The sequence below is a fragment of the Sarcophilus harrisii genome, chromosome 2 (genome assembly GCF_902635505.1).
Source record: "Sarcophilus harrisii chromosome 2, mSarHar1.11, whole genome shotgun sequence".
NCBI lineage: Eukaryota > Metazoa > Chordata > Mammalia > Dasyuromorphia > Dasyuridae > Sarcophilus > Sarcophilus harrisii.
Window position 1 is genome coordinate 371,953,950 of NC_045427.1, and position 142,722 is coordinate 372,096,671.

Here is a 142,722-nt window from a genome sequence, read left to right on the forward strand (position 1 = left end):
AGAAGGGGGCAGGGAGCAAAGAGGGAATATGTGATTCTGTAAAGCGTTAGCTTAAGTGCATCTGTGCTACCTGTGAAAAATTCAGAGCAGGGCCGGGTAAAATGCACCTCAGTGATTCAAGGGGGCAGGTCGGGGCTGGGTTATCCAGGGAGCCCGCAGCAGCACCCCTGGGAGCAGGATATGGAAGAGGGTCGAGTCACAAAGGACCTAGGCCGGCATTCGCCCTTTAGCCAAGATTAGGCGGCAGCAGTAGGCCTTTCCTAAGCCTTCTCCAAATTCCTGAGGTAAAAAATAAACTGAGGCTAGTCCGTTTGCTAGATTCTTCCTCAGGCCGGGAAAACAAAGGGTACGGCCTCGAGGCCTTTAACTTTAAAAGCCTGTCAGTTTAGCAAGTACGTACAAGGTGAATGACAAGATTTTGTGAGATTGCTAGGCCTCTAGGCCGCAATTAGGCCTCTATTCCCCTCCCCCATCTTCACTGCCGCTTTCGTGGGGGATGAGAAGGGGGAAGGGCGGTGGAAAACTGAGCGGAAGGGAGAACCGCGCACGCGCGTTCCTTGGCTAGGCGGAGGCGCGGCTCTGGTGAAAGCGATCCCATGTACGAGCTCAGGCTTTAGAGGATAGGCTTGAAGAGATAGGGAGGGAGCAGGCGCGCGCCGGGCGGTAGAGGCGGAGGTGGGGCCAGACCGGGTGCGCGCTTGGAGGCCGGTTCTCGCGAGAGTGGAATCGCTCTTTTGCTACTCCTGCTGTCTGCCCGTCGCCACACCGCCGTTGCTGCGGGGGATTGTGGGAGGTTTCGCGTCCCGCTCGAAGAGAGGTGTCGTCGTTCCTCCTCCCCTTCCCTGAGGTAGCAGTGAAACAGATGAGGATCGGGTGAGTGGGTGCCCCGCGCCTTCCGTGGCGGGGACCTGGATTGAGTTAAGAATCGGGGATAGCGGCGGGCGGGGGCGGAATTGAGGGGGGCGCAGGCAGCCGCGCGCCTTCCCTCCCCTCCTCCGCGCTGCGTATGTGAGCCGCCCGCTTGCCCGCCGCCATGTTGGGAACGCAGTGGCAGCAGGGCTAGTCTCTTCAGGCGGCTGAGGTGAGAGCTAGTTGGGCTCGGGCCCGGGTACGGAGGATGTCTATTCAGCCCTTTCCTATGAGGAACCATAGGAACGGGCTGGGGAATGGCGACTAGCCGAATCGTCTCATTCCTTCCTTTCTTGGTTGTGGGCGGGTACGAGAAGCCAAACCCGTTACTTACACGCGGGGCGCCACGGAGGGGAGGGGCAGGTGGATTCTCCGGGCTCCTGGGCCGTATTTTGGCGGGTAGGAAGGGAGAGATGAAAACTGCGCATGATGTATGTATGTATACTTGTGTGTGTATATATGTATGTGTGCGCGCGAGAGTAAGCGAGCATGAGAAAAGGTGTTGGCGGCTTCGATCGCTGCTGGTTCGTTCTTGGCTACTTTTCCATAGCCCAATTAGCCCCCTTTTTGGCAAAGGGTGTATTTCTCTATCCTTTTGCAAAAGAAAATGGCAGCCAAAAAAGAAAAGGTTTTCTAGTATCGGAGTGATTTAAAGGCAGGCTTCTTCTCTACTCCCCCTCCCTACCCGCTTTTCGCTCCCCCTTCCTCCCCTCTTCTCACTCCTCCCCTCCCGGCTCCCACTCTCACTCCCCCCTCCCTCGCGGCTCCCACTCCCACTCTCCCTCCCTACCCGGCTCCCACTCCCCCTCCCCTCCATGGTTCCCACTCCCCCTCCCTCCCTCTCTCCCCCGACTCCCGCTCCCCCTCCCTCCTCGGCTCCCACTCCCCCTCCCCTCCAGGTGGCTCTCACTCCTCTTTCCTGCGGTCCACAGCGCCCCCTTAGATTTCTGGCCGTCTGTCTTCTCTGCATTTTACTAAATGGTTTTTGTGACCCTAATCTCTTGCGATTGAAATGGCCGCGAAGGGTATGGCTGGTTGGATTTTTTTTATTGTCGCGTCGTGAAGGAAAATCTTAACTCATAGAGCGGGTTTGTTGTGTAAAGGGTAAATATATATGTGTTTGTGTATATAATTCTCTTTGCCTATTGCTTTTAATCTGGATTAAGTCTTTAAAAAGGTGATAAGGCTTTCTGGTTTCTAGACAAAGGCTGGGCCTAGGACCTCCTTGATAGTATTTGCTGCCAGTGTTGATGATGTGGAACGTTTTCCTAGAGGCGATTTTTAATCTAAGTGGTATGAAAACAAGCTTAAAAATTAAATTCCTGTTGTGTTTGAGGCACTGCTAAGGATGGTTTTGTTGTGTGGGTCTGAGGCAGATTGTTCCTTGGACAAGTTATTTTCAGTTCTACTTGGAATATTTAAAAATTAGAATGAGATTAAGAAATATTTCTTGGTTTGGGGTCCGTGTGAAGCATCTCACAGGTCAGGAAGTTACTGTATCAGGTTTTATTTCGGTATTTAAAAATATTCGGTATATGACTAGGTTTATGCTAAATAATTTGCACAATTCAGGTGCTAGATGTCATGATGAGCATAATCTTAAATTTAGGTAGTTACTACTATTAAAACCATTTTTTTGTGATGTGCTGCCTCTCTTGCTAATGACTATTAGTAATTAATCCTGGGTATATAAATTCAAGGGGGGAGTAGAACTTGCAATGGAAAGAAATATGGAAATAAAAATATCAGAAGAAAAAGACTATTAGAGTACTTTTATTCCCATTTTACAGATGAAGAAATTAAGAAAGACAGCCAAGGTATAATCAATCAACAAAGAGCTCAGCCTTGAACCAAGGTTTCCTGGATCTAGGTACACGTGCTCTTTCCACTGTACTAGCTTCCCTCTTATAATTACTATGATGTTGCATAATCATGGGTTTGAATTTTTGTAATGCTTTTTGTATATAGATGCCCATGGCCATAAAAATGAGATTAACAAAAGGATTGGTTACACATTTTAGATGGTTAGTGATCAGTGAAAAATTTCTTTACGATTCTTCTAAATTTACATTACAAAACACTGGTTTTTCATCTTAATTCACACCAGTTTGTATGTAGAGTGCTGTTACTGCCATTTTAAAAGGTAGTTACATTTGATTTTATTATTTGAATACTAAACCTTACCACTCAAAAAGTAACCAGTACAAGACCATCAGGTCTCCTGATTGTGGTCCAGTTCTTTTTTCATAGTAATCTCACAACAATAAAATGAAAAAAGAAAGAACTTAAATCGGATTATCTATATATTTAAGAATGGGGGATATATGCAAAGTATTCATCCATATTGCTTATGTAAGTTTTGTAGGCAGACATCTTGGGAAATATGATGAAAAGGGTATTTTCTATTTTGAAGGGAAAATATTAAATTGACTACTGAATTATGTAAATTTCTTTCAAGTGGCCCCAAATTGTTTTTACATTTCCAAACATAAAGTATGTCAATTATGTTTCCAAACAGTTTTAAGCTTAAATTGGATTGTAATAAAATCTGTTAAGTGAGATTGTTTTATATTATATAATTACATGTTATAAGAGCCTGAATTTGTGCCATTAAATTTTAAGAGTGATCAAAAAGTTTTGACAATGATCTCATTGTTATATTTTCATCTTTTAATTATTGTAAATTGATTTTTCTCATTGTTAGCATTTTGGGATTCCATGTTAAAATGGACTTTCCATGTTAAAATGACTTGATTATAAGACCATAGCAATGGATAAAATCCATACTTGAATAAGCAAGAAATTGATGAAGTGGTTAGGAAAGTAAAGTTATTTTGGTTATATATGATATACTAGAGTGTTTAACACTGACTATGGTAAAGATTTGCTATGAATATATGCTGAAGACTTTAAATTCACATTTATTTAGTGGGGTCACTTCAGATGCTCCCCAAAGGATACTCTAGTTCTTTGAAATTTTTGGCTGAAACTTTCCTTAAACTTTAGTAAGAGAATTTTAGTTAAAATGGTTTTAAGTATTTTATTCATTATAATTTTATACTTATTGCTAAGCACCATTTCATATTTGTTTTACTTGCCAAATTTGGGCATTTCACTCAATTAGATTGAACATATAAACAAGCTTAAATTGAGAGGGACCATACAGATTGCCATGCCTAGACATTTAATTGGAATCAATGTAATTTAGTGACCCAGGTAAAAGATTATCTACATATTTACATTTACAAATCCTTGTTTTACAGATGACTTATTTGCCAGAAGATCAAATAATTTTGGCTGGAGCTTGAGCCAAGGTCTTTTGATTTAACATTTTATAGTAGCTGATACCCGAGATTTGTAGACCTACATGTAGGTTGTAGTACAACTCCTAGCAGTCCATCTGGTTCTTTCAGAAGACTTAGACATCAGGAAAATTGATCAAATAAAGTAATGTTAAAGTCTATAATTTTACTCAAGAACTGTCAAGATAATTGGAGGTTACAGGTCCTTACTATATTCTGACCCCCTAACATAAAACCCTAATCAATAGAAATTCTTTTGTGAGGTACATCTTTGTGAGAGATGATAATGGGATTAGAATTGAGCAAAATGGGGGGCTGGATTGAAGATGAAAGAATAGGGGGCCCTCTTATTATAAAGGGACAAGTGTGCTAAGTCCTTGAGCCATCCGATAGCTGTGGAAAACAAAATAATTGAAGTGATAAAGTGGGAGCATGGTCTCTTGTATACTTTGCCTTCTTTCCACTGAAATAGCAAAAATTATTATTTTTTGCAACCCTTTTTGTTTTTGTATGCAAGATTTTTAATAACAACAAGATGTAATAGACTTGGTATTAAAAGAGTAGCTTTTCCATGTTTTACTATCAAACAGTATTAGATTTTACAAGATTCCTATGTGAGGAAATGAGCTCAGGAGTTACCTGGGTTTTGTGTGAATAGATAATGGAGTGACTTTGATCATTTAAGGACAAAGGATAATCCATTTTTATTGTAATATATAAATTTAGAATACTACATTACTTACACTATTGTCCTCCCTATTCTTCACATTGACATTCCATCTCTTTGATTCTTATTCCAGGAATTCACTCCCTGCTGACACCCCCCTCTCCCCACCCCCTTAACCAGTATTCAAAGTTTAATGCTACTTTGTACTTCGTCAGGGGACATTTTTCATTCTGTTCTCCCTTTCCCTTAACTTGTATCGTCTTTGTATTTTTATTTACTTTTGCTTCTTCATTAAATGTAATCTTGAGGTGCTTTAATTTTATTAAATCATATCTGCTTAAATCAGACAATTAATAATCTAGTGCAGTGCTTGGAACATGGTAGCTGCTTGTTCTGAATACTTTAGTTTTTTTTTTTTTAGAAAATACTACTAACCTTTTAAAATAGTCTAAAACTGCCATTAAACCAAAGTTGAGGAATACTATGAATGTGACCTAAGGCAAAGAGAAGGAAAATGGAGTGAGGAAATAGAAAAGAAACAAGTTACTATTACAGAGCCTATATAAGGTCACTGATTTTGGCTATTTTGTTTTTTACTTTTCAGAAGGGAAAAAAAAAGGTCCACAGAAAGGGCAGTGTTAATGTTAGAAAGGAAATAATCAGCTTAATATTAAGGACCATCTTCTAAAGTATGAGCTACAATTTCCTGGGTTGCTTGTTTTGTCAAGATATGCTTAATTACTAACTTAGCAATATAGTTTTCTTGCATAGATATTTATTTTTCCTCCTTTTTGAGTAAATGCTGTGAGGAGTTTGTATTTTAAACTTGGCGATGATCATTTTAAAAATTCACATATATAATTGCAAAAGAATTGTACATAGATTTCATTATTTGTGGTTTGTTTTTTAAAGGTGCATATTTATTTAACAAAATTGTCAGGTTTTTTGCTTCCATGTTGCCCTCTGAATTTATTTTCATGTTTTAAAATGTGATTTTAGGCATCATGTTATCTTTATTTTCTTATTAGAATATATATCTTTATCTTATAAATTTGTTTCCTTATAGCTTTTGGATTTTTGACCTTTTAAAAATCAACTTTTTCCCCTCATTCTGTTCAATCTTTCTGGTTACATTTTTTTGTTGATGTAAGAAACCATTTCAATAGCATTATCAGTCTTTTCTGAGAAAATAATATTTCTTTTCTACTTTTTAAAAATGATTTTAAAAATATACTTAATCCATTTAGGATTTATTTCACATATGGTAAAAAGATCTAATCTCATTTTTCCCCCTCTATTGCTTTCCATGTTCTTTGAAAATTCTTTAATGGCATCACTGTGCCAGCTGATAAAATGCAAAATCATTTGCCTGATATTTGAGTCTCTTCATAGTCTAGCTACCACCTGCCTTTTTAGACTCATTTCTTAGTATTCCTTGTCATGATCTGTATTCTAGCCAAACTGAATTAATTATTCCATCCCAGGCTTCCATTCATTCGCATAGACTAGTAATTGTTTCCCATGCCTTTGGGGTGCTTTTCCTTTCCACTTCCCTTCCAGTTAGTACTCTCCCTCCCCAATTTTCTGAACTCGACTTTGTGTACATATTTTGTCTTTTATACTAATAGAATTTAAGTTCCCTTGGGGTAGAGTCCTTCATTTAAAAATCTTTCAATACTATAGTAACTTGTTTTAATCCGTGGAAGGATTATACATACATGCATATGTGTACATGTGTTATTTAAAGAGTTAGTTTATTAGAAGACAGCCTTTAGCCTTTGTACATGCTACATTTTTGGAATGCTTGTCGTGCTGTGTGCTGTGGAAATACATAAAGGATTATGAGAGATATAGACCTTTAGAATTTTAGTCTCAACAAGAATAGTTTTGTAAAACTAAGACAAATATTTTATAAAGGGAGACAAGATTGTTGATTATGCTAAGTTTGCAAGATAACATGTTGGGATGGTTAGCTTAGAATTTTTAAAGATAGGAAATGAATGCAGTCATTTATGAATGCAGAAAAGGTTGGGGAAGAGAGCTGGGAGATGGTTTACAAATGTCAAGGAGCCCGATTAGAAGTTAAAAAAAACCTTAACCAGCAAAACAAATTTGATGTACTAAGATGAAATAGAAAGGAAACATTTTTATGTACTTGATTGAGATGTCTGAATTGAATTTTAAATTCAGGTTAGGTGGTGCAGTAGATTATGATAGGCTTGGAATTAAAGAACTCATTCGTACTTGAGTGTAAATCTGGCCTTAAAACTAGATGTGTAACGCAATGCAAATCATAGAATTCCTATTTTCCTTGATTTACTCATCTGTAAAATGAGCTGGAGAAGAAAATGATTAGCAACTATCTTTGCCAAGAAAACCCTCGGTTCATCATGAATTGGACACATCAAGAGAGCTGTGTTTTAGGATGAGAGCCTCGAGTCACAAAGACTTAACTTGCAAGCAATGATGTTTATCAAAATACATATTTTTGTTTTAATTTAATTTACATTTTATTGATTCTTTTCCCTTCTTTTGAGAAAGAAAAAATAATTACAAATTACATGGTCTTGTAAAACAAATTTCTCTGTTAGACAAGTTGAAAGAAAAGGAATTGTGCTTCATTGTACCCTGAAACTGTTAGCTCTGTATCTGGAGGTAAATAGCATGTTTCATTTGTGAATCCTTGTTAATCAGTTCCTAAGTCTCTCAAAGTTTTACAATATTGTTATTGAACAAATGGCTTAGTTTATTTTACATTGGTTCATACAAGTCTTCCTTAATCTTGGCAGCATCCTGTCTTCTCCCTTAGCCTTACTCTGTTCCCCTCTCCCTCAAGAAGTTTTTGAAAAGATAAATAGAACTTATTTCATCAGGGTCCAGAAGAGACTTCATAGTCCATTTAGTCTAACATCTATTCCCTTTCAAATGAGGAAACTTGAGGTACAGAGAGGTTATAACTTGAGGTGACATTTTTGTTATGTCTGACTCGGTGACCCTATTTAAGGTTTTCTGGGCACAAATAGTGAATGGAATTTTGCAGTTTCCTTCTCTAATTCATTTAACAGATGAAAAACTGAGGCAAACTGATTTGCTCAGGATTACATAGTATTTTTCTGAGGCCAGATTTGAACTCCTGAAGATGACTTCTTGACTCCATACACTGTGCCACCTAGCGGTAAAGGTGCTTGGGTAGTAATTGTCAAAGGCAACATTTAAAAGAAGATCCTCAGACTATTTTGATAATGCTTCCTGTGTCCTTAAAGATATCTCACATACACATATTAATGTGGATGAAAAGGGAATCTCCCCAAATTTTTCAGCCAGGAAAAATGAATAGAAAAGAACAGTGACATTTGACAAGGGAAGCTCAGTATTTTGGGGAAGGGAGAACATAGTATGAAGGAAAGACATTTGAATTTTAGGGGTCCTCTAGCTATTTCACATGAAGTTCTGGTATGGTCTAGAGTTCTGAATGGTCTAGAGTTCTGAATTGTGAATTTGGAAATCTTTGCATTCAAATGACTCAAGCTGTCTGGGAAGAGGTTTGAAAGGCAGATTTTTGGAAAGGGTGCTCTGTGGCCTTGGAAGATTAAGGTAGATTGAGACAACCAGTTAGGAGTTGGGACAGAAATTGGTAAAGAAATATAACCAGGAAATTGGAGTGTCATGGTAGGATGGATAGTTTATTATTTTGTTATAGGTCAAATGGGAAAATCTTTTCTGCTGTGGTTTCTTTGTCTTCGTTCCTTTCCATTAATTTGAAATTCTTTCAATGCTTTATATAAAACTGACCTTATTTTCTGAGGTCTGGAAAGTTTTTATAAAAGAATAAAAGTTATTCCAAGTTTGAACAAAAAATACCTTCAACTGATTAATTAACATGAAGCTTTTTATCTTCTCAGCAGCTGAATGCACTCTGCAACAGTCTTTATATATCACTGGCCTAAGGATCAAGAAGTGGGCTAGAAGTTGAATCCAGGTCTGTCAGATGGATGTGCAGAGCTATAGTCTTGAATATTTTTAAATTTTAGGTAGCTTTTCAATCTGCCTGATGTTAAACTACTTATTTTGTCATTGTAAAATACCATAATATGTGTGTGTGTATATATGTATATATTGCTTACTATACACAGCTGTAAAATGTTCTAAACAAAACTCTAGGATTTTATCCTTAAGGATTTTCCAATTTGAATTAATTTGGTTTTCATACTTTAAAAAAATGAATACCACATTAAAATTCACTCAAAGGTATGTGCGCCATATTGAGATATTAACACTAGTTATATTTGAGAATCTTATTGTGCAAGTTTCTAATGTGATTCAAACTGATAAGTTTCATTAAAAAAATTGAAAAAATTGGAGGGGGAATCAAAATTTTAAACCTACTAGAAATACTAGTAGAAAGCTTGCTTTTAAAACATTACTAAAGTTAAAATTTACTTTAAGGTATTTTTATTTACCCGTAAATAAATTTTACAAAAATACAAAAATAAGAATTTTAAAAACTTAGTGGAAATAATCAGTTTAATAAATGAGTCAGAACAATTTAGCTCTTTGAATGAACTGAAAAGGAGCTAGGTTGTAGATTTGAATTGGTAACCTGAGCAGGGAAAGCAGTTGAATTTTCAAAGGAAGTTATTTAGCATCTCTGGGAAAGGGGTTTAACACTGAGAAAATTTGAAATGCTTGTGAATAATTTGATTCAAACATTGGAAATACTATTAGAAATCATAGTTCAATATTAGGAAATAAAACCACTTTGTTTAGTAACTATATGGTAAGAATTAGATTTAAGTAAACCAGGAAGCCCTCCAAAAATGTTCTAGGCAAGCTTCTTTTGAGATAACCTCTTAACATTAACCTCTTAACATTAACATTAATAAAATTAATAAAATTAGCATTATAAATTATACATTTAAAAGCCAAAGGGCTCCTTTTATTCCGCCTAAGGAATCAAAATTAGCTAAAATTTGTTTTTAGTAATCTTTATTTTGAATTAAGTATATCCTTATGCTATATATGAAGAATTGAAGAGGTACTTCCCTTCATTTTCTTGGCAGATTCAACTACTGGAGAAAACTTGTAATATTCTGATATTAGATAACTTGCAGAGTTTTAATGTGGAAAAGTAACTATACTTCCTGAAAATGTATGAGATTTCAGAAATGTCTCCTTTTTAAAAGGATGTAATACAAAAATGTATTTTTGATAACCAAATTTAAAAATTTTTTGTGTAAATATTTTTATCAATTTGAAATGTATCATTTATTCTAATGGAGAAAAAAAAGTTTGAGAAAATTTGTATCTCTGAAATGTTTTCAATAATTTCTCCTAAATGTCTTTTTCTCAGTATTGTTACTCCATATATGAGAATGTTTTTCGTTTTTGCTTTTGTTTTTTTAAATACTGTTGGCAGGACATTAGATATTCCAATTTTAGTAGATATTTGAAAAGCACAATTAATAGTTGCCTTAAAATTTTACAAATTTTCAAGGCAACCAAAATTAATTTTAGTGATTTATGTGTGTATATTATATATATATGTAAATACATATATATATATATATGATGGCAATTAATAGAATTGGAAACTTTGATAATGTAGTATTTAGTAAATTTGAAAATAGGAATATTTTACTTGAACAAAATACTAGTTGGTTAGATTTCATCTTCCTTTTAACCCTAATTTAATTTTTAAAATATCTTAATGTCCAGTCAAAAAACAAAACTATTAAAAAGGAATGCTTTCATTAATGTTCTTTCAACAATATGTATTATGTGACTGGATTATTATGGTTATTTAAAGTAACTTAGAAATTTGGTTCAACTTCTGATTCTATCAAAGATAGAAGTTCAAGTCCTATGTATGATAGGACACATATTGGTATTGTACTTTGAATTATTGTCTTTTGAGTAGATTATAACTATGTGAGGCTAATCTTTATGAGAGTATAAGTTCTCATGGAACTTCAATATTGTTTCTGTGTCTTGTTCTTTTTCTCAATTATTTCAGCATCCATTTTCTGTTTGTCATCTTTTGCCTCCTCCCAACACTTAACTTTCTTTTTGCAGATCCATAGCTTCTATGCAGTTATGTGCAAAAATGTTTTTAAAATAAATATTAGATAGCATTGGTTTTTTATTTCTTAGAAAATGTGGCAGGCTTCTGTAAGTGGTCAAGCCACATGATTTCCTTGAGGGGAAATTTAGCAATTATTTAACAAAATTGTTAAACTTTCACTACCAAAAAATTCGATGCTAGAATTAAAGCACATGGCTATAATTAATATTGCTCTTAATATTTTGAAATTTTGATTATGAAAATCCCTTTTAATTGTGCTCTGTTACACATGTATAAATGAATGATGTGAAGGTTCTGCCTGTGATTGATTACACATACAAATTAGTTTAGCTACTATTCTGGCATTTAAAAAAAAATCAAACACAACTATCTGCATACTTTAAACAGACTAAGGGAAATTATCTTATCCCCTTCATCTCAACGTGTACTGACACCTCCTTTTAAACAATTGTCTCTTGTTTTAAAACTTAATCCATATATCTAGTGGATCTCATCTAGCATTGGTTTCTTCAATGTCTTTTTCTCAAATTCATCTCTTTTAATGTGAGAACATTCTCTGTTAACTCAAGCCACCTCTGATAGCCTTTCTGTGTCTCTTCTTTACCTTTGCTACATCTTTTTTTTTTTTTTATCTAGTCTTAAAATCTCTTCTTTCTATACCATTTTTCTTCCTCTGCTACTGTATTCATACATACAGTATATATATAGCTAGCTTTGATCTAACTTAAAATAGGTTGTTCTATAATAGATTAGTAAACTAGTTAACACTACTGCTAGATTTTTAACTGTATTGAAGTTTCTAATTTATAAAAATTTTGAGATATATATATATATAGTGGTATGTGGTTGATAAAAAGTTCATGTATCTTGAGCAGTATCTCATGTAAGGAAGAAATTTCTTGACTCTGACATGGAACTTCAGGCTTTATTTTATGTGTGTATGTATTTATATATATATAATTACTGTGATGTATAAAGCCATCGGTATTTTAGTTAATATTTGTGATGTGTTTTCTTTGAACTGTGAAATTGTTTTAAGTGAATCGCACCAAAGTGCTTTACAAATTCTTATGTTACTGAAATCATTTCTGAGATGGAAGATGGCCATCTGTTATAGGGAAAGAAATAACATCATCATCCATGTTTGAAGAACTCCTCTTGGGAAGAGATAGTATTCATAATTTAGTTTTTCCAGGAAAAAAAATTCTTTTGGAAAAAAAATTATGGGATTTCTAAGTATTCAAGATCTCCTTTTTCATTTCCTCTATTTTTGAAGCTCCTAGAGGTGCTGTAATCCCCAAGCATCATATGAGCTTTGTTTAATACTAACTTGGGAAAAGTGTCCTTTCCTGGATCTCCTATATACTTTCTGCACTGGGTTTTTTCTTGGGAATCTCCCTTTTCTCCTTACTAAACACAGCCTAAGGTAGAATTGGCAGCAAGAAGGCACAAAAATAGCAAATATGACTTAAATTGGGGGGAAATCTTTAAAGTAGGAAATAACTTATTTTTCTTGTTCACATCTGTCTTCACCTCAGTAAATTAATTTTGCTGCATTAAAGCTCTCCTATTGTATTTGGTCTTAGCTCTTATAATAGATACTTGTTACTCAAGCTTCAGTTACTTTTGGTTACTTGGTCTGGTCCTTTTCTGTAGTGTTAGAGGTTTCGTTATCAGAGCAGTATACAACAAATTTCATCTTTAGACTTTCTGACTTTGTTTTTTGGTAGTCTTTCTCCTAGAACTTAAGCATCATATAGGGTGCCTATTCTTCTAAAAGAAGAGACCCATCTTAGATTATTTTGTCAAAATTTAGATACATGCAGAGATCCAGCACTTCATTTAAATTCAGTATGAAATTCACTTTTAATAGGTTAAAAGCTTAGTTTGACAGATGACCTTTTTTTTTTCCATAAAAAATAGGTTCTGGGTACATCTTGAATCTGTTTTAAGATATGTAATGAAAGCCTTTGTAAGTTTGAGATCTTAAATGTTTTTCTTTTTTTTTTTAAATCAACATGATGCATGTTTTTTTTAAAAAAAAACTGCATCTGCTTAAAGGGATTTATTACTAAAATTGCTTATTTTTCTACAGAGTTGTCTGCTGGTTCTCAGCTTGAAGAAGAATCTACAGTCCTTATTGATCCTTTTTTCTTGGCGTTACCATTTTTGAAGCAAAGTTAACTAGCTTTCTAGTCTGAGCTTTCTTTTTGGCCGTCTTTAAAAAATTTTTTTGATCCATAAGGTAGACAAGAGATAGTTCTACAATGTCCAAGTCATTCCAGCAGTCATCTCTCAGTAGGGACTCACAAGGTCATGGGCGTGACCTATCTGCAGGAATAGGCCTTCTTGCTGCTGCTACCCAGTCTTTAAGTATGCCAGCATCTCTTGGAAGGATGAACCAGGGTACTGCACGCCTTGCTAGTTTAATGAATCTTGGAATGAGTTCTTCATTGAATCAACAAGGATCTCATAGTGCACTGTCTTCTGCTAGTACTTCTTCCCATAATTTGCAATCTATATTTAACATTGGAAGTAGAGGTCCACTCCCTTTGTCTTCTCAACACCGTGGAGATGCGGACCAGGCCAGTAACATTTTGGCCAGTTTTGGTCTGTCTGCTAGAGACTTAGATGAACTGAGTCGTTATCCAGAGGACAAGATTACTCCTGAGAATTTGCCCCAGATCCTTCTACAACTTAAAAGGAGGAGAACTGAAGAAGGCCCTTCATTGAGTTATGGTAGAGATGGCAGATCTGCTACACGGGAGCCACCATACAGAGTACCTAGGGATGATTGGGAAGAAAAAAGGCACTTTAGAAGAGATAGTTTTGATGATCGTGGTCCTAGTCTCAACCCAGTGCTTGATTATGACCATGGAAGTCGTTCTCAAGAATCTGGTTATTATGACAGAATGGATTATGAAGATGACAGATTAAGAGATGGAGAAAGGTGTAGGGATGAATCTTTTTATGGTGAGCCCTCACATAACTATCATAAATTTGACAGTGAGTATGAGAGAATGGGTCGTGGTCCTGGTCCTTTACAAGAGAGATCTCTCTTTGAGAAAAAGAGAGGCGCTCCTCCAAGTAGCAATATTGAAGACTTCCATGGATTCTTACCGAAGGGTTATCCCCATCTGTGCTCTATATGTGATATGCCAGTTCATTCTAATAAGGTGAGTTAATGCAACAGATACTTCTAATTTCCTTTACATTGTAGTACCTATCTGTTTTTACCTATATCTTACTCTTTCGATAGTCTGATTACATTGAGTTGATCTAAAAGTTTTATATACTTTTGAGAGCACTTGCTTTATTTGGAAGATAATTGTTATTGAGCATTTTAAACCAGGGCTTTACATTAATATATTCTGTTTGCCTAGATTACTTCTGGCCACTGAGCTGTCATCTACTGGGATATCTTGTTGGCATTTTGCATCTATATGTTCCTCTTAACCATACATTTAAGCAGGTTTTTTTTATCTGCTTTGTTGAGTTGTTTTGAATATTTTTTTGCAGTCTGTGTCCTGTGCTATTCAGGAAGCTTGATTTCAGCTCTCCACATCTGTCTTGATTGCTGAATTTACATAGTAAAGATGTGTTCTTGCACAGTTCTCTTTTTTTCCTTATCCGTGGCTAAGGGAAAGCGTTAATGTAGAGCCCTGGAGTTTGCTTCAGTATGTTTCATATTTTAGATTAGTTCATTCTTAACTTTTTAATTTCCTTTAACACAAACTTTCATACTATGGCTGAAATTTGTCATCATTTTTTTTCTCCTTTTCCACACTTTTCTTAAGCACTTCAAAATTCACTTTTTATTATCCCATGTTGCATCTATCCCTTTAGAAACTTGGAAATTTCAATCAGCTACTGCAGTATCCTACTCTATGTTCCTAGTAAGCACATTCTTTACCTGATTTAGGTGTAGATTTCTATTTATATTCATTTTTAACCAAAAAAAAAAAAAAATCTAATTCTCCTCTGCTTAATTATCATTCACATCTGGCAAAATGGCAACTTATTCAAAATGCCTTTTTTGAACACATTGTCCTTTCTCTTTCAACTTTTTCAATTTTATCCATTCTCGCTATTTTCAAAATATAATACAATTGGATTTTAAGGGCACTCTGACCTTGATGTGTAATTTCTGACCATCAATTTTTCCTGGTCTGATATAAGATCATTCCACTTTCAGGGAACATCCTGTTAAGAAGTGAATTTAGAATAACATCTAAAAGTGTCATTTCCTACCTACTTCTATTCCATTAAAACATTTAAATAGAGTAATTTTTAAATAAAAATTTCCCAGCCAAATTAAGTTACTTCTGTTAAACCTAAAAAGCTACTTTATCATCGCCCATATTTTCCCTTTCTGTTTGAATCTTTGAATTTTGGTTTACCCACATAAGGGGTGGTACTTTATAATACTTAAAACTGCAATTTTGATATGATATTCAATTTACAGAGCACTTTGGAAATTTAAACTTTTTAAAAATAATTAGTTGGAATGCGTTTTAGTGATATGAAGGTTTTTTTTTTAAATTACTAACTAGCTAAAATACCCGAAAAGTCTTAACTAATCTATCTCAAAATACCAAATTACTTTGTAGCAGTAATAAAATTTTTGTTGATGTGTGGTTTCCCTTCCAGAATGCTTAATTCTGAATATTTAAATCAGTATTTTTCTATTCTACACTAGGTGCCACCCCCAACCTCCCCACCCCTTCCCCTGCTTTTAAATATTCCTTATGAAACTTTTAAATTTAGGGTCATTGATCCAAACTAGACTTGAGTTTTATTGTGAGTTGATTTGATAAAGGAAAAGTTTCTTAGGTTTATTCCTAAGGGTGACTGCTAACAGTGAAAATTAGTAAAACATCTCTAAACCCTGAGGATAATTGCCAGTTACACTGTATTCTCAGGGCCTGCTTCATCGTTTGTTTTTGCTTTTTGTTTTTTTTTTTTTTGTTTGTTTGTTTGTTTTTTTTTCTGTTTTGTTTTGTTTTTTGCTAATCTATTATTGAGGGCAATTGGTAGAGAATTACAAATACATAAAGTTGCATATATTTGGAAGCTTCCTTTTTACCCTTGTATTACACATAGAGCAGTAAATGAAAATTTGCTGCTGGTACATAGAACAGGACAATGCAGTAAAGGAATGTGTAAAGAAATTTAGATTAAAGAAATGTGTTTTATATGTTGCATTTTATCCAAATAATTAGCACCTTTTAGTTCTTTAAGTACTTACCTTCTTAAGTGAATTTAATTGAAGGATTACAAAGTACAAGAGGAAGATTTCTTTTTTAAAATTAGTACACAAAGGGATATACAGCTTTATCAATCATTGCTAAAAATCACAAGCCATGTGTCCAGTCTGCTTTTGTAATCTGTCAAAATGTGTGAATTTGAAAAAGCAAAATTAAAGTTATATTTAAATTGTTCTAATTTTCCCCCTGTGTTTGTTATCAATTTTTGTTTTATTAAAAAGCATTTATTCCCTTATACTTCTAGTTTTTGTATTAATATGACTTGATTTAAGGCATGTTTTAACTTGGCCTTTATATCAACATTAGTTTTCAGTATCATAGATGAGATAGAGGAATCATTCTTTAAAAGTTTAATCCTGCCCTTTAATATGCACTGCATATTCTGGAAAAATTTGTCATAGCTTGGTGGTGGCACTAAAAAGAGTATAAAAGTTTTAAAGAATTAGAAAACAAATTTTGAGTAGGAAAGATAACTTTGGGGGGGGGTCACTGTAAGATTTCCTTTGTCTTTGTTTACTTCAAGAGGAAAATATTCCATAATTTCAATTTTGAATGTTGCATTTCTTTTCTTGCCAGCATGCTATTTCTTTTTTGTTAGCTTAGGCAGTATAATTTTCGTATCTTTCTTGTTCATATTTTCTGGGTAACTTTTCCCACTTCAGTCTTAGACCATTCATATTCTTTCTTTTTGTTTTCTCAGAATTCTTAAAAAGGCTTCCCGTTTGTCTTTGGTATAGTTGAACGTTCAAACTATTAGTATAATCTTTTTTTAGTTGAGGTCAACATCTAAGCCTTAAAATAACATCCTTTTATAAACTCCATTAATCTGACAAATACCACGGTACCTATACTTTTCCTCTGAATTTTGATTTTTGATGAAATCGGGAAAAAAAATTAATTTAAATCCAAAATTCAGTTATAGGTTCTTCCCAATCCTCAGAATTTGGATAGAGTCTATATTACCATGTAGGGATAGTTTGATAATTTATCCTTAAACTTAGTACTAGATTTTACAGATTGTGGGTAAAGAAGATTGTGTTTTTGGATTTAAATTTTGTCTAGGTCAGGGTCAGTCATTCTCACCTGCATTGAAGTTGCTACTTCTATTGAATAAAAAATCTTGGCATTCTGTATGTATGGTCCATCTGCTATAGGTTTGTGTAAAATAAAATGCCTGGTTGGTGAATCCTCCCCCTACTCTCTCCTCCAGTTCTACTTACTGCTGCTTTAATTTATGGATAGTCATGTTCTATGAGTAAATAAGACATGTAAACAAATTGCTATTAAGATTTATGCCTGTTATGCCAGTGGCAATATTTTTCATCAGTTGGGGTTTGGTTTCAGACCAGTTTATAAAAACCTGTGTGGTGTCCAGAATTTCTTCTCATATTGTTGGTCTTGTATTTAAAGAAAATGCAGCTTTGAGGTAAACATATGATTATTTATAGTGACTATAATCCCTAAAAGAATTAATAAAATTCATTGTGCCCTGAATTCTATAGGCCCCATTTTCAGCCCCTTAAACACACTTTGGTCAGTTGAAATTTTTAAGTAAATGATAAAATTTGTTACATATCACAGATATATAGTTGGAAAGGATCTTGGAGGTCATTCAGTTCAGCTCTTAAAGAAAAGTAAACTGCTCAAGTTTTCAATTTCTGAATTGAGAATATTTGTGAAAAACAAGATTAGTTACAAAAATTAGTTTTAAATTTAGTTTTAGAATTTTTTGAGGAAAAACTTGTTTTGTAATAGATAGATAGCCTTAACCAATTTTTAATTTCAAATGACAGTACATTTATTATTTCACTGTAAGATTTAGCATGTGATTTTGACCCTTGGGATGAGAAAACTGGGTAGTAGAAATGTTAAAAAGTTGCATGTTGAACAAGGAAATTATGTAGAATGTAAAAAGTGGTATATATCCTCCTTTAGCTTACCATAAAAAGGCAATCTTAACAAGTTTCTACAAATTCCCTCCACTATATTTCTTTGTATTATAAGATTCTCAAAATGTCTTACAAATCAAGGGAATTGTTTTTTTCCCAGCCGCTAGACTCTGAAATCATAAATGAAATAGAGAATCTGTCATCATTTATGATTAACTGCTAGGAAGAGCTATTTTCCAGAGGCCACCTGGTTTGTTGACCAAGCTACAATTTTTCCTCCATGATATGCATGAAGTATTTGAGGGCAGGATCAAGCTCTAGGAAGAATTCAGGAAAGTTGTTATGTTCCTGTAATAGGTCATACCAAAAGACAGTGGGTTTTATTGTGTGACCATTAATGTTAGATATTTAATGCTCCGAAGTTTGGCTCACTTGAAAGTATTTAACTTTGTTTTTGTTAATTCTACAAATTTACTTTGCTGCAGGAGTGGAATCAACACATCAATGGAGCAACACACAGTCGACGCTGCCAACTTCTTCTTGAAATGTAGGAGTTTGAAATATCTCTTAAGCATCCATATTTATGACAAAAGAATGGCAGTTAATCAGAATTTTAGCATTTCTGTTACAGCTATACAAAATTTTCTGTGTTGCTTACTGACAGATAACTACAGATCAGACTAGACTAACAATTTAGATGCTTGCTTGAGTTGTATTAAATAATATATTAAATTTTTCATAATAGAAAAGCTGTTTTATTCATAGAAAATTTTATGAAAAAGTCTAAATCTTTCTTACAATGATTACCAACAAAATCTTTTTAACAGTGAAGAGCATAGAAGGACTATTCTAAGTCTTACTATTTTTAACTTTCCCATTGATAACATGGCTGGGTCATACAATTTAGGGGAAATGTTTATTACCTTAAGTTTTCCCTAAATCAGAATTCTCAGCATAGACCAAGTTTGTTCCCTTACTCATTTTGGTAAGTTTGAAATTCTTTTAGTGTCTCTTAACCAATGGGATAAATTTTATAGATATTCTGTAATCAAAATATGTAATTTTCACTAATCTAAAGTAAAAGCAGAAAAAGTTTTTACTTTGAAGGTAATTTTTTGTTCTTTTTTAAGCTATCCAGAATGGAATCCTGACAATGATTCTGGACATGGAATGTAAGTGCAAATCAATACTTTAATGTTTTCAACATTGTTTATAATTAGGAAGTTTAGGTCTGTAGAGTTTTAAATATTTCATAAAACCCTGACAGTTCTACTGGATATTCAAGAATGGGTGTTTCATTGCTATGTACAGATCCTTTTTATTTTTTTTGGTCCAGATCATATGATGATTTATTATTAGTGGTTAGTATGGTTTAGATTTTTCTCTATTTGGTTGTCCATATAAATAAAGCATTCCTGATAACTTTGAATCACTCCTGTTTAATTTTTTACATATTCACATTTCTAGGGGTGATCCATTCATGTTGCAGCAATCTACAAACCCAGCACCTGGAATTTTGGGGCCACCTCCTCCCTCTTTCCATCTTGGAGGACCACCTGTTGGACCAAGAGGAAATATGGGTATGTTATCAAATCATTGCTGAAAGAAACAGTAAGTGAAGTCAGAATATGACTAGATGAAAGGTTAATTAAAATGTCATTTATATGGCTGATATAGTAATAAAATAAAAATTGACTAATTTAAAAAATTCTGAATCATCTTTCTCTTTCAGTCAGGATGCATACTCTAGTTATGCTTTATTTGCATGTATAGTTAAAACTATTAAAATTTACTTTCCCCTCTTTACAGGTGCTGGAAATGGAAATATGCAAGGACCAAGACACATGCAAAAAGGCAGAATGGTCAGTATTAAATCTCAGGTGTGTTAAAATATGAAAACATAGACCTGGGATTATTTAAAACATTCATACCAACCACTCAAGTAATGAGTGAGCAACTGTCTCTTAAATAATGAATCTTGTACATTTAAATCTTAATTAAATGGAAAAATACATAGAAGCTAAAAAAGGTAGAAAAGCAAAATTTATTAATTAAAGATGATAAAAAATAATCTTCTGGAAAAGATATATATTAAATTGATAAAGAGAAATATATGTGTGTATGTTATATATAGCTTTTTAGGACTAATTGGGGCTTATCTAGGGGGGAAAGTTGGGGAGAGGGATTGGAACACAAGATTGGCAAGGGTCAGATTATCCACACATGTGTTTGAAAAATAAGCTTTAATTAAAAACAAAACAGAAATATTAGACTTTTGTTTATCCCCCAATCCTCTAGCTGTAAGCTGGCTTATATAAAACAATGCTACCATAAAAGAGCCAGTATTTTCATCTGTGTGCTTTTTCTTTTCTTAGTAAATGCATTTTAAAGAGAACATGATATATGTGGATCTGTATGGCATCAAACAGAAATAAAGAAATATCTGCACTGTTTCATAGAATATAGAAATTCATATTTTTATGAGATGTCCAGAATCAAATCATTGTGGTTTTCCTCATCAGTGAAACATTTTTACATCCAAATAATAGCCCCCATTTTTGGCCCTAATTTTTTAAAAGTTAGAAAACTAAAATAAAGGGTAGTAACTATGGTCTAGAATTTGTAGTGTTATATAACATCAATTATCTAGTTTTTAGATGTCTATTGTCCTCAGTTCCTAAGAATAATTTGCTAAAATATTTGAGAATTAAAGATAAAATGATGGCCCAGTTCTTTGATTAAATTTGTATTGGCTATCAAAACCAAGACATGAAACAAAGGGTAAAAGGAGACAATACAAAGAAATTTTTTCCTAAGGGAAGGGAAAGAAAAAAGAGAAGCAGAAATGAAATAGGTGTTGTTGTGAAGAGTCTTAATAGTTCTATGGGGGAAAGAGGGTGCGATTTAGAGACAAGTTGCTCTCTACATATTTCCATATTAATTGTGGTGTCACTGGATTAAACATTACAATTATTAATATTCCATAGAGATTATTCAGGATAAAATTTTTAATGCATTGTCTGAAATTTTTTAAGTTGATGTCAAGATATTTGACAGTCATAAAAGTTAGGGCATATAAAAGATTGTTGACATCATTGGAATGAAAGGACTGTTGAATTTAATATGGTCAAAAATATCAGACCAGGTAAGAGTATGTAAGTTGACATTACTGATATTTCCTTTTGTAAACAGTAAAGGTAGCTTTGTTATAACACCTGGCACAAGATAACACCAAAAAATCTTTCTCTCTCTGAATCAATAGGGAGTTTTTATAAAAACATAATGACATAGTGGCCAAGTAAAAATTGGCTTGTTTTAATATACATAGGCTCATACATGTGCTCATTAAGCACATGGGCTTAATATACATAGATCCTAGAGAGCTGGATTGGTAATGCCATGTATGCTCACCATTACATTTGTATATAAATTTATTGAACTTGACTATTTTTTGTAGTACTGAATAGAGAAAAAAATCTGTAATCCCGGAAGGACTTACATGATGCTAATGCTTTAGACATATAATGCTGCTATGTGAGCCTAGGCAAGTCAGTTAAATTCTCAGTGACACAGGTAGTTCTTAATTAACTTTGTTAAGAGACTCCATTAACCTGCAGTGATGGTCCTTTTTTCATGTTATGACTTAGTTTAGCTTTTTTTAGGTATAAATTTGTAAAATAGCAGAAATACTAAGCTCTAGGGCATTATCATTAATTAAAACCTAAGAAAATCCTAAGAATATTTTAGAATTGTGTTATAATGTAAGTATAATGCAAGTTCACTAAAATGTTGCATACTGATTTTTATTTAAATTACTTTGTTCTGGTATTGTGCTATGTTCTTTTAAGTTGACACCTGTGCACTTTTTTATTGTTAGGAAACTAGCAGAGTTGTTCACATCATGGATTTTCAGCGGGGGAAAAACTTGAGATATCAACTTTTGCAGCTGGTTGAACCATTTGGAGTAATTTCAAATCATCTGATCTTAAATAAAATCAATGAGGTGAGGTTTAAATCATTTTTAAACTTTAGAGTCAAGGCAGGAAATAAATGCAAACAGTAACTTTTCTCAGTTATTCTGTATTAAAGGGTGCTTTTTATCTCTTTATTAAATTTGTAAGCCCCATTAGATTAAAAACTATTATAGGCTTTGAATACAGAGTAGCAAATAGATGTTAATGAAGCCAAAAAAGAATCAGAAGGAATTGAGTCAAGACCATGACTCCTTGGGCACATAATAGTTTTGTGAGCCATGGACAAGTCATTCAATTCATGTTTCAGATTTCTCCAGCATAAAATGGGAAGAAAAATATTGGCTTTTTTGAGGAGTGATTGTCAGGAAATCACTTCTATATACTACTAATGCTACCACATAATCTGGTTTCAGAACCTATTAGATCTTAATTTTATTTTAAAGTCATTGATTGAAAAGAAAAAAATTGATTGATTGAAAGAAAAAAAGTTCATTATAATATTGCATAAACAAGAATTGTCAATGTGCAATCAACAAGGTTAGAAACAACTTTAATTTTGCATAACAAAAGGATACATTTCCAGGGAAGCCTGGTTTTACCTTTCAGTAGGAATAGTTGTTTTCTCTTTTCATTGGGATTTTGTATGAGAGTAAGCAATTAAGTCATTACAAAAAACCTTTGCCTGAGTCCTGGCTCAATACTTAAAACTATGGTTGTATTAGGCAAATAATTTAATCTCTGAACCTCAGATTCCTGCTGAAATCAAAACTAAGTATGTAGTTTATATGGAAGAATTGCAAGTGAGGTGCTTTACACATATTAAGAATATTCTATAAATATTTAATGTCTTAAATTATTGCAATCGTGTACAGAATGTTGCTATACTATTCGGGCATATGATGTATTTAAAACAACTTTGAACAATACTGTATTATTTCTGGGAGGCTTTTTACAAAGTAAAATGAATATTTGGAAATGATTTGTTGCTTTAATTTCAGGCATTCATTGAAATGTCTACCACAGAAGATGCTCAGGCTGCAGTGGACTATTATACAACCACACCGGCACTAGTATTTGGCAAACCAGTAAGAGTTCATTTATCTCAGAAGTATAAAAGAATCAAGGTATGTTTTTCCTTTTCAAAGTCATCTGTAACCATAAATTGGAATTAACTCAAAGATTTGAGTAAAATATAGTGAAATATCTCGTGAATAGTTAGAAAAGTACTTTCCATTTGCCAAGAGATCATTTCTTCCCTCTACATCTTCAAAAATCCTATACATTAATTCCTGATTCTCTCTTCTTTTCATTTTCACCAATATCATTCAAACATTGCTACCTCTCTCTAATATATAGTATACAGTATCTTTTTATCTATTAGCTGATACTGATGCCTAAGGATGAAGCTCATATCTTCTCTGTTTAAAAAACCCTCACTTGACTTCAGAACACTCATCATCATCCTATCTCTCTCCTTTTAACAGCTAAAGCTTTTTAAATTGGTTACCTTCACTTTCTCTTCTCATTTCTCAATCCTGTGCAGTCTATTTCCTGGTTTCAACAATGTTTCCATATTCTCTGGTCTTTTTTTGTAAAGCTTATCTTTTTTGACTAATGTAACATGATACTGCCTTCTCCCAAATATTCTCCTTTCTGTGTTTTCTTCTGTTTCTCTTATTCTTGACTTCTCCATTCTTGGGTCATAATCCAGGACATTCCCTAATTGGATTTTTTTAGGACTTTATGTGAGCTTTTAATGAATTCAGCTTCCATAAATTCAATTATTGTATAGCAGTTATCACTGCTTTATATAACTATCTTGTGTATATGCGTGAATACACACGTACATGTACACGTTTTTAAATATAATTTTATTTTTCAATGCCAACTTCAGTAACTTGTTTATTGGGTATTTTGAACAGTGTGTCCCAAAGATGCATTTCAAACTATGTCCAAAATATAGTTCCTTACCTTTACACCTATTTTGCATACCTTGATAATCCTCCCTCATACCCCCAATCTTTCTGAACTTCTTTATCTCCCTAGTCTATTCAGGTATATATAATCCCAATTCCTCTGTTTCATATTCAGTCATTTGCCAAGTTTAGTCAGTTCTAATTATTGTCATAATCTCCACTATTCTTCCCCAACTCTCACTTAGTTACTATCCTAGTTAAAATTACCTCATCATTTCTCATTCCTAAAATTTGTTTGCTATATTATTCTAATTGATCTTACTGCTTAGAATTTCTCCATTATCTCCAGTACATTCTTAGTATAGTTGTCAGGGTGTTATTCTCTCATGCTCTTTTTTTTTTTTTCCCCCTGAGGCAATTGGGGTTAAGTGACTTGCCCAGAGTCAAGCAGCTAAAAAGTGTTAGGCATCTGAGGTCAAGTTTGAACTTGGGTCCTCCTGACTTCAGGGCTAGTGTTTTATCCACTGGCCACCTAGCTGCCCCCAGGGTATTATTTTTTAAAGCAGAAATCTGTGTGATGTCACTTTTCTTCCCCAGTAGCTGTATATTTGAATAAGCTGTCTTTATTCAGATGCCTGTGTTTGATGTTTAAAGACTGTAGAAGACTTTATTTTGAAGTGTTAAATATTAATCCCTTTGAGGCAACTAGCTAGCACTGATTAAAACAGTGATCTTATGGTTAAGATGATCTGGATTCAAATCTGGCCTCAAAACATTGTCTTCTAGTTGTATTACCCTGAACAAGTGCACAACTGTAAAATGAGCATAAAATGGTAAAGTACCTGACACACAATAGGAACTTATTCTTAATTTACTATATTCTAGCTATATTGGCGTAATTGCTGTTCTTTGTTTAGTATCTTTTTCTTCACAAACTGTCTGCCCGTCTTGGAATGCACTCTTCCCTTACTTAAGACACTTAGAATCCCTAGTTTTTAAAAAAATCTCTAAGGGGAAGGTCATTTGTTCCTTTAAAGGTATATTTCCATCAGAAATACTTTGATTTTCCTATATACATAAATACTATATACACATACACACATTTATATTTTAAAAGTTATATATCTATGTTGTTCTTGGCAGAACTGTATTTTTATGACCTCTAGCCTAGTTCTTGGCATAAAAATTGTTTACTAAATGGTGGTTGTGATAGATTGACTTAATTTATAAAAAGTTAACTTTCTGATCAGTATAGTTGACTTTTTTCTTATTTCTTTAATTAAAGAAACCAGAAGGCGGAAAACCTGATCAGAAATTTGAACAAAAGCCTGAACTTGGACGGGTGATCCATCTCAGCAACTTGCCCCATTCTGGCTATTCTGACAGTGCTGTCATCAAACTTGCTGAACCCTATGGAAAGATAAAGAATTATATATTGATGCGGATGAAGAGCCAGGTACTTACTAATGATCTAATAAATTATTGAACTACATTTTAGAGTAATCTTTAATTAAAAGACTGTGTAGTATAATGAAGAAAAACACAGTGAACTGGTTGTGAGGAGAAATTCCTCATCATACTTTCTTTGTCATTTTCTGAAGGCCAATCTCCTGAACATTAATTTCTTTATTGGGATATAAATAGTATTTGCGTAACATTCCATAATATATTGAAAGAAATTCCCCGGATGCCTTGAAGAATTATAGAAATGTTAATTTTTTAAAATGCCTTGCATATTTAAAATACTTTTTAAAAAATCTTAACCTCAGAGAATTTTCATTTCCATTTTATAGAAGGTAAACCTATTGCACACACTGGGTTTAAGGAATTTAATCTGAGTAATGGCAAAGTTGAAACTGGGATTAGGCACTTTTAACTCCCTAGACCATCATTTAAAATAAAACATGTTAAACATTTTGCTTTTTAAAAGAATTGTTTAATGGATGCTGAAGGGTATTCTTAATTTCTTTTCAAAATTTCCTTAGGCTTTCATAGAAATGGAAACCCGAGAAGATGCCATGGCCATGGTGGAGCACTGTGCAAAAAAGGCACTTTGGTTCCAGGGCCGATATGTGAAGGTTGACTTATCTGAGAAATACAAAAAACTGGTATTGCGGGTATGTTTTTTCATTTTTCTTTTCCAACTTAGAAACCTAAAACAACGTGGTCCCTGCATTTTTGTTTATCTATCTCTCTATTTCTTCTGTCCCCTTTCTTCTTATCCTTGAAATGAAAATCAACTACTAAAATACTTGAAAATAGATGTTGGATTGACAGGAAAGAGATTTGGGAAGGTATCACTTTACTAAAGAAGACTCGGCAAAAATAATACTCCTTTACATTCTGAAATAATAGCAAAAAGGGTTTAAATGACCCTTTTTGGTATCAATATTGCTAGGAACACTAAATCTAAATGAAATAGTATGAACTTTGTAAGGATTAATCAAACTCAAGTACTTTAAGTTCACCTATTGAAGAGCTAACTAACTGTAAGATCTTAATCGTATTAACTTTTTTCATATAGATTCCCAACAGAGGAATTGATCTGTTAAAGAAAGATAAATCTCGGTAAGTTCCTTTAAAGTAGTTCATAGAATGTATTTTTGTGTATTGAAAGCATTTAATCAGAATATAATTGAGTACTTTTTATTGCAGAAAGAGATCTTACTCTCCAGATGGCAAAGACTCTCCAAGTGACAAAAAGTCTAAGACTGATGGCAGCCAGAAGAGTGATAGTGGAGCTGAAGGAAAAGAACAAGAAGAAAAACAAAGTGAAGATGCTGATAAAGATACAAAAGATGAACAGGCAGAGCAAGAACCTGGTTTACTTCTTGAATCTGAAGATGAGCTACTTGTAGATGAAGAAGAAGCAGCTGCACTGCTAGAAAGTGGCAGCTCAGTAGGAGATGAAACTGACCTCGCTAATTTAGGTGATGTGGCTGCTGACATTAAAAAAGAACCTTCAGAAAAAGCTTTGAAAAAAATGGAAATGAATCTTGGTTCTTCAGCGGCAGCAAAGAAGAAACTTAAAAAGGTAAAAACATTCGAGAAAATTTCTCTTGCCTTCTTTTTAATAGGTAAATTTTAATTTCGATTTTAGTTTCGATAGGTAAATTTTAAAACTTGAGGGTGAAAATTTGCTGTGCCCACTGTTTTAAGATTCCGGCAATTACATTAAGTTTTGAAAAGATAACATTCTTTGCATTATCAAGAGTGGCATTCTTCAAATTCAAGGTAGCAATTTATAACTTAAATTCAGTTTTAGCTTACATTTGAGGCTGGTACCTACATGGAGTATTTTAGGGATTCTATAATTAAAATTTATAATTCTTTTTTTCCTCCTATGGTGTGTAAAATAATTGCACACGGGTGTATACTATATAAGTTTTGATTACTTAAATTTAGTTCTAGTTTAGGTTGGATGTGTTTAAATAGGTTTGGTCAAAAATACAAGGAAGTTTAAGGAACTGAGTGAAACACAGAATTTTAGCTTGTGTCCTTAGAAAATCCTTGCCCTTCAGAAATAGTATCTGTATGTTACAACTTAACTAATTGTTTGTAACATACCATTTAAATAAGCTTTTAGCTTAGTGTTTTCAGTGGAAAAGGAAAGTTATCCAACCTTTTTCCAGAGGACAAGGAAGGAAAGAAAAAGACGCTTTTCCCTTCCTTTTTTAAGTAAATGCAAATGGAAGGGATGCTGCAGGATAACTAACTGTTGCAGAGTAAACTTTGTCTCTCTTAACAGCGTCGCTTTCCAGGGAGTATGGAAGGTTTTGTCACTCTAGATGAGGTTGGTGATGAGGAAGATTCGGAACTTCAGAAACTTCGTAAATCGGGAATGGCAATTAAATCTGGTGACAAAAATGACGATAGTTTGGTTGAAATTAAGGTGGACAAGATGGAGGAACTTGATCAGGAGAATGATGGCTCGTTGGAAAATGGAATAAAAAATGAAGACAGTACAGAGCCTGGAGGTGCCGAATCTGCCGAGAACCTTGAGGGAATGGATCCGAACCAAGAGACAAGTGAAAATACAGATGGTGAAAACGAAATGAAAAGGGAGGATATCCCAGATGAGTATAGAATTGGACCATATCAACCTAATGTTCCTGTTGGTGAGAATTGAATTTTTCTTAATTAAACATTAGCACAATAAAAGTAATTTTAAATAATAAAATTATTTCATTTTTGTTGTTGCTGTCTTGTCTGTTCTTGTTCTGGTCTGTCTTAGACTTTGTTGTTATAATCTTGCCTTCTTTGCTCAGTGTCTCAAAATTTAATATGCATTTTATTCCTTAGTATTTTAGTTGAGATGTTAAGTTGTATAGAACCTTAATATGCTATATGTCTTTTTTTGGACAAATTTTCTTTTATTTTACAGCTTATGAAAGGTAACATATTCACAAAATTATTCTCGGTGTACTTTTGAATATTACATAGATAATGCTAAATAATACAAATAAATGTTTTGCTTCACACTTAAATTACCTGTTGATTAGATTCTTTGTGTATTTTTCCCTAGGCGTGGACTATGTGATACCCAAGACAGGATTTTACTGTAAACTCTGTTCTCTCTTCTACACAAATGAGGAAGTTGCAAAAAATACTCACTGCAGCAGCTTGCCTCATTATCAGAAATTAAAGGTAAAACAAATGCCTAAAAGTAAAGGAAAATTGGGATGAGGATCCTGGCATACTGAAATACTCATTATTGCCTTAAGTGGACTTTGGAATAGAGTGCTATTTAGCATATGAAAACTACTTAAGTCTCTAAGTAAACCTTAGTTCTAAACTGAAAGGAATATTTTTTGGTAGCTTGTTCAGCCCCAAATGAAATTATATAAGCTACAGCAACAGGAACTAACATTGACTCATTCAGCATTTAATGTTGTTCTGATTTAAAATAGTAGCAGTGTCGAACATGTTATATCTGTCATTTATTTAGAGACTTAAAAAGAAAAAAAGTCAAGCTATTATACTAGGAAACTAAATTAAGGTGAGCCAAAATGTAAAGGAATATTTTTTGGTAGCTTGTTCAGCCCCAAATGAAATTATATAAGCTACAGCATCAGGAACTAACATTGACTCATTCAGCATTTAATGTTGTTCTGATTTAAAATAGTAGCAGTTAACGTTATTTTATGTGCATGGGTCCAAACTAAATGACATGATAGATGCAATTCCAAAAAGTAAGAAGAACAAGAGATGTCAATTGCACTCCTTAGATACACACAAACCAAAACCTTTGGGAGGTTGTTGGATGGATGTGTGGGAACTAATGTCCCAGGAATGCAGGGATGAAGTAGTTTTAATTGATTCTAGTTGTCTTTTAGAAACATTAGAAACCTATCTGCGAAAACACAGGTTTTGTACTGACTGCAAAAATAAAGTACTTCGAGCATACAATATTCTTATTATTATTATACAATATTCTTATTATGACATATTATATCTGTCATTTATTTAGAGACTTAAAAAGAAAAAAAGTCAAGCTATTATACTAGGAAACTAAATTAAGGTGAGCCAAAATGTAAGAATGTTCTTTTAAAACAAAATTGAAGAAGCAATTCTGTGAAATCAAAGTAGGCAAATAAAAGGTTTGTCATTTTAAAATAGCATTTTATTTTTTCCAGTTACTTTATAAAAGAAATTTTTAAGGTTTCATTTAAAAAAATTAGTTACCAAACTTCTCCTTCCATCCCTAAAATAGTAAGCAATTTGATATGTGCAGCAATCATGTAAAACATTCCATATTTGTGATGACCATGTTAGCACCCTGGATACCTTAGAATCAGCCCGAGTCAGGATAAGCAAAAGTCCTTGGTCTTTAGAGGTAGGAGTGAATTGGATGGAAGCAGAATCTCAATGACCTTTTGACTCCTGCCCAGAAGTGACTCTGGCTAGTCTTACTCCACCCCCCAGTCCCTCCTACAATTCTCTGTATACACCAATTGTCCAGCCAGCACAGAATAGTGGGAAGGACTGTTTTCCAAGCATATGCTAATAGAGTATTTATTGTCCAATCTGTAGTTAGCCTTAAGTACTCCAGCCTCAGTGCATGAACTCAAAAGTTTCAGCCCTTTACACATATTAGTAATATTGTGATAGAAAAAACAGATTGAAAGGGAAAAAAAACCACGGGGGGAAACAGTTTGTAGTGAATAGAATCTCATTATATAAACTTCCAGTTTTGCTGAAAAATTAGGCTAACAAATACTACAAATGTGTTGAATAATGCTTTTTGGGAACTTTTCCTCAGAGTTCAGCCGTTTAAAGTTAGAGTTGATTTTTTTGAGTGAAATAAAGATAGAAATGGGCCCAGATGTTCATCCATGGCCCAAATTAATGGGATTTCATTAACTGGCTTATAAATTGTTCTGAACTGCTTTATAATAGAATGCCATCTTAAATGAGAGTGGAAGTTGCTTTTTAGTATTGAGCTAAAGAAAGTTTCGTTGATTTGTAAGTATACACTAAAACAAATCGGATTCAAGTTCCCCTTAGATTTTATTGCATAAGCTAGTCTTCAAGATAAGGTTTGCCATATATTTGAAATAATACTCTATGGTGAACAATTATGTTTTATATGATACATTTTTAAAAATATGTTGTCATGGTAGTTACTATAGGATTCAATTGATCTAGTATGTATAGACAAGATATCCTGTGAAGTAATCAAATATTTACTTTATACCTTAGTCTAGTGGGTAAAATATTGGTCTACAAATTTTAAAAATAATTTTTATACTTGAAGGAATTGCTAATTTGTTTTTATTTGTTGTGTCCTTAAGTCTTTGATCATTGCAATATTTTAATAAAACTGTCTTTCCTTCATTTGCTCAGTGTTTACATTAGTCTGCAAAAACTTGTTACAGAGATATCTTAAATTATAAGGTCCAAACATTATTTAAAATTTTTTTTTTTTAATCTTGCTAATTTAGATAGAATTTATATGTCCCTGAATTGGTTTTATTTTTTTTCCCCCCAGAAATTTCTGAATAAATTGGCAGAAGATCGCAGGCAAAAGAAAGAAGCTTAAGATGTTCAAGACGCTTAAGGGTTTCCAAGGAAAAGTGGTTCTTTGTTTTTAACGTTAATCTTTTTTAAACGCAGTACAGATAGTTAGTAGAAGAAAATATTGTACTCTTTTGTTTTAGTGAAAAAATAGTCTGTTCATGTGTTAAGTGTTACAATAAAAATGCATATACAGTTAAGTTAATGCAGAATAACTTTTGTTTTATGAGAATGGCAACAGACAGAAGTGCTTTGTAGAGATTGGCTCTTCAAGCCACTTAAGATAACTTTTTGCACCGTTATGAAAAAAGTGGATGTGTGAAGAAAAGTAACCTTCAAAGAAATGAAATTTTATTAGTTTCCAGCTTCAACGAATTGTCAACACATTTTGATTCCATTCAATAAAGAACAAAAACCTTACATTGTATTTTTGTTAATTTTATCTGAAACATTCCACATTCTAATCTGAGCCTAGCAGATTTTTCATTTGGAGTGTGAAGCTATTTAGTTGTATTTCATTTCTGGAAACGTCCTTAAGTGTAAAGTTGCAATTTAAAAATGCAGGTGCAGCTTCTTTTAATGTCATTGCTGTTACTTAGATGTTAGAAAACTATTAAGTAATTGGCTTTAAAATTTTGTAATTTTTTTCTAAGTTCCTACTAGATTTTTTTTCTTTTCATGTAGTCGATGTATTTTCAGTGAAATGTAAAAACAAAAAAAATCCCGTTCTCTTTGACCAGTATTAATTTCTTGAGCTCTTATTGCTTGTTACTTGAATCCTGTAGCTGTCATACATTTCTGGTATAAGCAAAATTTGATTTTTGAAGTGTGTAGATCATCTCTTCATATTCTTTAAATGTAATTTTACATATCTGCATTTTAAAACAGTTTGGTCATAATCCCAGAAGCACGCTTCTAATTAATGTACCTGCACTTGTGACCTTTGTGAACAGAAATTTGCATGTATAATCTGTGTTTACTTGTAATTTTCTGATTATATACTGCTTATATCTGTGGATTCAAGTTACTGAAGTGATTACCAATAAACAAACCTAGGCAACAATAATTGGTTATATGTTTGGAATATTAACAATGTATGTCAGTTGTGGCTTATTCATAGACTTTCTCTTTCTTTGCATGCAATTTAGTTGAATTACTACTCTTTTAAAACTGGGTGTGTCCGCTACTAAAATGTCCATTTCTTTGGTGCTATTGAATTTATAATCCCAATTTCATAGCTGGGTCTGTGGTCATTTTTTCTTCTGTCACATTAAGTGAGAACATGATGGAAAGCTAGTGTCATGCTACAGGAAAATTTGATTATGTTAATAGCTAGAACATAATGAGCCCTAAATGTTTAATATAATGGGATTAAGCGTGTAGAGGGGCCTTTAGATTTCATAATTAAACGATTGGGGAGATTTTCCCGATAAATAATGTCCACAGTAGAGATAGCAGATAAGGATTATTGAAAAAAATCTTCCAAATATTAAACAATTCTACTTTTGTTTTGGCCCTTTGGATTTGCAAAAAATCATGATACTTTAGGGCTAGAAGGAACTTTGAAAGGTTTCAATTCTTGTAGCAATTTTGAATTTGTACTGGTAGTGATGTTAGAGTACAAAGAATAGTAAATGGCATTTTATTTTTTAATATACCATAGAGTGGGAATTTTGGCATAAGAAATTAAACAACTGATTTCTTCAAGTGGTTCCTGTTCTAGTAAATAAGAAACTATGATCAGATACATCATCTGATTGTCATTTATTGAATTTATTGAATTTTAAAGTTATCCTTGTGGGAAGAGAACAAATAGTTAAATGTTCTACCATTTACACTCTTTTGGAGGAGCAAGTAAACATTTTCCCTTACCAGACAGTTGGATAGCCACATTAAATGGGAAGACATAAGGATGGCTAAAATGTGGTAAACTCCAAATGAAAGCAGTCCCTTGTATATATTAAAGAGGGAGGATGGAATAGATTAAGATATAGATCCTTTTCTAATTTGAAGGTAAATCATGTAGTGTTGATCAAGTTAAAAGTGTTGACCAGTTTTAAGCTATAGCATAAGTTTATGCATTTGGCTTCATTCACACTTAGTGGAAAGGCTATCAAATTTAAATCTAGGTTAAAAGGCATTTGCTATTGCTTTGGATTTCTTATTTTTGACTACAATCAGAGTTCCCCTTTGTGTGGACAAGATACCTGTCTAGTAATGCTTTTTCCATTTTATTAATAAATTACTATTTCTACATAAATCATTATGCTTCATAAATTACTAGCTCTTGTTAGGTTAGTGTTCAAGAGAACTATGTCATTTGAGGTTTCTCATTTAAATACAAAGGACACTTTTCTAATTGTCAGTCCCTTAAATTAACCTTTGCAAATAAATGATAGTTTGGTAACTTACTTTCTGACCCAGGTTTAATTTGCTATTTTCCTTTTCATTCCTAGTTTAAAGTTGCTTAGGCAGAATTTCTCAGCTTGTAGGCTTGTTCAGAAGTCAACCACCTTTGGAACACTTAAATGATCAAATTTTAAAGTGTATGTAACACACCAGAACTATTAGAATACTTTTACAGAGACTGACGACTTTTAGGTTCTATTTACAAATGGTTACCATAATTATCATTTCAATATCAGAACTGATGAAATATGCATGACAGTATTTTGACACAACTCCTCTTTGAAAAGAGAAACTTGGCTGCCTGTTAAGGAAGGCAATTTTTTGGTTTTGTAAAGTATTTCCTTGTGGCTTTAACTTTACACTGATAAGAATATGTGGTTATTACAAAAAGGTAATTCTAGCCCATTAATTTTCTACAAGTCACCTAACTTAAATTTTGTATCTGAAAAGGCCCATTTACCTTAATTATAGGCTGCTCACTTGTATCTATCTGTTCCTACTTGCCTTGGACTTGCTTATCTGGATTATCCTCTTTTTCTAGCTAGAGCAGAATTGGGCAAGCCTGAGATACTTTCGAGACTGGCTGAGGCTAAAAAAACTGCTGCCATTTGAAGGGCTACACAGGCTTGCTTATAATAATAACACCACTCAGATGGTTTGGAAGGAGAGAAACATAATTGTTCATAATTGGCCCACAGGGTGGGTGGCATGAACCAGAAATGGGTTTAGTTTTATAAGGTCGATTATTTGACTAATGCAAATGGAGCAGAACTCCTACAGCCTTTTCTTTGCTCTCCCTCCAAAAAAAAAAAAACAAACCAAACATCCCAACATCCCTTTCGAAATTCCTTTCAGTCATTCCTGACTAAAACTGGTGTAACTGACAACTGTTGTCCATGTGAAGTGTGGAACTGGACCCTATTGTGACTACTGTGTGGTGGTTTTTATTTTCCCTGGTTCTTGATTGTGGCATTTCCAAATGGTTTTATGCAATAGCATGCATATGAAAACAAATCTTCAGCCTAGTGCCCCTCTTATCCTCCAGCCATTATACGTGTGCCTTAAATACCCTTAATCCCTTAAAATTACACAGGTTCTTTCCCTGCTTGGCATTTGTGTAGATAGAAATGAATACCTGGATTGTTTCTAAATATTGGCATTATATTTTAACATTTCCTGCTCTGAAATGGGCATTCCCCAAATACATGATCAAACGAGAAGAAAATAAGATGATAGACCAAACATAGGCAAGTTTAAAGTGTTAACTGGGAAAGAATTAAATTTTAAAAAATTAAACCTATCCTAATGTTAATAGTACACTTTTGAACCAACAGTCCCAAACAATTGTACGATTGGGACAAGGTGAAGGCTTTAAGCCTTCGAAGGAAAGAGGGATAACATTTAAGTACTTGAATCTCAGGACTGCTTATTTCTTTTAAGACTTAGGTATCTGGACTTTGAGTCACCAAGTTAATTCAGATTCTCAAGGTTTTTTTTTTTTTTTAGCTTGGTCTACTCCCCCCTTTCCCCTCCCCCCCCCCCAGATTTGTTAGTCCCATCTATCTTCTCAGCATTTTTATACCACATTCTTTGCTTAGGCTGTCATCGCATCTTAACTAATTTTGATCCGATTCTACAGATTGATAGCATAAACCCCCTTGTTTCTCCATTGAAATATGGTAGCTATCAACTGTTCTTTAAATTAGAGGCCAAATCTTTCCCCAGATTCTGGAGTGTAATGCCTTTCCCAAGATGTTGGGTTTTCAGAAAACTTAAATTCCGTAGCTGTAGAAAAACGACCACTCGGAAGGGACAGGATGAAAAGAACCCTATTTGAGCACATAAGCCGCTGCTGAGGCAAACGATTAACAGTAAAGGGGCATTACGCACCGAACTTAACTTTGGATTTGCGAGAAAGATCCAGCTGTGCACAGGTCTGAGAAAGGAATTCAGCTCTTTTTGAGGCAGGTTTTATCAGGTTTGCATACCATCTACTCTTCAGATCTCAGATCAGACTTCCCTTAAAGATCCTTCACGGTCTCCCTTTGTGTCCCACAAGTCTCAGAACTAAGTCCAGGACGGCTACCAATGATGCAAGCGTCATGATGTTATCTGAATCTGTACGGACACACGGGCCATTGGCGTACCCGTCAGTCATCCGGTCAACTCTCCTTTGAGGTTACCTCTGATAAGAGGTTAGAATTTCGCCTCCCCAGCCCAGTGAATGACCTTCGCCCAGCGCTCTCTTTCGGGGTCCTCAAGTCTTCGCTTCTGTGGAATGGGTGTGGGGGCTTTTCTGACACAAGGATATGTGCTGCCTTACCCGAGGCGGAACTCGGAAGTCCTGACTCCCCTGATAACCACCCGACCCAGAAGCTGAGCCTCGGGGTCCGGTGCAGGCCGATCTGTAGCCACCTTGCGGCCCGAGACTGGTGTGGAGAGGGAGGAGCTAGGTAAAAGAGTCGGCGCGCGCTATCGCTCTAGTGGAAGTCGAGGGAGGGAGGGAGGAGGAGAATGGGGGCGGGGCCTACAACGGAAGTGAGGTCACTTCCGAGCTGGGTGTTTGTTTGGGACTGGGGAAGGGAGGCGGCGGGTGAAGCGCACGTAGAGCGGGGGGAGCGGCGCTGCCTGTGGAGATCCGCTGAGGCCGACAGGACTCGCTGGCTGCCGTCCCCGCTGCCGTGCACTGGGTGAGGGGGGCCCCCTCCGGGCGGTACGGCGGGAGGAGGGGGCGGCGCAGCAGTGGAGGGGGACTCCATGACGGCTGAGGGGACCTCAGAGGCCTTGCGGGCTGGGGGAGCCCCGGTCCCTCTTGGCCTTCGCGGGTGTAAGGGGCGGAGGACTCTTGTCTTCTCCCCCATGAAATGGCGGTGACTTTTTTTATTGTCATGATTTATTATTTGGGCTCTCGCGGCTTTCCATCCGGGTCTTTGGTCGCGCGCGGGGGCTGCCGGGATACCAACCTTTCCCTCCGTCCGCTCCCCCCTCCCCGCACACACCTCTCTCCCCACTCCCTCCGCCTCCCACCGCCACCCGGGCAACAAAGCTCATTGTTTGTCCCTGTCTGCGCCTGCGCGTCACCACGCGCAACATTTCCCCCTTCCCCTCCACCCTTACCGCGCCTGCGCAGTTTATTGCCAAATCTAAGAGGGGTGGGCGACCTGGTGGGACACCCTTAAAGCACTCCAGGAGAGAAGGGTAGAGAAGCTGCCCTTTGAGCCCATTCTTTCCCGGCTCATCGCTCCTCCAGCTTTAAGTGATTGTAGCACATGTTTGGGACACGTATGCAGGTGTACCCAAATCAGTGGTACCCCATCGCTCCCTAAGCTGCTACATTGTTTTTATCCCTCACCTGGGACTAGGTTTGCGGGACAAGGTGGACTGCGCAGCAGCCCAACCAGGGCATTTACCGAAGCACTTTAAAGCATTGTACTGGCTTCTAGTTTTCAGTTGACTTTGCAAATCACTAAAGACTGCTCACCAGACGCCTTGAACTCTTTCTGTGAGAGATGCAGATACAATACTTGGGGAAGGTTGGCTTTGTCAACTTTTCCGAATATATTATTTTTAAGTTCTTCATACAAAAATCTTGTGTTTTTGTTTTTGTTGTAATTGCTGTTCTGTCCTTGCCAGCTTTGTGAAATTAAGAATTGTATTTATGAACAAAAAGCAATTTCGTGAGGACTATTTGGAATTCTTTTCCCTATCATTTTTTTGGAAATTTGTAATTTAAATTCGACTACATCTTACAGTTGGAAGACGACATGAAAGGTATAGAGCAAGATGTTTTTCAGGTTATTAAGATAGTGAATTTTGGTTAAGCTTCATTAGCATACTAGGTGGTCCTTTGATAATCTTACCCTATGCACCTGCATAAAACATGATTTTTCTGTTTTGGGGGAGAGGGCAGTTGGAATGTCTGTGCAGAGCTGAACTGTGAGAAGCTTATAAAACCTAAGTTGGGCTAGGTGAAGAGTGTAAGTTTTTTTTTTTTTTTTTTTTTTTTTTTTTAAGTATACTGATAGACACAATCTATTCTAATTTTCTAGAACCAGATACCAGATAAGATAGAAAGTGTGATAGAAAGTGTCCTCTCGAGTATTTCTTAGAGCTAGCTCTTATCCTCAAGGAACTGACGCTCTTAAATGAACTATTCACGTAAATATGTACATCCCAAAATTAGAAATTTGAGTGCACTTGATTCTGGTGTTTGGAGTTTCTTCATTCGTTATAGTTGGGTTGGTGATTTATTAGTAGGTGTTCTTTTGAGTCTTACCTATAGTCCCAAGTCATCCATAAACTTTAATGGTCCCCCTCTTGTTGAATTGCTGGCTGAGGTTGTGGTACAAATTTGTTGCTACAGAATGGGAGTTGTTTTTGTAGACCCATAACTTCATGTTCATTAAAATAGCATGTTCTAAAGGTCCTATAAAATGGACTCAAAACATATTCAAACAAACATGGAAACTTATTAAAATTTTATAATTTACAAAATGTTAGTCATCCACTACTACTGCAGCTGCTACTACTACTTAAGTCTTCAGGTAGAAATATGTACAATTTGCATGTTTTTCACATTAATACTAATAAATTTTATCCCAGGTGATTGCACTGTGATATTTTATTTTATTGTGATAAAATCTAACATGATATTAGTCTGATGAGCTGTTTGATAAATATTATCATTCAGACTTTCTTGCAGTAGTCATTTGGAAAGCTTTTATTTCTTGCAGGAACTAGCAAAGGGATTGTTTACTTACTTGAAGTCACTGTCATCCTGTCATAATTATAATTTTCCCTGAAATCATCAAAAAGAAAAAAGAGTTTAATCATTTTATTCTCTTAACATTTGAGGATTTTAAGAATCATACCATTTAGAATTTTCAGATTTCTTTTAAAAGTCTTCCTGCAAATTTTGAACTGGGTCTTATAGCTATCATTTTTACTAAGCATGGTTTCATCTGCAAATGAATAGATTCCAGTGTGGTTTAATGTTTTTGTTTTTTCCTCTGATCTTTATCCTTCTCTCCAAAAGAATGTTTATTTAAGAAGATATGCTAATCTGGTAATATAGCTGAATTAAGTTCTGGAAGAAATTTTCTGTATACAATAACAGCTTCTGGATAAAATTATAATGCAGACACACTATGCAATGTTTGATAATAGCTTTATATCCTGCCTTGTATTTCCTTAATTCTATTTAATTGTTCAGTATATGCCCATATTTGAATTAAACTAAAATCCCCAAATTAGAAATCCAAAGACCAAATAAAAGTTGTCCCTAATTGAAATTGAAGAAATTGTGTTAAAAGATAGGGTGCTGAATTTGGGAGTCAGGAAGACTTGCATTCATATCCTGTTCTCAGATACCCACTTAATTTAGATGTGTGATTTAGACAAATATCAATTTCCTCAACTATAAAAGGAAGAGATTGGAGTAATTGTCCCTTCCCAAACTCAATCCATGAACCTAATGACTTTGTCAAAGTCCAGGTTTGGAATTTTGTTTTATTTTTGGTTAGGATTTGTCACTTTTGTCACATTTGTCACATTTTTCCTTCAGTTATAAAAGCTTTTGTTAGTTTGTACTGGCCATTCAAATCTGAGTCTAACATAGGAAATTGCACTCATAAATTGTCATCAGTCCTACAACAGTAGTATTACCAATTTAATTATCTAGCTTGATTTAAGTCATGATTACTTTTGAAATAGAAAATAAAGGAAAATTATGGAGCCTCGGTTACTTCATTTGTGTCTGCTACTTCCCCTTCCACAACAGGACAGATGTGAAGATTAAATATTTTTAGAATGCATTGGAAATGTCAACTAATAGTAATGATCAATTTCTAATAAAGCTGAGACCATGAAGCTAAAGATTTATGAAGTTCTAAGAAAGTAGCCTTGAAGGATATGTCTGGTACCAGAAGGGTAGAGAATTTAATTGTAGGAGGAAGGAATAAAATATAGTCAATCTCACCAACTGTCAAGTCCCTTAATGATAATAGTATATTCTGGGAGTAGGGGACACTCACCCCTCTGGCTCACACTTGTGTCGAGGGACCAAAATCTAGTCAGCAATTGTTTCTTTCATCTTGTGCGTAAGATGTTGTAGTAGTACTACTAGTAGTAGTCATGGTCATCATCATCATCATCAGTGTCACTTATTGCTTGTTAATTCTTGTTTGCTGCAGTTATCAATTACTTGGAACAGCCCTACTTGACTAAAAGTGATCCTGGTCAGCTGCTTGTCTTTTATGGCCTTCAAAGCCAGATGTGATTTGATGAGGTGATAATGGGCAAAAAGCTGACCTAGCTTCTGTCTAACTGCATTGTTTGAGGCTTAAGACCTATTTCCTAATCCTTTCCTTGCTCAGCCATCCTTTAGTAGTTGCCATCAAGAAAGGAGAGGAGTCCCCTGATGTTTTCTAGGCTCCCGAACTTGCCTAGGCAGGTTTCTCATTGTATTGGCACAAACTTTTGCCCATAACACTTGAAAAAGGCTTTAATTCGGGGCTTTTGCTAGATTTGATTCTGTATGATACTCAACTGAGTTAACTAAAGCATATTTGAAACCAAATTAAGTATTTCAGTACATATGGTTATATGTCTGGTGTCCTTTGTATATAGTTGCTGGCAATTTAAAATTTGATTGGGAAATCCGGTTTTGGATGGTCTTGTTTTTTAATACCCTAAGCTTAAGAATTTTATGTTGCATTATGCAAGGAGATAAGGTATCTTTGTACTTTAACATTGAAGTTTTTGATAAAGTGGGGTTCATTTTCTATAAAATTTTAAGTAGAAGAACAAAAAAAATTAGGTGCTGTTAAAAGCTGTTAAAGGATACCTTTGAATGTAGCTTAATTACAGAGGATATTGAATAGTCCATTTATATTTAGTTCTGTCTAATTGTAAGGCAGGCTAGATCCTCGTTATTAATAATATTTTTAAGTCAGGTCAACATTTCATGAGTTTATTGGTTATTTGACAAAAACAGGCAGTTCTCCTTGAATTTTTTTTTGTAGTTGGAGGGTTTTATTAAACATGTGAACTCAACCTGCAAATACAGCAGATGAAATTATTTGTTTCTTTTGACTTAAATTACAAATATAATAACAGTAAAATATTTCCATCATAAAAATGAATTTTCTAAATCCTTGTCTTATCTGCTTTCAGAGTGCCATGCTTCCCACCCCAGCTGATACTGAAATTTCTTTTTCTGTAGTTGTCATCTATTGTGGACTAAAGAATCCTGAACTTGGAAGGAAAAATTGAATAGATTTCTTCTACATGGTTTGGGTTTTATCATAGTGAAAGAGGCAAATGAACTTACTGCATCATAGTGCATCAACAGTTCTTTACAGGTGTTCTATCATTATTCAACACCCTCTCTCACCCCAGTTGAAAGTAATTAGGATTAAGGGCCAGTAAAGTGGTGGGGAAGGACCTTTATGGCTGCTTTGTGAGTAGTAACCCACAAAAGCCTAAGGGATAGAGTTTGGGGAAAAAGTCATCATTTAAACCCCTTGCTGTGCCTCGCTCCCCAAATAAAACTACATAAAACAAAAGATTGACGTTATAAGGTAAACATTTGTTTATTGAGAATAAGTTTCAGGTTTATTTGCGTACATTAATATTTGGGAATACAGACAAATCTCCTGACTACATTATGAGGTCCTGGCATCACATATGGCAGATCAACTTCTCTTTTCAATGTTTATCCAAAGAACCATATTTCTGGTAGTAAATCTTAAGTTTCAGAAAAGGCAGGGGTAGATGGGTATTTTAAACTGTATACTGTCTTTTTCCCTTTTGTTCATGATTCATTCAAATTACTCTTCAAATTATTAATAAAATTCCCTTTTAACATTATCTTATAAAGTTTTTTAGGACTATAAAGCATAAAAATTTAAACTTAGACGATTTATTGCCTATATTCAATCCAGTCTTTAACACTGCCTGTGTGACACTTAATATGCTCAGTTCCCTTTTCTGTAAAATGAAGGAGGTGGAATGCATATCCTCTCAGGATCCTCCCATTTGTAAATCTATGATCCTATGTTTATATCAAATATTTTCTATTAGCAGAGTGTGATATATCCTAGTTTTAATAGAAATTGTAAACATTTAAAGGAAGGTAGTTATATGCCAGAATTCTTGAAGGTTCTGGGAAAGAGGGTATCAAGAGGAGTGACAATACAGGAGAGATTCTAGCATGGTGTTTCATAGCATTCTCCAGAAAGTATATAACACTACAAATACGCTACTTCTCCAACAATATGATTTTATCAGACTAGACACAAACTCAGTTTTGTTTGGGATTTTGAATTTTTTTTCCTATTTAAAAATATATTTGGTTTATACAATGGGAATCAACCTAAAAATAAAATTGACTTGGAGAAATTAATTTGATCACTAGTCTTTACAGGGTGAGCCTAGTTCTGTTATAAAACAAAGGAATAAATGGGTTAAATGAATAAAAAAAATTGTAAAATTCTGAGGGACTTTAGAGATCATGTAATCTAGCTCCTTTATTTTATATTTAATTGCAGCTGAAGCAGAATAAATGGACTTGCCTGGTCATAAGAGCTTGGTTAGTGCCAGAGCATGGACTAGAACCCGGGTCTCTATATTCCAATTCCAGTGCAGATGTTGAGATCCCCTTTATGTTAAAAAAAAAAAGGCAGATTTTTGACATTGTGGGTCATTGTTCATTCAAATTATTTTAGGCAAATTTCAGCAATTCCTAGATAATTTCTTGTAACTTAAAGCATTTTGAAGTGCTTTGTTGGCTTACGTAACCTCACTAGAGTGTTTGGTAAAGTGTTTCCTTCACAGTCTCAACTAACTTTAGCTTTCTTCTTGTAAGGTTACAAAAACAACTAACATACAACCATGAAAGATCCAAGTCGCAGCAGTACTAGCCCAAGCATCATCAATGAAGATGTGATTATTAATGGTCATTCTCATGAAGATGATAATCCATTTGCTGAGTACATGTGGATGGAAAATGAAGAGGAATTCAACAGACAGGTTAGTGGTCATGTTGTGTGTAAAGATTTTTTTTTCTCAGTCCTGTGCTTTTTCCAGCCTTCGAGTAAAGAGACTTCTCTGTGCTTGGGGAGTTCCTTACATTTTGCAACTAAGACAAAATGAAATTGGAGTTATTCATATAGGGAATGCCAAGATAAGGTAACTCTTTGTGCCAATGTAGTTGTGCTTCGTTTTGGGGCCATGTTTGTTACCTGAAAGATTAAGAGGTTTAGTGACTTGGTCATCATCACATAGCCAGGCTCCTAATCAGAGGAAGGACTTGAACACAGGTCTTTCTGCCTTCCAGACCAACCCTCTATCTATTCAGCAATGCAGGCTCTGATGACTTTGTATTTTCTGAAATTTGGATTCTTGCTAAGACATAATCCAATTATGCCAATGTTACTTTATCATGTCAAACATGTGGGCAAGAACCTGGACAACTTCTCAAAAGGCTTATTTTCTTCAATTTCAAATTTTAGACCATAGCTACTTTGAAAATGAGTTTCTTGGTTACTCATACACGTTTTATCAGTTTCATCCTATATCACTGGAGTTTTGTTCAAGATAATCGTATATCACCTTACTCTTTAAAATTGTGTTTGATACTATCAGTTTCTCCAGCATTGTCCTAAAAAACAATGCAAGCTTGGTAATATTCCTCTTGGAGCTTGATCTTCAAATGAATACTCCTAAGTAATGATACTGTATCCAGTAACCAGTATGGCTTCCTCACATCAGATGAGTAGGTCAAAAGCAATGCTCTCTGCTTTGTCTTGTTACTTCTCTGACAAATACAAACAGTGGAGGAAAGAAAAACATTCTGTTAATATTAGTATCTTTATGGCATTGATTCTTAACCTTATCTGATAATTCAACAATTTTAAAAGAAATCTCATTAGAATAGAAGCAGAGGGGAGTGTTGTTTGTTTTTAAAATATGTCTTAAAATTTTTAATTGAAAGATTCATTTTATCTTGCTAGATTGAAGAGGAGTTGTGGGAAGAAGAATTTATTGAGCGCTGTTTCCAGGAAATGCTGGAAGAAGAAGAAGAACATGAGTGGTTCATTCCAGCTCGAGACCTCCCACAAACTATGGACCAAATCCAGGACCAGTTTAATGACCTTGTCATCAGTGACAGTTCTTCTCTGGAGGATCTTGTGGTAAAAAAAAAAATTTTATTTTCATCTTTTTAAAATTTAGTTTATCTTCGCTAATTTGTGGGAAAACCTATTGAGAAGAGGTGCTAAGGAGTGGAACTCAGTCATTCAGAAGACTGAGGTTCAAACCCTGCTTATTACACTTTAATAGATGTATGACCTTACATAAACGATTTAATCTTTCTGAGCCTCTTTATTCATCCGTAACATGAGAGGGTTGGACTAGATGATCTCTAAAGTTTCACCAGTTCTAAAATCCTCTGATCCTGCTAATTCATTTTTTTCAGAAGTAGTTCTTTTGGCCAAAATTGTTGTGATGCTTTCTCCAAAGCTTGAGATTCAGTGATGGATTATATTGGTTTGAACTGCTTCAGCCCCAACATGGAATAAAAATTGAGGTCTCCTTGATGCTAGTCTCATATTAAACATTTATTTATTCCTGGTCTGAGTCACTTAATCTCCCTGCCTCATTTCCCTTTCTAGGATGTCTAAATGACTTTAAGGAATTGCTTTATTTATATTATCTTTAAAGGGAGGGCCAAGTTTATGTAAATTTAAGAAATTAAATTCTGGTTCTAAGTATTTGTACAACCATTCAGTCATTTTAGTATCAATGATATTTTTATAACCTAAAGTTTTTTATTCAAATACTCCAACTCATTATTTTTAGTTTTAGATTTGATTTTAATAATCTCTCAGCAAAAATAAATTGCACAAATGTTTTTAAATTGTCTTTCATTTTTCATTGCTGACAGCTATTAATATACAGGATTTGTATTTGCAATAATAGAAACACCCAGAATTTTAATAAAAACTAAATAACATCATTTAGTATGGGGCCCATCAAGTCTTTATTTGATTAAATTCAGTTTCAGATTAAGATAACTAATAAGGCTAAAATCAAACTAGGAAACCTAGTGAGGACTGAATGCCAGCTTTTCTATCCTATTTACAACCCCTAGCCACTCTGGAATTCACTCCCAGTCTCTGAAACATCATATGCAGCTGTTGCTTGGTCACTGAGCTTGAGTACTATTCCGAAGGGCTACTAGAGAACATTGAAATTTACGGTGTAAGTGTGTCCTTTGTTATAATAAACACAGAGCTATTGCTGGAACAAGTACTTTTATTCTGAGTAGTTTGTTGAAATGTCTGCCTGTTTAAAGCTACGTTATTAATTCAGTCAATAAGTAAATGATCTTATTTCTCTTTAGTTGCCAAAAGATATGTATGCATTTTGGATTATTATGATATGGGTTTGTTTTTTGTTTTTGTTTTTTTTAATTTTTATTTGGGTTGAGGGAAATACATTCTGACCAAGGAAATGCTTATTATGTGCCAAATATGAAAATGGAATTAAGCTCTTGCCACAGGATATTGTGTATGTAATAATGTACGGCTTCTAGCTGGTAACCTAAAAACCAGATTCCATCTCTCAGGCCCACATATCCCAGGCCCTGGAGTGCATCCTGATGCCTTTCTCTTCATTAGTTGCCAAATCAAGAGGTGGTAGAAGAATTTGTGAATTCAAAGGCATCCCTTTGTTCCCTTATGGTTTGTCCTCTGGTTTGTGTATTTGCACGTCTGGGGAAAGCCTAAAAAACAATAGAATTTTAGAGCTATAAAAGACCTTCGAGATCATCTAGCCCAACTACTATAATTTAGAGATGAAGAAACTAAGACATATATAAAGGAAGTCCCTTGGCCAAGGTCACACAACCAGTCTGGTGATCCAGAACTAGAGTAGGAGTAGAACCTAGGTCTCTTGTCTCCCACTTTAGTTTAGGCTTTGTTGCAATGAACATTGCCTACAGGATTTAAAAAAAACATTAGCTTTCTACATAATAAAGGAGAAGACAAAATTAATCTTTTTACTTAATAGTTTTTTCATCTCTAATACTTAAAAATAGTAGAATGACTAATTTTGAATTTTACATCTTTCAGCTTCCAAAAAGGCAATCAGGGAAAGGGAGTAGTAAAGTAGTAAACCAGGGTTTAGATAATTTGCAAAACTTCATCAACATGATTACTTGGCTGTTTGCAATAAAAAGCATCACATCAGAAACTTTTGTTAATAATACATAAATACCCTATTACAGTATCTATAACTTTCAGAAGTTTTTTGGTGTTCAAAGAGAAGACATCATGATTCTATTTGAGCAAAGTCATACTGTCAGTTAATACAGAGTGTGTATTCCTGATTAAAATATAACTTCCCTGAATTCCAACCTGTTTAGAATAGCTTACATTGCTTTAATGTCAGGAAGATATCACATTTGGTCCTTACCTCTTTTGTCACTAGAGATGTGGAGTTAATGACCGATCTTCAGAGTTGAACCTTGAATTGTTGCTTTGCCTTGAACTTAAAACTACTTTTGCATGTGGGGAAATAATGAATACTAATGAGCTTTTAGGAGCAGTCTTTTAGTAAACTTGCTTTCTTACTTTCCAGGTCAAGAGTAATCTGAATCCAAATGCAAAGGAGTTTGTTCCTGGGGTGAAGTACTAAATATTTGAGTAGATGGGGCCCTCTTTTGGTGGATGTAGCACAATTTCCACACTGTGAAGGCAGTATTAGAAGACTTAATTGTAAAAGCTCTCCCTTCTTGTCACTGTGTTACACTTATGCATTGCCAAAGTTTTGTTAGTCTTGCATGCTTAATAAAAGTGCTGAGACTGTTATTAAGTAAAAAGCTGTCAAACGTTTACTGAAAGTAATTGGACCTTGGCTTGATGTGAAGGACAGTGAGGAAAGAAGCACCAGTCAAGTTGTGACAAATCAGACAACCTCTGAAAAAGATTTAGAAATTTGACTAAATGATTTGTTTTAATTGAGACTAAACTAGTCACTTGGTGTTAACCAACACCTGTTAATGCCTTAACTTTAAAAAAAAAAGTCAATTTTGAAAGTAAAGTTCTAATTGTTATACAAATTACTTCGTTCAGACTTCAGTATTGTTACTTATTGTATTTGTCCCCGTGGAGAGAAACTTATACTTCAAGAATAGAATTGGTAATGAAAGAGCTCCACGCAAGCCAGCTGGTCTCGAGTGGCTTCTAAAGTTACAGAGTAACAAATGGATGGAAAACTACCCCCTGATTTTTACATTATGTTATCATGTTAGAAATGTTGAAACCCACTCCTAGTTATACATCCAAGGAGGAGTGTAATTTGAAAATTACATCATCTTCCAAGTTCCCCAGTACTTCATAGCTGTGTCTATGTAAATTCTAGCATATAACACTTAGTCAAATTGAACCAAGGAAGTCTTAGCATTCTGATTTGAGTGGTGCTTTTCCCTTGCTTTGTTAATCATCACTACACAATAGTCTACAGCACAACAACTTTTCTTTTAACAAAGCTAGAACAGTTTTGGCTTCTTAAACTTCATATTTGGGTAGGTTAAGCTGCCATACGTGTTCAGTGTGAATAGTGTTTAAGTTGAAAATATTGTAAAAAAATTATATTTTTTCAAAAATATTTAAAAAAATAAATAATAGTAGAACTGAGCTGATGGTTGTGTTTATTGGATGCAAGAATTCTCCCTTATGGAGAAAACTACTTTTTATCTGTGGGCTCAGTAACTTGACATAAGAACTGTCACAAACAAATAGGCTTTATTGGATTTCAAATTGTTGGGCACATACATAAAAGATTTATCACACTGGATGTGCCTCTCTTTTGAAATAAACATGTAAAGTAAAACTACGAGGCCTATCCCTACTCTTTCTCAGAGTACTCATGCTGTAATTCAGAACAATAGTCTGTATTTCTGACCTCAAAATAAAATGATTTCTCCCTACTTCTTCCTAATTTTAAGGCTCTTTTAACTATATTCCTTTGCTCACATGTGTCTGTGACTGCCTTGGAATCTTTTCCCCCATTCCATTTTCTTACTTAACATGTGTTAGTAGATATAGTTGGGATTACAGCTTTTTCACCTAGACCTTTTTCCCATAGGGTATTCAGCAAGATCTTTAGTTGTGCTAGCTTGTCAGTATCCTACTCAATTCCTTCTTTTACAACACAATCATGTCTCTCTGTTTTATACTCTTTATGAAGTAATATCCCATGCATTTGCTTTATCCAATTTAGATTCTCTTGAGCCTGACATTGCTAATCATACTTACCTACTGTCCTTGAGGAAAAATCAGATTTTTCTGCATTCACAAGAAGAAATGATTTTAGGAGTTTTATTTGGCATTTCTCCAGCAACAGGAAAACCCATGTGAAGGTTTGATCAAGAATCTGCAGCAGGATCTTCCTCTGCCCCAAATTTTTCATGGTAATGGGACTCTAATGGGACTCCCTAAACCCTTGAACCATGGTGTCAAATGATCTCTGATAGTACTAAAATGCTTTGTTCTTGGAAACCAGTTTGATGAGGTGTATTGTGTAGATATTTGGAAAGAATTTTCAGCTTATTGATGCTTGATTCATTCTTCAGTAGCTGTACAACTGTGCCTCTGTTACATTTTAACAGTTTAATACTTTAACTGGCCCCAGCCATCTGCTCTGGGTTTGGTACTTAAAGAAGCTCCTCAGATAACACATTATCCATCATGAGCTACATACTGATACAATAGATAGAACACTAAGAGACTGTACCGGAATAAAATAAGACATTTATGCCAGAATTCTTGGCTATATGATATCTTAATACTTTATCAGGGGTATAAAACTAAACATTAAAAGTACTTAAATGCTCAGCTGAAACCAGACTCCAACTTGAAAAGGCAGTGTGTTATCATGGAAAGATTGCTAGGCTTAAAGTCAGGCAAGATCTAGTTGTGAATCCTGCTTCTGACTTAATACTAATAGTATGACCTCAAATGAATCTGTTTTTCTCATTCATAGTATAAAGGTAATTGTATCAACTTCATAGGGCTGTTATAATGAGTGGCTGAAAATAATTATATATAAAGCACCTTGCAAATCTTAAAAGTATTATATAAAAGCAAGCTACTAAAATGCTATTGATGTAAGTTGGAATTGTAGAAATGACACAAATTCCTGAGAGGATGCCCATTTTTCATAAAAGCAAAATTGATGTATCAACTGAATGTTAATTGTCACAGCATAAAAAAGATTAGGTCATATATTGTTCATAACTATAGCTAGGAAAAGAATTAAAGGACAGAGAAATAAAGATTAGGAAGCAGAGTCAAGATGGTGAAGAAAAGACAGCAATGTGCCAGAGCTCTCCCCAAATCCTGCGCCCCTAAATATAATGTCAAAACAATTCCAGAAACAGAATTCACATAAAGATGAGGTGAAATAATTTTCTAGCCAAAGACTACTTAGAAGGTCAGCAGGAAAGATCGATCCCACCTGGCTGAGAGTGGAGCAAAATCCAGTGCTAGCTGTGCCGGCACAATCCCAACCCCTTCCCTAGCAAGCTAGGAGTAGGTCTTGGTAGCTGCTTAATCAGCAGTAGCAATGGTTCCAGAGCTCTCAGCCTACAGATAGTAAAGTCAAACAATTGGTCAGAAGGAGATAATGGGTCTTTTTTCTGGCCCTGACACAGGACTCTTGTTTTGCCCATAATTCTATGAGAATCACGTGCACTAGCACACCAGAGCTTGTGACCATAGTAGAGCAAGGACCCTCATCACAGTTTCATGATGGAAAAGAATGCTTGTGGTCACAGATCAGAGCACAGGCCAGAAAATTAGCAAACATTTCTCCTATCACACCACCTTGGAAGAAAAGTCTAATAATAGACTGGGAAAATGAGCAAACAGAAGAAAATAATGATCATAGAAAATTACCATGATGACAAGGAAGATCAAAACACTCAGAAGAAAATAACAGTCAAAGCTACATCTAAAGCCTCCTAAAGCCTCCCAAGAAAATTAGGGATTGGTCTCAGATCATAGAAAAGCTCACAAAGGATTTTGAGTCATGTAAGAGGTAGAGGAAAAAAAGAGAGGTAGAGGAAGAGAAATGAAAGTGATGTGTGAAAAAGTCATGAAAAAAAAAAAAAGACTTGCTTTGTAAAGGAGATGCAAAAAATACAGAAGAAAATAACGCCTTTAAAAACAGACTAGGCCAAATATTAAAGGAAGTACCAAAAAAGCCAATTTGGAGAATTCCTTAAAAAACAACTAGCAAGGGGCAGCTAGGTGGCGCAGTGGATAGAACACCAGCCCTGAGGTCTGGCCTGAGTTCAAATTTGCCCTCAAGACACTTAACAAGTCCTAGCTGTGTGATCTTGGGCAAGTCACTTAACCCCAATTGCCCCAGCAAAAAAAAAAAAATAAAATAAAACTGGCAAAATGGAAAGAGGCACAACAATTCACTGAAGGAAAAAACTCACAAAGTAGAATTGGCTAAATGGAAAAGGAGATACAAAGACTCGCTGAAGAAAAGAATTCCTTAAAAATTACAATTGAGCAAATGGGAAGTTAATGACATTATGAGAAATAAATACTAAAAATCAAAAGATTTTTAAAAACCCTAAAATGTCTCAATGATTTTTTTTTAAATTGACTTGAAAAATAATCTGGGAGATAATTTTAAAATTATTGGACTATCTAAAAGCCATTATTTAAAAAAACAAACAAACCAAAAAACCCAAACCAAGACATCTTCCAAGAAATTATCAGGGAAAACTGTCCTGATAGTCTAAAACCATTTGGTAAAATGGAAATTGAAAGAATTCACCAATTACTTGCTGAAAGAGATCCCATAAAGAAGGGAATATTGCAAGTAGCCAAAAAGAAACAATTCAATTATCATGGAGCCCCAGTCAGGATAACGCATGGTTTACATTAAAGGATCAGAGGGCTAGAAATATACCCAGCAAAACTGAGTATAATCCTTCAAGGGATAAAATGGATATTCAATGCAGTTAGAGGACTGCAACATTCTTGAGGAATAGAAAATTTTACTCTCAAATATAAAACTCGAGAAGATAAAAAGGAAAGGGAAGTCATAAGATACTTAATTAGATTAAATTTTAGAACATAAGCATAAGAACATTCCCGTTAGAGCAGTTAGAAATATAGAGAGCATGTGAGTTAAATATGAAAGGCTGATATCCAAAAAATAAAATTAAGGGGTGAGAAGAATGTATTGGTGAAAAAGGGAAAGGGAGAGGCATAATGGAGTTAATTATCTTATATAAAAGTGGCAAGAAAAATCTTATATAATGGGGGAGGAAAGAGGAAATTATGGAGTGAGCAAACCTTATTCTCATCAGAATAGGCTAAAAGAGGGAATAACACACTCAATTGGATATGGACATTTACTTTTTACCCTACAGGAAAGTAGGAAGGGAAGTGGATAAAAAAGAGGGGAACAATGATAGAAGGGAGGAGGTAGTCAAAAAGCAAAACACTTGAGGAGAGACAGGATAAAAGAAGAATAGAATAAATAGAAGAAACAAGATGAAAGAAAGTACAATTAGTAATAATAACTAAAAAAAAAATTGAAACAAGTTCTGATTTAAAGGACCCATTTCTCAACTATAAAGAACTAAATCAAATTTATAAAAAGAAAAATGAGCCATTCCTCAATTGAAAAATGATCCCGAGATATGAAAATTTTTCAGATGAAGTCATGAAAGCTATCTATTAACATGAAAAAATGCTCTAACACTCTAAAATGGCAAATGATGAAGGAGATGAGGGAAAAATGAGAATGTTATTTTGGTGGAGTTGTGAACTGATTCATCTGTTCTGTAGAACAATCTTATATAACAATTTTATAGCCCATAGGGCTATAAAACCATACTATACATACCCTTTTGGTCTGCATTCAAAAAGAGATTTAAAAAAAAAAAAAGGAAAAGGACACATATGTACAAAAATATCTGTAGCAGCTCTTTTTGTTGTGGCAAGGATTTGGAAAATGAGGGGATTTCTATCAATTGGGGAATAAGTGAACAAATTGTGCGGATTATAAGAAATGAGCAGGATGTTCTTAAAAAAAATCCTGGAAAGGTTTACATGAACTGATACAAAATGAAATGTATGCTGTACAAAATAACAGCAATATTTTAAGACACTCAGCTGTGAATGACTTGGCTATTTTCAGTAATATAATAACTTAATAACTCTGAAGGACTTGTAATGAAAAATACTATCTAAACTTGGAGAAAGAACTTATGATGTCTGAATACAGACTTTGTACTTTATGTTTCTGAAGAACTTTTTTGGGGATGTCTGTTTTCTTTCATACCATGACTGTTATGGAAATGTTTTGCATCACTACCCATGTATAACTTATAGTGAATTGCTTGCTTTTTCAGTGAAAGGTGGAGAGAGGGAAGAAGGGAGGGAATTCAGAATTATTTTTTAATAATATGTATTCCCCCAATTATATTTAAAAACAATTTTTTAACTTTCGGGTTTTTTTTTCAGTTTTGAGTCCCAAATTCTCCGTCCCATCTCTATTCCCTCCCTGAGATGCTAAGCAATTTTATATAGGTTAAACATGTGCAGTCATATAAAATGTATTTATATGATTCATTTTTCAAAGAAAACTTGGACAGAAAAAGGATAATAATATCCTTTACTCTGTATTATGGAATTCAGAGTTTTAGAGATGAATGTTAAAAAAATTGTTTTTATATGTAACTGGGGGAAAATAAAAGAAAGTGTTGAAAGTATAGAGAATTGGCAATACATATATACACATTATAACATGATAGAGTATAAATAACACTAGGAGATATCCCCAATTGGTAAGTAGAACGAACAATTTTCTTTTCTTTTTTTTTAATAAATTAACTTAATACACATTTCTTTCTGAATCATGTTGGGGGAAAAAGTCAGAACAAAAAGCAAAAACTATGGGAGAGAAAAAAATGAATTTTTATGTTGTAATGGTAAAAGAAGTACAAAAATTCGTTGAAGAGAGAACTCTTTATAAAGCAGAATTGGCTAAATGAAAAAAATAGATATAAAATCTCCCTGAACAAAACATTCCTCAAAAATTAGAATTGGGCAAGTGGAAACTAATGACTCTGTGAGACTTCAAGAAATAAGCAAGGTCAAAAGTTAAAAATCAAAATAGAAGAAAATGAGATTTCTCATTGGAAAAATATCTGACTTGGGAAAGAGAGGAGAGATAATTTGAAAATGGATTATCTGAAAATTATGAAAATTATGATCAAAAAAGGCCCAGACGTTTATTTCAAGAAATTGTCAAGAAAAACCTAATATCTTAGGTCCAAAGGATTAAATAGAAATTGAAAAAACTTCACTAATTACCTCTTAAAAGAGATCCCCAAATAAAAACTCATAGGAATATTATAGCCACATTTCAGAGTTTCTAGGACAAAAAGAAATTACTTCAAGCAGCAAGAAAGAAGCATTTCAAAACAGTGGAACCATAGTTAAATCACACAAGATTTAATGGCTTCCTAGTTTAAATAGAGGGTTTGGAATATATTCCAGAAAGCAAAGGAGCTAGGATTACAGTCAAAGTCACTATCCAGCAAAACTGAGTATAATCCTGCTGGGAGAAGGAGAATGGATATTTAGTGAAATAAAAAAACTTTCAAGCATTACTGATGAAGTTGAAGACTTACACGAGATTTAAGGTAAATGTGAAAGAGTAATCATAAAGAATTTAAATTATTTACATTCTTGTATGGGAAGGAATTTTATTATCATTAAAGCAAATAAAAGGAGTTTAAATAGATAGAATGAGGGCATGAGTCAATAATGTTGAAATAATAATATTTTTTTTTTGGCTGAGGCAATTGGGGTTAAGTGACTTGCCCAGAATCACACAGCCAGAAAGTGTTAAGTGTCTGAGGTCAAATTTGAACTTAGGTCCTCCTGACTTTAGGGCTGGTACACTCTATCCACTGTGCTGCCCCTGAAATTATTTTTAAAAAATGAAGATGCAAAGGGATGTACAGGGAGAAGGGGGAAGGTTGAAGTAAAATAAGGAAAAATTTCTCACATAAAAGAGGCGTGCAAAAAAGAGCTTTTAAAATGGTGGGGAAAGTGGCAGAGAGTGCTGAGGTGAGAAGTTGGCAGGCAATGCTTGAATCTCTTACTGGGATTGTTTAAAAAGAGGAAGAATATATACACACATAGAAATGTAACTTATCCAATAGGGAAATTGGAGGAAAAAGGATGATAGAAAGGGGACCAGGGATGATAAAAAGGGAGGGCAGATTAAGGGAGGCAATGATTAGAAGCAAAATACAATTTTGAGGAGAAACAGGATAAACAGAAAGAAGCAAGAAAACGGGATAGAGGAAAATACACAGTAATCATAATTCTGAATGTGAAAAGAATGAGTTCATAAAACCAAAGCAAATAGCAGGATGGATTAGAAATCAGAATCCAACGACATGTTATTTACAAGACACGCTTGAAACAAAAACACAAGTTAAAATAAAGGCTGGAGCATTATCACAGAATCTGTTGTTTCAAACAAATAAAAAAGCCAGGTGACAATCATGATCTCAGACAACAGGAAAGCCAAAACAGCCCGAATTAAAGGAAATAAGGAAACCACATTATGCTAAAATAAACCACAGACCAGGGCTTCTTGAACTTTCCATTCACAACTCCTTTTTGCCTAAGAAATTTTTATGTAATCCTAGGTGTATATAAAATAGACATCCGCGTCAAACATTTATTGATAGTCATAGTTTTGCAAGCCCCCCACATTCTCTTATGAGATCCCATATGGGGTCATGATCCACAATTTAAGAAGCTGGGCCCTAGACAATAAAGTAATATCAAAAATTTTTACAGCAAGTTTCTCTGATAAAGCCCTCATTTAAAAATATTTTTTAAAATGTTTATTTTCCTCAATTACATGTAAAAATAATTTTTGTTTATACGTGTACTTTTTTTTTACATACTGCCTTATGGATCATGTTGGGAAAGAAAAATTAGAAAAGGGAAAAGTCACAAGAGAAAAAAACAAGAAAGAAGTCAATATACATGTGTTGATTTACATTTAATCTCCATAGTTTTCTCTGTATTTAGATGTTTTACATCCAAAGTTTATAGAATTGCCTTGGATCACTGAACCACTAAGAAGAAGCAAATCTATCATTGTTGATCATCACACAATCTTGCTGTTACTGTGTACAATATACAAATAAAAAATGCTTGTTTTGCTCAACATTAGTTCAGGTGAATCTTTCCAGGCCTTTCTAAAACCAGCCTGTTCATTATTTTTTATAGAACAATAATATTCTATTTCTTTCATATACCATAACTTATTCAGCCATTCCCCAATTGATGGGCATCTACTAATTTTCCAGTTCTTTGAAAGGTCTCATTTTTCAAATATATACTAATGAAAGAGCCAAGTCACATTTCTAAAAATAGTAACCATTTCCCAGTTGATAAATGGTCAAGAAAAAGAAATCAAAGCTATTTATAATATGAAAATGTTTTAAATCCTTTCTGATTAGAGAAAAGTAGATTAAAAATTCTGAGGTATCTCACATCTGTCAGAAATAACAAATACTGGAGGAGATGAGGGAAAAATAGGTGCAAAGATCATTTGGAGAATGACTGAAGAGGTTGTGGCATTTGATTGTGATGAAATATCATTGTGCTATAAGAATTAAAAAAGGGAATGGTTTCAGAAAAACAGCAAGCCCTATATGAACTTATGCAAAAATAAAGGGAAAAAACTGGAGCATTTGTATACAGTAATAGCAATCTTGTAATAGTGACCTTTTGAATCTGTGAAAGATTTGGCTACTCTGATTAATTCAATGATCCAAGACAATTTCAAAGGACTCATGATGAAAAAATGCTATCTATCTTGAGAGAGAATTGATGAACTCAATGCAAATTGAATAATTTTTTCTTTATTTTTCTTTCTTTTTTTGAAAATATGGCTAATATGGAAATATTGTTATGCATGATTTCATTTGTATGAATGATATATTGCTTGCCTTTTCTGTGGGTAGGGGAGAGAGTGAGAGTGAGGGAAAAAATTTGGAACTTAAAATTTAAAAAAGAAAAGGTTATTAAAAATAATATATTAAAATATTAAAAATAGAGTAAGAAATGTACCACTTAAAAAAGGGCACTGTAGTTTTATCTTACATTATGGAAACTGGCAAGCATGACAAAAAACAGCCAGTGTTGAAGGGATCGCTAATGCATTGTTGATGGAGTTGTCGAGTTCAGTCCTCACTTGAAAAGTGTTTTGTAGTTATACAAGAAAAATAATTGTATTATACATGCTTTGATCCAGAAATTTCACTACTGGGCATATTACCTATATAATCAAAATAATCATAGCAGCAGCCTTTGTGATAGCAAAGTGGTCCCTTCAGTTGGAAAATGATTGAAAAAATGATGGCGTAAGGATGTTAAGGGCAGGATGTATTTGACAGTAAGAAGTTACACATAGGAAGAATTCAGGGAAGTATAGGAAGATTTCTATGAAGTGCTACAGAGCAAGTTAAGCAGAACCAAGACAACACCATACACAACCACAACTATGTAAATGGTCACTAAAAGCAAGTTGAACTCTGAGTAAAGAGGTAATGAAACTTCCCTCCCTGTCAAAGATCCAACTAGAATCTTGTTGAAAAGACCTATATAAAAATAAAAGGCATATAAGTTGATATACATTTTTTTTTAAGGTAAATGCCTATTGATGGAGTTGTGAATTGAGAGCAATTGTTGGGGAGCTGGAGAGCAATTTGGAATTATGCCCCAAAGGACTAGAAAACTAGAATCCAGCAGTGTCACTATTGAGCCTGTATCCCTAAGAGATCATAAAAAAAAGGAAAGGACCAACATGTAAAAGATGTTTGTAGTAGCCCTTTTTGTGGTGGCAAGGAATTGAAAACTGAATGGATGGCCATCAATTGGGGAATGGCTGAATAAATTATGGTATATGAATGTTATAGAATATTATTGTTCTGTAAGATATAATGAGCAGGATGATTTCAGAAAAGCCTGGAGAGACTTATATGAACTGATGCTGAGTGAAGTGAGCAGAACTAAGAGAACATTGTACACAGCAACAACAAGATTATGTGATGACCAACTACGAAAGACAGCTCTTAGTAAAACTGCGATCTAAGACAATTCCAATAGACTTGGGATTGAAAATGCCATATTTTCAGAATATGAACTATAAAGACTGAATGTAGATTGAAGCATGCTATTTTAATCTTTTTGGTTTTTCCTTTCTCATGGGTTTTCCCTTTTGCTTTGATTTTTCTTTCACAGAATTAAAAATTCTGAATTAGAATATTTAATATAGAAATCTACTTTAAAATGCTGTTGTGGGGAGAGGGATGGAAAGAAGGGGAGAAGAAAAAAATTTTGGGACTCAAAATCTTACAAAAGTGAATATTGAAACCTATCTCTACATGTAATTGGAAAAAATAAAATCCTATTGAGTGAAAAAAAGTAAGTGCCCCAGAAGTTTTAACCCTTTTGTTTCCAGAACTTATTCCCTGGGATTCTTGACAACTTTCTCAGCCATGCTTCACTTTTTATTGTAGATCCATCTACTCAACCTCAGTGCTCTTCATATTCCTATCCTTTCCTCTCTTCCAATTCTGGAACTATACTCTAATGAATTCTACCATTGTTGTGGAAGAGGTCTGTCTAGAAAAGAGTTTACTCTCATATAGTCTCACTCAGCATCCCAGTACCTTTGAGATAAAAATATCAGACCCTGCATCACCACTACTCTACGTTTCTCTCCCCTTGTTAGAATGTAAACTCCTTTAAGGAGTGAACTGTCCTTGCTTTTGTGTTTATGTCACAAACACAGTGTTTGGCACATAGTAAACACTTCAGTGTTTTTTTCATCCATTGGGGTAACTGAAATCATTTCATTTTGAATGATGAGCTCCTATTGCTGTTTACTATGACCACATGATCTCAAGGCAATGGGGACTTTTATACATTTGGCTCTATGAAAAGATGGCAATGTTAAGACTATTTTTCTTCTTCTCATGTTGTATCTGACCTGAAAATATACAAATAAAAATATTCCTGCTCTTTTCTGTGAAAAGTGTTCTTCCTAATACATCACCTACATTCTCCCTTGGATTGTTACAGTTAAGTCAGTCATTTGGATGAATTTTGGATCTTGAGGTCAGTATCTAGTGGAGTTTCAGAATAAATACATGCATCCCTACCTTTCTCAGAAGTTACTTTTTCAGACCTTGGTGCTCAGAGATAGGATGTCTGTGTTTTCCGGATTGTCTAATGGAGCAGAGGGCTGTTCTTGTGGTTTTGAAGAAAAGCCCTTGAAGACAGGACATATAGGGATGTACTTCAAGAAGGCCATCTTTTGGATTGTGTTCATACCAATAGGAAAGTCATAGCTCTTCAAACTTGCAGATGTCTCACTGTTAGAATGGGCTCCAGCTTTCCACTGTACCAGTCCCCTTTCTTCTGGGCTTCCTGTAAAAGAACAATATCCCATCTTCTATTTGGGTAACAAACTATATATTAGATTAGCCAGAACTGCCTACATTTTAGTTAAGAGTAACCCTGCCAGTAATGAATTGAACCAGCTACACCCAGTGAAAGAACTCTGGGAGATGACTATGAACCATTACATAGAATTCCCAATCCCTCTATTTTTGTCCACCTGCATTTTTTATTTCCTTCACAGACTAATTGTACACTATTTCAGAGTCCGATTCTTTTTGTACAGCAAAATAACTGTTAGGACATGTATACTTATATTGTATTTAATTTATACTTTAACATATTTAACCTGTATTGGTCAACCTGCCATCGGGGGGAGGGGATGGGGGAAAGGAGGAGAAAAGTTGGAACAAAAGGGTCTTGCAATTGTCAATGCTTTAAAATTACCCATGCATATAACTTGTAAATAAAAAGCTATTAAAGAAAAAAAAATGTAAAAAAAAATAAAATAATAATTAAAAAAAAAGTTACCCTGCCAGCTGAAGCAGGGATGTCCAGTATCACTTCTATTATTTATTATTATACTAGAAATTTTAGCTATAGCAATAGGAGAAGAAAAAGAAATTGAAGGAATTACCATAGGCAATGAAGAAGAAAATCTATCACTCTTTGCAGATGATATGATAGGATACTTAGAGAATCAACTAAAATCCTAACAGGAACAATTAACAATGTTGGCAAAGTTGCAGAATATAAAGTAAACCCACACGAAGCATTAGCATTTCTATGTGTTACCAACAAAGTCTAGGAGCAAGAGATAGAAACTGTATGAGCATAATTATAAAATACTTTTCATCCAAATAAAATCAGATTTAAACAAATGGAACAATATTAATTGCATATGGGTAGACTGAGCCAGTATTAAAAATGACAATTCTATCTAAATTAATTTATTCAGTGCCATACCAATTAAGCTACCATAACTTATTTTACAGAGTTCAGGAAAAAAATAGCAATTCATCTGGAAGAACAAAAGATCAAGGATATCAAGAGGTTCAAGGGGAAAAAAGGTAAAGGAAGGTGGTCTAGCCATACCAAATCTCCAATTATAATGTAAAGCAGTAATTGTCAGAGGAGTCTGGTCTGGCCAAGAAATAGAGGGGTGGATCAGTGGAATAGATTAGGTACACAATACATTATAGTAAATGACCACTGTAATGTAATATATAATAAACTTAAAAACCCAAGCTTTTGGAACAAAAACTTCATTAATTGCAAAAACTGCTAGGAAAACACAAAAATAGTATGGCAGAAACTCTATATGACCAACATTTCACACTGTATACCAAGATACAGTCAAAATGAATACATGATTTACACAAAAGGGTGATACCATAAGCAAATTAATAGAGCATGTAAGCTATGTGGGTAAATGGGGAAACTTAAGCACTGTTGGTGGAATTATGAACTGATCCATCAATACCACTCCTAAACCTGTATCCCAAAGAGGTTTTTTTTTAAGTGGGGGGAGGAGTTATGCATACAAAAATATTTTTAGCAGATCTTTTTGTGGTGACTAAGAATTGGAATCAAGGAGATGCCCATCAATTGGGGATTGGTGTTGAACAAGCTGTGATGTAATGTTATTATGCTATAAGATATGATAAGCAGGATGATTTCATAAAAACCATGAAAGACTTACATGAACTGATGAAGAGTGAAGTGAGAGAACAAGGAGAACATTGTAATAAATATAATGTAACAATAATATTATTATTTTTTCTGAGGCAATTGGGGTTAAGTGACTTGCCCAGGGTTACACAACTATGAAGTATTAAATGTCTGAGGTCAGATTTGAACTCAGATCCTCCTGACTTCAAGGCTGGTATTCTATTCACTGTACTACCTCGCTGCCCCAATAACAGTATTATCTGATTAAGAATTGTAAATGACTTAGGTATTCTCAGGGATACAGTGAAGCAAAATAATCTCAAAGGACAAATGATGAAGCATGCTATTTGTTTCCAGAGAAAGAACTGATATTGTCTGAATACAGACTGAGGATGCTAATTGTTTTTTACTTAGATTCTTTCTATCTTTCTCTTTTTTGTCTTCTTGTATAAAATGATTAATATGGAAATGTTTTACATAATTGTACATGTTATAACCTATATCAGATTGCCTACCATCTCAGAAAGAGGGGAGGGGAGAGAGTGATAGAATTTGGAACTCAAAACTTTAAAAAATATTTTAAAATTGTTTTAGCATGTAATTGAGGAAAAAATAAAAATATATTTAAAAAAAAAAAAAAAGAATAGCCTTACCAGAAGCAATTTCCTCAAAAGGCAGCAGATTTAAAATGCAGCCTCTTTCTAATTTTTAAGCTGATTCATCTGAGTAGCAAGAAATAGGAATGTGTTAATGATTCTTTTTCTAAAGAATGTTTTTATTTTATTTTCTCAATTCCATGCAAAAACAATTTTTAGCATTAATTTTTCAAAATAATTTTTGAATTTCAAGTTCTCTCTCTTTTTCCCTCAAGAAGTATAATAGATTATACATGTGTAGTCATGCAAAACATCAATGTTAATGATTCTGAAATATTTTTTATCATCATCACCCACAAATGTTCATTTAGCACCTACTTCATGATAATGTTCCAAGTGAATAGTTGGAAAGATAAATTATACAGAAACTCTACTTTTCAAGAAGTTTGAAGTCTAGATGGAAAGAATTATACATCCCAAAAGTACTGTGGATAAAAATCCACAGTAGAATTTACCAAGTAAATTTCACTGATGATCAGAGGAAGGTCAAAGACAGCTTCATGAAGGAGATGAACTATTTTGGGGAGGAAAAAAGGAAGCAATCTAGGCTGTGACTTGCCCAAGTTTATGCAAGTGTGTGAGGCCTGATTTGAACTCAGGTCCTCATGCTCTAACACCTATACAATCTTGCTGTACCAAGGAGATGAACAGTGAAAAAAGAGAGGAATGGATTCCAAAAGAGGAGAAATGGCAGAATAGCTAGGTGGGTAGGGAGCTGCCTTTACTGTGATGCGTTTGTGAAGATTCAGATTCCTCTGTAATTAATGCCCTCCCTACCCAAGCATCCTTGGACCTGCTGCTACTGTTCTATCACCCACATTCCTGCATTCAGTCTCTTACCTCTGCCATTTCTGCCTGTAATACCCTAACCCTATTCCTGTCCACCTCTAAACCTCACATCTCCTTTCAATTCTTTAGGAAGTCTCCCATCACTACTTCAGCTCATCCTCGCTGATGTCTTCCCCTCCACTGTGTTCCTCTGGCATGTACTATCCAATAATAATAAGTTTATATTGTACCTTAAAAAGTGCAAAGTATTAGTGATGTCTTCCCAAGGTTACCTTGTAACTGTTTTATATAAAGGCATAAATATTCTTGTTATCTCCTGTGGTAGAATGTAAGCTGTTGCCTAGCACGCAGCATACTGTCTGGCCTGCAATAAGCATTTAGAAATAGTACTTGCTGATTGATTGCTTTCCTTGCAACAAAATAGATAGAAAGCTTAGCTATTATTGCCCCCCATTTTACCAATAAGAAATCTGAGGCAAAGAAAAGTGAAATTTGAGACTTGCCCAATGTCATGTAGTTCATAACTGTCAGAACTAGGACTCATGTTAGAGTGAACAGGTATTCTTTCACTATATATACCATGGGGCCTGCCATTCTCTGTCTTCTACTGTTTCAGGTATACTTTGACTCTCCCATGAGACTGGAAAATCTTTTCTCTTCCTATCACATATAGTACTTAGCACAAGGTTAAAAACACAATATGTGCTGAAGACTTATTGCATTGGACCAATTATTGCACGAATGTGAAAAAATTGGCCTATATATCTATAGGCAGATATGAATTTAAAAAGGAATTAAGAGAATTCAGGGTGAGAGGATTTCAATGCAAGGTAAAGTGTTGACTTCTATGAAGGAGCAGAGGCATCTATAGGCACATCCTATGAGAATATCTGACTAAAGATTCTGGTCCACATTTAGTATCTCAAGCAGCTTCCATTTTCTTACTTTTCTTGTTCTCTCATAAATCCTGCTGCAGTCAGGATTCAGCTACTGCTTCCTGCCAGCCCTTCTCTCTGTGTGTCTCTTTCAGTGTCTGGCTCTGTTTCTGGCTCCCTCTCTTTTTGTTGTCTATATCTCTCTCCCCTTCTCCCCCTTCCTGTCTCGTCTGTCTTCTCTCTTACTTTCTCTGTTTCTGTATTTGTCTCTCTCCGTCTGTCCTTCTTTCTCTGTCTCTGTGTATCTCTCTCTTTGTTGTCTGTATGTGTCTTTCTCTCTCTCTCTCTCTCTCTCTCTCTCTCTCTCTCTCTCTCTCTCTCTTCCCTCCCCTTTCCCCTTTCTCTCTCTGGCTGATTGGGTACCATGGCAACAAGCCTGATGGAGCAACAGATAATTATATGGAACAGGTTTGTCCCACCAGATCCTTCCATATCTGGCAGTATTGAAAGGAGTCTGCAGTGAATCCTGCTATTCATCAATGATAATCACACAATCTTAGGGGTAAGCCCAGCAGTACTGGCATTCTGAGCAAAGACTCAAGCAGCATTAGAGGAAAATCCAACAAAATCATTTTATCTGTTTCTCTCTGAACCGTAGTATCCAGACTATTCCCTAGACAGAAACAAATCTTCCAAAGGGGCTATTCAGATTTTGGACCTGGGAATATCTGCAAGGCTAAGACACTAATTGGAGTCTTTATCTATAGGGTAGACTTCAGGTTTGTACTCCTTCCTTCCCTTCCCCCCACCCTGATTGATCCTGACATAGTTTTTTAGCTCTCTACAGTATGGATGAGGTTCTTTCATTCAAGTTCCATCTCAAATACCATCTCTTCCATGAAATCTTTCTTGACCACTCCAGTCTCCCTTAAGTGATACAGTAGAAAGGTTGGGGCACTTAACAATTACAGGATCCGATTTTGAATCCTCCTCTATTACTTCCTGTATGACCTTGGGCACAGTCTGTATTTCTGTTCTTGCTTCAGTTTCTTTAACTATAAACTATGTTGGGAAATGGGAGAAGATTGGATTAGATTCTCTTTAAAGTCCTTTCTAGATCCATACCCTCCTAGAAAGGAAGCTAGATGGCAAAAAGTCAAAGTTCTGGCTTGGAGTAATGAAGTTTTAATTCCTGCCTCAGACACATACTAGCTGGACAAGTCATTTAACCTCTACTTTTAACTTCAGTTTTCTTATCTGCAAAGTAGAAATAATATGAGAGCATCTACATCAAAGGAATGTGGTTAAAGCACTGTGCAGATATTAAGGTGTCACATATAGTTATTATTAATTATTATTATAATACATTTATAACCTTTGAAAAACATCTATGTATTTTATTCTATCTTGTCTGCTATCTCCTATTATTTCATATGTGAATTCTATCTCTTTAACTATTCTTTAAGCTCTCTAAAAACTGGGTCTCTCCAATTACCCTCAGAGGAATTGGGCATACAATATGCTTTTAGTAACTGTTTCTAGAATCTTATACTGTTGATAATGGAAGGTTTTAGATAATTATCTAATTTTTAAAAAATTTATAATTCATCTAATTTAGTCTCTTCTTTTATCGAGGAAGATGTAAGGTATTGTATGAATAATTTTGGAAATATGTTCTAAAACTAAGGGAACCCAATTCCAAGATTTCATGATTTCTATTCTCCCCTCCCCCATCCCTCTCCACTGTTATTCCTTGGGAGCCATGGGCAAATCATACCTGGGACAGTATTGTCTAAGATAAAGGCCAGACATCCACCCACGAACATCTCTGTTGTTAGCAGCACAGTCAAGATCTGGTCTATTTCAGGAATACCTACAGGAAGAAATGCAGATTTTAAGTTCTGGGCACTTTGATAGGCTGGGATTCTTAAGGTCATCCTAGCCAGCCCACCCTCCAAGGCTGTGACTGCCTCTAACCCACCCAGCCAGGCAAAGACTCTCCTCTTTCCCCTCTTAAAAAGTCCCAGCCTCCCAATAATTGCCAATTCCATTTTATCATTTCCTGGTTGTTCAGTTATTTGAGTCAAACTCTTTATGACCCCATTGGTCATACTTGGTTATTCTTGGCAAAGATAGTAGAATGGTTTGCCATTTCCTTCTCCAGTTCATGTAACAGATGAAGAAACTGAGGTGTACAGGACTATGTGACTTGTCCAGGGTAACATAATGATTAAGTATCTGAGGTCAGATTTGAACTCAGGAAGATGAGTCTCCCTGACTTCAGAGTCTGCATTATCTATCCACTTCAACACTTAACTGCCCACCCTACCCATTAGTAAGGAGTAAAAAGGCAGATAGTAGACTTAAACAGTACTTGGGCTTCAAAGAACCATGGATTAGATAATGGTGATTATCTACACCTTTGATTTATAAATGAGGAAATTAAAGCCCAGAGAAGATGAAAAATTTGCCTAAAGTCACATAAAGAAGCACATTGCAGAGTCAATAGTTGAATCCAGGTCCTCTAATCCTAAATTCACCACTTTTTCAACTAAAGCATCCAGCATTCTACTTCCTTCACCCTTTTATCTTGGAAGGGTCAGAGAGTAAAGGAAAGGAGAGGAATCACTATCTACTCCAAGATTTTTATAGCAGCCTGAGAGTTATATACTTTATTGGGGTATATTTCCCTGACTTAAATTCATTCCTGATAGATTAATGGACAAAGACAGAGATGGTAGAGGAGAATAGGAAGCACCTGTGTTGATGGCGGTGGGATTGGAATCCAGGTAGTTAGGCAACGTCAGGCCAAAGAACATGGAGAATCCCAGGACAAAGAGATTTCGTGAAGAATTCATATCAATAAACTGCAGGTTGGACAGGCCCACTGCTGTGATCATTCCTGAGAAGAAACAGCTATTTAGATGAACAGGCAGACTTCAAAAAAGCCTGGAAAGACTTGTATGAACTGATGCAAAGTGAAATGAGCAGAAGCAAGAAAACATTGCATATAGCATTAGCAACATTGTGTGATGGTTAATTATGATAAACTCAGCTTTTCTCAGCAACACGGTAATCTAAGACAAGTACAAAGAACCTGGGAAGGAAAAAGCTATCCATAACCAGATAAGGAATGACAGACTCTGAATGTAGATTGAAGCATATTTGTTCACTTAGTTTATTCTTTCTCATTTTCCCCCTTCTTATCTGTTTCTTCTTTCACAACTGTGACTATTATGGAAATGTTTTGCATCCATGATAGTATGTGTATAAGCTTTATCAAACTTCCTACCATCTCTGGAAGAAGGGAAGGAAAGGAAGAAGGGAGAAAAATTTGCAACTCAAAATCTTGTAAAAATGAATGCTAAAAATTTTCTTGATATGTAACTGGGGAGAAACAAAATATTATTTTAAAAAATAAAGAACCCATGTTAACACTTTTAAAAGGAGGGGAAGAGAATTCTGAATACAAAATTACCAAAAAAATTAATATTAAAATTGTTTTTACAAGCAATTGTGAAAAATAAAATATTTTTAAAAACCCAACTATAAAGCCAAAGAAACACAAATGGCAGTGGAAAAGGAGTGACCCAACTCCTGCCCCTGGATTTTCAAAGCTCAAAAGGTTCTTTGCAGAGAAAAAAGTGCTTATCCTTCTACTTGCTACCCTATATTCTTCCCTCCCCATCCCAATCACCCTCTGTTACTTTAAATCACAACTCAAAAAAGAGGCTTCATTTAGGAAGTATCTGGTTGATTGTGACCATTCTCCAACCAATAATTGGTCTTTCCTCTACCTTCCCACAGACCTGGAGCATTAATGTATTTATCATGTCCTGGATAGGACGGGATAGGATAGACTAGGAGTAAAAGCCTGGGTCCCATCTTCCCCTGTTCTTGACAGACTTTAACCTTGCCACTTCCTTCCCTGTGTTCCAACCATTCATGCTATATACATGGGCGGAATTAGGAGGCACTGTTTTGGGGGAGAGTGGGGCGGAATTGGGGGTAAGTGACTTGCCCAGAGTCACGCAGCCAGGGAGTGTCTCAGGTCCTGCACCACTGAGTGGCCCCAGAAGTTATCACTTTCTCTCTTCAAGAAGAAGCACTACAAGATGGGGGTGGGGTATTGGTGAGAAAGGACAGAGCCGACCCAAGATATTCCCCACTCTTGGTCTCACCAAAGAGAGTGCAGAACATGCCGCCCAGAATAGGGTCAGGGAGGGAAGCAAAGAGAGCCGTGAACTTGCCGATGGTCCCCAGGATCAGCATGATAATGGCCCCGTACTGGACCACCCTGCGGCTCCCCACCTAGAGAAGAGAGGATCGGGGAGTCAGCCTCAAGCCCACACCAGGACTGGCCAGGCTCAGGGCGGGGAAGGGAAAGAGCCCGTCTTGGCGCTCGGTACCTTGGTGATGCCCAGGACACCGATGTTGGGGCTAGAGGAAGTGGAGCCGTTCCCGGTCCCCAGCAGTCCGGCAATGATGCAGCAGATGCCCTCGGTAAAGATTCCCCTAGAAGAAGCGCCAGGGGAGAAGTGAGCGATAATACATAATTTTTTACTTTGCATGATGTTTGGTTTATCCTTTTCCTTCCACTATAATCTTCTTGCACTGTTTCCTAGGGGCAGGGAGGTGACCTTGGGCTATGCTAGTGAGGCACAAGACCTGGCTGGAAGGGTCCTGGGTAGGGTTCTGTCTGCCTGTCCTGCTCTCTGAAGGACAACCTAACCAAGTCTAGAGCTCCCCTCCCCCCCCTTTTTTTTTTTGCAAAACTACCTGAAGACTATCTGCTAAGGCCATTGAGGAAAGGTCCTTCTGATCTCTAGCAGTGGATCCCCCATAATCACAAGGAAGGATCCTTCCAGCATTTGTACTTTTTATGCCAATCCTATGGGACTCATCCTACAACACTGTGAGGAAGTTCAGATATTTTCCCCTTGACAGATAAGGAAACAGGCTCTTAAAATTAAAGCCAATTGCCAAACTGGGTCAAACTGGGACCAGAACTGAAGCCACATCCTTTTCTGCCATCAGACCCACACCAACACCACACCAATCAACCATAACTCTTTGAGGTGGGGGAGGGAATTTAGAGTCTTACAAAGGACACATTGGTCTCCTACTCAGACACACAAGAGGGGACTATACCTGTTGATGGCATGAACAGGGGGAGGAGGGGCCCCAGCCAGTCGGGCGCAGGCGTAGTAATCTCCAATGGACTCGATGATGCCCGCCAATGTGGCACTGAACATGCCCAAAACAGCAGCAGCAGTCACGCTGGGGAGGCCCCACTGACCTGAGGAGACCGGTTGTAGGAGATGGGACACAGGAACAAAACTTAGCAACCACCCCTGTTCCAAAGGGCATCCGCTTGGTAATTCCAGTATTAGAAAAAATGGATTTGACTAAAAAATTGTATATTTTCTAAACATTTCCCCAGACCTCCCCTCCACTTCACTCAGCTTTCTTTTCCTCAGGACTTGGAATCTTTTCAGCTCTGTTCCTAGTAAACATTCAGGGGCTCCCTCACCAACCAGATATAAGAAAAGAGTGCATTACTTTCATAGCTTCTAACTGGTTTCTTAGGCCTCAAGCCCGATTTCTTTCTCAGCACCCCTTCTTTTGAGATGGAACCAGGACAAAAAGCCAGATCTCATGGTTTTAGTCACAGGGTTTACTCACAGGGGTAGGGGAAGCGGACCCAGGGAGAAATGGACATGATCTCCCCACGGGCATCTGTCCGGGCCCTGAAGCCGTAGGTATTGGGGTCCGCAGGCAACACGTCCGTCAGGGTCAGGATGTAGCAGAGCAGCCAAACGGTCATGATGGCCAGTACAATCTTTTGGAGGAGAGGGAAAGAGGGAAGAAAAATGATCAAACAGCAAAGGGACAAGGGCTCCTGCCCCTCGGCTCAAGACTTGAATGTGTCTCCTCCTTTCACCTTCCTGAGGCAGAGTCCCCGAGCACTCCAAGCCCTTGAAGTAATTCCCTCTGAGCCTCCAAACTTTCTGGAAAGGATTCTCTCTCAACTGTAGGAAACTCCCAACCCCAGGAAAGGATTCTCCTCGGCTTTATGCCTACTACCCCAGAACCCCTTCCAGTCCCCGGGCCCCATTCCAACCCTTGCCCAACTCTGGCCTCCTCACAGGAAACATTTTGAAGATCTGGATCCGGAAGAGGGTGAAGCCTTTGCCCCATTTGTAGCCAGGCAGGCGGAAGGTGACATTTCGGAGGTATTGGGAGAAGAGGATGATCAGGAAAATGGAGCTGGAGGCAGAGGGGCCACACAGGTCACAGGATTATAGACTGTTCTCTAAGGACCTTAGAGATCAACCAGTCCAGGTTCCTCATTTTTCAGGTGAGGAAATGGAGATGCCGAGAAGAGGTGACTTGTTTAAGATAGCACAAGGGGTAAGTGACAGAGCTGGGTTTGAACCCAAGGCCTCTCCCTCTGAATTTAATGGCCCATGATGGAGGCTGGGAGAGGTGGAGGGCCAGTTCTGAGGTAGGGTCATGAGTGGAGAAGTACATCATGGTTCAGGGAGAAACCCCCCTCCTCTCCCTCAGACACTGTTTCTGGTTCTTGTGGTAATGAGACTTTAGTCAAAATACTTCTCAATGGGCCTGTTTCTCTACTTGTAAAGTGATAGGATGGGACTCCATAACATCTAAGGCTCTTCCTGGCTTGAACATTTTATGAGCCTCTGAATCTAAGGAGGGAGAGAACGATAGTCTTTGGGGGAGAAATGGGAGGAAGAGACTGGGGAACAGGGGATCAAGGGAGGAGATAGACTTGGGAGGGGACCCTAGAAAGAAAAGAGGGCATGGGGGGCCAGACACTTACAAGGTTGAGATGCCCCAGTGGGATCCAGCCCGATCTCCGGCGGCTTGGAAGACGGAGAGGCCGATGAGGGAGACAGTAGGAGTGACTGTGAGGGGCCCGATGTAGCTGAGCAGGGCTCCTGGCAGCCCCATAAGCCCGATCATCACCTCTACTGTGCTGGATACCATGATTGCCCCCTGGATCTGTGGGTAGGGTTGGGTATGGCAGAGAACCGTTGGACCAACTTGAGGGCTAGAGTTCCCCTGACCCTCCTTGCTTTCTCTGGACAGATTTTGCTGAGATATCAGGTATTCCTCCAGCTTCTGTTTTTCCCCACTTTCCCTAATTTGTAAAAAATTTTCCTGAATCTTAGCTTCATTTTCTCTTGGTCTAATCAATTCCCCTTTGTGCTTGAATGGAACATACATACTTTCACTCCTTGCCCAGCAACACTCACCTCTCTTATTCGTGGGTGCCAAATATGTGATGTGTTCAGAGGTAAACTCCAGTTGCCATAAATCTCCTCTGAGATGCAGAAACATAAAGGCAGAGGGAGAGGAAATTCTGACATAAGCTTGACTTGAGTCCCCTCTGAAATAACTGAGCAGTTTGAAGGCAGCTGCCCTTGTCCCTCTCCTTCCCCTCTCCCTCCTGGCCCCTCCCTCTCAAATGGTCCCCACCTTCTGGGGGACATCTCCATTTGTCCAGGGACAGGATAGCTTTGGCTGGAACCAAGAAGGCAAAGGCACTTGCTTGAAACAGGGGCAGCCTGTGAGGGAGAAACACAGAAAGGGACCAGAGCAAAGGTGGAGAGAGATACAGACACAGAGAGACGCAGGTACAGAAAGAGAGGAAGAGAAAGTGAACAAGAGGCAGAAGCAGAGAGGCAGAGACAAAGAGTGAGACAGACAGACACAGAGAGAATAGAGAGACAGACAGAGTCAGAGACAAAGAAACACTCATGTAAAAGGCAGAGATAGAGCATGAGGAGAGGAGAGGTAAATGGAACAGAACGGAGAAATCAAGTATACGTCAGTGCAGGACCTTCTTGGTCTTTAGGCCCTCAGAATGAGGAGGGTCTGGGGACAAACAGATATACATAACGGGATGAATTTGCCGACTAGAAGGGAAGGGTGACTTGACGGGTGTCCAAAGGGAGGCTATGGCAGCTTCTTCCTGGAATCTCTCAGGACCCGGAGGACCTTAGTTAGAACGCGCAGTTGGAAATGAGCTGGGATTGTTTCATTTTTTGCACTTGTATGCCCAGTGCTTATCCAAGTGCCTGGCATACAGTGGACAATAGTATCTGTTGTCCCGCTTGGGCCTAGCCTCGGAGTGAGCGTTTGGACTCTGGCCTGGGCAAGGGCTGAGGACTGGAAGATGGGGGCGGGGGGAGGCTCTCACCGGATGCCCAGAGTGGTCTGGATCAGGGTGGTGATTCCCACACAGGTGAAGATGGTGCCGATGAGCTGGCTGACCATGTACTGGTCCTTGCCCACACACAGGGCATCCGCAAGGAGGAAGGGGACAGCAATGGTCCCGCTGAAACAGGTCAGGTAGTGCTGGGGGAGAAGAGGGGTCATGGAGCCAGCCTGGCCCCTGCACTGCCTGTCCCCACAGTGCAGCTCTGCCATGGGCTTCAGCCCACCCCCCCAACTGGGCTCCCTGAGGGGCAAGCCACGTAATTGGGGGGCTGTTCCTCATCTGTGAGAGGAGGGAGCTGGCTTAGATGATCTCTAAGGGTCCAAACCTGATGACCCACCCCTTTATTCCCTTGTTTCTGTTCGCCTGGGAGAGTCCAGAAATCATTCGCCCATAGTACAGATGAAGAAACCCAGTGGAGGATTTGTAGGAGTCATCTTCACCCAGAGTGGCAGAGAGAGAATGTAATAGCTACTGGACCAGCTTGCTCATCATTCTGAGAGGGACTATTCAGCAGATAGGGGCTCAGTACTCCCCATGGGGGATTCATGCACTTGCTTACTCAGTGTTAATTTTGTGAGTAGTAATGGTTCCTGCAGGGTATTAATACTCCCTCTTCCCTGGTAACCTACTCTTGGGAGTGAAAGGCCAGAGGCGTTACCTGGAATCCCAGGAGAATGCAGAGGTACCACGGAGGCACGTCCTCGATCTTGTAGAGCATGTCTGACTTGGGGTCCTCTGGGGGTGCCCGCGAGAGGCTGGGGCCCTCATCCTCCTGTTGGGAAGTGAAGGTGGGAACGAAGATTTCCATCAGGCCTGAGTGGGCTCGAGTCCAGGAGGGAGGAGCAGCCAGGCAGTCTGTCACTTAAGAAGCTGTTCAGTCCTCATCCTCCCAAGCTGCCCTTCCCCACCTGCTCAGTCCTTCTCTGGGACGGCCCCTTTCTTTGTTCCTGGAGTGTAGTCAGTAATCTCTGCCCCACCTAGGCTCAGCCCCTTGCTTATCTCTCTGTGGAGACCTGAAGCCCCCACTTCCCAAGACTATGTGGACGGCGACCCCCTCTCCCAGCTCTCCCCTGGGAATTCACATTTGTAAGCAAGTTCCCAGGTCTGGCCTTGCTCCCCATCCAGGTTCTCTGGGAATGTGGGGATAACTGATAGGCTCTTTGGGGGAGGAGGTTAACATAATTCACTCCACTGAAGAGAAAGTGTCAGTATCTAAACTAGATGCCCTTTTGTTAGTGGGGAGGGGCAGAGGAGGGGGCGGAAGAGGCGAGTCCATTAAGGCCTAAGCTCATTAGAGAGGATTGTGGAAAGAGCTGAAGGGCAGAAAACAAGAGACTGTATAGACTCCTTTGAGTTCAGAGATTTAGAGTTGAAAGGCTCCTCTTAGGTCCTCAGATTCGGTCCCCTCACGTTGCCAGTGAGGAAATTGAAGCCCAGGGAAATCAAGTGTTTTATCCCCACCATCATCCAGTTAGTAATTGTCTAAGGCAGAATTTGAATCCAGGTCTCCCTGACTTTCAGCACAATACTACATCGTTCTGGTTCCTTCTCCAGCTAACTTATGTGATCCTAGGACTTGACCTAACTGGGACTCAGTTAGTCCATCTGTAAAATGAAAGAATAATCCATGTTCTCTATCTCAAAAGGATCTTGTACTTATAAAAGGGATGCAGAAATGCTTTAGGAAGTTAAAAATACTATTATAATGATTACGAGGGAGAAGTAAGGTCTTTGGATTCTCTCCTTTTTGCCTCTGAAATCCAGGAAATAGAAATGAGGATGACGGGTTGCTTTTCCCCTGAGCTATAGTCCCTCTTCACCAACTGGCTGGACATTTCTAACTGGAAGTTCCATAGACATGTCAAATTTAGAATGTCCAACACTGGATTCATCTTTCCTCCAAAACCTACCCCTTTAAAATTTTTCCCTTTTTCTGTTGAAGACTCCACTGTCCTCCCAATCACATAACTGCCCATCCTCGGCCTCATTCTCATGTGACCGCGGAGCCAATCAGGTGCCATGTTGTGACATCTCCCATCTGCTCTCTTTTCCCCACTCACACAGTGACCGGCCCAGGTCAGCCTTTAATCACATCCTTTCTGTACTATTCAGAGAGACTCCCAACTGATCTTCCCAGACCTCATCTCGTCCCGCTCCATTCACAGTTGCCAAAGTGATTTTTTCTAAAGCATGAGCTTGATCGTGTTACACAATAAGCTTCACAATCTCATTAATATCTCCACAAAAGCTTCTGTCTAGAATTTAATACCATGCGCTGGTTCTGCCTTTCTGCTTTTATTACATGTTTCTACATTGACAGGATCATCTGGCAGACTGGTCTTTTTACTGTTTCTCCTCCATCTCCCACCTTCAAGGACTTGCACTGACAATCTCTTATGTCTGCAATGTCCTTTCCCCTCCCCTCCATCTTTCTCCCTAGTTTCCTTTAAGATTCAGCTTGTGTCACCTTCCCAGTTGCTAGTGCTCTCTAAAATCAACTTGTTTATATTTCATCCATCTCTGTCTCTGTTCTGTCTCTCACTCTGTGTGTGTATATACCTTGTCTCCTCTGGCTAGATTTCAAGCTCTTTAAGCGCACAGACTATGCTAGCCCAGTACCTGCAATAGTGCCCAGAACAGCAGGAACAGGAGAACACAAATACTTATTGATTGTTTGATTGGGTACCCTATGGGTTTATTCTCCACAACAGAAAGAATAAGTCATGGGCACAGTCTCCAGACATCTCATTTCTTACTCCAAAGTCCCTTTCTCTGGATTTAGGACTACCTTCTCCCAGTGTCCCCTCACATTCCCTGCTGGATCTCAGAAACGCACGAGATTTATTTTAAGGAATTGTCATGTAGCATTTAAGATGACAGGAAGAAGATAGCTAGGATTTGCTGTAGCTCTCCCCCTATCCTCCCTTCTTTGATCTCCTTTCAGTGTTTACATTCCCAGGAGGCCCTTCTACTCCTCCAATAGTACTGGGGCTTCTTCATACATGAGAAAGTGGGGATTCTGCTCACTCCACCAAATTCTAATACTTCTTCCAGCAGGGCTCAAAGCCCCTGTACACCCCTCCCCCATCCCCCATCACCACACTCCCCTGAAAGTTGATGTCTTGCTCAGCCTCCACTGTGCAGTCAAGGCTCTGTCCTCCCTCCCTTGGGAGGAGAAAGTAGATGAAGAGATAATAACAATTGCTTCTGTTCTCCTGCCCCACCCACCTCACCCCTGCCCCACCATCACATCTCTCTCTGGCCCCTTGGTACCTGGGCTGGAGCTGTGTGGTCCTTCTGGGTCCCCATCCTTTGGATGCAGGGCTGTGAGGTACCTGGGGACGGGTAAAAGAGAGGACAGAAACACCTGTATGGCTAGGAGGACTTTAGTCCAAACATCACAGACATTGTTCACAAGTAAATCTGTAACTAGAGCCCCAAGTCCAGAGATTGCGAAAGTGGAGCCCTAGGGGAAGTAATGTATTAACTCCCCTGCTGGGTGTACCCTGGCAAAGGTCAAGTCCCTTGGTCCCACCTTCTCAGGGTCAAAGCTCCATGTCCCGTTAGGCAGGAAAAGGGGGCAGGGTGGGAACTTCTGGGCTTGTTCATTTATCCATCAAACATTTCTAGGTGAAAAACTCTAAGGAAGACACAAAGGTAAATAAATCTGTTTCTTGTCCCTGAAGGAACTTAGAATAGTCACTTACCATATAAGATTCTGTTCTGTGCTACACAGAAAAGGGAATCAGGGGAGAGACTACTTGGAAGGGGGGATGGAGTTTCTAGCCCCCCAAGAATTGTTTCTCTTCATTTTTAACCCTTAGTGGTTAGTCAGTGGTATGGAGGACAGACAACTTGATCACAGGTCAGTAGACCTGGGTTCTAGTAAAATCACTGTTAAGAGCACTTGTCAGGAAAGCTTTGGGCTCAAGCTTTGGCTCTGTGTGTCTCAGTCATTTCCCTTTTCCAGGCCTCAGTTTTCTCACCTGTAAAGTGAGGGGGAAAATAATAAGGATAAACCAGCTAAATCTTCCAATGTCTACAAGAACTGGACAATATTTGAGGTCTTTTCCAGGGACAATATTCTAGGACCTTTAGGTTCAGTAATAGCTAGAGTTTATATGTCACTTTTAAATTTTTGCAAAAGGTTTCCCACAGATAGGATTTCTTTTGATCTTCACAACAAATTTGGAAGATGTACACTATTATTATCCCCATTTTGCAGGTAAATTGGTTAAGTGACTTAACAACTAAGTGATTGAGGCTGGATGTTCTTCCTAGTTTCTATCCTGAACATAGGACAGGATCTGGAGGGAGATTCAGAGATCTAGCCCTGTCAAGCAGGATGACCTCATGCTACTCACTGTATTTGAGATTTTTTCATGCTTTAGCAAGGGGAGATTCTAAAGGTTGCCCTGCCTCCTTCACAGAGTTCTTTGGAAAGTCAGATCGATTAGGTCGTCTAATTTTTTGGGTTCCCTTTCAGGGAACCAAAAATTTAATGAGGTTTAGATTTTGGGATTCCCTTTGTAGGGAACCAGATGATTAAGTCTAGATTTAGGGAACCAAAATGAGAGTAGGGTTTCTGGTGGTCAGAGAGTTAAATGATAAGGTCTAGTGGCAGGTTCAGGGAACCAAATGGAGAGGTTTGGCTCCCCTGTACCCCTTTGGGATTTGGCGCAGGGTAGGGAGTTTTGGGGAACCCCTTTCTGTTGTCGCAGAGATTCTCTGTAAAGGAATTTACAAACCTGAAAACCTAGATTGATAAGAGGTTTATTATGGGAAGTAAGGTTAGAAATTCTGATAGAAAGGCATGAAGTCTGGTTAGGGAAACAAGTGAGGGTAAAGAGTATGACACTGGAAAAGAATATTATCCAGTGGGCAGAGGCCTCCTTGGCATGGCATGGCATAGCCTAGCATGGCATCAGGTCCTCTGCAAAGAAATGAGTTTTTAATTGCCACCTATAAGGAAGTCTTTGGCTGCAAGGGAGGTCTGCTTCCCCCTCTCACAGAAGCTGGTGGGTGGAGTTGAATTGAATAGAAAATCTTTAATTGAATAGGGTTGGAATTCTTTTAGCTCAGGATTGAATCAACACCCCATCTAGATATCAGAATGAAGCTGTTTATTTCCCTCACCTCACTGAGGCAGAGTTGAAGGAGATTTTCTCCTTCAAGCAGTTTTAGAGTTTCGGGGTCTCTTCTTCAAGATAAAATAAATAGCCAATAGTGATGATCATTGGTCTAATCTATAGAGATCAGAGTGAAATGGGAAGCCTGAAGAAACTTTCTCTCTCAAGGAGAAAGCTACCTTGAACTTGACCACTGTACCCCACCTAAGGCAAATAGGATAAACAGCCTGATTGTTATCCTGAGAGACTCCCCCTCCCCCCCCACCCATTGATAATACTACTGATTAAGTTCTCTATAGAGGTAAACTGATACCTATTCTATTCCAAAAATTCCCCATTATTTCAATAATCCCAAACTCTAGGATCTGCCCATAAAACTAAATATCCTCAACAAACCTCTTTACAAATCTCCTGATTTTATTAGGGGCTTTTGTCCACTAAGAGAGTCTCTTAGTGATGATCAGAAATAAACTTTCCTATTCTTTGCCACAGATTGTGAATTCACCTAGTTCTGCCTTTCTTGTTTCCAAGTCAAGGCTCGAATCCCATTATTTGGTGGTCCGCTATGGGGACTTCCGACAGAGCCCGGCCAACAGATAGGTAAGCCTCCCTCTGACCTCCTCTATAGCAGTAGGCAGCCAAAAAATCAGGAATAATTTGCTGCTGGAGCTCTACGCCCAAGCAGAGTTTTTTGCCTGGGGACTCTCAGGGCAGAAAACTCCTGCAAATTGACAAAGTTTTTCTCATGTTTCTCTCTCTCTTAGGGATGCCTATAAAGAATGAAAAAGCTATAGAATCGGGGAAGTTTGGGGCTTGGGGTCTGTGGCAAGAATGGGACACCTTATTTCCTCTATCCCTAAAGATTCACCTTTAGGCTGTCTCTTAAAAAACAGGGACAAATTCAGCTTAGGAGATCTCAAGACCAAAAAGCTCATTTATTTTTGCAATATTGCCTGGCCCAAATCTCTCTTAGAGAACCAGGAAAAATGGCCAATTCCTGGCTCAATAAATTACAATACTATGAAGGAACTGGACTTATTTTGCAGGAGACAAGGGAAATGGACTAAAGTTCCTTATATTCAGATGTTCATGGCTCTGGCACAGGACCCTAAATTAAGACTAAATTGCAGAATGTTGCTTGTCAAATTTAATGGAGAGGAACTGGAGGTAGAAACCGATCTTTTAAATGACCCGTCGTTTCCACTCCTTTAGGGGCAAGAAGCATTTGCCCCTCCCTGCCGGTCCTTGGCAGAATACTTGCATCTAGAACCACAGCCCCTTTATCCCAAATGCATTTGGGGGTAACTGCTTGAGGGGGGCATGAAATGGGAAGCCTGAAGAAACTTTCTCTCTCAAGGAGAAAGCTAGCTTGAACTTTATCTCTATACCCCACCTGAGGCAAACAGGATAACCAGCCTCATTTTGTTATTCTGAGAGGACCACCTCCACATATTGATAACAATCACTACTGATTAAGTTCTCTATAAAGATAAACAGATACCTATTCTATTCCAAAAATTCTCCATTATTTCATTACTCCTAAGCTCTAGGATCCACCTATAAAACTAAGCACCCTCAACAAACCTCTTTACAAATCTCTTGATTGTATTAGGGGCTTTTGTCCACTAACAGAATCTCTTTCTTAGTGATATTCAGAAATAAACTTTCCTATTCTTTGCCACCTCACTCTGCCTTTCTTGTTTCCAAGCCAAGGCTCGAATCCCATGGAGAGGAATTCGGTCCCCCTTTCTTCCCTTTCCAGCTTCCCCAACCAAGAGCCCACTTCTTCATTTCAAAATATGACTTGTCTTGGAGGGCAGTGGGAGTAGGAAGAAGAGGAAAAGAGGATCTCAGATGGTTTCTTGTCTCCCATTCAGTCGAGGGGGCAAAGCAGGAGACAAAAAGGGGGAGTAGGGAGCAGATCAGTCGGTAGGGGCTGGGCTGGGAATGGTGTGAATGGAGATAGATTTGAGAGATTAGACAGTGGTGTCATCTGGATCTACATCTCTAATTCTCTTCCTGACAATCTATTCCACTGAGGCAGAGGGGACAGGAAGGAGACGGCGATGGGAATGTTTCCTGATTGCCCAATTTTGGGAGACATGACCCTGCAACCTCCCCTCCCCTTCCCCTGCTCAGTTGAAAGCCCAGAGCCCCACAGGATCACCTACTTCTGTTTTGCGGGCCCCAGGGCCGAGGCCTCCCTTCAGGGCTTAGCCAGAAGACCGCTCCCCGATCTAGCAGCAGCTTCATTGAGTTCTCTGTCAGTTCACGGATGCCCCTGTCCGAGCTGGCTCCCTCTACCAGTCTGCTTCAGTTGCCCCAAAGTGGTCTGACCAGTTCACCGAGGATGTATGGATAGATGTTTGTATGTTTCTATTTGCACGTTGCTTCCTCCTCCACCCCCCTACCCCCCAAACCTGCCCCCAGCCTTCCCTTTCCTCCACTTCTCTGCAGGTGGTTAAGGAAATGGGAAAAGTGCCTCCTCCTAGAGCAGATTACACACACACAGCAGACAATCATAGGCACTGGCACACACCCCCCCACGTGGTCATTTTTAACGGCTTCTTGACCCCCAGAATTCTCAGGTTCTTCTAGGTTTTGATCCATGACTCTTGATTGGGACGGTGGGGGATGGAGAAAGGGGAGGGGTGATGTTGGCTTTCGAGGTGTCAGCCAGTCAGTCAGGGGGGTCTCAGGGACCATGTGTGTGTGCAGGTGCAGGGATGCACCCACCCACTCTCCCACCCAACTCAATCGTGGCCAGGAAGGCCAGCCTGAAGGAGCTTAAGCAGGCACTAGGAAAGCTCCCAGTTGCCCCATCTCTATGCCCCGAGGGATAGTAGGCTGAGCTTGATGAGTAGTTCCTGCATCTGCCCCTAGGAGGAGGCTCACCTCAGAGAGTGCACCTTGAAAGGTTCCATCCTCGCTGTCCCTGGCCTCGCACAAAATTAGGAAGCATGTGAATTCAAATGTCAGCTCTGGTTCCCACCCCTGTGACCTGAGGCAAAGCTTCTGACTTCAGGGGGCTTTCGTTTCCTTAGCTGTAAAATGATGAGGGATTGCTGCTCTGAATACTAAAATCTGGTGAGCCATGTGCTTCCCCACATGCACAGTAAATCCCTGATGGTTAGATAATTTTGATAATCCTGCCCTTCATTTCCCTAGGCTCTTGGATTAGGAGAAATTGCCCTGAAAAAAAGGTACAGACAGTACTGCAGGTTGTTTTCTCAGATACAGAAGGGTTAGATTCTCCTTCCCTCCCCACTACCTCCCTCTCCCTTCCTTAGCTGGCTGAAGGATTGAAAACAGATGAAGCTCTTAATCTGTTCCTGGAAAAGCAGGATTGGTGACTCCCTCCCCAGGGCCAGTGGGATAAATGTCTAGGAAGTGAAGGAACGGTTCCAAGCACCCTTAGATAACAGCAACGGCTGTAATCCTGGACACAGGTTGGCTGGCTCATAGTGGGAACATAATTTTGTTCTTACCTTTACCTGCCCACCTCAATCTAGAAATCCCCCTTGGGTTGTTCAGGCATGGGTGACAACTAGCTCAAGACTGCACCATCCATCAATTGTGATAGACTTGCTCTTTTGAACAATGAGGTGATTCAGACCAATTTCAATAGACTTGTGATGGAGAGAGCTATCTGCATCCAGAGAGGGGACTCTGGGGACTGAATGTGGATCACAGCATAGTTTTCACCTTTTTTGTTGTTATTTGCTTGCTTTTTTCTTTCTCTTTTTTCTTTTTGATCTGATTTTTCTTGTGCAATATGATAAATGTGAAAATATGTTTGGAAGAATTGCACATGTTTAACCTATATTGGATTATTTGCTTTCTAGGGGAGGGAGTCGGGGAAAGGGAAGGAGAAAACATTGGAACACAAGGTTTTGCAAGGGGGAATGCTGAAAATTATCTTTGCATGGATTTGAAAATAAAAAGGTATTAAAATTGTTTAATAGAAAAGAAAGAAGCAAAAATAACAAAACGCAACAACAACAACCATAGGGTATGGCACTTAAAAAAAAAAAAAAAAAGACTGCACCATCCCCAAGGGTTATCATGTCCTCCAATGTAATGGAGGCTTAGGGTGGGGAGACACTAGGGAGAAGCTCTGAGGTCACTTTTGTGATCTGATAGGATTGATCCGGACTGAATCTGTCCTGGATACCTTCCCCTCCCTAAGTCCCATAGGCAGGGTCTTGACTTTCCCAGGACACCCCCAATACTATTCCCCTTTCCCCCTGATGGAGTGCCTTTCCATCACCACTCTGTCTGTTTGGAATGCCACCTGTTTTTCAAGGTGGACCTTCTCACTTTCTCCAGGGAGGCATTCCTTTAACCATTATACAATGGCTCCATGGCAGAATTCAGTTCTTGACTACAACGTTTTACAAGATTGGCACCTCTCCTTGGAATAGGAAAGAGCCTGGGGATCGGAGCCACGGGGACTTGGTAGATTTAATGTCTATTCCCTGGGAAAGAGAACCCCAACCCTCTACCGGAGAAGCCAAAAGGTTCATTTAGAATGACAAGGAAACACTGAGAGTCTGAGGACATGGCATTTGGCACAGGACTCCCGGCACCTCCTAGCTTGTGTCTGGGCATCTGAGGTATGCTTTTTCCAAGCTAGCCCAGTGTACTCTAGGGAAAGGCATCGATATGGAAAGCTGGTTGGTTGGTTGGAGATTCTGGGAAATTTATCCTTATGTTTTACCCACTTCTAAAAAGCAAGGGGCGGGGCAGTAGGCTAAATCTTAGCATCGACAAGGAAATAGGGGGGAAAAAAAAGCTTAAGTCTTTCTGAGTGATTTTACTATTCTTGAAAGATTACGGAAGAAATGGGGAAAGGATATTTTATTTTATTGAAGTTTAGTGGGTTAGATGATAATAGGACAGGATGATTCCAAGATCCAAAAACATCCTCTCCTGTCTACCCTTCCCCCATCAGGGACTGGACCCAGGAGACCCTAGAGGGGGAGAAGAGAAGGAGGAAGAGAAAGAATCAGGGGATGAATACGGGAGAAGGATGAAGGGGAAGGGGAAGGAAAGGATTCAAGGGGGAGATGTGTGATCTCTAATTCACAGACGGGGAAAGAAGTCTGAGATCCAATTCTGGCTTTCCTGATCCCCCCAGGTGAGACTGTTGTCCCCGACTTTCCCCTTGTAGGACTGAGGAAGGTCTTTGTTCCAAGCAGAGCTGATGATGGAGTTAGCTCCCAGAAATGAGGCTTCGGTGGGTTTTGTGAAGGGAAGGCAGAAAGTCCTATTATGTCCCAGAGGTCTGCTGGACCAGTAGCCCCTCTGGCACGTCCTGGGGGCACAAGACCTCTCTCCTGAGTGATAAAAGGCTAAAGTTCCTCCCGGAGGAAGTCCCCTTGGCCGGGTGTTGCCCCTTCCGGACAGGTCCCTCTGCACAGCAGCCTCTCCAGGGCCTCCCGGCCCCCCTGCCTGTGTTCCCTGTACAGCTGATCTTCCCCAAGCTCTCCCAGGTAGTTGTGGCACATCTTGAAGAGCCTGCAAGGAAGGGAGAGCAGAGAAGGTGGGTGGAACAGCCCCGAGCCATAGCCCTGGGTTCTAACTCAGGCTTTTCTAATGACAGTGTGTGACCCTGCTCTGCCCCTTCCAGCCTCAACTTCCCCATCTGTAAGTTTCGATGAGGTTCCGTCTACTCTGACAATTTGAGGAATCTTTGCTCCTAAGAGGAAGAAATACCCCAGAGAAAATGCTCCTTTGTCTACTTGGGAACCTTCCTTATCCCCTCTTTATTGCTCCTCCCAGTCCACCCTCCTCTTCCTCAGAGGAGGCTGTGTGAACCTGGGAAAATTACTTAGCTGCTCTGTTCTAGACAATCCTCTTAAAACTGTGCAGGAAGATGCTAACCTATATTGCTGCAGTTTGCTTATCTGAGAGTTCCCTCTGTTGAGGAAATGAGGTCCAAGTCCATTTCCATCTAGAATTGGTCGTGTCACTTCTGCTCAAAATCTTCAATGGCTCCCTATTGCCTCCAGAGTAGAGCTCAAATTCCTCTGCCTCTCATTCAAGCCCCTCCACAACCAAGTGCCATCCCACCTTTTTCTTATCTCACTTCCCTCCACAAAGTCAACTTGGATAATTCTCCTCCTCCCCCCAATACAAACTGTGCTCTTGGGGCTCCCTGCTGGATATACTCCATCATTTATCATTTAAAGCACAATCCAAATGCTACCTTCTCTAGGAAGCCTTCCCTAATGTTTTCCCCAGCTGGTCATTACTTTTATTCTCAGATGTTCACTAGTACTCTGTGCTAGCAGGTAGAATTAGGGAATATTGTGCAATCTACTCGGTTTGGTTTCCTTTTACTCTCATTCCACAGAGGTCAGGGATCCAGACTTATCTAAGCTTTTTATCTCAATAGAACCTAGCACGGGGTAACTGCTTGAAAAACTTTGTGTTTAATAAATAGATCTATTCACCACTTTTCCTGCCCCAAACTGGGGTCATTACCTGCCTGGCCATGGGCCTCCGCTGATCATCACACTGATGCCCTCAACATTGGCCAGTCCTGGGCCAACAAAGCGTTTCACCTTGTTTACTTCCCGGACCCCGTAACTGGTGGTCATGGGGAGAGAGAGAAGAAAGGTTAGAAGGGGCGCACCGGGAGAAGGGGATCCATCCATCCCGGGGCTTGTTAACTCCCCGCAGCTGTTAAAGTGCACAAGTAATACCCTTGGAGAAGGGAAGTAAGTTTATAGCCTATCAGGCCAGTAGAAGTCTCTATGTGTGTGTGCATATTATAAAGGTGGGAGCTCGGACAATTCCTTTTAGGAACTCACCCCCAGCATCCAAGCACTCAACCCCATCCCCTTGTGGTGACTTCTTCCCTTTCTTCCCCCTTGCTCCTGCAGAGATCTGAGGATTCTGAGAGCCACAGGGAAAGAATGGCTTTCCAAGGGTCAAGGGCAACTCACTTCTTCCAGCTCTGAGAACAGCATTTTTCCAGGACATCGGTGTACTCAGACTCCCTCAGAGAAGCCCCCTTGGCCCTGTGGCTCAGCAGCTTGGTCTCTGTTTCAGTCAGATGCTTCCACATCTGAAACGGAGATACTGATTAACTTTGGAGCCAAGATTGAAAGCTGGGAAGTGGAGGAGGCAGGCAGTGGGACCGTAAGCAGTGGGATGGGCCGTGTTTAGGAGAGGAGGCTCCTGGTCCCCCCTACAGTTGCCCCCCTGGAACAGTTTTAGGCTAAGTATAGCTCTGGGTGGGGTGGGGCCCATCTCTGGGGCAGAAAGCACCTGTGAAGGATGGGTCCTTACCCTTCTTATGCCTCCATCTCCCTGGTTGTAGGCTTGGAGTGGTCTTAGCAGTAAACAGGGAAGGAAGAACTGGAGAGGGGGCCCTGGGCCCTGCTCAGGGGGTAGTAGGGATTCGGGGGTAAATTAACTCCTCCCCAGGAGCTGCTCAAGAGAGTCTTTCAGTTTCAGATGCAGAAACCGAGCTCTGGCAGCAGGGGTTTTCCCCAAGAGCCAAGATTCTGACCTGTGGGATGGGAGGGAGGATGAGAGGCACTAGGCCTTAACCCAGTCACCAAATCCTGGGGGTGACCCAGGCTCCAGGGAATCATTTCTTATTTTCTCTAAGACCATCTGCTCTGTGCTGTGAAACACAGCCCAATTTGCATGGGGCATTTTTAACCCTGGAGGGATCAGAACAGGAAAAGGCCCAGACACTGAGGAGGAAAATGCCAGGTGCTGGCAGGGCCCCCAAGGGAAGGGACAAGCTGTTAGTGACACGTATCACACATAGAAAGCACGTGGCCCTTCTCCCCTCCCCCAGGCCTGTACAGTGCAAAAAAATAATCTAAGAATTTAAAAAGAATCTAAGAAAAACAAAAAATAAATTTAAAAAAGCTAAAAATCTCAAATCAGGAAACCTATTGGAGCTATCTCTGCCATCCTCCTCCTCCTTTATGGTTTACCTGAGACCCCAAAGCTCTTTTGCATTAATATTATATATATCTACTCCTCTCCTGGCAGAAAAATAAACTGAAGCATATAACAGTAAGGGGAGAGAATGATCCAATCAACTCAAGCCAACAGGGTACCAGGATATGTGAGTGATACCATCCATCTTGGCCAGTGGCCTTTCTGGAGCTTTGTGTTCCAGGGCACAGCCTGAAATGTGTCCCTTCCATGGCTTTGCTCCCCAAAATTTGGGTCCTTGGTGTGGGGCTCGGGGGACTGGCTGGGAAGGTGAGGATGTGAAGGTGGGGGCAGGGGAGCTTTCTTACCTGGTAAGAAATGATCCGGCAGGCATCACAGCGCAGATGTTGGGGCATGTGGGTTGAGTATTTTTCTTCTTCATCAAAATGAGGGGATGTGGCTGACAATGGGATGGTTTCCTGGGGGATTCCCTCTCCAAGGTTTCCTGGGGGGCCCCAGCTGGTCAGTGACAGCAGCAATAGCAGAAGCCTCATTGTCTCTCAGTGGTGGGACTAAGTTCTGTATAGACTAGGGTGTGGGTACATTAGAAAGGAAGCCAGGTGGCATTAAGACCCAGCTTAAACCAATGAGGGCCTGACACCTCTGTATCTGTACCCCCAATACCCTATCAATTGACTCAGTCCCTCCCATTCCCCCAGATTGTGATGGGTCTTGAAAGTCAATTTTTCCACTTTCTTCCTGAGAGGATCTCCAACCCCACCCCCTCGATATGAGGTTCCAGATAATTTACTCCCATTTTGTGGATGAAAAAAACTGAGACCTGGAAAGTGATAGGGACTTAGACAACTCTACAAAGCAATTTAATGTTTGAACTGCAATTTGAGCTTACAGTCACTCAGTGGATAGGGGGTAAGGCGAAATGTTTCCTCCTCCTCCCTCTTCCAGAATCTGCCTTTTGTGTGAGATGGCAACCTCTCTTTAGTAGCCAGGATGATAGCCTCAATAACACAGGAGAGGACTAGTACAAAAAAAATAGACGACCAAATGCAATATTTTGGTTACTGACCACAATTCCTTTGGTGGACACTTTATTTTACATACATAGAACAAATGCAAAGATTACCCGATCTAGGAATCTCTGGAGCCTGATTTGGATTGTACTTTCCTAGAAACTTTCCCCAAGGAGCTTCTTTCCTTGGGCAGGGGACTGTGAGTCTGGGGGAGAGTATCAGGCCTCCTTCCACCCTTAACTTTGTAACAAAAGAAGGCAGCAGCCAGTTGTTTGAGGGGAGGTGATACCCCCTGTCTCTAGTGACACTTCTTACCAGGAGAAGCAGTAGTCATACAAGCAGTTAGAAACACCCCCAAAATACACACACACACACACACACACACACACACACTACACTCCCTTCTTCCCTGTCCACAGCCTGCCCCATCCAGCTGCTCAGTCCTGGAGCTTTGTTCACAAATATGCCCCATGCCCCTCTTCTACCTTCCTCTTTAATATTCCTTGAGCTCACCCAAGTTTCCTCTTCTTATTTGGATGGGCATAGATCTGGATTCCAGAGAGGGAGATACTTTTTTAACTGCCCAGCAAATCAGCCCCTTGACCCACTTTAATCACAGCTCCCAGCTTAACCTGGAGAAACAACTGGTCTCTAAAAGTCCCCAACACTGCATTGAAAACTCATTTATCCTATTCCCTTGCGACACTTAACTAGTCCAGCCTTGGGAGACCTTCCCCGAAGAGATGCTCATTCACTTCCATCTAATAACTCTCACTAATGGAAAAGCTAAGTTTCTGGAATTTTAGCCCTGGTTCTGCAAAACGCAACTTGCTTAATGATTTGGGGTAAGTCATTTATCCTTGTAGGAACTCAATTTCCTCATATAAAAAGGGGAATGCTGGACTAATGATTTCAGGTAAGTCGTTTATCCTTGTAGGAACTCTCAGTTTCCTTATATAAAAAGGGGAATGCTGGACTAAATCTTCACTGAGGTTCCCTCCTAACTGAAAACTGACTCCAGAAAGGAAGTTCAGCCACTTCTAAAGGAGAAAAGAATCTCCTAGCTAGCTAGCACAGGTCTTGTCTTGTTTTTTTCATGGGTAGAGAAGAGTAGTAATGGAAAGGAAGTAGTTTTTTCTGAGATCATTGGGGTCTGAGGCTGGCTTTGAACTCAGATCCTCCTACTTAAGGGCTGGTGCTCTACTAGACCATCTAGCTTCCACATGTTTCTTAATATGTAAGAATTATTTCATTCTGGTGCCAGTGCCATAGTAAGTGCTTAATAAATGCTTGTTGATTGACCAAGTGATTTGCTGAATCTTTACCAACAGCCTCCTGCCATGGAGGGGCTATATTAGACCCAAACTCCAGCTTTTCCTTTTAACATCCATCCCTGAAACAAAATTCGGAGCACTCTAGCACTAATCAGCACCCCACAGTGCTTCTTCTGGTCCTGCCTGATCTACCTTTTTATGAGCTGAATGTCTCCCATTTCTTTCCTAGACCTCTTCAAAAGATGTTCCGAATCTTCTACCCCCCCCCCCCCCCCAACACACACACATACACACACAACTTCCCTTTCTCTCTGACTCCAATGAGGGACTTGTATCTTCAAGTTCAGGGGTCAATATACCTCCCAAACCCATTCTTACAGTTTGAATCCTTCACAACTTTTGCTGGCTCATATCTTCCCCCATTCACTTTCTTGGCTCATCACTGGTGACAGGGCATATGTGAGACACACAATCATATAACTGCCATCATTGCTTCCACTTCCCGAGGGCCATGGGTAGAGACACAGGCAAGAGCTGAATAGATTGGGAAGAAACAGATGACAATTCTTCCCTGAGCTCTCCCTTCCATCCTCAGCAGTACCCTGGGAAGTGGGGTTGGAAGCAAAGCCACAGCACTATCCCTATGGAAGCTAGGGCAGGAGTGTAATGGGGGGTAGTAGTAGTTTATGTGGACGTGGATGTGGGGAATTGGAATTTAAAGAAGGAAAAAAAGAGCAAGTCATCGGGAGGGTGGGTGGAGGTGAAGGATTGGTATCAGAGTGGGTGTGTGCCAGGGGAAAGGAACCCAGGAGTATTTAGGGCTAGGTTGGATTCAGAGGCTCTGCTGGAATAAGAGCCCCTTTAGGTGAGACCTTTAGACAAAATGGGGTGTGAGTAGGGCTTAGGGAGGTCTTCTCACTCAAAAAGGTGAGCCTTTGGTAGTGGTAGGAGGCCCAGAATTGGGAGGCCCAGAGTAAAGAAGGAGAGGAAGACCAGGTAATGGGCTAGGGGAACTGCCTGTGGGCAGGTAATAGAGCCCATCTACAGTGGCACTCTCAGGAACCCAGGGGAGTTTGGTTCCTGGGGCTAATAAGTCAGGGGGACCCAGAGGCAAGGGTCCAGGGGAAGGGGGTAGTGAAAGCCCAGGGTAGGACCCATAGGGAGAAGGATAGAGGCTGTGCCCTACTGCCAAGGAAGGGTAGAACCGGAGGGGTGGCCCTGCTGGGGAGGGGGGAACAAGAACTTCTAGGTACTGACCACTCTCTGGGTCAAAGAGCAGCTTTAATTTAGGAGATTTGGGAGCCTCTACATAATAGTAGCGCCCACTCTCTGGATCTACCAGAACCTTCCCTGATGGGGTGGCTCCAGAGCTCCTAAGACCCCTGCCCTGACCCCGGGAAGGGCTGTCAAGGCCCTGGGCCATAGGAGGTGCTGAGGCTGCCCTGGGCTGGGACAGGGAAGCAGGTTTGGATGTAATCTGGTTCCCTGAGGGATGTGTCCCAGTGGAACCTGGTTGCGGTTTGGCTCTGGGCTCTGGACTCCGGGCCTGGAGGGCTAGGGGATTGGCCTGGTCAGAGTGTGGGGACCCCAGGCAGAGGGAGCCCCTGACATTTGGATGTGGGGGTTCTGTCAAGGAGTTAGATGTCTGTCCAGCCCCTGACCATTGAGCAGGGACCTCTGGCCTCTCTCTTGGTTCCTTGGGGATGGGGGCGGGCCCCAGGCTAATCCCTGGGGAATTGGCCTGGACTTCTCCTTCAGGGAGAAGGCGCTGAACCTGAGGACTGTACCCTGGGGAAACGCGGCGGATCTCTGTGTCCGTCTCAGGCTGGGTCTTGAGCCCCGGCTTCCGGGACAAAGACAGGGCTCCCGGGAGGCGGATCTCGCTGCGAGCAAAAGGCTTGGCTGTGTTGTTCTCTGCTTTCTTCCGTGGGGTCGGATCTCCTTCTTGGTAGCCCTTTGGCCGCGTCTGAGGCTGGGGAGGTTGGTGGCTTGGCAGGGCCCCTCTGGAGCTGTGGGCAGCAGAGTCACTTACTTCCACTCCCTCAGTGACCGGCGGCTCTGGGACTTCGTAGGGATGGGTCACTACGGGCAGGAAGTCCTTCTGGAAAGTAGAAGTATAGTGAACGGTGGTAGGAGGCTCTGGCGCTCCGGGCGGAGTCTCGCTGTCCTGGCTGGGGCCCCCGGACGCGCAAGGGGGCTCAGGCAGCCCCAGACGGGAAGTGGGCACAGCTGGGAAGCTCAGCGAGTAGGTGTTCTTCACTAGCTTCCGAACGTCCCGAGGTCGCGGAATTGTTACTCGGGATCTGCCTGGGGGCGCGGGGGCGTCTCTGGGCTCCCAAGTGTCTGGGACTGGATTCTCCAGCGGAGGTGAGATCTGAGGTTCCTGCACAGTTAGATCCTGAGACCCCTGCGTGGATGTAGCCTCTTGGAGCGCTTCATTGGGAGCCTCCTGCATGGGCGGAATCAGCGACGCCTGAACTGTGGGATCCCAAGTTTCCTGAGGAGACAGACTGGGAGTCTCCTGGGCCGCCCGGTCCTCTGGCGTGCCCCTCTGAGCCAGGGATTTCGGCGGCTGGCTCCATTCACTGCGGGGCCGAGACTCCGAAGCTTCCTGGGACTTGTCCCCCGACAGCAAGAAGATGCTGGAGCTCACGGGGCCGAGTGGTTCTGTCCCGGGGGCCGGTTTGTCCCGACGAATAGCTCGTTCTCGAAGACTGGGCCAGGGCCTCGGGGTTCTGACAGAAACCACGCCGTCTGGGGCCCTCAACCCCGCAGGCTTGGCAGGGGGCAGGGGTGCCTCCTTCGTCGGCTCTCTCGGAGGAAGCCCAGCCTGAGAGGTCCCTCTGGCCTTGAGTTCCTTTGAATCTCTTCGAGAGCTTCGTACAGTAGGTCTAGTTGGGGCTTCGCTCTCCTGGACCTCGGGCCAAGCCAGGGGCCAATCCTCCGGCTTCTGGATGTCCCCCTCGGAACGAAGCTGCGAACCTGCCCGAGTCTGAATGGGCTGAGCCCCGCCCCCTGGGCTTGGCTGCTCCGGGCACAGCGTCTGCTCGATCTGCAGCTTTCTGGCCAGTGCGGTCTGCACGAGGTTGGAGGCGGCCTGCAAGCGAGTCAGAGACTCGTCCAGCGAGCCGGTCCGCAGGAACAACTTGCGCCGGGGGACCCCGTTCGCCCCCGCTGAATCCAGCTCCGGAGGGCTCGGCTTCAGACGCAGCTCTATCTGCCTCTTGGGGACCGTTCTCTGCTTACTCAGGGATGCCCGGTCTTCAAGCGCCACCTCCACGCACTCGAACTGAGTTCTCCCGGACGTGGCAGGGAGCTCCGGCAGCCTCGAGGCAGAAGATTCAGCCTCCTGACGCAGGTCCAGGTAGGTGGCCCAGGGGTCCGCTTGGTTGCTGCTGTCAGAGAGAGCCGGGGACGGGCTGGAAGAGGCCTGCGCGCTGGGGCTGTGCACGTCTAGGTAGGGGCCTTGAGGGCGGGAAAAGTTCTGCAAGCTGAGCGCCGTGAGCTGCTGCACCTCGCTGTCGGCCTCATCTGAGTCGCTGGGGGACCGAACGGGAGTCTCGCCCAGGGGCCCGGTTGTGAAGATCACTTCCATCTCCCCCGACGGCAGGGTGCGGAGCTGGAAAGGACTCGGGCGCTGTCCCGGCCTCTTGGGGAAACCGGATCCAGGCTCCTGGCGGCTATTCTGGGCGCTGATGGACAGGCGAAGCTGCGAGCCCCCGCTCCCGGCTGGGCCCGCCCCCCGACCAGGGACCCTGGAGTTCTGGCCCGCAAACTTTGCCGGTTGCCCCCGCCCAGGAATTCCATTGCCCCCGTCATCGTCCGCCCCGTCCAGGACGGGGCGCGGCCCCTGGGGCTCCGGCGAGCCTGGCGCGGTGTGGTAAGAGCCGGAGGATCCCGAAGAGTCCTGGCGCAGAGCGAGGACCGAGGGGAAGCCGCCCGCGGCTGGGGGGACGAGGATGGAGAGCATGCTGCGGGAGGGCTGCGGCGGGGGCCCGGGCTCAGGTCGCGCAGAAGTTCACCGCCTCCTCCTCCTCCTCCGCCGCCGCCGCCTCCAGCTGCTCTGTCCCCAGCCCGCACTCCCCGCCCCGGGGTCCCGGCGCGGCCGGGTCACCGTGCCTTAAAGAGGCCGCATCTGAACCGGAGCCAGAGGCTGCCCGGGCTGGCTTTGGACAGCAGTGCCTTTCTCCACTTTCTCCCCCCTCCCCTCCCGGCCCACTCCTCCCCGCTTTGGCCGGCCTGGAGGAGCCGACACCAGACCGGGGAAAATCATGCGGTCTGGGGGGCAAACTGGGGCAGGAGCCTGCATCAGGAGGCCTTCCCGAGGAACCGAGATCCGAAAGCCAAGGGGTCCCTGCAGGTGTTTCTTTAAAGCGCTTGCGACGCATCGAGGCACTTCCAATTTTGGGTCTCTGGCATCTCAGCTCCGCAATCTAAACGTCACCAACTGTACACTCCATTCTATTAGGTTGAGAGGGCTTCCTTAATTTCTCCATAACCACGTGAGTAATGAAAGTGAGACCTCTCATTGCCGTTTGTAAAATGGGCTTTTAAGGAAGTGCAGGTGATTCAAAACATCTACAATCATACCCCGCCCAAGTCCCAAAGCTGGGCTGAATTCCTGGACCAAGCTGGCCTGGGGCTGGGGTAGAGAGGAAAGTGAAAAAAAAAATGTAGCCACTCTGTAATGAACTCCGCGCTGGGGGCATTGGGGGAAGGGGAGCTAGAGGGTATTTCGGGTTGTTTTGGTACTTGGGAGCATGAATTGCCCGTGTTTATAGCCCCCAATTTCTTTCATACTGCCTCAGAGAGGCTATGGTCCTTTCTTAGCTGAAGACCCCAAACTTCAGTGGTTTTTGGAAGGGACCTTCGAGGTCAGTTAGTGCGACCTTTCATTGATGACTCCAAGAAACCTCAAATATAACCCATGTTTAAAATCTAGCCTATTCTTGGGGAATAAAATTGTCAGGAATTTGTCGTCCTCCTCTCTCTCCCCCCAAATAAAGTCTTGCCCTTTATTTCTTCTAGTGCACTTTTTTTTTGTCCTAAAACTTTAAAAGTCTTATCTTCGCCCTTTGCTGTTCACTACTAGGATACTGAGTGTTGGGGCCCCGCTTCCTCTGACCAATTCTAGCAGCTTTAGACACTGACAAAGACTGGCATGGGAGCTGGCATAAGGATCAAGGCTGTAGAATCCACAAGTTAGAATCTGCATTTATCAGAGTAAAATGTGTTCCTCTCAGGGTTAGCTTAATTGTAAAGTAGGAGCCCCTAGGAAATAGGAGAGTAGGGTCCTTTAGGGATTTCCAACTTTTCTCATTTAACATTTCTACACATGTATCATTTCCAATGTTTCCACTTTAAACACCTAAAAAAAGGACAGATTCATATAGATGTTTAAGTTGGTAGAAAATGGAGTTCTTGATTTTTTTTTTTAGATGCCTGTAGTCACTTGGGCAATTAATAATATACTTTGGGCAAGTCAACTTTACCCTTGTTTTATGTAAAATTAGCATAATGTTTAGCCTTCTAAAGTGATGAGAATCATGCTTGTGCAAATTCTTTGAAAAAATATTAAGCCTATGTAAGATATAATTAATGGAAAATATTTTTGAAATCCAGATAATAGAACCACTGCTCTCCTATTGCCCTGGATTGTGAGGTCTTGCATTGCAAAGTTCCCAATTAGTGCCCCATCCCCCATCACTTTCCAACCTAGAAGCTTCCCCACTGCTCTGGAAGCTAAATTAAGCAAGTTAACCCAGTGGAGGGGGGTTACCAGAGTAACTAGGAGTGTTTACGTAGGGAGGGGCCAAACAAGGGTGGGGCAGTCATTGGACTAGGGAATTCCTCCTCTCCCCTTTGCCTCCTTTACCCCCTTCATCCCAAAGGGGAGCTTCACACTTTTTGCATAAACTACTGTTCAACCCCTTAAGTCCCACCAACCCTGAGGATCCATGAAGAAAGTAGGGTGGAAGAGTGTTTAATCTGAGTATCCCCTCCCAGGCCACTTGTGTTTGAGCTCCGAATGTTGGGTACAGTGTGGCAGGTGCAGGGGCCGATGCCAGAATCGGGTCATGTCCTAGCAGCTCCATTCCCTATTCCACACATGCTTCCCGGGGCTGGTCAGGCAGAAAGTCCTGGCATCCATTTGCTATTCAGATTCTAAGGGGAATCGGGGCTAGGGAAGGAAGTTAAAGTGGGGTTCCTTGATCATCCTAGCAGGGGCTGATTGAACCCAACTGAAAAGTGCAAATCAAGTAAGAGGGGAAGATTGAAGACAGTAAGAGGTCCTAGGAGAGGATCTTTATATCCAGACAGAGAAAAGTGCTAAGTGGAAGCAGATTTATTTGTCTCCAAGTCCCTTGAAGCCCCGGCTGGAGAGCAGCCCGCCTGCCTTCTTTTGCTTCCTGTCCAGCACTTGGGCCATGTAATTCTCTTGCTGCTTCTGAATCCGGAAGTCCGATATCTGATGCCTGCAAGAGAGACACTTGGGATAGGCCTGAGGCAGTGCTGGGCGAGAATCCTTCCAGAAGGTTGGAAAGTCAGTCTCCCCTCCTACCCCAATATTCTCCCCTTCAATATTCAAGTTCCCCCCTACAGGTCCAAATCCCTTATCCTGAAGGAGGATCCAAACGCTTTACCTGAAGATCTGTTTCTGGTGGCTGATGACATTCTGTAGTTCCTTAATTTCATTTTCTTTCCCATTAAGAATATCTTCTTGCTTTATAATGTGAGATTCAATTTCTGAAGTGAAGAAGAGAGATTGTCAAATACCTGAACAAAGAGCAAAAGGGGAGTTTCCTTGCCCAAAGAATGGAGAAATGAATACTTGAAATCTCAGAATTAAGAGCAATTTCTTTGGAATTAGTAACTACCTTCACCAGGGTCTACACACCTACATCTCCTATGAATGAATTTTCCTAGAGGTAACTCAGCTGCAAAGAGTGGGTCCCCTTGAGTAAAAGATACCCCCCCGCCCCGAAAACTCTTTTACAATCAAAAAGCTCTATTGCACTGCTCTCAGAAGAAATTATTGGTTTAACAAGAAATAATTATCTCAGACTTCTGGGGAAAATTACAGACCCTCTAGGTCAGGAGACCAAGGGCTTTACCAGGGGAAGATGTAAAAAGGCCAGGCACCATGGCAGGCAGCAACCAGGACCTTTATGGGCACCTGGAAAGAAGAGCAGATAGATGATCATAGAATTTAAAGTTGGGAGGAGGTCTTAAGCAAACATCTCACTTAGAAATTCAGAAATTAGATTTTATAGAGGAAACAAGGGAAATGATTTGCCCAAATAGTAATGAGACACTTGAATTCAGGCCTTCTGACTTCAAATCATACTATTATACTGACTGGAATAAAAAAAATTCTGCCTTTGTGGTGTTTATTAAAACTTTTTTTTTTCTTTTGGATCTTGAAGGCAAAATGTTGGCTAGTTGGAAGACTTGCTCAGGAGTATGGATTAAACAGAAATTATAAAATCTCAGAGCTTGGAGGAGATAGCAAATGTTCTTTTGTTCATACTAGAAAAATATAACATTTTCTTTAACATCCCTGGACTTCCAGGGGAAGGGAACCCATACTTCTCCAGGCAGCCCATTCCACTTTTGGAAAGATCAAATTATTTTAAAAGGTTCCCCCCCTCCCCCTAAAAGGAAAGGTTTCTCCTACTTTGAATTTAAATATCTCTATCCCTCTTCTATTCACTGCTTCTAGTTTTGCTTTCTAAGGCCAACCATAGGTTCTTATATCTCATGCTGTCTCTATATGGCAAAAGTATCTGAAGACAATGATTATTTTCCTTCCATGTAAGTCTTTTTTCCCTAGGTTTAACACCCCCAGTCTTCATATTGCATTATCTTCAGGATCCTCATTATCCCCAGTATCCCAGCCTCTGAAATCAATCCAATTTATCAGACTAATCAGGGCAAAATACAGGGAGATTATCATCTGTCATTCTGGACCCTATATATGTATTCACTAGGCCTAATAATATCACATCATCTCTTCTGGTTGAATTATCAAACTGCTGACTCATAATCCTGCCTAGTCTTCTAGCCCTCACCATGGGAACATTTTCAATAGACCTCTTATCTAGCTGTGATTCTTCCATCCTATTCTTGTAAAATCAACTTTTTAAAATCCAAGTAAAAGCTTTTACATTTATTCTTATTAGATTTCAAAATCTTATATTAAAGCCCATTATTATATGGTCTGACAAGCTCATTTCTGAATCATGATTACTGTCCCTCACCCTAGTTTTGTGTCATCTGCAAATCTAATCAACATGTCATCTACACCTTCACGTTAAGTCACTGATATTAAAAAAGAAAAAAAGTTAAATGCCACAGTCTCCAAGACAGAGAAGATTGCTCAGACACTTCATGAGACTTCTGACATAAACCCACTAATGATGCTCACAGAGCCGATGTTTTCAGCCCTGTAGCCCGTAGCTCTCAACCTCATTAACAAGAATTGCCTAAGATGATGATGAACAGAAATTCATTTCCCAAGTACAGGTAGAGACCCTCTTTGGCACAGCTCCTTTCACTAATGAGTTCTGGGAGGCCCTGCTTTGGAAAGCACTGACAGAATGAACCGAGCCTTGAACAAAGAAATGATAAAGAGAAGGGGGTGGAGGGGAAGGAGAGCATCTCAGGCATGGGAGTCCGCTTGTGTGAAAGCAGAGTCAAGAGGTCATGGTTGGGAGAATAAGGAATTCCGTGGAATTCCAGTGTTCAAGATGGGGAATAGTAAACGTGAAATTACAGCCAGATTATGGAGTGCCTTAAATGCCAGTTAAAGTAGTTTACATTTTATCCTCGAGTTAACAGTCACTAAAAGTTTATGAACAGAGCAGCAATAGTGATCCAAGATGATTCTAAAATTCATGATAGAAAATGCTCTACACGTCCACAGAAAGAACCATGGAGTCTGAATGCAGATCAAAACACGCTATTTTCTTTCTTTTTTTTGGTATATTTGCATATGTGTATGTGGTCCTTTGTTTCTTCTTTCACAACATGACATGGAAATATGTGTAATTTTGATTGCACATGGAAAACCTATATCAGATCATTTTGGGGAGGAGGAAGGATAGAGAAAAATTTGGAAAAAACCTTATTAAAATAAATGTTGAAAATTATATATTTAATTGAAAAAATTAAAATGCTATTTACATTAAACAGTTTATGAAAAGAAGCTTTAGGAAAATTATTTTGACAGCTGCTGTTAAAAAAATCAAAAGATTAGAAAGCAGGGAGATCAATTTGGAGGTTGTTTTAGTAGTCTTGGCAAAAGTTGGTCCAGGATATAGGTAGCTAAGTCATTTGAGAGAAGGGAATAAATGCAAAAGGTGAGTGTTCTGGAGCATTGATAGGATTCGATAACTGGGTGAATCTAGGGAACTTGTGAGCGTTAATAAAGAGGCAAGACTGACTCTGAGATCAAGAACCTGGAGGATGAACCTGGGAGGATGATGGTGACTTTGAGAGAAATAGACAAGTTTGGAGGAAGAATTTTTCAGGAAAAAAAAAAAAAAGTATTATTAAATAACAAACATTCATATGATGCTTTATTGGTGTGCCAAGTGCTTATAAACATGTTTTGGATCTTACAAAGCAATCTTGTGATATTATTGCTCTTACTTTATAGATAAGGAAACTGAGGGAGGTAAACAACTCACACAGCTAGTAATGGACTTAGGTTTTGAACCCAGGTCTATCTCACATTTTGTCTCTTACAGAGTTGAGGGAATTCTGAAGTCACCTATTCTGATCCATATTTGAGCCCTGGTACAATATCTACAGCAGGGGTTCCAGCTATGGAATGCAAGCCTCCCATCTTCATGGAATACAAGAAAGTTTGTCAAGGATGGGGGAATGGGGAATCTTTATTAAATAACTGTATTATTCAATTGGAATATGCCAGAAACTCCAAACTGAAGTTCATCATAATCAATGAATTTACAAAATTTTTTGGTGTACTCACTGGAAAAAAAAATTAACATCTATTAGACTTTGTATGTGCATATACATGGTCAACGCAAATTTCCTTTCATATCAAATATGGGGGGCATGGAAAAGCATAGGACCAAGAAAGTTTGGGAAGCAGTGAGCACAGTACATCCCCAATAAATGGATGGCCAGTATTCACTTGATATCATGTGTTTAAGAGAAACCCACCACTGCTTAAATCATTCCATTCTACTTTTGAATAGCTCTAATTGTTAGCAAGTTTTTTTTCTTACATGAAGATGAAATCTGCTTCTCTGCACATTATATCAATAGTGCTTAATTCTGCCTCTGGGCCCAAAAGAATTTCTTTTCTTCATGATTTCAAGATAGCTGCATATTATCCCTCCCTCTCTTGACTCTTTTCTTAAGGCTAACCATGCTTAGTCCTTTCAATTAATGTTCCTATGTACTAGTCACAGAAAGACAGCATGCTGGAGGAAATACAGTGCTGGATGCATAGCTAGGGAGACATAAGCAGCAAGCCTGGGGGCAGCTGGGTGGCTCAGTGGATAAAAATCCTTGATAAGGCCTGGAGTCAAAAAGACCTGAGTTCAAATCCTGCCTCAGACATTTACTGAGTGACCCTGTTTGCTTTACTCCAAAGAAAATGGCAAACCACAGTCCAGTATCCTTGCCAAGAAAACCCCATGCACAGTATTACTCCATGGGCTCATGAATCGGACTGCACAATGGTGGTTCCAATTCCATGTTAGTAGCTGTGTGCTCCAATTTTCTCACTTGTAAAATAAGAGCTAATAAGTTCTTACTTCACAGGGTTGTTCCTAGATATTAGATAATAAAAAAGTACTTCATTAAAGCATCAGATAAATATCAGCCATTGTTTTATGTTTGTCAAATCCCTGCATGATCCTGGTTTCTCTGTCACCTGGACGCTATCTAGAACAATGACCTTCCTCATGGCAGAACATCATCTGCAAACAGGGTGTCTCAAACGTTTTCCCTAACCTCAAAGGGCTCCCTCCCGTTTTGTGTGGACCTCACCTTGTATAAAGAGTCTCTCTTTGATCTGAACTTTCAGGTGAGATGTTCTTCACTGTGATGGCCAACAAGTCTCAGTTTTATGCTTCACTTGCTATTGATACTCAGGAGGTCAGTGAACAAAGTTAATACTCTTGCCCCAATATTGTTCAAGGAATCTTGCATGATTTTGACTTGAGCATGAGAGACACCTCCCTTATTAGTAGAGAATCTATAAAAGTGGCATTTTGCTTTAATGAATCAAATACTTGTTTATACTCCAACAGAATAAGCACAGTGGGGCCTTATATTCCATTCCCTGGATCTTTCCATTAATTATGTGATGCTAAAGACATGAGCTGCTATAGTATGTCACTTTTTTCTCACATCTTCTTTAAGAATGCCCTCTACACATGTGTAGATTATTTTCATCAAGACTTGGTTGAATTAACAAAGAAGGCTCCATGGTTGCATACTTATTGTTATCAGTACTCTGGGTACTATTCTTTCTTTTAGTGTAGCCTAAGATCAAGTACGCATTTTAAAATATTTTATTTTCTCCAGTTACATGTAAAAATAATTTTTGATATTCATTGGTTGTTTTTTTTTTTTTTTAAGTTTTGAGTTCCAAATTCTATCCTATTCCTCCCTGAGATGGTAAGCATTCTGATAAAGATTATACATGTGTAAACATGTAAAACATTTCCACATTGAGTTAAACTAAAAAAAAAAAAGGGAAAGAAAATGAAAAATAGTATGCTTCCATCTGCATTCAGATTTCATCAGTTCTTTCTCTGGAGGTGGAGAGCATTTTTCATCATGAGTCCTTTGGGATTATCTTGGATCATTGTATTACTGAAAATAGCTAAGTCATTCACAGTTGTTCATCATACAGTATTGCTGTTACTGTGTACAATCCCATTAGCTTTTTTCTAATACTTTAATTTTCCAATCTAAATACCAGTTAATAATGTGTATATTTCTCTAGCTACTTGTCTGTTCTGGTCTCTAGTTTTTCTTCAGTCCCTTTGTTCACTACCCATGGGCCCAACTAGGATTGGATTTATCCTCCTCTTTAGGGAAAATGGTTGGGCCTTTCCCTTTTCTTGGCTCCCTTACCATTGCACTTGGTGATAAGCTTGTCCTTCTTGGTGGACTCTGTCAGAACTTTGTTCTTGACACTGGACAGCCTAAATTGGAAAAGACCAGATGTCTGGGTGAGTGGGGGAGGCAGCTCATCTCTGGGTACTCCCCTCTATTCTGTCCTTTTCTTTCCCACAGAGCTCACTTACGCCTTTTCAAAAGCCTGCTTCTCTCTCTCCAGTTGCTTGGACAGCACCTCCACCTCTCCAAGAGCAAACTGCAGTTTCTCTGTCTCTTTAGCCAACAGGCCCTTGGTCTGGGCATGGGCTGCCTTTTCCTCCTGTAATCACAGTGTGATTAGCATGCCTTGTTCCCCCACTCTGCACCCTCCAGATGATGCTAACTCTGGGGTTGCCTGGAGCCCTGGAGAGATTGGAGCATCTCTTATTTGGGGGAAGGCTCTTGTTGCTCTGCCCCCAAGGGTCTATGGGCCAAAAGATCTCAAAGATCCTAGTCCTTTTTTCTTCCTACTTCTCCCCCCTTTCTATCATTGCCTTGCCCCCACATCCCAGGATGAGGAAAAAGCAGAGGGAAGGACCCTTTTACCTCTAACTTTTTTACCACAGCTTCGTATTCTTCTTTACTCACAAATTTCTCTTCCTGGATGGCCATCTGTAATGCAACCACAGGGTTGGGAGATAAGTAAAGCCTGGGGACACAAAAGGCTTTGGAAGCCAAGAAGTATGGGGAGAGGAGAAAAGCGAAAATGGGTGAGAACAGCTAGTGAATGATTTGGGAATATTAACAGTAATCCTCTATATGTAGAGTACATAATTTACCTCCCATCTTTTTCAGAACATAGCTTGGACTGGTTGAAAGACTTGGCATTGCAATGGTAGAACATTATAAAGGTTGGAGATCATGGTTTTTAATTTGTAAAAGTATATATGTTTATTATGTTCTTATATGTTAAGTATTTATATGTATATATGGTTGTGTTTTTAATTTGTAGAAGCATATGTATTTATTATGTTATATATTAAGTATATATTTGTATATATAATTGTGTGGGTTTTTAAGTTTGTAAAAGTATATATATTTAGTATGTTTCTAATGTATTAAGCATATATATAATATGTTGTGTGTGTTTTTAGTATATAATATATATATTTAATATCTGCTGCCAATATCTGCTGCATAGAATGAAAAAATAAATTACATGAAGAACTTGAGATTCTTCAAAGTCAGAAAATACTCTGACTTCAATGAAGTTCAAGAATAAGAAATGAAAAGAGATCAAAGGCTTATTGACTCCTTAGAAGTCCATGCCTATTTATATCAAGAATACTTTCTTTTGGGGGTGGGAGGAGGGGGGAAGGTCTCAAAATCCTACACAGGACGAGTGCCAAACAATATCACAAAAAATGAAATTAAATTTTTATTGACAGATAGGATATGACTGGTGGTCAGTATGGAATCACCACAAGTGGACTCTTAACATCATAGCACCTGATATGATGTATAAGGAAATTTAAGAAATAGAGTGAAGTCTTTAAAATTAGCTGGACCCCACCAAATCTAAGAAATCCTTAATGGAGATGAGACAATTTTAAAGGTACTCAGGGATCAATTTTCAAATTTTTTTTTTTTTTTTTTTTTTTGCTGAGGCAATGGGGATTAAATGACTTTCCTAGGGTCACACAGCCAGGAAATTTGATTTGAACTCAATCCTCCTGACTTCAGGGCTGGTGCTCTATTTACTGCATCACCTGGCTGCCTCAAAATGTCTTGAAAAAGAGGAGAAAGTCATATACTTAAAACTAAAAAAAAAAAAAAAAAAAAAAAAAGATGGAAAAGACATCATTACTAACTCATATCTATATGTGGGGCAGCTGGGTGGCACTGTAGATAAGAATGTCAGACCTGTAGTCTCCTCTTCCTGAGTTTAAATCTAGCCTCAGACACCTATTAACTGTATGACTCTGGGCAAAATCCTTAACTCTTTTTGTCTTAGTTTATTTGTTAAATGAGCTGGAGAAGGAAATGGCAAACTACTCCAGTATCTCATCCAAGAAAACCTCCAAATGGGGTCACAGAGTGTCAGTTATGACCATTGTAAGTAGCCTTGAAGTAAATATAAGGCAATTGGTAGGTTTTTTACAGACATTTTCCCATAATACACCACTTCTTCATAGTCATATAACTAAAAGTTACAGATTGAAAAAAAATAAGATACTACTATATCCATTGTTTGTCAACTACTAAAAGCATTTGACTTGGTAGTACAAATACAGCATTAAGAGTTATTTTCCAGCAAGGTGTGTCTCATACATATTTTAAAATATTTTTTCAATTTTTAAAAATTTTATTATAGCTTTTTATTTTTCAAAATACATGCAGAGATAGTTTTCAACATTTATCCTAGCAAAACCTTGTGTTCCAAATATTTCTACCTTTTTCCTCCATTCTCTAGAGAGCAAGTAATACAATATAGGTTAAACATCTCATGCATATGTTAAGATTGTAGAAGATTCCTCAATAGATTCAGGCCACTTACAATGGTCCTGTGATGGAGAGAGTGATTTGCACCCAGAGAGGGGACTGAGTGTGGATCACAACATAGTATTTTTATGTTTTGGGGTTTTTTGGGGGTAATTTGCTTCCTTTTTATTTTCCTTCTCATTTCTTCCCTTTTTGATTTTTTTTTTTGTGTGTATGTGCAGCAAGAAAACTGTGGAAATATGTATAGAAGTGGTGCACGTAATAACACATATTGGATTACTTGCCATTGGAGGAGGAAGTGGGAGTAAGAGGAGAAAAAATTTGGAACACAAGATTTTGCAAAGGTGAATGTTGAAATCTATGCATAAAAATAAGTGTTTGGACATATATACTTATAATGTATTTAACTTATACTTTAACATATTTAACATGTATTGGTCAACTTGCCATCTGGGGGAGGGAGGAAGGGAAAGGAGGGGAAAAATTGGAACAAAAGCTTTGGCATTTATCAATGCTGTAAATTTACCCATGCATATAATTTGTAAACAAAAAGCTATATAAAAAAGAAATCTATGCATATATTTTGAAAATAAAAAGCTTAAAAAAAGAAGATTCCTCAGTAGCTAGATGGCACCATAAAATTTACTTTTCATCTAATGATTCTGATTGTATCAAATGAGGCACAAAACAAGAAACCATGCATGACTATGTCAATGAGAATGAGATCCCAACCAACATCACAATGAAAGGGGGATTCCCTATGGGTGGGGAGATTCTTCAGAAAGTTCTGCTTGCAAATGGATTTATGACCTTAAGTACCATCCTAAGTGAGATCTTATGCCATTCAGTTAAAAAAAAAAAAAAAAGATTGACTTAGCAATTTACACAGAAAAGATCAAAGAGATTCCCCGGGTTAGAAAATAAGTATTGACAAAAACCAAAAGACAGTTTCAGAGAATCCTGGGTAGATTTGTATAAACCAATGCCTCATGAAGGGAACAGAACCCAGAGTACCACATTGAGCAAACAATTTGAAAAGATTTAAGAATTCTGTTTAATGCAATGAGCAACTACAGCTCCAGATAACTGATCATAAAGTATGCTTCTAATCAGATGATAGACTCAGACTGCACAAAGACAAATATGGTTTTGGACATGGCCAATGTGAAAATTTATTTTTCTTAATTGTGCATATTTGTCATAAAAGTTTTGTTTTTCTTTTTTTCCCTTGTGGATGTGTGTATGAGAGGGAGATAAAATTAATGATTAAAAATAAAATGTAACTTTCTTTTAAAAAAAGAAAATGGGTATTGGCCAGATTACAATGGATGAGCAACCTGCTAAGTTAGTTGAAAAGGAAGGGTGTAAGATGGAATACATTGATAAATTAAGCAGAACTTTCAATGATCTCCAGTAGTTCCTTTTCAATACCAGTATTTTTCCATTCATACATGCAACTCCTGAAGGCAACTTTCCAATGCTGAGCAAGAACCAATTTGCATTGGTGAAGGAAATTTTCTCATGGGGAGAGTTCCTTATACTAATGAGCTAACAGGTCCCATTCTATCCCATTTTATACTTATAGGGCTCCAAATCATGAAACACCAATGGATCTCAAAAATCAAAATCATAGGTGACCTAAAGGGTAGTGGTGAATGTAAATAGCATCATAGTACTGCAGACTTGGAAGGGACCATTAAAGCTCATTTAGTCTAACACCATTATTTTTAAAAAGCATGTATGCTATTTATGTAGGAATTTTCAAGCTTCTATTTGAAAAAAATTTCTAGAGATGAATTTACTACAATCCCAAGGCAACCCATTTTACTTTTGAGCAACTCTTAGAATCTAAAGTTTTTCTTATATTAAGAATAAAGTTTCCAAGGTGAACAAAACATTCTCCTCCTATGTGATAGCTTTTCAAATATTTAGGCTCACTGCATGTTGCTTAAGATGATTTTCAAGGGAATTAGTGGGATAAATGTCAGCATTGCATGGTAGATAAGTTGATTTTGAACCCAGGAAAACTCCTGGACTCAAGTCACACTTCTGACACATACTGGCTGTGTGACCCTGAGCAACTTAATTTTTCAGTGTTTTGGAGATTGAAGGCATCTATAGGCATATGATTCCTAAGCCTCTATATAATTTCCATCATCCCTAGAGTCTCTTGAATCACACATCACCCAACTGTTTTTTGGACATTTCAAATTAGATGGTCTAAAGACATCTCAAACTTAACATGTCCAAAATAGAGCTCATTATCAAGATTCCTCAAACCTCTCTTCTCCCTAACTCCCTTATTACTACCACTCTTCCAGTCACAGAGATAGGCCCACAGTGTCATCATCAAATCCTCACTTGCACTTGTCACACATATTTAGTTTATTGCCAAATCTCATAGCTTATACAATCACAATACCTCTCACAGAAGTCCCCTTCTCTCCACTCTTACAACTTCCATCCTAGTTCATTGTCAACTTCTCTTAGACTCTTATTAGTATTTTAATTGTTTTCTCCAATTCTCCTTACTCCAATTTATCCTTCACTCAATGCACAAGGGGATCAAAAAATAGATTTGACCATGTCATCACCCTCCCCCAAATAAATGCCAATGGCTCCCTATTGCCTTAGAATTAAACGTTTGTCATTCAAAGCTCTCCATAACCTAATTCCTTCCTTTCCCTTTGTCTCCTCATACTTAGTCACCAAGAGGGCTCTATGAGTTAGACTCTCCATGCTCTCGTTACCTTTCAGGTCTCTCAAATTTCCTCAGCTCCTGTAGGACTAATCTCAAACCCCATCTTCTGCAAGAGGCTTTCCTGATCCTGACATACTTAGTTGAGATTACCTTCCAGCTATCCTGTATATGTTTATATATATGTAGAGGGGCATATACATACACACACACACACATATATATATATATATAAATATATTGTATGTAATTATTTTTGTCTCTACTCCACTCCCATTTAAAATAAGATCTTTTTGAAGGCAGGGACCCAGCGCTTAAAGCACTGGCTGTACACAGGAGCTTCATAAAAGCTAATTGATTGACTGACTGACAAAGCACAAAGATTGCGGGTTTCCATACTGGTGAGCTAAAATGAAATTCTTCGTTCAAGACCCTATTGCTATACGGAAAAAGTGGGATAAAACATATCAGGGACAGGGATGACCGTGGGTGACAGACAGCTCCAGGCAGTGTGGGAGGCGCACAGCATGTTGGGTAGATGGCCTGAACTAGACGCTATGAGCATCTCAGGATAAAAAAGGGGCACGGAGAGGCGTGGGTGGAGCTCCGCCCTCCTGCAGAGTCCCCAAGACGGAGAGATCCAGGCTCTACGGTAAAGAGGAGGGTCAAGGAGGCGGAGAGTGACGAGCTGGAGACAGAGGCATAGGGAGCTTTGGGAAGGGGCTGTTCTGAAGGACAGCGGGCTACAGCGAGGCGCTGGGTGAGTCCCTTGCCGCAGTGCCCGAAAGGCCGGTCCATTCCAGGGAAAGATTCTCAGGCAGTTGCCTTGACAACGAGATGTTCTACTATTGGTCACGCCCCTGCCGACACTCGGCCCGCCTCCTGTTCCGCCCCCGCGCCATGCTCACGCAGTAGGCCCCGCTCCGCCCCCGACCTTCCCGTTAAACCCCGCCCCATCCCATTGTGACATTTGGGTAGGCCCCGCCCCCTGCCTATAGGGGCTCGCACCGTGCTTTTCAGCCGGTGGATCACTTGCTCTTGAGACCCAATTACGTCGCGAAGTTGTTGGAAGGCGAAAGAGAATATATTCTCCTCTTCCAGGGGATTCTTAGAAGCCTCCGCCATCTTCCGCCTCTACCTCCAGTTCGTTAGAAATGGCTGCCTTTGGGTTCCTTGTCCTTCCTGAGCCAATCAAAGCGCTGACTATCTAACGCCGAGAATCATCGCATCCGGGGCGGGTCCTCAGCCCTCCCAACGCGTCTTGGAGCACCAGCTGCTCAGAAAGAAGTCTCGCGGGAGCACTTTCAAGGCTGTGAATGTGACAAACCCAGAGAGCGCCCCTTGCTGTGAATGATGGGGCTGCGGGCTGCATGCAGGGGCACAGGAGGCAGGGCTACTGCCTTCGCCCCGCCATGACGAGCAGTGCCATTCTGACGCTCTTTTCTCTAAGCACGTCTTCCCTTCCGTCTCCAAATCCGTGTTTTCCTTTTTTTTTTTTGGTTGCCCTGAGGAAGTCCTATAAAAAGCCCCACACAATTATAGGAAGATAGGAAGTTTCCAGTTCGTGATAATGGCAAGGGTCTTCCGGAGGGAGAACGGAATCTGGTCTTTTGACTCCACTGTAGCATAGCTGGGAGTGATTGTTGATAAATCCTTCCTCCACGGCATGAATGATGGATGTGGTTTAGGTAGGAAGCCGAGAACTCTAGCCCAATTTGTATACATTGTTGCCACCGAATAGCTTTTAAGTATGCTTAGAATTCTCCAAAGGAAAAACAAAATAGCATCCTATTCTCATGCAGAGCCACAAACAGTACAGGCTTTGTCCCAGAGCACAGCTCACCTGGGAGCGGCAGCCCTTGTTCTTTATGCTGCTCAATTTCATCTTCCTCACAGCCTTTACCACGTCCACATCCCCTTCCTGTGACGGCTTCCTAGCGCTGCCTTTCCCGCCGAGCAATGGCATGAAGGGCTGAATTCTTTGGGGGACAGACTGTGGCCATTTTCCAGCTCAACTGAGAACTGTCCTCTGACTGCCACTGTCCATCTGATCTCCCATCTGAATTTGTCTTAAGCATAATATTTTCTCATTCTCCCCCCATGTAAACCTGTGGTGCGCTTGACCGGCTCTAATGTGGGATTTTTCTTTTTGACTGGTGAAATTAAAGTCATAATAGAGCCAGAGGAAGATATCTAAAAATCCCACCATTTTCATCAGAAGAAAAGTGGGTTGCAGTGAACTGACATAAATACAGACTAGAAATACCAGCATTTTTCAATCTGTAAGGGTTAAAAGAGGGAACATAATTAAAATCTAAAAAGATGGAACTTATCTTGCCTAGTTGTTAATTGACATGGCCCTATTTGTCATGGTGTGAAATACTAGGATGAAAAAACAGTAAATTTAGGATACAAAAAAATACATGAAACCAAGTCTTTCTTCAGACTGCAGATAATTTGTCTAGCAAATGTAGGAGCTGACTCTAGCATTCAAGCCCTTTTACATATTCCTGCTTCATATTACCTGTTCATCTTTATCTCATACTCTCCTTCTCTCCAAAGCTCTACATTCCAAATAACTGGTCTACTTTCTATTCCCTGTTGTCCCACTTCCCCTCCCCACCTTTCCTTGATTTTACCTATTCCTAGATTTGTTGCCATGTCTGTTGTACCTTGTCTTAATGTCCATCTCAGGTCTTGCTCGCTCCTCCATGAAGCCTTTCTGATAAAGAGGACCACCAGCTTGTCCCCCTGGGAAATAAATATACCCTGAGAACACTGTTGGCAACAGGGGTCTTTGGTCAAATAGACTTATCTGATCCATTGTGGTAATAATACCTGTATGTCTAGTAGTACTTAAAATATTTCCAATCTTTCATTGTTGGTCTGATTGTTTCATGTGTATACCTGCTTTCCCAGGGTGAAATTGATAATTTGTCTCTTTTTTCAATGGCTCTTTTCACTTTGCCTGACTATCCTTTGCTATTAGTTATTTTCTCATGTATCACACAATTATTTATATGCATTTCCTTACACCCAGACTATCCTGTAACTATTTTTAGAGAGGGACTTAAGATTCTTTTAACTTCACTTTTAGTAGTGGTTTAGTGCCTTAAAACAAGGCACTGCATGTTTTGTGAACTTCATTATTCCATGGGCAGAGGCCTCTTATTGGAAAAAATGATTCTGGGACAAACAATTTGTTGCTTAATTCAGTAGGTCAATATTTATTTGCCTATTACACTTAATTGAAGGTAGCATTAGAAATGGCCCAGCCATCTATGACTCCTAAAAGTAGTTAAAACCCCACTATTCAAAAGGTTTACATAGAAGAGTATATCAGGCCTTGAAAGGAAATACAACTTGGGATTGTCTCTACTAGCAAAACAATTCAAATAGACAATTTGTTGCCTGACCCAGAACATCAATACTTACCTTAAAAACATTTAATATCTCTTTGTCTTGTACTGGTCTCTGTAATTTGTGAATATCCTTTGTCTTGAAAACAAGATCATGATTTCTCTGGAGGACAGGGAAAATCTCTCCTATTTTAACTTGTATCTCCTTCCATCAGTGGCTAGGTACAGGACCGGACCCTTAGAAGGGGTTAAAAATGTCTATTGATCAACTGAGTTAGATAAATTCCTAGGAAGGAGCATATAACCCTGCCTTGCTTATGTAATTCACTTCTCATTCCTGATCAAGGAGTATATATATGCATATATATACATACATACATATATATGCATATATTATGTATGTATGTGTGTGTATACAGTATACCTTCTAGTGTCATAACCACCACTATGTTCTTTTTTGCATAGCCCCCATTACCATTTGGTATTTTGTGCCATACTGTCTCCACTCAGGTCTTATTCTTTCTGATATCTCATTGTGATACGGAGGTAACCCTGGGTTCCTGAGAGTTATTATCAATCAAATCAAATGGCAGGTTCTAACAAGCTGGAAAAGTCCTGAAGGTTAGTTCAATGATAAAAAAGCACCTGCTATCCAGAGAATAGTATAGCTAAGTATAGAAAAAGTCAAAAGACTACCACACTAAATGAATTTTTTGGCCATGGTGACTTTCAAAACAGATAAAAGAGAAAACTACCTTCAGACCTGTGTGGTTCCCTTTCTACAGTGACATTGAGGGAATGATCGAGGAGTCAAAGGTGTTAAAAATCACATATTTCTTAAGATCATCTAACAAATATTGATTTAATATGGTGCTAAAACAATTAAATGCGAGATCTTTATCTAAAACCAACAAGTTGATACCCTTCTAGCAGAACTAACCTGTTCCAAATTGACATTCTAAACACAAATGAAACAGAAGGAAATGAAATTTCAGTCCAGTGGAAGGATTGCTCATAGGTTCTCCTTGGAGACAATACAGATGAAGGAGTTGACATGGTTGTTTCACTGTGCACTCAAAATGATATCCAAAAGTCTCATTTCACAAAGTCCTGATACTCCTCTTTCCCCTTCAAGTGGTTATGATGAACTTTGCAAACAGACTACCAAGGAAAAATTATGGCCCATGTGTCACCATTTATTTGTTGCAGAGAATGAAATTTTAAAACAATTCTATAAATGATTTGATCCTCCAAACTAAATAGGATCATCTAGTTCTAGTTCCGAGACTCAAGGGTCCAGAGGTCCATTTCCCCAACTCATTTTTACAGCTGAGGAAACCGAGGCTGCCCAATGAAGTTTAGTGATTTATCTAAGATGACATAGCAAATAAGCAACAGAAATTGGATTTCTACCCAGGCTCTCTTATATCAGGGTCAGTTCTTTCTTTGTATCACACTGCATCTCCTACATTAATATATATATATATATATATATATCATAATTATTGTTGACTTTGATGTAAAGACAGGAACAGAAGCAAGATCAATGAAAAATCATGTCAGATAATTTGCTTTGAATCAAGAATAACAAAGCCAAAAAAAGCTTATTTACTCAAAACTTGTATTAGTGGTAGAAGTCTGTGGCATACCACAATATATAGACATTCTGAATATTTTCTTTGAGATGAATGTCAAAAATGCTGGATGATGAAGATTACTGAGTAAGATTACAAAAAACATATCTGTATAAAGGAAATAATTGCTAATTAACATAGCAGTCATTACAGAATCAGATCAGATCTATGATGATCTATGGGTCTAGGATTGGAAGAGACATCACAAGAGATCATTTAGTCCAAATCATTAATTTTATGGGTAGTTTAGGGATTTAACCATGGATTGGCTAAGTGATTTGGTCTTACATTCACACAGCTGGGATTTGAACCCAGTTCCCCTGAATCCAGAACAAACACTTTTCTGTGCCTCATATCCTAAATGTCTGCTTTCAGAGCAAAAATCAATACATTAGCAGAAAGAATAAAAATGAGAAATCCTATGGATAGCCATATCAACTTAAACTATTTAAGCAAGATAAAAGGAGGGTTAGGGTTAGACACAATTACCATTTCACAGAGAAGTTAAACTAATGCAAATAGTACTGACAAAGAAGGGGCTGAAGAAGCTCCAAAGCCAGGTAAAGCAGTTAGCTCTTAGTAAAGAGATAGATATAGTAGGCAAAGACAGGTACTAGGTTAGAGTACAAACTAAATTAGCAAACCACTTCAAGCTTTATCAAAACAGCAAAAATCAGCAGAGGGAAAAGACAAGTTTGTGTATGATTCCACAGGAGCACATTGAAATGAAGCTGAAAGGAAAATAGGTATGAAATACCTCACTATGGTTTTATACATATTTATACTAACCCAATGATGCTGATTTATACAGATCCACTCTAACCCAGTGATGCTGATGGCAACATCCTATTCAGCTCCACTACTCAAATTCTGAATGTATATGTGAAGAAATGGTCCATTCTAGTTTCCAGGACATTCAATTCTTGGTTGAGATTTTCTACAATCCAAGATATTCTCTTTGCTATTCTTTGCTTTATAGTATTTTAGATCTCATTTCAGGTCTTCCAAGTACTCGTCATCTTTGTCACTAGGACATTGTTCTCAGAGGCTTTACCTTGGTTGTGGGGTCTCTGTTCATAGGATTTTGCCCCCTGGGTATCTCTTATATATCAAAAGTTTTTCCCCCATGTTTTTCTTTGCTCATTTTATTAGCTTAGTTGGAAAGTGGGTCAAGCTCTGAAAACTGAAAGATATGTGCAAAATCTGCCCTGATACTGAGTCTTGTGGCCAAACAAAAATAGGTCCTCCTCCAAGGAAATCCAGGGCTACTATGTGATTCGTGGGGGATCTCTTGCCATAAGGCTCAAGGACCACCACCCTCCCCCTACAATAAGCTTTGCTAGCGATCCTTCTTCCTAGCTCAGCTCTCATTCCAGGTCTCATCTACTACACCTAGATCCTTTCTCTTTCCTCTAGGTTTGGACTGAGGGCTCTTGCAGTCACAGATTTGCTTAAAATAGTCCTTGGCTAGGACCTTTCTCCTGAAACTGGGTTTCCTCAGGGTAGTCCTAACACTTCACTTTCCTGGATCTACTTATACTCTGACATATCAAGTAGCTATCAGAAGATTCCAGGGGTCTTCTATGGATTCCTGGAACAGGTGGAGGAGTCTACAGATGATTCCCATTTATTTTTAAGACTAGTACATTTGTAAATACTGATTTTGGGGGGGGAAAAGGGAAAAGATTTTGGCTTATGTCATAGCACACTGCTGAGATGGCAATGGTATTTAAGATGAAATTCTGACACTGGAGATATTCTGAGCTAGAAATTAAATAAATTTAAAAGTAACTCAAAGATCAAAAATTCAAACTGTATCAAAAGATTAAACAAAATAGAAAATATTTTGGACTGTATGGGAGAGTAGCAACAGGCTAGAGTAATTTAAGCTTGGAATCAAGAACGCCTGAGCTTATCAAATCCTGCCTCAGATACTGTGTGACCTTGGATTAGTCACAACTTCTCCCCATCCCTAAAATATGAATAATGACAGTAGCATTTAGTTTATAGGATGATCAGGAAGTTCATGTGAAATAATGAATTGAAACTAAACACTGTTCAAACTTGAAAAATACTATGCAAATGATCATTACAATAAAGTGCCTGAGAAGACCCTGCGCCTGTCTTTTCTTTTATCAGTATAAATTATTTATAAGCATGGTTAAGCAAACAAATCAAAATCATTCTTTATGAAAACACAAAAATGGAACTGGTAAGATTTTTAAAAGATAATTTTCATATGACAAAACATCTTTCACAGATTAGAGATATATTCTAACAGATCTTAGTGTTGATTTGGTTAAAATAATGCTACCTTAAAAAAAAAAAAACTCTCCTCAAACAACACATATCTTCCACACATGTTAAAATCAAAGAATTCTATAGCAAATGCAACTTCAGAGTACTTTGGTTCAATGATACAGCGAGTATGTTATGTATCATCGTCATCATCTAAGGTAAAAAAGGCTATGACCATTTAGGATATTTGCCAATATCACAGAAGAGAGCTAGCCATATAATGAACAAATCAGGACCTTCTCATTAAGAAACTCATTTGAAAAAGTCAAAGCTTTTATTTGAAACCTTTAAATATATTAATAGGTTAGTCTAGCCATCCATGCTTTAAAAAAAGTGGCTAAAACATGCATATTGGTCAGATTTGACAAATAGTGTATGTATGAATAGCCCATTAAGTCCATGTATATAAATGTGTGTGCACAACAGGTGTATAGGTGGATCCCAGAATGGCCTTAGAAAAGAAGAATTTTGACCATATTAAAATGATCCATCAGCATGATGCAATGATCTCAATTTAGCTTAGCTGTCATGAAATAAACTATCTTTGAAAAATAAAAACAAAACCCATCTTTTTAAGCAGTAATACTCCGCAAGTGAGTCATTCTATATGGCTGTGAATCAGTAACACTATGATCTCAAAAAGAATCCAAGTTACAGGAATGGATGGTTTAAGAAAGCTAAAACATATTACCAATGAAGACTTGCACACAATTACAATAAAAGGCATTATACCAAGGATGTATATGACCAAAATAAGAGGTTAGATCTGTCAATATAAATTCATCATGTGAAATATGTATTTTTAAAAATTACTTGTCATTTATTTTTGAAGGCGTCACTATCTGAAATATTAAAACAATCTTTAAAAAAATCTTCAGTGAATTGGGTAGATCATTTAAAGACTATATAAAAACATAGACAAAAATTACATAAGATTTTTTAAAAAAGGGTTATGATCTGCATTTGTGAAGGGAATATCTCATACTACTAAAAATCTCAAATCCATTACAGCATCATATTATACCTTCTGGGCAATCATTTCAATTCAACTGACTTTCTGCTTTCTATTTACTTACCTGGGCCAAAAACTTAGACAGCACTGTTCCCCAGCAGCCTGTGTGACCAGGGGGGAGTGGTGAGCAAGGAAGAAACCTATTCCCGTATCCCCTGCACGCCAGTGTGGTCATACAGTATTATACCTAGTCTGATGGGAGGGAAGAGGATGTCTCACAAACACTCAATTTCATGCATCACAACACACATCTTTACCGGCCAATCACAGCTCTAGGCAACATAACATCACAAAGCAAGGATATGATGTAATAATACTACTTGGGTATTATTGAGTTGGCAGTGTATCTGTATAGGGATGCATAACTTCTAGAGGCAGCTGTGGTTTAAGAAGAAAGAATACCAGATTTGTAGTCAGATCTGAGTTTAAATCTTGGCTCTGCTGCTTACTAAAGGCATGACCTCAGACAATCATCTAACCTTATAAGATGCCCTGTTTCCTCATTTATAAAATGGGGATTAAAATATCTGTAATGCCAATTTCAAGGGTGTTATGATCATATGTCAACAAGTCAATAAAGCTTTAAGTATCTACTATGTGTCAAACACTATATTCATAAGGTATTAATGTAAAGCATTTTGCAAACATGCTGGTTATAGTAAAAACTGCATCCTCTCTAGTTACTGTTTGAATTTCTATACATGTTCTTGAGATGAAAGGAAATCAACTCATTAATGTCTAAGGCACAATTTACTGATGTTTTCATTCCACCAGCCTCCTACCAAAAAAATATGTTTTATAGTGACCTTCTCCTATCTTCTTTAAATAACGGGTACTATGAATATCCTTTACACAGCTGTAGCTTAGTAGAGTCCAGTCATACTATGTACTATATTTTTAGAGCAAGACTTTCCTCAATATTGGCCCATTGGGAATGAGTCCAAATTCTCTGAATAAGGGAGCTGGGATGACATTGATTTACTGATGTTAAATATAGTTTTGATGTGCAGATAGGTTGCAAATGACTAATGAGCTACAGCAGCTGCTAGTTGATAGAAAAACTCAATAAAGAATAGGTGATTCTACTAATACTGATAACTGCTATATTACAAAATTAAAAAAAAAACAGCCAATAAAGGATAATTGAAAGTCAGAAAATTCTTTACTTCTATACCACCAAAGGGTGCCTAAAAATGCCACAAAGAAAAAAAGGGAGTAAGGAGAATAAAAAAGATGAAGTGTAGAGCCATTAATTATTTCTATGAAAGCCTTTTTTATTTTTCTTTATTAAAATGTATTTCATACCTAAGAACTTAGTGTGATCCAGATGCAACCAATTAAGATGAAAGTGACTAGATTTTTCAAAACTTTTATCCTACAATATATAACATATGTGTATATATGACAACAGTCATCCCTAGACTTTTACCAGTTTCACATTCAAGGTTTTGATTATTCAGGGGTTATCCATGGCTAATCAAATGAAAATTTTTGGAGATTTGGATATACTGCAAAAAATCAAAGGCAGAATACATAAGTAAAGAAAACAAAATTTAGTAAGTTATAAATACATAAAATATTGTATGTTATTAATCTATTTCATAATTTACTACCATAAATATACATACATATAATGTACTGTAAACAGTTTAATTTTTAAGTTTCAGTGTACTAAAGAACCATGGGCTACCCACTTTCTTTGGGAATGCCTTCTCTTTGTCTCTACCATCCAGACTAGATCACATGATTTTCTCTCACTGTGATCCTTCTATCTTGCCCTTTTCATAGAAGGAAATCATGAAGCATCTGCTACAGCTGTATTGTGGTTGTGAAGACTCTGCATAATGCAGAAGATACTAATCTCTGTCTAGTAGAATCTGCAACGTTTTTATGGGTGCAATGTATTATTCACCTTTTTTTGTTAAATAAATATGATCAGAATGATTAAAAATAAAGGTTTGGGTGGGGCCTCAGGTATTCATAGTTTTCCACATTTGGTGGGGTCCTGCACCTTTAATCCCAGTGAATGTCGAAGGACAACTATATGTGTAAAGGAAGCAATGGAAACAATATAATGGCAACAACACTAAAAAGGTCAAGTCTGATTAAATATAATGACCAATTTTAGACATCCAAAAGATCACAATGATCATCTTCTCAATATAGAAGTCTAAAGATGTAGATGTAATCTCTGTGTCAATTTTTCTTATGTGGATTTTCTTTTTAATTCTGAGGGAGGATTCAGTAAAAGAAAAAAAATGATTATGGCATGAAAACAAAAGACAATAGTAAAAAAAAAAAATTTCTAAAGGAAGATTAAAACTTAAAAAAAATCTTTGAGTTCATTTGGTCTTTGTGAACTTCACTTCAGCCAGGTAATTATGTTGAGAGCATTCATAACTTTAATTCCAAACATTTTACAGAGGCACATCCCAATGGCACAATCAATTTTTAAAGAACGGGCAAACAGTTATTAATAGTATTTCTTTGCTAGAGTAAATACAATGCAGGCTTAAAAATCTTAAACCAATATTAATGCTACTCTCAGAAAACAAAATGCTTGGATGCTAAGTTGGCATATTAAACGAACAGTGTGTCTAAAGCAAATTCAAAACAAACTACAGTTCCCGGAAGATGTTAGAGCATGCATAGACAAAGAGTTTTGATGTTCAGCCACAGTTTTAATGAAAGAATATGTTTCCGTGTTTAGGGTATATTCCCATAATAGTCACTGAGGAAGTGAGTATTTCTTTTGTTTCATGACCATAGAGTTTATTTCAGCTGCTGAGTGCTTCTCATATATTGGTGTGTCTAGGATTCAGTGCAGTTCCTGACAGGTCAAGAAACAAAAGCCTTATTCAGTGACACTTGTCATCTGGTCCCTTCTATCAAGCAGGTGATCATGAGCAAAGTCAGTAGGTCTTAGTTTTGACCTCATGGGCACCTTTTCAGCAAAGGTGACTTTTCTTTTTCTGAGATGTGAATTCCTCTGGAGGCAAGAAAAATGTTCCTTTGCTCCCCCTGTTATTCAGCATAGAACATAAAGAGGCACATATATTCCATCATAAATTTACCACAACAGACTCAACCTTAGCCAAATACATTTCAACCTGTCTACAAGTCTCAAACCTACAATAATTTACAGGGAAATAGTGCACAGAACTGTCTGTCCTGCCATTATAACAGGAAACAGCATGGTCCTCACCTGCAATATTAAAATTGTTTAGGGACTACACCAAAGATATTAGCAGACACTTTCATGCAGATGGCTTAACTAAAATACAAACAGGAAAATTTTCATGTAACAATGTACTGCATATTACTAGTAATGGATCAAAACAAAAACCAACTACTCCCCTGGGAAAAATCAAATACAATGTGTTGCTCTATTAAGAAATGTAACTCTTACCAGTGCTATAAAAACATATATGCTCTCTGGTATGTAATGTGCACTAACAATGCCTTTATTCAACAGCTTCAAAAATAATTAATCTCTGACTCCATCAAATAAATGTTTGTTACTCATAAGTATTTAAAGCAGGGACTTTCATGTTATTGATTTCTAGGAGAAATCAGAAAAAAAAAAGAGCTTTAGTTTCAAGATAGAGAGTAAGCTCAGCTTTCTCCAGACCTCCTTGAATGGATACAAATTTTGTAGCGCAGATCTTTCTTAAAGAATCGTCAAGGGCTTTCAAAGAACACCCCAAAATACCAAGTGGGAGCCTGAGGTTATGTCCTTCAAATAAACAGTAAACTACTTAACTTTTTAGAGTACAACTCAGGAGTATCTAAAAGTTTATTCCCACCCTTTTTGTGGGCCTTCTGCAGTTATTCAGAGACCAAAGCCCTATAACCACATCAGTATTGCTGGAACATAGAAAAAGAAAACTTTAGCTTTGGAAGAGCCCACATCGAACATCTCTTTCTCTCCATTTCTAAAAACAGAAGATCACCAAATGGGAATATTGGTCCTGGTCCTGAGAAGGAGGGAATTCAGCCTTCTTATTGAGCATCTTAAGAAAGATAAGGAACCAAATGACAATATGCAATGAAGTACTCTTGTGAAGAGAAGCTCTGTTGATTAAAGTTAAGCTGAGAAATGATGCTGAAGTAAAGAGAATGCCATACAGATTTTAAGGGAACACTTTTCCATTCTTTCAATACAAGTCTGCATCACCTCAGTTTACATTCCATGTTCTTTTTACCTCTCTGTTCTCAAATAGTTTTGCTAACTAGCAACCTTTCCATTTCAGTCTTAACTCTCATACCCCTAAAGGAGGCTGAGAAATTCAGTTTGAATATTATGTCATATAAGTGAGAAACCTAAGAAGAGAGAACTTTCACCATGTGCTTATCTGTATTGACATAAGCAAGAACACATAGGATCATAGACTGAGTATTAGAAAAGACCTTTGAAGTCATTTTAGAGATGAAGTACCTGAGATCCAGAGATGTCCTATTCTTTCAGAGCAACATGAGTCAACTCTAAGTTAACTAGGAGCCAATCTGTGAAATGTCCAGGACCGAAAGCATTTCCATCTTTGGTCTCTGGTCTATTGCTGAGTTTTTGGCAACATCATAGTAGATTGAAACATAAACCAAAGGAAAGTAGAAAGTAGAATAAAATTCAAATCAGATGAAACTCAAATCAGGTAGTATTGTTAATATCAGCAGATCTTAATAAAAGAATGGGGGTGTCAAAACTACTAACTACAATAAGTTTTAAATTATCTCTGTGTAATTTTTAAACAGTTTTTAACAATGATAATAGGACATTTATCTAGTGTTTTACAATTTACAAAGTGCTTTTCATATATTATCTCATTTTATTTCCTTTAAGCATGTCCTCATAGCCATAGAATAATGAATTCACTTTAAATGTGTTCTGCTTAGTGATTTGATGATGAAATGACTGCTAACTGATGAAATGTACTATTTGCTGTAGGGGCTATAAATAACTAAAGCTACAGAGTTTGTGTGTGGCATGGGACTAAATGGTGGCTGTTTATTTCTGGATGATACACTTACCCACTGATAAGAAAATATGTTTTGGTTCTACTTGGAACAGAATCCCCAGAAGGTAGTCAGGAATGCTGTGGTACTAGTGCTAAATCAAATACTTATACTTATGAAATCATTTAGTTGAACTGTCATTGGTCTTTGGAATCAAACCACACCAAGGATTATGAGGTTGGAAATTGTCCCCATGGTTCAGCTGTTTTCAGCTCTGTCCCACTTGAGTTTTAGCAAGCCATAAAAATTTTGATTTTCTAATTTTCTTTTATAAAATGGAATTAGTAACATAAATAGGAACAACGAAGAAAAACTCATGCCCTTGTGTACTATGTCTAGGATTCCTTCATCCACCTTTATGGAGGCCAATAAGATTGGATAATTTTTCACAGTTTTCAAGTTTCAATGACTCTGCTTTTTGTTTCAAGCGTTCATCTCGGTACAGTCTGGCCAAGTTTGTCAAGTCTGATTCTGAAAAGTGAAAGAGAGAACCAGTTAAGAATTCACTTTAGTTTTTACTAAATTAATATCAATTTGCATTTTAATAAACTATCTTTCCCCTAAGGTTTTGCTTGTGGTTTTGGGTCCTGGGTCAGAAGAGCAATGAACTTAGTTCTCATCAATTTAACATTTGGCACCTGACTTATGGAACTTACATATGTGCAGCAAAAGAATATATTTAAAATTATGTCCTCCAATGTTATTCAGATAACAATCTGAAAGAGAACACTGGCCTGTTATCCCTGTCTTACTGTCTGATACAAAGAAAGTTGCTTTATTCCTTCCCCTATTTTTTTTTTTTTTTGTGTGTGTGTGGGAGAGAGATAGATTTTAACTTATACATTAATTGATACAGAACCATTATCAAGCATACAAGAAGGGTCAGGGACTGCTGGAGACATTTTTTCACTTTTCTTTATTTGTAGGGTACACAATTCATATTGTAACTTTTGGTTGCTTGGTTAAATGACTCTGATTTTCTCCAGATATTAGTGAAGGCAGCTCTGTGGAAAACTAGATTATGTTCTTAGCTGTGTCCCATGATTTGGTGTTTAGGTTATATCCAATTTTCACAATTTCTCCAAGTTTCTTAGATGTGCTTTTAGGATAGAATTCTTGAAGAGAATCTCTGAGAAAGGGTTGGTGAGATGCAATCCAGTCTGTTCATGCCAGATGGATAGCTTCTGAAATAAAATAGCTATGATTAAATATGTTTAAAGGACCACCCTGTGAAAATCCTATCTTAGTCATTTTGAAATCTATTCCATTTCAGTCTTACTACTGAAAGATTAGCTTCTCTCTATGAAAAACCAGTCTAATTAATCAACAAATTGTTGGAAACAGGAATACATACATTAAAACAAAGGGGCTAAATACAAAAAGGGAGTATTGAGCACTGACTCAAAAAAAGTTTTCATAAGCACAAGAACACGGTGTAGCACTTCTGCTCATACAATAGCTGAGGACAATCCAAAGCACTGATTAGGTATAAGACTTGAGGATGACAGGTAGACAATGTATGGCAAGCTTCCTTCCATGACAAGTTAGTTCAGATCATAGGGTCCAGAAGGCCTTACATGAATCAAACTCAGGTAGTTGCTTGACATACAAATATATCTCCCAGATTAAAAAACAATGGGTTCCAGAGGCCTATTCTGTTTGGTTAACATGAGTGGCCATCATACTAAGCTTGTCTTGGTACAATAACTCTTGTGGGTGACAAACCTTCAAGGAAAATTATTTAGCTCTATTAATTGATATACTCTTGTTAAGATTCTCTCCACAGTCAAATGTCGACTACATTCTTTTTTTTTTTTTTTTTTTAAATTTGCTGAGGCAATCAGAGTTAAGTGACTTGCCCAGGGTCGCACAGCTAAGAAGTGTTAAGTATTTGAGGCTGGATTTGAGCTCTGGTCCTCCTGACTTCAGGGCTGGTGCTCTATCCACTGTGCCATCTCGCTACCCCTGTTGACTACATTCTTTTGACATTTGCAATGTGTGCAAAGAACATTCAGGATGTCATTGATGAACTCACCTAGACCTTTGGTTCTTTTGAATTGGAGGTATGTTTGATGCAATCTTGGACAATCAGAAGGTTACCTGATTTAAAACAGGCTCTTTTGTTTCTTTTTAATCTCTATTCAATTTCCTTGAGTTTTTTATTTACTTGGTTGGTTTGACTCAATTGATTGTTCAAGAGATCAATGAGCTGCTCCTAAGAATCTAGGGTCCAAAGTTTTATATGAAGGCCAAATTCACATGCTCCTGCTCAGTTACAATAGAGAAACTTCTCTCCAAACTATTCTTAGCCCATCTTTAAGCAAAAAGCTGGCATAAAGATTGAGCTAAATTTTAAGTAACTCCTTTTAAAACAATGGAAAGAGAGCGGGTCTAAGATACTACCTTTTAAATTCTGGGATCACAATCTTCTTCTAAATTCTCTCATTATGTTCATCTCGTCCTGACACAAACAGCTGGGTAACCAACAGATAGGATATTTGATAGAATTAAAGGCAAATTGACTTCTACTCTGGTTAACAAACAAGAGAAGTAAGTCATTGCCTCAACTCCCATGAATGCTCTGGTTTCAGTTTTCAGATTTAGGGGCTGACAAATCTGGAGGACCTTGACCAGTTTTAGCTGTCATGATGACACATCTGATGAGGTTAGGTTGTCTGAGAACCCAGATTCAGACCACAGTGAGTACCAAATCTGTACGCTCCATTAGGAAATAAATAGGGAGGATTATGGCTCTACAGTCCAGGGCTCCAGGTTTTCAGTTCTACTTTGGAGGAAAAGTGAACAAGACTAAGTTTCCTGTACAATCATTCAGTTCTGTTGGTTTTACTTTTTTTTTTTTTTTTTTTAAATGATTCATTCAGGTACAGATTAAAAAAAATAAAGATGATAAAATTAAACAAGAGGCTAAACAGCCATAGCAAGTGATTACTCAGGAGTCCAAAGATAAGCCACACTTGAGTTAAATATTTTAAGGAATAGTAGAGAAAATGACTAAAAGATTACAAAAGACAATAGCTAACTCTGCCCAAAAGTTTCCACAGAATACTTTGCCAATAGCAAACTTTGTTCTGAAGTTGCTTTATTTTTGTAATCTCTATGGTGCTAAATTTAACCAACTCAGCTGTACTTGCTGCTGGAGCAGTGGAACAGTTGCTGATCGTTTGTAAATAGCTTTGCATTTCCTGAAGTGGCTCTAGGCAGCAACTATTCCTAAATACTAGAAATATATCTTTAAAGGTGTGTGGGTCAATTAGATCTCACTGTAACTCATAGGCAAATACACCAATCCCCTAGATTTTGCCTGCACTTGGTGAGGGCACAGCTATCACATGTGATCACACTAGGCTCAAAACCAAGACCTAGCAGGGGTGGCATTACAATGACTTCTTACATCTACTGACAGAACATTATATGATTTTTTTTTTTTTTTTTTGGCAACAGGAATAAAAGGAAGGATAAAGGGAAGAAAAAGGATTTTGTTCCGTCTCTGCAGAAGGAATACAATGAGTCTGAAAGGCAGGGTAGTTGAGTAGAAAGTGCAGTAGGGTCAAATGGGCCCAGTTTCAAGATTTGGCTTTATGACAGTGAATGGGATGTGAACAGAGAGGCAAATTCATTTACCCTTTCTGAGCTTTAGTTTCCTCACTTGAAAAATAAGGATGACAATAATATTTGCCCTTTCTATTTCACAGCAATGTTAAAGGAAAAATGCTTTGTAAACTTTAAAGCTGATGTCATAATTTAGAATTATCTCAAGATGCCAACAAGGTATTAAATAAACATACTTATAAGCATGTTAATTTCCACTTTGTTTAAATAAATCAATATTCTTTGCCTCTCAGGCTGAAGGGACCTCTACTTTTAAATTCCTTTCCATCTTTTTAGACTTAAAAATTCAATTCTAAGAATTGAAGATATGATTTCTGCCTGTGATTTAACACTACTACCGTAATCCCTCAATATATGATCTACCATTCTGTTGGTTTGTTTTGCTAGGCTATCTTTGACTGTGATAAGGGAGGATGTTATTGAGACCTGGCGACAATATAAAAACAAAAAGCATAAGTAAAACATCGTTTAAATCTATAAAACTTAAGTTTCTTAAGAAATGAATGCTAAGAATGAACCAAAAAATCAGATAAACTTAGGGTTAGGTAAGAAAGAGTTTATGTAGTTTAACCTCTCAAGTTTATAAAAAGGTAAATTTTAAAAGGATTAAGGCAGGGAAGAGAGAAGGGTAAGATAAGTAGCATCTGTGAGGTACATATGTTTATACCTGCTATTACTACTTTGGCGAAATTTAGCTGACCTTTAAATCAAGTGACTTATCATCTCCCTTCTTCAAATGGAGGAAAAGGGGCAAGAAGGGATGTAAAAAGACTAAGAAGAAAGCTTATCATTTCAAGATGGAGTTTACAATGCTATACTGAAGAAATGTTTGTAGAAATGGTCAATAATCCCTTCCCTCATCCCGCCCACCCCATCTTACTTTGTTGTTTTTCCTTCCAACAACTTGACTGGATATAATCTATATAATCCTTTTCTACAGTCTTCTCCAAATCACGCAGTGATGGCCCTTTATAGTTTTTTTCAAAGTGTTTATCAACAAAATAAGGCACCTGAAGATTCTCTGTTTCTCTGGAAATAGTGTGCCCCATGGATCTGAGAAAAACAGAGAAATATGATGAAACATTAGATAGTAATATTAATATTTGCTGTATATATGAGCTCTAGGAACATTTAAAGGATACACAGAGAAGTCTCCTTACTAAGGTTCCCACAACAATATACTTCAGTGACATTTGACATTTTATTTACAGAATAGTTACTGCCTACATCATTACCAACATTATGTACAAAATGCAAGCCACTATAATATTAATATTCTTCCCATTTTCTAAAAGAATTGGGTTCATATTGACCATCATGATAAAAGCAAAACTGACAGAAAATGTGTGTACTATTATTTGTCAGTATTTCTCTAAAACTAGATCCTCTTTAAGGTTTACTGTGATACTTTTTGTTATTATTGTTTGCTTGTTTTTTTCTCATTTTTCCCCCTTTTGATATGATTTTTCTTGCACAGTATGATGAAATGGAAATATGTTTAGAAGAATTATACATTTTTAACCTATATCAGATTGCCTGCTGACAGAGCGGGGAGGACAGGGAGAAAAATTTAGAACACAAAATTTTGCAAAGTTGAATGTTGAATATATTTGGAAAAATAAAATACTATTAAAGAAAAAAGGTTCACTGTGACAAGATAAAATATCATTTAGAAAAAAACATTTTAATTACAAATAATCAGAGACATAGCACTGATTCAGCATTAATATCAAAGAGATTAAAAAAATAGCACCTGAAAGCTAGGCTATCAGGGAAGATATGGGTTCATCAAGGCCATTCTGGTGCGACTTCCTAAGCATCTTAGGAAATTGGACTCCTCAGGATCAAAACAACCTTGAGGAAATAAAGAAATCTAAGTCTCCAAATATAGAAGTACCAGCCTATATTAATATGAATAGTTTGGAGGCCTCTGAAGTGAATTTTTAGGATGGTAAACTTCAAATTTCAATTTCAAATTATAGTAACAAGCTCACAAGCCCCAACATGACTTTGTTCTTCAGAGCTTTGTTTAAAGTTTATCTTTTAAATTCTAACCAAAAGGAAATGTTTTACAAAATGGCATCAAGATTTTAGACTAGTCTCCATAGTTCCTTTTCTTACGCTATTTCTCCCAGTAGACTGATGCTACAGTTATTCTTTATACTTACCTGAATAAAGTATTCATAAAGCATGTATGTCTGTGCAAATATACCACTCTCATGGAGAGAAGAAATGCAGGCCAAGTAAGAAAAAAGCACTAGATGGCAATGAAGCAGAGGACTTGAGGTCTAGTCTGAGCTCTGCCACTGAATGACCTTAGCCAATGAACTAAGTGCTTCATAGGATCATAGACTTGGGATTGGAAGGAACCTTGCAGCCCATCTAGTACAACCCCTTTATTTTACAGATGAGGAAATTAAGGCTTAAAGAAATTAAGTGACTCATTCAAGTTAAGTTATAGTGTTAAGTGTTAGGCAGGATCTGAATTACTCAATCACTGGAAGGATGGAAGACACACTAGAATGAAATTCTCAAGACAGAAAGGAAAACAATTCCAGTAAGGAAGAAACATGGAATTCTCCTAAAGAGACATATGGATACAACAGGAACTTATCATCTAACTCCAAGTTAAGAGATAAAATCATAAATTATCCCTTAAAAACTGTCAGGAAGGGCAGCTAGTTGATACAGTGGATAGAGTCCGGGCCCTGGAGTCAGAAGGCCCTAAGTTCTAATTTGGCCTCAGACATTTAACACTTCCTAGGTGTGGGACCCTGGGCAAGTCACTTTACCCCAAATGTCTCTCCAAAACTGAAAAAAGTATCTCATGTAATTTTTACAGAGAAGATAAAATGATATGGACTAGAAAATAATAATGTAATTGGATGAATCCAGAATTGGCTAGATGCCCAGGCTAAAAAAAGTAGCCATTAAATGTCAATGTTAAGGTGGCAGAAAGCATCTAGTCTTATGTCTCAAAGATCCGTGATTGGCAGTGTTCTAGTTATCACTGAGTTAGATAAAGGCATGTTCATTCCATTTACAGGGAACACAAAGCCAGGAAGGGTAGCTAGTACACTGGATGACAGATTCAGGATCTGTCATGGACCCTTTCAGCATTCTGATCAAATCTACTGATTTCTTATCATAATCTTTTTAAATGCACAAAATACAGAATTACAAATGAAACTATTATACTAAAATACAGTTATCAACTTTTTTTCCCCCTTCAAAACAAGTTCCTGGACACCAAATTAAGAATATTTGCTCTAAAAGAATTTTGACAGGCTAAAGCATTGGACTGAATCTATTATGAAGAAATTCAATATTGATATACTTAAGGCCTTCCTTAAGTATATAAAGATATATAAAGATAAAAGTATATATATATACTTATAAGTATAAGATGGGGAAAGACATCATTAGATAATTGTTCCAAAAATAAATCTGGGAATTTTACAGTATTATGGCCAAAAGAGCCAATACCATCTTGGGCTGCACAGTTCCAGAAATAAGGTGATAGAAAGTCTCACTGTGCTCTGGTCTCTTCAGATCTCATCTGCTTAGCTCTGAGCAACATAATCTGAGGACACTGAGAAGCTCAGAGGGCAAGAGTCCCTGTCAAAAGAGGCCTGTCTGAACAGATCATGGTTAGCCTACAGAAGAAGACTCAGGGGGACATAAAATAGATGTCTTTAAGTATTTGGAGGACTGTTATGTAGAGGAATGATTCAGTGTTTTCTTCCTAGCACCAAAAGACAGAAACAAGAGCAATGAATGGAACTCAGCACTGATGGAACATTTAAAAGGCAACAAAACATATATCAGGAAAAATTTCCCAACCATTAGAGCTGTCCCAAAATAGAAATGGGATACCTCCAGAGGCAGTGGATCTTACCTACCTGGAGGTCTTCAAACAGATGTTAAATGAACATTTGGTAAAGTGTGTTATAATGTGTATAGGCTAGACTAGCCAGCCCCCAGGGGCCTTCCCAACCCTTACATTCTCTGACTCTGAGAGAACCCAGTTTCTCAAACTACAAACTCAAGAGTTTTATCGCTGTGTCACATTCAGCATCCCTCTCTTTAGATCTCTAGGCCTTGATTTCCTCAACTTTAAAATGGGAACAATGGATAAGATAATCTTTCTCCTATTCTATGACTGTTCCTCAAATGCTGAGCAATTTGAGTTCCTTCAGAGACCAGTCCCTGCCATTTTTTGATTTGCCCAGAGGGTGTCACTGCAGAACAAAATAATCCCCTTAACTAGATATCTTCTATACATTATGCCTCCATTAGGGGATTTCACCACAATGCTACTATCAAGCTTCCCCTTTAAATGCCAAATTTTATTTTCTGAAATAATGAAATTAAATTAGTAATTTATTGGCAAAATCTTTCATTCTTTTACTACCTACATCCCCAAAAGCCTATCATTAATAAAAACTGAAAATATGACTTACGATTTATAGAATAGACTGTATGGAGGATTTGTGGCCATCAGCTGGGTAATAACAGATATAATCACAATCACGAGAACTGGAAGCAACTGAAGAAATGCAGAATACATATTCTAAAAGAGAAAGATATTTGGAGTAACCATTAGCTTTACAAAAAGAAAAAATACTTAATTGGAAAAAATAAAGCTAGGGATAAGATTGAATCTGTAGTGCCTTGACAGGGAATTCCTTCTCAATGAAGTTCCTTTTACTAATAAAAGTAAGCATCCTGTACTCTCAGGATTGCCTAGAGCACTAAGAAATTGAGTAACTTGATGATTTTGACCACAACTCTTCCATAATTAAAATTTAACTGCCTTAATCACTGTGCCAGGGCTGCCTTTCATTAGGGAAAAAAAAAGTTGGCATGATCTTGTTTAAAAAGTATATGTATTTGCAGAAATATTTTGGTTAAATCCATTTTCCATATTTCTTTAAATCTTAATTTCATACTCCAACCAGAAGCAGATATAATTATTTAAATTGAATACATACTGAATAAATATTAATAGAAGATAACTTCCATTCAATGTTAAAGATAAAAATGTATTTAGAGATCATGTAACACAAACTCTTATTTTTGTAGTTAGAAAATTGAAGCACAATAACTTGCCCAGTAGATTCCTCATAATTCCATTTTTTAGATGAGGAAACAAGGCAGAGGCTCAGAGTCACACAGTTAAGTAAATGGCTGAGGCCGTATTTGAGCCAGCATATTTCTGACTCCAGAACCAGCACTTTATCCACTGAGTCACCAAGATACTTTAATAACTCCAATAATAGAAATGAAAATGACACTGAAAAACATAAGAACTCTGATCAATGAAATGACTAATTATGATTCCAAAAAACCAATGGACTAAAGGTACAGCAAGTGACATATATTTTTAGATATGTTTTAATGTTCGAATTGATTTTGATAGAATGACAGAGATGCACAAAAAAGAAGAAAAGAAAAATCCATTAATAAAATATTTAAAAAATACACAAGAGATGACAGTTTGAGAAGAATCAAAGACAACAAGGTGGGCAGTGTTGGTACTACTCTGTTAAATTTAACATGTACTTTTTAAAAAAGTTAAAAGTTAATGGTTTATCATGCAAAGCTGTTTTTCTGTTCTTCGTGTTTGGAAATAATCATATTTATTAAGTTGATAATAACAAATATGTCCAAGCCCACTAGCTCTAAGTGAGAGGAATGAAGATCATTCTTGCTTCAAGAAATAACTATTTGACCTTTAGCAAGTCACAACCCCCTGGGCCTCATCCTTCTTATCTCTAAAGTGAGGGGATTGAATAAATATGGCTCTCAGGTCCTTTCTAGATCAAGACCTATCATCCCAGGTTTTGCTGAAATGCTTTTTCCCATTTTTAAAATTCTTTTTTTAGAAAGAAGTATTATAGCATAGGAAGATATGGATTCAAATTCTGCTTCTAAAATCTATTTACTGCCTGTGTGACATATGGACAGTTTATTTAATCTCTCAAATGCTCCAAACAATTCTCTAAGACTACAAGGTACAGAAAAAGTGATGTCCTGCACAAGAAAAGGGATTTCTTCTTTCCAAAATCCCTATATTAATGAAGTCACAGGTTTAGTCCCTCTACCTACACTGTTTTTTATAGTTTTTCTTTTTTAATTTTTTTTTTTTTTTTTTTTTTTGCGAAGCAATTGAGATTTAATGACTTGCCCAAAGTCACACAGCTAGTAAGTTAAGTAAGCTAGTAAAGTCTGCCGCTGGATTTGAACTCAGGTCCTCCTGACTTCAGGGCCAGTACTCTATCCACCACATCATCTAGCTGCCCCTCCTATCCTTATACTGTTACAAGGGATGATTAGTTACCATCTCCCTAGTTAGGTAGGGGGAGAAGGAGGAATATATTTGGAGATGAAGTTCATGTAAAAAATAAAAAGTAGCCATAAACTTGCCCTATAAACAACAATGACTGGAATTTAGTTTTTAAAAGAAGTACAGCTTACTCTTAATAGAATCTAATATTTACAATAAAGATCACACAGAGGTCAGAGAAAATATAAGTAAGACAGGGGACAGGGAGGATCACCTATTAATCTAATCAGGTAAATTTTATTTTCAAGCTTATCATTCAATTCAACATGCATTTCTTAAAGTTCCAGGACTATAAATGCTTTAAAGTCATAAAAACTGACTTATTTTCTTTGTGAATTTAGAGCCATGGAAAAAGGTTGAGAGGCCTAGTATCCTAGTCTTCCAAATTTCTAAACCAAAAAATCTAATACAAATAAACTCTACCATCTGGTTTAGAAAGTAAAGAATGGTACAATTACTATAAATAAAATTCTGTAGAAGCATCAGAGCAGAAATGGTGAAAAGGTAGCTAGAATATGGTCAGGAACCTTGTAGCATTCTGCTCACTGGGGGATTCATAGGAAGACTATGATGCACTCAAAAAAACACCCTAGATCTTCTTCCTTTACAACCAGCTAAGAAAGTGCTTTGAATATCCTTCTTGAGAAAACTCACAAGAGTGAATCTGAAGGTCATGGGAGATTCTTCACAAGGCAGTGAATTTGAGATCATTTTAGATATGTATTGGTCAGTCAGAGATATAATTGTTCTTATCCTAAGGAATTTTGTTTACTGAGCAACTCACGTACTGCTAAACAAATGAAAGATAATTTAAGAAGGGAAAGAGCATGACAAACTGAAGGAATCAGGAAAGGTTTATAGAGAGACAAATACCTGAGCTAAGCCTTGAAGGCAAGGATTCTAAGAGATGGGAAGGAAGAAGAACTGTTTTTGAGGGACAAGGAACAACCCTGCAAAGACAAAGAATCAGGAGAAAGAATACTGAATTCTTGTAACAGCTGGAAGATAACAGCTGGCTGTAAAATAACAAATGGCAGGGACATGAGTAAGCATGAGAGAGGAATAATAAGACATGTTTGTAGAGGTAAGTGGGAATCAGGTTGTGTAAGATTTTAAATATCAGAACAGAAATTAGAAATGCTTAAACAAATTGTGACGCAGGATATAAAGGAATATTGCTGTGCTTTAAGAAATAATTAACATGAAGAATTCTGAGAAGCAGGAAAAGATTTATGAAAACTAATGCAGAATAAAGCAGACCTAGGAGAACAAAATAAACAAATGACTATAAGAATATAAATGGAAAGAATGGCACACTGAAACTAAATGTTGTATATAATTATAATTATCAAATTTGGGTCCAGAAAAGAGGCGAAAGTTTCCCTCCACTGAGTTATGAGACCACAGGTAGCAAATATTACATATACACATACAGAGATTATATAGACAGAGATGATGTGTTGATTAGTTTTAGTGAGTTGCTTTCTTCTTTAATTTTCTTCTTTAATTACTGTTATTTATTCTTTAATTACTGTTACAAGGGATGGCTCAGTGGGGAAAGACAAAGTTGAGGGATAGCTCTGGAAGTTAATAATCTTTATTTTTAAATGTCAGTCTAAGGAATTTGTATTGTATCCACTCAAGGGGTTTGAGGAGGGTACTGACAAGGTCAGATAATTTTGGCAGCTGTATGGAAAATAGACAGAAGAAGGAAGAGAATCAGGGGAACCAATTAGAAAGATATTACAAGACTCTAGGCTAAAGCTATTAAGGGCTTCACCTAAGGACCTGAGCATGTGTGTGTATGGAAAGACAGCAATTGATTCAAGAAATTATATGGAGGTAGAATAAAGAGAATTAAGCAACTGAATGGTTGGAAGGGAGAAAAAGGAAGATAAGGACATTTTGGAAGTTGTAAAATTAAGTGATTAGAAGTGGACAGGATATCCAAAAAGCAGGGGATTTTTGGAAGAGATAAAGATTTGTGGTGGGTGGGAGAGGAGAAATTATATAATCAATTTTGTTTTTACCTGGTGAATTTGAGATATTGTTGAGACATCAGGTGAAGATATCCAGCAGAAAGCAGACACTGTAAGAAGGACTGGAATTCAAAAATGACTTTAGGACTAGACATAAAGATCTATAAAAATATAACTGAATTCATGGGAGTAAATAAGTTAACCTAGGAAGAGAAAATAGAGAAAGAAAAAAGAGGGTCAAGGCCTCTTGACCTTGGGGAATACTTATACAGTTGAGATGGGGAAGAAAGATGATGACAATAAAGGGAGACTAAGGAAGAGTCAAACAAATAGGACAACCAGAAGGAAGCAGTGTCACAGAAGGTCATGAAAGAAAGAATATACAAGAGGTGGGATAAGTCAGCACCATTAAAACCTGAAAAAATAATGAAGACTGAAAAAATTCAAGGTCCCTGGGAAGGGCCAATTTTTCCCTGAACATTGTAGTCAGAAATGAGAATGCAAGGGACTGAGAAGTAACTGGGAAATGAACAGAAGGAACAATGAAGACACATAAGTTTTTCTAGGGCTTTGGCTGTGAAAGGAAAAAGAAAACTAGAACAAGAACTTGAGGAGCAGCAAGGTCAAGGGAAGCTTTTTGTAAAAGATCAACAAGACTTTGGCCTGTCCATAGATATATGGAAGGGGCCGGCAGACAAAAGGAAGGTACCTGAGAGGCAGAAATAGGATGATCAAGAGTATGAATCCCCGAAAGAAACAGATAGGGGTAAGATAAAGGATTCAAGTAGAGGGCCTGAAAAAGATCAGCTCTTCATCAAAGATTGGAGAAAAGTCAGAAAGAAAGGGAAATGATAAAAAGGGATCTGAAATAGGGGAGAAGAGATTATGACTGATGTTCTGGTGATCTTAGGAGTTGTGAGAAAAGAAAAGGCTTTTCACTGTGTGACTTTTACCCACGACTCTCCACAGCAAAAAGAAGTAGGGAAGGCATATGGCAGGTGGTATCCCAGGGCTAGGGTTTGGCAGGACACAAGTAGCCAAAGGCAAGGGATTCAGAATAGAAAACAATAATCATATGAATTGATCAAGTACAGAATCAAGATAATAATAAAAAGACTATGAAGCCAGAAAAGGGATAATAGACTGGGAGAAGAAGGAACAGTAGAGAAACTGAAGTTCATGGTGAAGAGAAAAAAGTTTAATGATATAGAGGTACAAATAAAAATTAAAAAAAAAAAAGGAATCTGTAATCAAATGGGAATTTCAGAGTTCAGGATCATGGAGATATTTATCAAGCACTTGATATGTGCCAGGTAGTGTGTTTAGTACTGGGAATACAAATGCAAGCAGAAAGAAAGAAAGAAGCTGAAAGTGGTGAGGAGGTAGTTCCCCATATGGCTGATGCTAGAGATAGTCCAGAAGATGAAGAGAAACCTGGAGAAGACTGAGAATACAGTTTTGATAGTGTGATTAAGGCATGACCATCCCAATATCTGAGACAGGATAAAAAAATAGTTCATGGGAGCTGAGACTGATAAAGAGGAAAGAAAAGGATGTTGGGGAGCCTCAACAAGTATAGGAAGACCTTCAGTAAGAGAAAAGAGGCTTGATTAAAGAGGAAGACTGTAAACCTTTGAATTTTCTAAGAAAATTAGTTCTTGAAGCAATGGATTACAGAAAAAAGAAACTGGAATGAGTGACAAAGATGGAGAGAGTAAACTTCAAAGGAGGAGATAATGATAAATGATGGTAGCAGAGGGAAGATCTGGAAGTGGTAGTGTAAAGGAACAACTATACTGATTCTTTTTCCTGGTCCAATGGGTTGAGATGACATGAAAGAAACAGCAGAGAGGGAGGCCAGGGAAGCAGTGTCTTCCAAAGGGAGCTGGGTTTCCAAGAGTACAAAGAAAGCAAAAGTGTAAAAGGAAGAGGTCTGGGATAAAGGGGATCTTGTTAACAACAGAACAAAAATTCCAGAGGGCATGATAGAAGAAGACGACAAAAAAAAAAAAAAAAAAAAAAGGAAGGTGTAGTTAGTAAGCTGGATGGGAATAAAAGAGTACACGAAGTCTTTTACTTTGGTAAATATCAACTTTGAATAATGGAAATTAATGGAATAGCAAGGAGGCTTTTCCTAGCCCATGACAGGAAAAATTCAGATTTAACTGGGGCCTCCATCCTCCAGGGTCCTATTATATGTATTTTCCATCTTTTTAAATATATATAGTAGAACATTTTATAATTTTGTTACAGATCATAAATGCTAACTCATTATAATTTTTATAGGTAGTAAGCCTCCTTTCTCCAGCCACCTGAGGTTTTTCTTCTTCTTCTTCCTTCTGGGTCTGTACCCTCTCATTTCGGTGTCGCCGACGGTAAAAGTGTGTGTCATCTGTCATCACATTTGAAAACATGTGAATATTTCCTGGTAAAACAAAACAAAATTAAATTAAAATAGGAAGCAAATCATATTGCCCTGTCTTGTCCATGATCCCTTAACACTTTTAATGTTTTTGCAATTATCTAATGATTCTTCTCAATAATCTTCCAAGAAAGGCTCAGTAAGTATTCTTTCATATTATACACAACGGAAAAAGTAGGATCCTGAAATGAAGAGTAATCCAAGTAATGTAACTATACTTACATTACTTCTTAGTTCCCATGCCTATGAATTGGGACCAAATTTAAATATATTTTTAAAAACTTATTAAAAACTATTCCATGTGTGATTCTAGGCAAGTCACTTAACCCCAATTGCCTCAGGGAAAAAACTTCTGAAGAAAACAGTTTAATGGATATTCCTTCAGATTATGAATGAAGACTGATTAGTCTTAGTTCTGTCACTAATGACTGGCTGTGTGCAACTTGTTTTATAACTTTGGCAGCTATATATAAGCAACTCTCCACCTCAACATTTACAAGGTAGGTATTATAGTGCCAACTCCAATATTCCAGGACAGCTTTTGCAACTTTTAACCCTCCAGAGAGAGTCAACATGGCATAGCAAATAGAGAGATGGCCTCTAATCAAGGAAGATCTGGTCAGAAGTCCCATTTCTGATATAGTAACACTGACATACTGTATATCACTTAATCTTGCATTACTTTGGGTAAATAAGTCACAGAGAAGGGACTGATCTATACTGGGAGAAGGATTTTCTCATCTGGAAGTTAATTTTATTTTATTTTTTTCTTGGAAGTTCCCTTTAATCAATGAAATCTCTATCTAATCCCTATCTCTAACTTGCCATTAGTATAATTTTATAAGCATAACAGCTGATTCTCTGGTCAGGTTCTCAAACCTGCTGAAGGTGACCAAAATATGCTTGTCTGTAGTATATCAGGGAAACTAACCTGTAGGAAAATGTCCTCCAAAGAACACATTGAAGACTTCCTCTGGAGTAATGTCAGCTTCAAAATCTGGGTAATACGTATAGGGTCTGGCTTGGGGGGCAGCAAAAGTTGCTTGTTCATCTCCATATTCATCATAGCGTAATCTTTTATCGGGATTACTGAGAACAGCAAAGGCATTCCCTATTGCTATCGCAAAAGGAGAAAAAAACAAACCAATGTCAGGATTTACACTGAGCCATCTTTTCTTCCACTGAATTTAAGTATATAAATAACAACTAGGAGAATTTGTATGAGGCAATTTGTATAAGGCAACTTCACATGGATTTAAGGCTAAGCCTAAGTGAAAAATTTTAAGTAAGAATAATTTGTGATTGTAAGTGTTCAAAAAGTGCTGTCCACCTCCAGAGAAAGAACTGAAGGATTATGAATATAGATTTAAAAATACTATTTTCATTTTTTTTCATAGTTTTTCCCTTTTGCTTTGTTTCTTCTTTTACAATATGACAAATATGTAAATGTTTTACATGATTGCATATGTATTTACATTAAATTGTTTACCATCTTAGAGAGGAGAGATGAAGTGAGACAATTTGGAATACAAAATTTTATTAAAAAAAGAATGCTAATATTTTTTTCTTTCTCATGTTTTTTCACTTTTGTTCTGATTTTTCTTTCCCAACATGACTCAAACGAATGTATATGTATGAGGAGAAAAAAATTAGAATTCAAAATCTTATAAAAATGAAAGCTGAAAACCATCTTTACAGGTAATTGGATAAATAATACACTAATAAAAAAAATTTTTTTTAAAGAAAAAAAAAAGAATTTTTACAAATATTCTCAGTAAGCCAATGATCCAAGACTACTCTGAGGAAATGATGCTATCCATGACCAGAGAAAGAACTGATGGTGTCTGAATACAGATTGAAGCATACTTTCATTTAACTTTTCTTGAGAGGTTTTGAGATTTGTCTATTCTTTTGGTCTATGTTTTCTTTCACAACATGACTATTATGGAAAGGTATTGCATGACTACACATGTATAACCTACATGAAATTACTTGCATTCTCAATGGGGAAGGAGAGGATGAGAAGAAGAGAAAAAAAATCTGGAATACAAAGTTTTAAAAATAAATGTTAAAATTGTTTTTACAGAAAACTGAGGAAAAATAAAATTAAAAATTTTAAAAGAATGTTTAAAATTGTTTTCACATGTAACTGGAAAAAACAAAATACAATTTAATAGAAAAAAAAAGTTTTCTGAATATAAGTAATGGATCACAGTCTAAGTTATAGAGTAACTAAATAAAACAATTACCAAAAATGGTTTTTATGGACTCTTGTCCAAAAGCAAAGCCCTTACATATTTTCAGCTTTAGAAATCAATGATATATTTTCATTGACTTGTTTTTGTTTTTGAAACCAGGTCTCTTTACTTCACCCAGGTTTAGAAGTTCAGAAGTACTGAAAGGCCCAAATCCAAATCCTATCTGCTTTACCTTCTCTGTGGGTCAGTGTTAGTTACCCTTTTTAGATACAAAGGTGGCTTACTCCTAAAGTCCCTGACCCTGGGGGCACTTTAGCATAGGTGGCACATAGGTGCCAGCTTTAGCAGTTTTAGTTCTTAGAACATAGTCCCTTGTAGTTCAGAATTCCTGAGCTTGAGATCTTCCAGCTTCAGTCTCCCCTATAGCAAGGATTACAGGCCTTTAAGACTAAGCTTGGTCACAACTTTCAAAGGCCAAGAGCTAAATAGGAACTTGAGAGACTGACTAGAAGGTAAACCAAAAGAGCTGGGAAAAAAAAAAGTCTTTTCTGAAAACATTTCTCTGCTCTGTCTATATAAGTATAATGGGAAAATATAGATATGACTATTTAAATATTTAGTCAATAAAATCATCCCAAAAATATCTCCACAGGATTAATAGTATGAAATGCTTTAAAAGAAGAACTAATTTCCACATATAACATTTTTTCATTGTATGATAAAGTGTTTATTCATAGCAAGATAATATTTCACTTTAACATTTATTAAGCAAATGCTTGACTTATTTACGCCTGGTTACCTCAAAGAGGGTAAACTAAAAGACTGCATAAATTGCTGCAGTTCTGCCTAAAATAGCATCTTCCTGACTAGTTCTGCTAAATGTTGAGAGCAATGGCATAGCTATTTAAACATTTCAGTTATATGAACTTTTCAATAAAATGACAGTTTACTAATGTGTTGTGTTCCTTTTTTTTTTTTTTTTTTGAAAGACTATATCTCATTATCTCACCCAGGCAGGCAATGAAATGGCTCCTCATAGGCCTGATCCTACTATTGATGAGCATAGGAGCTCTGACTCACTCTGTTTCTGACCTGGGTTGTTTGCCTGTCCTTTAGCAGTCCCAACCCAACATCTTCCCCAGGGACTCACCATACTAATGCCAAACTTAGTTCTGATATACAATCTACACAGTCCATGGTGGTTCAGAATTTTCCCAATTTTCTTCTATTTTTATTATTTACTAAGATCCTCTCTGTATTATATTCTGCATAAAATATTCATCACAGAGAAATCAACATTTATTCAAAGGTATCATAGGACAAGGTATTTTTAAAAAATCCACTCCATATAAAATTATTTACTATAGTTCCCTGATGAAATAAAACAGTTATACTTCTGACTGAAGTTGTCCTCTTGCTATACCTTTAAAAGCGTCTGTGGCCCCGGGTGCACAGTTCTTATCAGGGTGAAATTTCAGGGCCAGTTTTCGGTAAGCTTTCTTTAGATCCTCATCACTGGCATCTCTGTCAACTCCCAGAATTTCATAATAACTTCTGCATTTCTTTATCCTAAAAAATAATGTCAAAAGTAGTTATGCTTTTCAGGATGCTTTCATATGGTTTATGGTTTATTTTGTCCTTTTTGTACCACTGATGGGATATCATCTCCATTTTACAGAGGTGGAATCAAGACTCATAAAGTACTAGAAATAGAAGGAAGCTTCAAAGATCTTCACTTAGACTACAGAAGCTACCATCCTACTCTACCCATCCCAGCACCATCTCATCCACAGAGCTCCAGCAATCTGATTCCCTAGAAAAATAAAGGGAGCTCTTCACCTGTTGGGAATGAGATTGTGAAAACGCATTCTCTCCATCAATGTTCTAAATGGAACCTCGTAGCTATGTAACTTTACATGCTTCTAACAGCTCACTTTCAAACTCCTGTAGGAGAAGAGGTCATAAATTTTGAATTGAAAAAATGCTAGGTGATCATCTAGTCCAACTCTCTCATTTTAAAGATGAGAATACTTAGTACCAGAGAAATTAAATAACCCAAAGTGGTAGAAACAGGATTCAAATGCAGGTCCTCTCACTCCAAATCCATATCCATACTATAAACCCTGTCTTGCTGCTATATCTCCTCTAAATTTTCATCTTTCCTATTAGCTCTATGCTTCCATTTAGGATTCTCCTGCCTAATCCTAACTTAAAAGAGTTCTTTAAACTCTTCTTCCTCTTGGACCTCTTCTTCCTACAGCTACTCCACTTACTTGTATCAACTAAAAATTTCTATTCTCCTGAAGGCTCCACATTATTCTCTCTTATGCTAGCTGCCTCTCTTCCCATTTCCCACTCTCACAAGGTCTGGAAGTAAAGACTTACTCCTTTCTCTCCCATTATCACTCAACATTTCCTCTAAGGGAGGCCAGCTGATTAGGCTACTTAGCAGCAGCCACCCACCAACCTCCCGAGTTATTTTGCCATTTTTTCCTGTCACTTTGGCACCTGGCTTACAGTCTTCCTTTCTATTCTTTCCCTTGGCATGATTCTCAGAAACTTGAATATCCACAATAATGACTCTTCAAACTCTCTGACCTCAGTTTGTTGAACTCTTCAGTTCCTATGGCTTTCATCATTTTACCTATCACCTATAGGTGTGCCTACCCCAAATACATTATCTGAACATTCATGATCATATCCTGGGCCTTATCACTCAAAATTATTCTGGTTTCAAAATTATAAATTTTTAGGAATTCCCCTATTATGATCAAATGTCCTTCATTCTCTTCTATTCATTTATTCTCCCCATATCTGTCTTTATCAACACTATGAAAACTTTGATTTTTTTCTTTCCCTTCATTTCTTTTTATCATTATTTTCTTTAGATTTTTTAATCTTTTGCTTCTTTAAATGAAACTTATTATTTTGCTTAGCAATATAAAGTATATCCTTGGTAGATTGACTAATATTGCACTAATTCATTGAGGTATCATTTTTTCTATCATATTGGCTCAGCATAGCCATAAACTGGTTATTTCAGTAATTATTTTTTTAAGGAGCATCTTGTAACAGTATCTATGCTACACTTGAGTGTGTCTTAGTAACTAATACCCAAAGTTTATACATTTTGAAATTATTTTAAGTATAGTTTCTCTTTTATATTTTTTCTTCCTCAATTTTGATACTGTAATGTAGAAATGTTATTGATGTTTGTGGGTTTATTTGTATAGTAATACTCTACTGAATCTACTGTTGTTTCAATTAACTTTTTTGTAAATTCACTAGGATCCTCTAAGTAAACTATCAATAAATAGGGGAAATAATTTCCTGTTTGTTGCTGTTTATGCTTTTAATTTCTTTCTTCTGTATCAGTGCCAAAACTAGTATTTCTGAAACCATTTTAAATAATAACAGTGGGAGAGGGGGAAAAGGCTCACCTTTTTTTACTCTTGGATTAGAAAAGTTAGTGTAAGCTTACTCAATCAAAGCTATCTTTTCATACATGCTTTTTATCACCAAAATATAGCTCTTCTGTGTTGGACTTTATAATTTTACTTTAAAGAAATGTTTTTTTTTTTTTTTTTGTCAGAGCTTTTTTCTATATTATTTGATATAATCATATGGTTCTGAATGTTTTTGTTTTTAAAATGTTTCCTACCATTAAATCATCCTTGAGTTCCTTATATAAATTCAACTTGATCACACCAAATAATTTTGTATATAGTGCTAAAGTCTTTTTTCCAGGATTTTATTGAAAAATTTAAGAATCAATATTTTCTATTGATATTGATCTATAGTTTTCTTTCTTTGTTTTATTCTTTCCTGCTTTAGGCATTTATCTATTTTCTCAATAATCAATACTGTTCTGGCCTTATTTTTCTATTAAGTTGCAACTACTGTATGGTCAGTTATTTTAATAATTATTTTCACCTCTATACTGCAATCCCTTGACAGTTGCATTATTTCTACTTTATTAAATCTCAGTCCTAGATAACACTCAAAATCTGCCACTTCTGGCCCTACTGTGATATAACTATGAAGGACAATGGATCTGGAATCAGAGGAAATGAGTTCAAATCCCAACTTTGCTATTTATTATCTGTGTGATCATAGGTAGGTCATTTACTCCTCTGGACTTCAGTATCTTTATCTGTAAAAGGTAATAAATGAACCAGATCAGGGGTCCTTTGTGTCTTTTTGTGTCATGGTCCTTTTTCTCAGTCTATTGGTGTCTGTGAACCCATCTCAGAATGAGGCTTTATGCATAAAATACACAGGAGATTAAAAAGGAAAGTAATTATGCTCAAATAGTTATATTTAAAAAAAACAAACAAACAATTTCACAGACTTGTGAAAAAGCTCTGGACCAGATGGATGATCTCTAAAGTCTTTTCTAGTTCTAAATCCTTTGGTTTTATTAAACTGTAAAACTACTAGGTCCACTACAAATATATGTTATTTACCCTCTCAACTTACTATCTAAAAGATATCTTCTTACTTATATTTTGGCTTATCATCTCCTCCTCCACAATATCTATCACAAAACTCAATGTATTCCAAAATCTGACAATTTATCTTTCCAGTTTTATTTCATATTAGTCCTTTCCCATATTGCAAATTCTAGACAAAATGGACTACTTTTCATCTTAATCATATCCATACCTATGCCTTTGATGAAACCTTCTACACCTAGAATGGATCTTTTTCCTTTGTACCTGCTGAAGACTATCTTTCCCTCAAAACCCAACCAGTCAGCTCCACCAGGGAGTTTTCCTTGATGTGTTACACTTCTCTATAAAAATGACCTGCCCCTAAATTTTTTGTAGCACTTTTCCTGGTCCTTTTGATTTTTCTGAATGGTTCTCCCTTATGTCAGTTATTTTTGTATCTCTTCTGATTTTAGATTGTGCATTCCCTGAGGGTGCTGTGTCAGATTTCCTGGTGTCCCCAGCATCTGGCAAGGTGCCTCGCATGTAAAAGAAATTTTTAAAAATGTCTAAGTTGAATGCATCTAATACAAAGGAGGTAATTTTATAACCAAAAAACTAGAGGCCCAGAGTTAGAGATTCCAAAAGATGGAAAATCCATATCCAGAGAAAGAACTGATAGATTCTAAATGCAGATAAAAGCCTACCATTTTCACTTTATTTCTATCATGGTTTTTTCCTTTTGAGTTTTCTTTCACAACATGACTAATATGGAAATGTTTTACATGATTGCACATATATAACCTATATCAAATGCTTACCTTTTAGGAAGAGGAAAGGGGAGAAAAATTCAAAATTTTGTAAAAATGAATGTATAAAATTATTTTTACATGCAATTTTAAAAACAAAATACTATTTTTAAAAAAGCGCTAAAGTGATGTGTTTAAGATTAAATAGCTAAAAAGTGGCAGAGCAAGGATTAGAATTCAAGTCTCCTGTCTCCCAGTTCAATGTTCCTTCATATGAGCTGTCCAAGATTACACAACAGAGATGAAATCAGAACCTTGATTTTTTAAATTTGTTGCTTGTCCCATTCTTCTGTGATATTTCTTCAGTACAGAATATATATGAAGCAACTCAGGAGAGGAAGGCAGTGGATATAGTAGAATGAGCATGGCTCTGGAATTAAAGAGGACCAGGGTTCAAATCCTTACTCTGATATTCACTATGTGTGAGACTTTGAGCAAGTCAGCTAACCTTCCCTGTATCTCAATTTCCTCATCTATAAAATTGAAGGGGTTAGATAGATAGCCTTTAAGGTTCCTTCCAGTTCTGTAACTATGCTTCTATCGCTACTGTACATGCTCAAGGTTCACTCCACCATAGTTCATTCACCTGTCGATCACATGCTTTATTAACATAAAGAAGAAAGTGTGAATTCCCTAGGATGATAGAATAGGATTACCTCTGCACCCCAAGTAACTGCTCTTCTGTATAGGTCATGCTAGCCTCTCCAGGCTGAGCCTGACTTCTCTCATTCTCAAACTTCTTTTCCTTCTTAGAATTCATACAGTTATGGCATCCACAGAAGTCAGTACTGTCAGTAGTTGCATCAGTTGGGTATTTATTTCTTCTAAATGCATCAATGTATGCTGCAAAGCAACAGCACCTCTGTTAGGCCAAGTATTGCCCCTGAAAATCAGCCTCTCCTATCTGACTCAGGAGTTCTTTCTGGGAGTTGGCAGGAATCATAGTCGCTTCAGTCATGAGCAGGTGAGTATGGGGGCCATGCTATGGACTTTATATTGTCTTTTCAATGTCCAGACCAAAGCTGAATAAACACCTTCCCTAGGAAAATACAGAAAACACGGGACGAAATTAATAAGGGCTTACACATGCTAGAAACACAGGGTATTGAGTATATGTATCAATAACTATTAATCAATCAGCTATAATCAATAAACTATAATCAATCAGCTATAATCAATAAACTATAATCAATCAGCTATAATCAATAAACTATAATCAATCAGCAAACAGGCTAGATGCAGAACCAAAAGGAATCTCAGGATCCGGTCCGCCCAGGCCCCCGACTTTAGGAAAAGTGAATGGCTAAATTTCCAGAGGCAGATGACTGATGGCTTCCTTTTGTTGCAGTTCAGTTATCCGTGGTCAAATCCAACATTGCTAAGTAGATAATCTACGAAAATCTGCAGGACGCACTCTCTTTCACTCCCTATCTCTCTCCTCCCTCTTCCTAAGGTTGATGCTGATATGCCGCAGTTCAGTCCTGTGTCCTTGTATCGGGGGAGCTAAAGGAAACCTCAGAAGACACCGACTGGACCAGCCCCGCCAGCTTTGTGCGCTGGGGGCATGTTCATGTCAGGGGGCAAGTTTCGGGTACGCATGCGCGCGGAGGTTACGAAGGTGAGGGGCGGGGGCAGCGGGGGAGCCCTCCCCAAAGGGAGGGGGAGGGGCAGAGGAGTCCCCTCCCCTGTCCTACCCCCAGGTAGCGCCGGGCGTAGGAAGCCGGCCCTAGGAAAGAGCCAGTGAGAAAGGGATGTTTCCTGCTCCGCGTCAGACCTGGGCCTGCTCCGGGGCGACTCGTCGACGCTGGCGCTCCCCGAGGAAACCCAAGCCCCGTGCCTCGGCTCTGCTCCCCGAGCGCTGCTCTCCCCGTCACCTCCCGGACAGGAGACGCTCCCCTAATTCCCCGCCCTGGTACCTTCAGTCCAGCGCTCCCTGCTCCCCAGAGTCGCCTTCATGCCGGCTCCTCTCAGCAGCCCCGCTAGGCCGCGGTGGCGCGCGGAGGAGGATGCGTGGGGGGGAGGGGAAGGAGGACCGCGGGGGGAGGAGGATGGTGAAGGGGGAGACGGAAGTGGGGAGGGAAAGGAGAGGAAATGGGATCCCGCGGGGGTCGCCGGGAATGGTAGTCCGGACGATCCCTGACGCACTCAGTTGACGTGAATGCTCTGGACTAAGATTTCCGATATGCCCTGCGCGCGGCGTTTTCCCAATTTTAAAGATTAAAGGACAAGGGAGGGGGATGATGGAGAAGCAGACAAGGTGGCTGAAATATGTAGCTAGGAAGGCATGGACAGAGAAGACGAAAGGAAAATTTTAAAATAGAGTGTAAATTTATTCGGGTACGCATGCGCGCGGGGGTTACGAAGGTGAGGGGCGGGGGCAGCGGGGGAGCCCTCCCCAAAGGGAGGGGGAGGGGCAGAGGAGTCCCCTCCCCTGTCCTACCTCCAGGTGACGCCTTTTGTGCACTTGCAACAGCAAACCATAGTAATATCCTAATATCTGACATTTCTTTTTGAATTTATAGTATTTTTTTTCAAATACATGCAAAGAGAGTTTTCAGCATTCACCTTGTATTCCAATTTTTCTCCCTCTCTCCCCCCTCCCCCCTTCCTCTGGACAGGAAGCAATCCGGATAGATGATATTTCATTCAAAATGTAACCTGCATGTATACTTATTGTGTATCTAATTTATATTTTAATATATTTAACATCTACTGGTCATCCTGCCATCTGGGGGAGGGGGTGGGGGGTAAGAGTTGAAAAATTGGAACAAGAGGTTTGGCAATTGTTAATGCTGTAAAGTTACCCATGCATATAACCTGTAAATAAAAGGCTATTAAATAAAAAAATGTAACCTGGGATTCACATCTGGTGGATTTGCATATGACTCTCCTCATTGGTAGAAAGAAAATTATTTGACACTTCAGAACTACCTGAAGAAGGAGAGCTGCCAACAGGTCAGGAGAAGAGAGGTTTTTCATTCTAATTTTGAGAGGGGGAACGCATGATTCCAGGCTTTCTTCATGAAAAACCCATTAGAGAAAAAAACAAAACAAACTTTAGAAAGAATTAACACGTAGAGAAATCAGGACTTTGACGTGTCCCAAAATTTCTAGGATGCTACACTAGTAACTTTAAAAATGTTTCCCTGATTGAGACCAAGGATTCTCGGTTAAGTTTACTCCTGTTGGGAGAATTCATTCATTCTATGTATTATCTGGTATAATCCAATCTGTATAACGGCTCTTATTGTGTTGTATTAGGGTTATCTGCTTGGATAAATAAATTTACACTCTATTCATTAGACCATAATATTTGTATAACTAGCATTTGGTGAGAAGGAACCAAACCATCAAATTTTTCTTGGAGCACTCCTTTTCTTGTTAAAGGATAGCAACCAGAAAAGCAGTTTGAACCTAAAAATAATTTCCTCTAGACTAGTAATGTTTAGGGTGGCAGATAGATATAATTCATGCATTTCTGTGTTTAGACAAATTCATGTGGATATACACATAACCTACATAGACTATATATGTATATATATATATATCATTCACACAAATATTTTACGTTTATTTTTCTACACACATGCTTTCTCCAATATAATGTAGACAGATTAGTTCAGTTTTGTCTTTATATTCCTAGCACAGTCAGATGTCAGATGGCATAAAAATAACTTAAAAAAAAAAGCTTTTTGAATGAACAAGTCGTATCTTTTTCTTCTGACAGGGCATTTTGCACTAAGAGATTAGTAGAAAGGAAGTGAGGCAATGCTTTCTGAATGTCCTTAGCCAGTTTTCTTTTAGATCCAGCTTCTGCCAAAGCCCAGTTCCTCAATATGATTATATCCCTTCATTTGGCATCAGTAAAATCATACATATCCCTTCCGCCTCCAAACCACTCAAAGAAACTCGTAGTATTAGTGAAATTGGCAATCAGGAAATCTGAGATTTAATATAGGATATTCAATGTGCTATAAAGCAACAGTTTATTTTTTTTTACAAATATTTTAAGATTTAATTTTTTAATTTAAAATTTTTTATGCGATTTGATGTTTCTAAATAGAACAACAAAAAATAATTGCCCTGTAGACAAGGTTTTATCTTCCACCCTTATCTTTTTAGTTCCTTCTGGACAAAAGATCCTCCCAGATCAGTGTTATGATTGGTGGTCCCTTCAGGAGATATAAAGCTTTGGAATGGATGTGCATACCCAGATGATGGGCCAGGTAGTGTGCTATAAGTTCCAGGAAACCCAGTTCAGTACAGGAAACCTTACCTTTGTGCCAGACAGGTGGTATCATACCAGTCCTGGGCATGTCCCTACATGACTCAACTTCAATTTAGGTTCACTCACCCTTCTTAGAGATCCAGCTAAAGTCACTGTGTAGAGCGTTTTGGCAGCAAAAGCCCAGGGTAGATAGAACAGTTAGAATGAAAGGAGAAAGAATTCTCACTCTTCCTACTTTTGCTTTCTTTGAGCATCTCCCAAGACTCCATGAATATCACAGTTTGGGGGCCAGGAAGAAGAATTAAATTAAAAAATGTTTTTTTCTCACAAATATTTGCCATCCCTATAGGCCAATTTTCTTATCTATAAAAATGAGACAATTAGAAAAGATAACTCAAGATCCATTGCAATGTTAAGCCTGTATTTCAGCTTTTGTCTCTTTGTAGATGCTAAGGGACAAGGAAGGAAGAGAAAAGACTGTATTTTGAAGCACTGAATTATGATTTCCTCTATCCATGGTGTCAAATACTC

At 38.2% G+C, this 142,722-nt stretch overlaps 7 protein-coding genes and 1 long non-coding RNA gene across 20 annotated transcripts; 2 read left to right on the plus strand and 6 right to left on the minus strand.

The window, feature by feature from the left end:
• Nucleotides 1-548: 548 nt before the first annotated feature.
• MATR3 (matrin 3) lies at nt 549-32,089 on the plus strand. Of its 5 annotated transcripts, XM_012550978.3 has the most exons (16): nt 707-873; nt 8,781-8,857; nt 13,056-14,136; nt 18,602-18,663; nt 19,247-19,288; nt 19,584-19,696; nt 19,926-19,978; nt 21,994-22,119; nt 23,089-23,214; nt 25,292-25,462; nt 25,992-26,123; nt 26,531-26,574; nt 26,662-27,040; nt 27,755-28,124; nt 28,532-28,653; nt 30,998-32,089. In XM_012550978.3, the coding sequence occupies exons 3-16, from the start codon at nt 13,228-13,230 to the stop codon at nt 31,046-31,048; spliced, it is 2,700 nt and encodes an 899-aa protein (XP_012406432.1). In that variant the 5' UTR covers nt 707-873; nt 8,781-8,857; nt 13,056-13,227; the 3' UTR covers nt 31,049-32,089. The 5 variants fall into 5 exon arrangements, with proteins under 5 accessions (XP_012406425.1, XP_012406442.1, XP_012406432.1 ...); XM_012550971.3 differs by lacking the exon at nt 8,781-8,857 and having other exon boundaries at nt 549-873; XM_012550988.3 differs by lacking the exon at nt 8,781-8,857 and having other exon boundaries at nt 549-873; nt 27,899-28,124.
• Nucleotides 25,172-39,680, minus strand: LOC116421633. Its single transcript, XR_004232114.1, has 4 exons — nt 39,465-39,680; nt 38,193-38,230; nt 28,498-28,666; nt 25,172-25,416 (listed from the first exon to the last, which is right to left on the minus strand). It is a non-coding gene; the product is annotated as an uncharacterized LOC116421633 (long non-coding RNA).
• On the plus strand, nt 35,964-49,642 carry PAIP2 (poly(A) binding protein interacting protein 2). 2 transcript variants are annotated; one of them, XM_003756601.4, is made up of 5 exons: nt 35,985-36,122; nt 40,655-40,793; nt 42,299-42,462; nt 43,446-43,625; nt 46,075-49,642. In XM_003756601.4, the coding sequence occupies exons 3-5, from the start codon at nt 42,325-42,327 to the stop codon at nt 46,129-46,131; spliced, it is 375 nt and encodes a 124-aa protein (XP_003756649.1). In that variant the 5' UTR covers nt 35,985-36,122; nt 40,655-40,793; nt 42,299-42,324; the 3' UTR covers nt 46,132-49,642. The 2 variants fall into 2 exon arrangements, with proteins under 2 accessions (XP_031809224.1, XP_003756649.1); XM_031953364.1 differs by lacking the exon at nt 40,655-40,793 and having other exon boundaries at nt 35,964-36,122.
• On the minus strand, nt 42,986-73,663 carry SLC23A1 (solute carrier family 23 member 1). 2 transcript variants are annotated; one of them, XM_023504947.2, is made up of 15 exons: nt 73,481-73,663; nt 70,866-70,979; nt 70,187-70,344; nt 69,463-69,551; nt 69,240-69,307; nt 68,804-68,985; nt 68,106-68,226; nt 67,642-67,798; nt 67,108-67,255; nt 66,366-66,471; nt 66,138-66,267; nt 64,715-64,858; nt 63,734-63,829; nt 57,728-57,995; nt 42,986-43,249 (listed from the first exon to the last, which is right to left on the minus strand). In XM_023504947.2, the coding sequence occupies exons 1-14, from the start codon at nt 73,514-73,516 to the stop codon at nt 57,748-57,750; spliced, it is 1,797 nt and encodes a 598-aa protein (XP_023360715.1). In that variant the 5' UTR covers nt 73,517-73,663; the 3' UTR covers nt 42,986-43,249; nt 57,728-57,747. The 2 variants fall into 2 exon arrangements, with proteins under 2 accessions (XP_023360715.1, XP_023360710.1); XM_023504942.2 differs by lacking the exon at nt 42,986-43,249 and adding an exon at nt 45,136-45,217.
• A 6,518-nt stretch (nt 73,664-80,181) lies between these two features.
• MZB1 (marginal zone B and B1 cell specific protein) lies at nt 80,182-83,855 on the minus strand. Its single transcript, XM_003756603.4, has 4 exons — nt 83,610-83,855; nt 82,290-82,411; nt 81,826-81,930; nt 80,182-80,856 (listed from the first exon to the last, which is right to left on the minus strand). The coding sequence occupies exons 1-4, from the start codon at nt 83,793-83,795 to the stop codon at nt 80,691-80,693; spliced, it is 579 nt and encodes a 192-aa protein (XP_003756651.1). The 5' UTR covers nt 83,796-83,855; the 3' UTR covers nt 80,182-80,690.
• Nucleotides 83,856-85,821: 1,966 nt separating this feature from the next.
• PROB1 (proline rich basic protein 1) lies at nt 85,822-90,711 on the minus strand. The gene has a single exon (XM_012550784.3). It carries the CDS (start codon nt 89,514-89,516, stop codon nt 86,466-86,468), a length of 3,051 nt encoding a protein of 1,016 aa, XP_012406238.2. The 5' UTR covers nt 89,517-90,711; the 3' UTR covers nt 85,822-86,465.
• A 1,166-nt stretch (nt 90,712-91,877) lies between these two features.
• SPATA24 (spermatogenesis associated 24) lies at nt 91,878-111,420 on the minus strand. 5 transcript variants are annotated; one of them, XM_031953369.1, is made up of 8 exons: nt 111,198-111,317; nt 106,266-106,426; nt 105,503-105,581; nt 98,237-98,302; nt 97,840-97,970; nt 97,667-97,737; nt 92,191-92,293; nt 91,878-92,022 (listed from the first exon to the last, which is right to left on the minus strand). In XM_031953369.1, exons 4-8 carry the CDS (start codon nt 98,300-98,302, stop codon nt 91,893-91,895), a joined length of 501 nt encoding a protein of 166 aa, XP_031809229.1. In that variant the 5' UTR covers nt 105,503-105,581; nt 106,266-106,426; nt 111,198-111,317; the 3' UTR covers nt 91,878-91,892. The 5 variants fall into 5 exon arrangements, with proteins under 5 accessions (XP_031809229.1, XP_012406365.1, XP_012406367.1 ...); XM_012550911.3 differs by lacking the exon at nt 106,266-106,426 and having other exon boundaries at nt 111,198-111,324; XM_012550913.3 differs by lacking the exon at nt 105,503-105,581.
• A 2,092-nt stretch (nt 111,421-113,512) lies between these two features.
• DNAJC18 (DnaJ heat shock protein family (Hsp40) member C18) lies at nt 113,513-140,026 on the minus strand. 3 transcript variants are annotated; one of them, XM_031953366.1, is made up of 8 exons: nt 139,880-140,026; nt 138,620-138,806; nt 134,148-134,293; nt 131,458-131,643; nt 130,417-130,529; nt 124,240-124,349; nt 120,657-120,829; nt 113,513-116,617 (listed from the first exon to the last, which is right to left on the minus strand). In XM_031953366.1, exons 1-8 carry the CDS (start codon nt 139,917-139,919, stop codon nt 116,493-116,495), a joined length of 1,080 nt encoding a protein of 359 aa, XP_031809226.1. In that variant the 5' UTR covers nt 139,920-140,026; the 3' UTR covers nt 113,513-116,492. The 3 variants fall into 3 exon arrangements, with proteins under 3 accessions (XP_031809226.1, XP_031809228.1, XP_031809227.1); XM_031953368.1 differs by having other exon boundaries at nt 138,620-139,002; nt 139,880-140,025; XM_031953367.1 differs by lacking the exon at nt 113,513-116,617 and adding an exon at nt 116,656-117,330.
• Nucleotides 140,027-142,722: the final 2,696 nt, after the last annotated feature.

Bases quoted from the DNA above. Each gene is read 5' to 3' on its own strand.
- SPATA24 (XM_003756604.4), bottom strand. From the start codon at position 103,955: ATGGCGGAGGCTTCTAAGAATCCCCTGGAAGAGGAGAATATATTCTCT. The intron at 92,294-97,666 runs GTAAGGGAGCCA...TCTTCACTTCAG, and splicing joins GCTTATCACCAAGTGCAATG to AAATTGAATCTCACATTATA. The intron at 92,023-92,190 runs GTAAAGCGTTTG...TCTCTCTTGCAG, and splicing joins CACCAGAAACAGATCTTCAG to GCATCAGATATCGGACTTCC.
- SLC23A1 (XM_023504947.2), bottom strand. From the start codon at position 73,516: ATGGGGACCCAGAAGGACCACACAGCTCCAGCCCAG. The intron at 70,980-73,480 runs GTACCAAGGGGC...ACTTCCCAACAG, and splicing joins ACCACACAGCTCCAGCCCAG to GAGGATGAGGGCCCCAGCCT. The intron at 69,552-70,186 runs GTGAGAGCCTCC...TCTCCCTCACAG, and splicing joins CAGACCACTCTGGGCATCCG to GCTGCCCCTGTTTCAAGCAA.
- MATR3 (XM_012550971.3), top strand. From the start codon at position 13,228: ATGTCCAAGTCATTCCAGCAGTCATCTCTCAGTAGGGACTCACAAGGT. The intron at 23,215-25,291 runs GTATGTTTTTCC...CTTTAATTAAAG, and splicing joins AGAAGTATAAAAGAATCAAG to AAACCAGAAGGCGGAAAACC. The intron at 28,654-30,997 runs GTAAAACAAATG...TTTTCCCCCCAG, and splicing joins CTCATTATCAGAAATTAAAG to AAATTTCTGAATAAATTGGC.
- PROB1 (XM_012550784.3), bottom strand. From the start codon at position 89,516: ATGCTCTCCATCCTCGTCCCCCCAGCCGCGGGCGGCTTCCCCTCGGTC.
- MZB1 (XM_003756603.4), bottom strand. From the start codon at position 83,795: ATGAGGCTTCTGCTATTGCTGCTGTCACTGACCAGCTGGGGCCCCCCA. The intron at 82,412-83,609 runs GTAAGAAAGCTC...TCTCCGTTTCAG, and splicing joins GCCGGATCATTTCTTACCAG to ATGTGGAAGCATCTGACTGA. The intron at 80,857-81,825 runs GTAATGACCCCA...CCTTCCTTGCAG, and splicing joins GGAGGCCCATGGCCAGGCAG to GCTCTTCAAGATGTGCCACA.
- DNAJC18 (XM_031953366.1), bottom strand. From the start codon at position 139,919: ATGAAGGCGACTCTGGGGAGCAGGGAGCGCTGGACTGAAG. The intron at 131,644-134,147 runs GTATAGCAAGAG...CTTTTGCGATAG, and splicing joins GGCCACAGACGCTTTTAAAG to CAATAGGGAATGCCTTTGCT. The intron at 130,530-131,457 runs GTTAGTTTCCCT...TTGTTTTACCAG, and splicing joins TGGAGGACATTTTCCTACAG to GAAATATTCACATGTTTTCA.
- PAIP2 (XM_031953364.1), top strand. From the start codon at position 42,325: ATGAAAGATCCAAGTCGCAGCAGTACTAGCCCAAGCATCATCAATGAA. The intron at 42,463-43,445 runs GTTAGTGGTCAT...TTATCTTGCTAG, and splicing joins AAGAGGAATTCAACAGACAG to ATTGAAGAGGAGTTGTGGGA. The intron at 43,626-46,074 runs GTAAAAAAAAAA...CTTACTTTCCAG, and splicing joins CTTCTCTGGAGGATCTTGTG to GTCAAGAGTAATCTGAATCC.